A 144,179-nucleotide genomic window follows, 5' to 3' on the forward strand; every position below is an offset into this window, starting at 1 on the left:
GTGTATACATATATATGTATATATCAGCCAGGGAATTAGAGTTCTCTGTGACAGCAAAGATTAGAAGACTGATAGATCAAAGTAGTTTTGAACTCCAAAGTAAACCTTTGCAAGACTGAAATTCCTTAGCAACATACTCTATGCTAATAGTTCTTACTCATTTTCAGTCACTATCACTATGTAATCAAAGCAGTCAGCCCTTACCAATTAAATCCTACAACACCTTGGGGCTAATCTCATGTTATTAGCGCTGATGGCTATAGCCCTTGATGATCTTCATTGCTGAGGTCAAGATGATCAAGTTCACAAGCATATCAATAATAGAAGTCAGAATTGAAGTCAGTAAGTGCATAGGTGGGTGCTCAGCTCCACTTATCCTCTCAAAGTCGGGATTGGCATAGTTTAGCCCAGCCTGCATCTAAGAACCGTGCAGCTGCTTGCTCACTCCTTTCCCCTGCGGTGGGAAGGAGAGGAGAAAACATAACAAAAGGCTTGAGGGTTGAGACAAGGACAGGGAGAGATCACTCACTAATTTTGGTCATGGGCAAAACAGGCTCAACTTGGAAAAAAGTCAGTGTAATTCATTACCAATCGCATCAGAGAGGATAATGAGAAACAAAGCCAGATCCTAAAAACACCTTTCTCCACTTCTCCCTTCTCCCCAGCTCTGACTCTTCCCTTCAGTGACACAGGGAAATGGGGAATGGGGGTTGCAGTCAGTTCATCACGTTTCTGCTGCTCCTTCCTCTTCAGAGAGAGGACTTCTCACACTCTTCTCTTGCTCTGGTGTGAAGTTCTTTCCAATGGGAGACAGTTCTCCATTAAGTTCTCTGACATGAGTCCTTCTCACAGGCTGCAGTTCTTCACAAACTGCTTCAGAGTGCATCCCTCCCAGGGGGTGCAGTCCTTCACCAACAGAGTGCTCCAGTGTGGGCTTTCACACGAGATCACGGCCTTCTTCGGGCACAGCCATCTGCTCTGACATGGGGTCCTCCACAGCCACAGGTCTTCATGGACTGCTCCACTGTTAATCTCCATGGGCTGCAGAGGACAACTTGCCATCTCACCACGAGCTGCAGGGGAATCTCAGATCCGGCACAACTCCTGCCCCTCCTTCTTCACTGACCTTGGTATCTGCCGAGTTATATCTCTCACATCCCACTCCTCTCTCTGCTGCAGCCATGCCAGGCCTGACTGACCTGATGAACTCTGGCAGCCCCATAGGCACAAGTTCTGTCTAGCAGGTGTTCTGGGAGTGGGGATCTTCAGAGCACTCCAAGCCTCTCCAAGCTGTGGACGCTGCCTCCACTGCCGCCAGGCGAGGGGCAGGGAGTGGGGACAAGGTGGCACAGTGCAGACTGTTGCCCCACGCCTTCCGTCTCTCTCCGCTGCAGATCCTTGCATGGTGAAAGCTTCTTTGTCCTTTCTTAAGGACAGAGGTGGGTCCCACTTGGTCAGAGGAAGGTCTGACTTGGAGCTGGGAAAGTTTCTGGCAGGTTCTCACAGGAGCCATCTCTGTAGCCCCTTCTCCACTGCCAAAATCCTAGCCCACAAACCCGACACAGGCATCTTTTTCCTTTGTAAGATGTTTGACTTTCTGAAGTGTTCCCAGCCTTTGGCCTCCATCCTGAACTGTATGCTACATAATACTTGGGACAGGGGCAGAGAGATAATTTTTCCACAACAGAGGTCACAACAGATGCCTCATTCTGATACAGGCTGTTTTATTTCCATTACTTCGTTGCTGCTGCTTTTTTAAAAAAACAGGCGTAGTTTTTCACCCATCTCTGATGGCTGTGTTTTTTCAGTGTCTAATAGCTGATCATCAGCAAGTTGCAATTCTCAGGTGTCTCCTTACAACCTGTACTCATATTTTCAAAGCCTTTGTTGTTATCCCAGGCTTAAACTGTACATGCTAAAAAGAAAAACCTGATATCAAGGTCTCCTTCCCACAGCACTTCTTATAACAAGTTGGTAACAAGCCAAAAAGTCCAGGATTGGGGCCTTGTAAAATTAGCATAAAACACAGTCAAGATAAGATCTGTCACTAGCATGGTGATAATGGTTTTACTAGGTTGTATGGCTATCCTATATTAGCTTACTTGTCTTTCGTTTCAAAACAAGCTAATATTAAATTCTTCACAGTGTTACACATTTATGGTACAACAGGATTCTGTTGTGGCTGCACAAATACTGTAAAGGGAGTTTCCTTATCCTTACTGAGTCTTATGCTTTGCTGTGCTCAGTTTCATGCACCTTTTACCACCCAAGCTACATAGCAGGGAGAGGTAAAATGGCTAAAGTGGTTGTCCATACCTAGGTAGTTGTTCCTCTGGACTGTGTACCAGATAGGCTTGGGTTTTTTTGAATACCCTGACTATAGTCATGCAGTGAATTTTCTGTGGCGAAAAGAATTATTTTCTTTCCCTCCCACGTTTTCTGAGAATCACAACATTGGAAGGATTAGTTGTGAAAAAGAGAAGATAAAAGAGGACTATTGTATATCCAAGTATCCATAAATATAGTTTTAAGGTTTTCTCATCTGTAAAGTCAGTTGCGATATAATATAGGGGCTTCATATATTTTAAGAGGTTTGGAGTATTCATTAGCCTAGTCAGATCTGAGGTGTATGTGGACAAATAAACTGTGGCACAAATAGAAAACTCTAAGAATGAGCCAGCAGGTTGGTCCATTTGTATAAAGAAAAGGGACAACTAGGATGTGATAAATTAACGGTGATGTACAGAGACTGCTGAATTATCTCCCAAGCTCTCTCCTGCCTGTCTACTAGGGAATCTGTTCTGTTGCTGTTGTCTGAAACTGTGTTACCTTTATGTCAAAAACAGATTTGTTTGCAAATACATTCAGGTGGGTTGAATGGACCTTCAAGGTCAACTAGAAGAATCCTATAAATATGGACGATATACAATGATGAATTTATCTTAATGGCAGTCATTAATCATTAAGCTTTCCCACATTCTCTAGAGCCTCCTTTTTCATATAAGGGAGTATCTTTGTTCACTTCTGTGAAACATCTTCGGGTAACCCTGTCTCAATAGGTTGTTAATGTTGAACCTGTCCTAACAGAGTTTAATTTAAAGACCATATTCTGCATCTTTAGTTAAAAGCGAACACGATAGTGGTTCCAACCCTTACTTGCACACTAAGGGGTACAAGTTGTAATATCTGAATAAGTTGTCTTTTAACCAAAGATGACATTTTAGTTTGATGTATAATTTATTCACTTGGTTTAGAAAATACATGTTACACTATAACCAGAACTCAGTAGGGTAGCCTAAATGTAAAGAAAAAAGCAGCACACTTCTCTAAAGTCTTTCTTCTTATCCCAAAAGTGGGTGGACTGGAAAATATTATTAATTAAAGAAAAAAAAAAGTGGGTTTTTTTTTATGAGTATAAATAAATCACTTCTTTGAAATCACTTTCAATAACCTAAATCAAAGATTTCATCAGAAACCCACGTCAAATAAGAAAGCACAAAAGAATATTTTTTAAAAGTATTACATACAACATTCATACATACTTAAAAATAGATCGAAATGCACAATACTGAGGAAAATACAGTGCAGTCAATGTGATAAATGTTTTGATGCAAATTTTACATCATTACACTACAAAGCACAAAATACTAAATAATGAATTTGACAGTAAATCACAACCTTAAAATCCATTTAAGGGAAAAGAATAAAAAGATTTTTGAGAATAAATGCTGTCAAATACAAACTGAAGAAAAAAATCTGTTATAATTCTTTATATAAGAGATTCAAACCATAAAGAATAAAGTGAAATCTGTTGTAAAACAGAGATATTTATTTAACTTACTATTCACAGAGACCAAGTTGGGTAGGTTTTGTGTTTTGATTTTTTTTCTTTTAATTTTAATCACATTCTCATTATAGAAATAGTTCATATCAATCTTGCAATGTCTGGCTGCAAGAGGTGCTTAATTAGTACATTTAAGCATTTGATAAATGCATTTTCCTGAACATACATATGTTTGAAATTCTTAAAAATTCTAAGTTAAAAAATTCAGGCAATAAACTGTACTATTTGGTTGAAAATGCAATTACTTCTTGTCATTGAAAATAATTATTTTTTATGCTTGCTTGACAAATGCTTCCTCTCCTATCCCAATTTCCAGGATTAATAGAATTATGGAGTATCCTGAGCTGGAAGGGACCGACAAGTATCACCACCTCCACACAGGGCAACGTAGTTAAACCACTTATCTAAGAGAATTGTACAAATGCTTCTTGAATACTGACAGGCTTGGGGCCATGACCACCTCTCTGGGGAGCTTCTTCCAATGCTTGACTACCCTGTCCATGAAGAACTTTTTCCTAATGTCCAATCTGAACTTCTCCTGATGCAGCTTTAAGCCATTTCCCATGTCCTATCATCGGACACCAGAGAGAATAGATCAGCACCTCCCTCTCGGCTTTTCTTCACGAGGAAGCTGTAGACAGCAATGAGGTCACCCCTCGATCTCTTCTTCTCTAAGCTGAACAAACCAAGTATCCTCAGCTGCTCCGCATATGTCTTGCCCTCTAGTTCTTTCACCATCTTTGTTGCCTTCCTTTGAACATATTCTAACATTTTTACATCCTTCTTATATTCTGGAACCCAAAATGCACACAGCACTTGAGGTGAGGCTGCACCAATGTTGATGATAGTGGGACAGTCTCTTCTTTCAACTGGTTAGCTGTACTGTGCCTAATGCACCTCAGGATATAGTTGGCCCTTTTGGCCACCAGAGCACATTGTTGACTCACACAGAGCTTACCATCAACAGAAACCTCTCTGCAGAGTTGCACTCCAGCCTTTTGTCTCCCAATGTACACATACATCCAGGATTATACTATCCCAGGTGCAGAATCAGGCATTTGTCCTTGTTAAATTTCACGTGGTTGGTGATTGTCCAGTGCTCTAATCTATCAAGGTCTCTCTGTAATGCCTCTCTACCTTTGAAGGAGTCAACGAGTCCTCCTAATTTAGTATATTTGACAAACTTGTTTAGTGCGCATTCAATTCCTGTGTCCAAGTCATTGATAAAAACATTGAAGAGAACTGATCATAAAATTTAGCCCTTGGGAACACCACTAGTGACTGTCCACTACCAAATGTTACCCCCAAATGTTACCTACAACTCTTTGAGCCCAACCCTTCAGCCAGTTGTTCACATATCATATTGTACACATGTCTAGTTGTGTGCTGGACATTTTGTCAAGAAGGATACTGTGAGAGGCAGTATCAAAAGTCTTTCTAAAATAAATTAAAACACCCCTATGTTCACTGCCTTCCCTTCATCCATTAGGCAGGTAACCTTGTGTCGCTCACCAGCCTGGGCTGCGGCACCAAGGACGCTGTTGCATCCTCCACAGCCAGGAGGAAATGGCCTGCCTCTTGTAGGCAGGATAGGTACCTTGAGTTGAGTAGTTAATTAGTCATTATCTTCAACTCAGTCCAGCTGGGTAAGAATGATTGGTGCCATAATTCCCCCTTTTTGTTTTAGTATTTTTTGTTTTCACAAAGGCTTTATGGGTGAGCAGAGACCCGGCCCATTCATCCAACTCCAGCACACTTCCCTCCCGCGAATACCACATCAGGGCTTGCAGCTTTACCTTCTTCTCCAAAAGACTCTCGCTCGAGCTCCCGGCTCCAGCTCTGGCTCCGGCTCTTTTGGCTCAGGCTCCTTTGGCTCGGCAAGGGAGTCGGGGCTTCCTAGGGTCTCACAGATGCATCACGTCAGGGTCACCAGTTGTCGCTCACCAGCCTGGGCTGCAGCACCAAGGACACTGTTGCATCCTGCACAGCCAGGAGGAAATGGCCTGCCTCTTGTAGGCAGGATAGGTACCTTGAGTTGAGTAGTTAATTAGTCATTATCTTCAACTCAGTCCAGCTGGGTAAGAATGATTGGTGCCATAACCTTGTAATAAACGGCAATTTAGTTAGCAAAGCATGATTTTCCCTTCATGAACCTGTGTTGTCTTTGACTGATGACTACAGTGTCTTTCAAGTGTTTTTTAGTAACTCCATAATTTTACCAGGCACCAAAGTGAGACTGTCAGGCTTATAATTACCCCTCTTCTTTCTTGCCCTCTGGAAGACTGGAATAACATTTCCTAGCTTCCAGTCAACTGGGATCTCTCCAGGTTCCCAAGACCTTTGATAAATAACTGAAAGAGGTCTCACAATAACATCGGCCCACTCTTTCAGTACTCTGGGGTGAATCTCATAGGCTTATGTGCATTGACTTGCAGCAGCAAGATCCTCATTATATCAAACAAACAGTTGAGAAAAGATGTGAGTAAAAAAGTTGGCAATATTATATGCAGGTAATCTGAGATTTTTAAGGTCTTAAAATGTAGGCCAATGGCACAGGACTGAATTCTGCTACTGCTATAAGCAATGACTGGAGTAAGTCGTGTTCCCAGTCTGTGACTCAGTTTCCTCTAACCCTCCTTTTCTTCTTCACTTGATCAAATCTGCAGGGTAAGAATCATCCCTCCCAGTGCACGCTGACAATATGGCTGTTCTACTGGGAAGTTCTCGATCTCTTCCACTGGCAGATGTTAGAGACTGTTTAGAGAAAAGACATTCCTAGAGCAGCTTGCTGAAGAGGGCCACAAACAAGCCAGGTGTGGCAGGGGCTCCCCACATAATTTAGATCTTTCCAAATTGAGCTGATGGAGATGAAGATACTCACAAGTTCAGGTGAGAATCACTTCTCGCTATGTGTGCCAAAAATGAATTCCCTCAGAAACTGTTCCCATTCCTTTTTCTCCTTCTTTTTCTTCTTCTTCTTCTAAAAATTACGTTTTTTGTGTTTCTCCTTTTAAACAGATTTTGCAGTAGATTATTTTGTTTCCTGTTTTGGGCAGAACTTAAATTCTACCAACCTCTTTTGCAAGAATTAACCTTGTCTAAAACCACAAAATACCATGAGGTGTATGAAATATTTATATGTAAATGTCATTATTTCCAAATTAAACCATTAAATGTTAGAGAACTATTCTAGCTGTGGTACTTTTTTTGATCTTGCTGATCAAGCTGGAAGATTCTACTCTTATCCCAACATAAAATATTTATTTTCTTATTTGTAGAATTATAAAGCTGCTGGGAATAGTGGTTCTCCAGGTAATCTAGTCCAAAGTGATAGGGATTCCTCAAACTTACCAGACAATCTATACTCGTACTGTGCTATCTTTAGAACATCCACATTTTCCTGCCGAAGGTTAAAATCTAAATATAAGTAATGGTTCATATTCTTCCAGCATTTGTCTGAGTAGGCAGCTATTATAAGTGTAGGTCTTCTTGTAGGTACTAAAGAACATCAGATGCTGAGCATGTCCTAAAATCAACCATCCTGTATTTCTTCTTGAGTGACACAAATTTCACCACCTATTCATAATGAACCAAATAAGTGATTTGGATTTTTACTTAAGAGTAACAAATCTCTCATTATATCTAAAAGCAAGCCACCTCTACTGAGGTACTGAAATACTGAAAGAGATCCATAATTGTACACACTCAGTTCTGGAAGTGTTGACTAAGGCACGTATCTTATTAATGTTGCTTTTTTACTCCTGGGAAGTTTTTGGGTAGTGCAAAAGTTAGTGATAACTAGGGCATCTGATAAGAGTATTGCTCAACCCTTTTTGTGGAAATATTTCTTTGAATAATTTACTATTAAAACCCACTAAATTAGCATATTTTGAATAATTTAGAACTCCTCAAATGCTAAATATGTTTGCTGTTGCACCACCAGCTTTTTGGCACTTACACTGGCAGAAAGCTTCTTATGACTGAGAAGAACTTACTATATTCTGTCTTAATTTTATGTTGTGTTTCCATTCAGGTTATCTGATGGATCTTGTTGATAACAACAGCAGCTAGCTTGTACACCGACTTGTCTTTCAAAGCATTAGCACATGCATACACCTCAGTAAGTATTTAATTGCACATATTGGAATAAATTACTCATCTTATACTAAGACATTATTTATGTGTGTGTTTCAGTTCTTCTTATTACAACAGGATGCGAACACATCTACACAGAGCGTCTCGATGAATGGGGTCTTTGAGTTTCAGCAACTCAATGGCAGTGGCCAACACTTACACATGCAACAGACACAGCACAGGAGAAAAGGCTCTACTTGCATTGCACTGCTTATATGCTTTTATTCCAGCCTATAAAAAATATGCTTTGACTGTACTGTCTCCTGCAAAAACAGAATTTCACCTGGAGAGTACAAGGGAGATGCTGTGCACACTTTCCAAACCTTGACCTAAAATTAAAATTATTATCCTGTATTTATTTGTAACGGATGGACAAGTCATCATGACATCTTTTCAGATCACTAGTAGGTGTCTTAAAAGTCATATGCTCTAAAACCCTATTAGCAATTTTGTAATTTTTCATTTCGTTCTTCTACCCCAATAGATATAAGAACGTTATATTTATACAAGAAATTGTGTACAAGTTCTATGAATGACTTGCCTTTTTGTAAATTAATTTAATATTTCTGTTTCTCTCACTGCTCATTTTTCAACTATCCCAATGCCTAATGCCTACTAAGTAGTGTGTTTTGAACTACAAAGAAGAATAATCTTTCTTTCTAAGAGATAACATAGCACTATCACCACAATTTTCATGCTATTTTATACCAAGACTTGTCTATATTTTAAAGCAGTATGGACACAACATACTGAAAACTGATTTTCGGTTAAATATATTAGTCATTTTCTGACACTAGCTCCAGACTCTTCAAAAGAATCTTTTTTAATTTTCAACTTTGCATATAAGTGATGGTGCATTTTCAGTGAGTGAACATTGTTTCTCAGAAAAGAGCTGACCTAAATTGGTATTTTTCCTTTCAGGATGTATAGTTAAATTTAAACTTTCATCATTTAAAATTAAAAAAAAAAAAAAAATGTCTTTCAAGTGAATGAAAGGTGTTTTTTTTCTTTTTTTCCCAGAAGGAAAATTTTAAAATGAAAATAAGTCATCATTTTGTTGCTCTTCTGTGTCAAGTACCTTGTCCTGTCCATGACAATAATCATGTTGGGATACTTGTTTGTTTGTTTTTTTTTTAATCCCTTCTCATTACTTTTCAGAGTGGTATTTTTAAGAGCATGATTCCAAACTGCCTCAGGAGTACCCTCATCATTCTGTTCCCTGGCACAATTGAAAACCATTCACTATATATATGCATTTCACAAAATGTGTGAAGTTACCTGGCAGATCTAGACAGGAAAATCAAACCCTTGGCTTCAGTGCCATTTCAATAGTTTTACATTATTTTTTTTCCAGATTTAATGTAAAGCATACCTCTTAGGACTGATGTCTTCTTAGTGCCTCAAGCAAACAACAAATAAGGCGTATTTTCAATCTCGATTACTGTCTTTCATAAAAATGCAGATCCAATGCTGTTTATTGATATGGACCCAGACCTAATGAAGTATACAGGCTGCTAGGAAAGATTAAGGCAGACTGTATCTCATAGTTCCCTCTCTGTTCCCACTGAGTGATCAGTAGGTGTTTACTTACAAAAATCCACGCCAATTTAAAATGTTGTCACCCTACACTATTTTGCGTATTCCCTTTCCTAGGTATAGCTGTTGCTACAGGTCTGCTAGGAAAACATATACGTAGGCAAAAAAAAAAAAAGGAAGGTATTTGGGGCCTGTCTGGTGCATATTAGAAAAAACTTCTATACAGCCCTTGATATCAGCAAAGCTATAGAGCTGGAAATCTCCAAAGAATGATAAATTAGGAGAACAGTTGGGACAAGTAAAAATCTCATTGCTTGATCCAGAAGACAGCATCTGTCCATGCTATTTTGAGTCCTCCAGTCCAAGATTCTCATGGACAAATTATGACTCTCTCAGTGTTTTCTGGATCCAGCTTCTAATTAACCTCCCAGCACTGTTGTCTTAGCACAATCATCACCTGTGGGATGTTCTGAATTGAGTAACACAGCCTGGATTTCATTTATGTCAGGATTTGGCTTGGCTCATTGTATTTGAAGGACTGAAGGAAGAGGATAAACACTATCAAATGCAAATTGACTCAGCACTCAGCTGCCCTCATTCTTTTAAAATCCTTTGACTGGAAATTCATTTAGTCATGGCATAGAAGCTGTTGGTCTGCTTATGCTTTCCTTACTTTGTGAACTGTCCCACTGACACCTATGGAGAAGTGTGTAGCATGAAATCTGTCATTACAATTTGTCCTTAACACTGTTCCAGGCATTGGAAGGCCTGAATGACAGAACATGATTCCCATTAATGCAATAGTTCAAAATGAGACAAATCTACCTAAAAAGTCTATTCTTCATATTCAGATAAATGGACTTTGTTTTATGAAGAAAACTTCCAATGATACACTATAAAAGATACAGTAATTCAATCTCCCAGGTTGTTTTTTGCTTCTTGTCTAAGATTATGTCTTCCAGAGACCTCGTCTCTGTTTCATTACAGTATTTAATGTTTTGGGAATCTAATAAATAAATACTAAAAGAAATCTCAGCACAGATCTTAGCACAAATCCCGTAGACTGAATAGAAAAATTCACCACCAAGCATGTCTCCCTGTGCGAGGCGTATGCCTGAACCCAGCTGACCAGAGGCGCGGGATCAATTAAGGAGATCTTAATAAGACAAGAAAGAAGATGCACAACCTGACTGTGTAATCCCAATTTGTAAACTAACCATAGATCCTGCAGAGAGGCTTGAGTGAGCAGAGGAATAAACTAACAAAACCTGAGTACTGGTTTGAAACGGCTAGACCCCAAGCCGTGGTAAGCACAGATGTGGAAGGCAGGGGTGTGATGCTATTTGTGCAGTGACTGCATTAAAAGGGAGCAAGATCCCGAGGGGACGTCATGCTCCAGTGCATGTTATCGTCTGATCTGTAATGTTCCAGCATTTACTGATCACTATATTGCCTAAATAAGGTAACTTAACTGATAAATTGAATAGATGTCTTAAGGGCCTATGTTTCTGAACAATAGGAAATACGACCCTTAGAGACAAGATGACTGTAAAGTCCTGACGTTTGTGAGCAAAGTTGTTTTCTCTTCATTTGCTCCCCACCAGCCTTATCTCACACTTACAGCGTTAACTGTTCTGCGTTGATCTCTTTAATTCTGCACAGAGTGGGTAACAAGTATACGGGGTTCTTTGCCTCACTTTATTTTGAGCATTATGGCATGTTTTAAGAACATGCCAATTTATCATGTCTTATAGAAACAAGGAAATCTAGGAGTCTGTGCAACACAGGATTTAGTAATCTAGGGTAAACAGTTAAATGCAAATTTTCCTCTTGTTTATCCATATGTACCCGGGGAGTAAATTCCCTAAGTGAATAGAATAATCCTGGTGTAAATAGGAAGAGAAGCATACTTCTTTAGTTCTTGCAAATACTCCCTTTAGAAAATACTTTTAAAGAGTAGAGCTGATTGAATGCTAAAATGTTTTCATTATGGAACAAATAGAGTCTTGGAAAAAAGGCTTTTTAACTTTTCCTCTGTAATGCTCAAAATTCCTCTGTGGGAACTAGCTCTTTAAAAACCCCAAAACAAAACAAAGGAAACTGAAATCTCTTTTTCCCCCAGAACCTTAGGGGTCCAAATTAAGTCAATCAAAATCAAGACCTTTTGTGGGCTGAGAGCAAATGCTGTTTTCCTCTGCAATCTGTGACTTCAAATAGGCCCTTTTCTTTCTAATCTCATGCTTTACATGCTGTGAAGAATGAAATGCATTTAATTCTTTGACTCAGCCTTCCTTTATGACTATGTGAAAGAGCTGGTGAAAACTGCAGGTGAAGTTTAGTAGGAAAGAATAAAGCAAAAAGTGGTCTCATGCACTTTCCCCTACTCCTAGGGCTCTTGCAAGTGTACACACAGCATGGTAGATTACCTACAGTGATAAAATTCAAGGGTTAGAAAGAAATTAAGTTCTGGAATGATAAGGAGGGAAGATAAACACATTTGATCTGCTTAGGGTGGAAGAGGATCCTTGTATGACTCTAGGACTACCTCTTCAGTGTCCATTAGAATCGAATCGAATCGAATCGAATCGAATAGAATAGAATAGTTCAGTTGGAAGGGACCTACGACAATCATCTAGTCCACCTACCTAAACAGCAACATAGGCGTTACACGAGAGCAGTTGCATCATTTCCCTCTGACATGTAGGAATCTGCAACTCTTTTTTACACTGTTTAGCAAAGCAGATTGCTGTGTGCATGCAGTGGCTATTTGGTTGCTTCTCAGGGAACTTCTCTGATGGACCATTTCTTACATGTCTACTTGTGTCTGATAAAAACGTTCCAGAGCTTTGGAAGAAGTACAATGACTTTTAGCCACTGCTGCTCTTTGGAACAAGACGCATTGGTTATATTTATACTGGTAAAAGAAATGTGCTCAGGACCACAGTCTGGAAAAAAGCCATGCATATGCACCCAAAGAAATATTTTTGTCTCCAAAACAGGGAGTGTGCATGAAGACAGATTACTGGGAACAATGCTTGCTGAACGCTAAGCTACTGAACTTTGAAATACATTAAAGTCATTTCAAGGATCATTCAAATAATTTAAAAATATATACTGCTATTGCTAGCACCCAGCAAAGTTTCTAGACATTGTTAAATTTACTAGTAGAGGTGTGACTATAGAAGATCTGGGGATTGCCTGGCTGTGGCAACTACTCATTTGCAACCTGTATTTTCCTCTTTTATGTTCAACATTTCTATGAAAACATCAATCTGCTTCTTTCTGTTCTTCCAGTACTGCTCAGTGCTTTGTCTCCTCTACCCCCTAACACTAACCTTTATTTCCCCTGCAGTGCTTTTATTATCATTGTTTATCTCTTCTAACCCTTCTTTTCAGTTTCCTCTTTTCAGCCGTATGCAACTCTTTTACAGTACCCCCACATATATATGATTCTTTTCCTCAACTCTTTCTGTCTTTTTTTCTCCCCAGTCTAGAAAGAAGAGATTGTTCATCCATTTTCATCCTCTCAATACTTATCTTCAACATTGCTGGCCATTTCTCTATCTTAGTGCTCAATGACTGAGACACGTAATTGAAGAAGACGGATGTATATATTGTAGAATTATGCTAGCTGCCTATATGATAGAAACAAGTCTGTTATGGAAAATTCTCATCTTTCCTCAGTAAGCTAATGCCAAAGGCTCCACAGCAGTGGAATTTTCTTACCATGTAAATGGCTGTGTAGAGGTGCCCATCACTCCAAGTAACATCGTCATGGCACTTTTTACAATAACAAAATTATGTCCCCAGTCTAATTTTCTTCCATTTTCCCATGAAGATATTCATAGAATCACGGAATGATTTGAGTTGGAAGACACCTTTAAAGATCATCTAGTCCAACCTCCCTGCCATGGGCACAGATATCTTTCCCTAGATCAGCCTTTTCAAAGCCCCATCACACTTTTAGGGATGGGGCATCCACAACTTCTCCAGGCAACTTGTTCCATTGTCTCACCATCCTCAATGTAAAAAGTTTCTTCCTTATGTCCAATCTAAACCTACTGTCTTTCAGTTTAAAACCATTGCCACTTGTCATGTTACTACAGGCCTTGGAAAAAGTCTCTCTCTGTCTTTCTTATAAGCCCCCTTTATATATAGAGAGGCTGCAATAAGGTCTCCCCAGAGCCTTCTCTTCTCCAGGCTGAACAACCCCAACTCTCTCAGCCTTTCCTTATGAGAGGTGTTTCGTCTCTCTGACCATTTTTGTGACCCAATTCTGAATCTGCTCAAACAGGTCTATGTCCTTCTTATGCTGGGGACCCCAGAGCAGTACTACAGGCAGGGTCCGACAAGAGCAGAGCAGAAGAACAGAATCATCTCCCTCGACCTGCTGGCCATATTTCATTTGATGCAGCCCAGGATACAGTTGGCTTTCTAGGTTGTGTGCACACATAGAAATCGTTGTCTTCAAGTGGAATTTTATGATCCAGAACTGAACTTTGTGCATGGAGGCATGCAATAAGCTGGTGACGAGAGACACAGAAAGTTAGAAAGAGAAGATTTTCCAATGTCATGCTGTCAGTAGGGGAGTAGTAGAGGTTTCCACAACATTCATGTGCTAAGTTTTTTGTCTCTTTGATGTTCTGCCAATATCAATCAAGATTTCATTTGAGGCAGTATTTTGTGTCATGTGGCATCCTTATTTCAGGAACAATAAATGCAGATCACAAGCTGGCTTTTTAAACTATAGTATGTCACCTTTATTTAAAATGATTGTGCCACATTCTACACGTCACAAAATGCAGTCACCTCTGATTTATTGATTTATTTATTTTTCAGTATAGTCAGTCCTTCTGTCAGGAAAAATAATATAACATAAATAATGTCACATATATTAGTAGCATGCATCAAACCACAGTTCAAATACATTTTAAAAGATGATTTATCATCATTATTATGGAAAAAAGGACTCAGGGATGAATATAAGTCAGTGGCTGTATATTTTTGTTCTGTACCTCCATATCTTGCCTTATTCTTGCTTTTTTTTTTTTTTTCTGACCTAGGATGGACCTAGTAAAACCCATGGTAAAGTTCTAAGACAAGATATTTTTCAAACAGTAGAAAAAATGAAAGCCAAACAGATAGTTGTTTGTAATTTCAAGGACCTTAAAAAAACATATCTGTGCTGCCTTTCTATGATCTTCTCAAAATTTTCTGGAATATTTACAGTATAATAAGAATTATTGGCCTCTCCACTGCCAATGCACCTGAATCTGCTCTTATACGATTATTTTTCTAGAGTGAAATATGTTGCACTTATGAGACATGTCAAGGCTACAGTTGTATTTGACAGGAGTATACGAAGAGCTGACAAATAACTTGGAAATATTAATCTTTTAGAAAACTAAATGTTTTCAGGAATATTTTTTAGTACAAACAACGTATAATGTCTAAATGATAAGCAAAGCAGTAACCAACCAGAAGCATTTATCTTTATAGGACACTTACCCATCAAACCCTAAAGAGCAAGCTGGTTTCAACCTCTAGATAGTATTACATGTTTAGATTGCCAAGCCACAGTGACAGTTTTCATTCAAAACTTGTTTCACTTAGTTTTAGGCATTGACAGCATAGAGCAAATGAGAAAACTCTGGGCATATCCAGCAACAGATTCTTAGCTCTATCATGGACACTTTAAGAGGCTTGCTAAGCAGTCTATCTTACCCCACTAACTATCAGGACATCCTCGATGACCTTTGATTAGATACTTAACCAAGCTGGCCAAAGATTAATCTCGTGCAAAGCCCAGTGAGCAAATTTGAGCAGTTATGCTACACAAGAAGATTCAAGTGTTTCTTACTTACATGTAAGTAATTTAAATTACACATTTTTGATCAGCAGCAATTAAATCTTTAAAAGCAGAACCCTGACAATGTCTTCAACTTTTATTTTCTTTATTGTCTTTATTTCTTTAATTTAATTATGCATTCGTTCATTCACTGATTTTAACGTATAAAACCTAAAGGAATCTGTATGTTGATTCTGTTCTTGTTTCTTAGCGACAGCTTCCTGCTATGGATGTGGTGGGCTGGACACTTACTTCAGACTAGAAAGAGACTGCAAAATCCAAATGGCAAAATCTCTTTACATGAGCCATTTACTAACAATTACAACAAAATCACATCTGATCATTACCAACTCTCAGCTAGTCCTAGGCCAACAACAGCAAAGGAAATTGTTCCAAATTGTTCCCAAAATCACAGTCGCTTCTACTAACAGCTTGCATGTTTTATTTCAGGAAGAAATAATATCATAGATACTCTGAAGTGCAGAGAAACACTTGAGGTCATCTAAGGTGGAAAATATAGTAACTTAGCCAAAAGCTCATACCGGACTGATTCCAGTCCCATATTGACAGCAGATGTCAGTATTTCTTAAGGGCTATGTATATTGGAAAGGAAAAAGTGCCTTGAGGCTTTGAACAGGATTCTGGGTACTTGTGAACACTCCAAGTGATCTAAATTTGTGAGGAACAGATTTTGTTGACTTCATCACCTTATTTTTAAAATGTGTTTAAGAAAGTGTTTGTCACTGAACCAAACGAGTAACAAATTAAATACATGCATAGTCTCAATTCTGAGGAATTTCTGAGTAGCCTGAACTCAAACATGGCTTTAGCTGGGGTTGGGTGAAGAAGTTGCTGTCATTCCTAAGCAGCTCCTGTTGCAGAACAGTCGGTGGGGATATGATCTTGAGATATGGAGGAAATAATTAGGTCATGATTCAAGAAGGTAACCTGCTAATCTCAAAGTGGGATGAAAAATTCTGTGTAAACTTCTAGAATTGAATTTTTTAAATAAAGAATAAAGATTTGTCATGGTTTAGCCCAACTGGCAGCTCCGCCACCAAGAGGTCACTCGCTCCTCCTGCCCCAGTGAGATGGAGAGGGGAAAAAATGTAGCAAAAGGCCTGAGAGTCAAAATAGAACAGGGAGGGATCACCCACTGACCATGGCCCCAGGCATAACAACCTCAGTTTAGGGACAACTCAATTCATTAATGGTTCGTTCAGAGAGGATAACAAGAAACAAAGCCAGTCTTAAAAAAATCTTCTCCTCTTCTCTTCCTTGTTCCTGGCGCTACCTCTTCCCCCAGCGGCACAAGGGTACAGGGAATGGGGGAGTTGTGAGTCAGTTCGTTACGCATTGTTTCTGCCACTCCTTTCTTAAAGGCGAAGGACTCCTTACACTCTTTTAGAATCATAGAATCATAGCATCATAGAACGGTTAGGGTTGGAAGGGACCTCAAAGATCATCTAGTTCCAACCCCCCTGCCATGGATCCCCCTCCACTACACCAGGTTGCCCAAAGCCTCATCTAACCTGGCCTTGAACACGTCCAGGGATGGGGCATCTACAACTTCTCTGGGCAACCTGTTCCACTGCCTCACCACCCTCTGAGTGAAAAATTTCTTCCTTATATCTAATCTAAATCTACCCTCTTTCAATTTAAAGCCATTGCTCCTTTTCCCCTGCCCCAATGGATTCCCTCCTCACAGGACAGTCTACAGACTTCTCCATCATGAGTCCTTCCCGCAGGATGCAATCCTTACCCATCAGATTGCTCTGGCATGGGCTTTTCCCACAGAGTCATGGCTTCTTAGGGAGCTGCCACCTGCTGCAGCATGGAGTTCTCCACTGGCTTTAGATGTATCTCTACCTCGTTGTCAGACTCCAGCAGCTCATGGAGATCATTCTCTACGATCTCCTTCAGGCACAGGCATCTCTGCTCCAGCGTGGGATTCTCCATGGACTGCTGGTGGATTTCTGCTCCACCGTTAATCTCCATGGGCGGCAGAGGGGCCACTGCCATCTCATCATGGGCTGTAAGGGAATCTCAGCTCCAGCACACCTCCTCCCATTCCATCTTCCCTGTCCTTGGTGTATGCATGGCTGTTTATCTCAGGTCTCAGCCCTCTCTCTGCTGCAGCTATGCTGGGCCTGCCGTCCTGGCAGCAGGAACTCTGCCCAGCAGGTGCCCTAGGAGTGGGGTTCTTTGGAGTTCTCCAAGCTGATGCCATCTCCAGTGGGGTGGTGGTGGCCAAGCACAGGCAGCAACCCGCCTGGAGGCTGGGGAACCAGTTCCCACCTCCCCCTTTTCTTCAGTGTAGGTCCAGGCTCCGGTTCAGACTCCTTTGTCCCCGTCTTAAATAGTGCATTCACAGAGGGGCTGATTGCCTCGGCCCTGGCCTGAGGGGATGGGGGGTCTAACCTGGCCAGAGGCTTGTCCAACCCAGTTTTGGAGCCACGGAAGCTTTCCACAACTACTTACAGGGGCCATTTTCACAGCCCCTACTGTGCTACCAAAACCCCATCACATAAACTCAGCACAAGATTGAATATAAACATTTCAGAGAATATGATGTTATTACCAAATAACTTTCAAATGTATGTGTAAGAAGACAGATTTTCATCCAGATTATTCAATCCATATGCCAAGCGTATAACATCTGTTGAAGTCTTTGAGACTACTCATGAGAGTAGTTATGTATAAATCAGTAAAATTCAGCATAAGGATTACAGAATCTTTCCTCATATCATACAGGCTTGAGTGACACGTTGGAAAAACATGTTACACCTATACAAGCTGAGGAGCTGGACCAATCCTTTAGTTTATCGAAGGAAGGCAAATTTATGTTCATTTTAAGGATCAACTCTGAAGGTACCTAGCAGCTGATAATGCTTTCTAACAGTAGGGAGTCAAGAATCACAAAACCTCACGTAGTGCCCACAAAGAACGGTTACAGAATGAATATGGTTCCATCGACTACTCAACATTGAAGTTATGTCAGAAATACTGTACAGTTTTCCAACAGATTGCGTAATAAGGAGGGTAGCTATAATCAATAGCAATGATATGACCTTCCCCAATGCTAATAGAGAAACTTATGTGTAACAAGTGAAATGGAAAAAGTTATATTTGGTTGATATAACTCTGTTTGTTTATTGGGATTACTAACCTGCACACCTGGATTCATGCTACATGAAATCAGAGAATACTTTATAGCCTGAAGGATCTCCAGCAAAGTGAAGAATATAGAATTATAGGTTTACTTTCCTATTAAGCTTCTTACAGATGTAGAATTGGTTTTAACAGCATATTTCCCTTTGTTTTGTATAGATGAAATAGGAAATCCCCTGACCGACATTTCTAACATTTCTGGAGCCTTGAACCACAAACATAATTATTACTACTGAAGGTAAAAATGCTATTTATATCACCTAACTTTAGACTGAACCAGTCAAGATTCTCTTAAGAGTCAATGGAGAGAAATAAGCTGCTTTAGAGTGTCATTCCCATGCCCAAAGACAGGTGGCTTTAGGAACAGAACATTCCACTATAGAAATGCTTTTTCTTCCCAGCAGCTATAATGAAAAGGACCATGGAAAATTAACACAGGCATAGATACTTTTTGTATGATCTACATTGTCATGTATATTTGCTGATATTAATTTCAGGTAAGAGCTTTTGTAACAGAATGGACAGTAGTTGTTTGCACGACAGAGATGGCTCCATTTCAGGTACCCTTCTGCTGAACCTCTGTATTGCAGTTGATTAAAGCACAACTTCTGAAAAGCCATCTAGCTTTGATTTCAAGACATGAGATATGGGGTCTATTTTTTTTTCTATGATAAATATTTCTTTTGCTATGATTAATAATATTGGTGGACGAGAAGCTCAATATGAGCCGGCAATGTGCTCTTGCGGCCCAGAAGGCCAACCGCATCCTGGGCTGCATCAAGAGGAGCGTGGCCAGCAGGTCGTGAGAGGTGATTCTCCCCCTCTACTCTGCCCTCGTGAGACCTCACCTGGAGTACTGCATCCAGTTCTGGAGCCCCCAACACAAGAAGGACATGGACCAGTTGGAGAGGGTCCAGAGGAGGGCCACGAAGATGATAAGAGGGCTGGAGCACCTTTCCTATGAGGACAGGCTGAAGGAGTTGGGGCTGTTCAGCCTGGAGAAGAGGAGGCTCCCGGGTGACCTTATAGCGGTCTTCCAGTACCTCAAGGGGGCCTACAAGAAAGATGGGGAGAGGCTATTCAGGAGGGCCAGTTGTGATAGGACAAGGGGTAATGGTTTTAAAATAGAGGGAGGTAGATTCAGGTTGGATATTAGGAAAAAATTTTTTACCATGAGAGTGGTAGAACACTGGAACAGGTTGCCCAGAGAGGTGGTGGATGCTCCATCCCTGGAGACATTCAAGGCCAGGTTGGACGAGGCCCTGAGCAACCTGATGTAGCTGGAGATATCCCTGTTCCTTGCAGGGGGGTTAGACTAGATGACCTTTGAATGTCCCTTCCAGCCCTAACCATTCTATGATTCTATGATTCTATTAAAAAACACTCACACCTAATTTCTACTCGGAATTTGCCTAGTTCTGTTTTGATGTCATATGTCTCTCCTTAACGGATTAAAGAGCTGAGCCAAAGGTAATTTCTTCTTTTAAAATGTTTACATGCCGTAATCAAGTAACTTCTCAGTCCTCTAAACTAAATAGCTTACGCTCTTTAAGAGTCTCAATGTAATTTTCCAGTCTTAACATCGTTCTTATGGCTCTTTTTCACCCATTATGCAATGGCCTTTTGTGATTTGAAGCCAGGCAAACCTAGAATCAAATGATCTGGGGAACTGAGGGGATCAGATTTATTACAAGCTCAGTATGAAACAGAATGAGTGGAGCTAAAATTCACAAAGTATTTACCACCCAGACAAAAAACATCATAAAATCTTCTGTCCTAAAGAACTACTTCAAGAGATGAAACACAAGATACTGACGTAGAATGCAACAGAGGGGGCAAATAAGTTTAATTTTGCTGTGTTTCAAAGCTGTCTAAACATCAAATGATTAAAATTTCATCTTTCACTCCTGTGTGTAAACATGTGCAAAAGAATGCAAAAAACTCAAACAAATAAAAAATGAGCAGAAATAGAATGATATGACTACAATGTTCAGTAAGATCTGAAATGAATGTCATCAAGGGCACTCAATGGTGACAGCCTAGCTTGATGGCTATGTTCTACTCTTAATACATAGGGTAAATTAAAAAATGTATTTACTAACCTTAAACAAAATCGTTCTCTAAGTTTAATCCTGGTGGCACCCCACTGACTAGTTCTCTTTATCAGGTACAAAATTGACCATGTGAGTTCAAGTAATAGAAATATTAAGGATTTCCACGTTTAGATTAATTTTGACAACACAGCCAAATATTTCCCCATATTTGCAGATATCTCACCTCCATGAGCTACACTCAGTTCTGCTTACAAACCATGGCTAGGATCCTGCTCCTTTTGTATGAGAGCAGGATTAAGTTTCCTGATTTTTAAGGGCAGCCCTCTGGGCAGTTTTAAAGCAAGTGGTAGATACGGGAAAGGTTTTATAAACAATCCTGTTAGGTGTTAATAGGATCAGAATGATTACCTCTCCTATCATACTGAAAATGCACCCTCAGAGAGATTTTTCTTCACGCCATTTCTATTTAGGTAATCCCTCTGCAGAAGTTTCAAACCAACCACAACTTTAAAGTAGCACGAGTCTGCACAGGGCAAAAAGATCTTATGACACATACAATCTGCAGTGGAAGAATAAGTTTTTACATAATCTCTCTGAAATTTGGTACAGGTTTTGCACCATCTCACAAAACCCAGTTCCTGCTTATGAGGAGTGAAAAGAAACAGTGTTCAGAGAGTAGAGAGTTCTGACTAGTCTGGGGTAGTAGAGAGCTGTCGATCAAATAGCCAAGGCTGGTCTAATTCACACATCAGAGGTGGGCAGGGAATCACAGAGTGATAGCCAACCAGCCTCTGCTTTCCTCCTTCAACAAAGCAAGAACGTTATCCTTGAAGCATGCCACAGAGTGAAGTTTATCCAAAAACAAACTGTTCTTTCAGGAAAGAGAGTGAACCCCTCAGTTCTCACAGGCAATTGTAAAAAAGTAAAGAAGTAGGTATTTAAAGTCCTGCTAGCTTGTTTGAAGCAGTGGGTAGTCCAGCAGCCTCCTATCAGAAGTACTTTCTACAGGATTCTCACACCTCAGCAGGACATCATGCTGATAAAAAGGCAAAGACAGTTTTCTCAGATGTATATGAGAATATGTATATATTCAAGTGTACATGGATGCACAGACTAATACTTCATATGCACACACATACCCATACACACATACATTAGCTGTCAAGAAATAAGTCTTTCCTGACCACTCAATACAGCCACTGCCACAGAGAAGGGTGTAACCTTTCAAGCATTATTCTTGAAGTCGTCAATACAGAGTTCAATACTCCTCATTTTACAAGTGAATGACACAATATTTACTCAAAAATACAAGAGAAAACCAAGATTTTTAATGTTACAGTGATGATCTCTGGACATGTCTACCAGAAATGTCCTTTTGTGTTTTGCGTATAAGACAAGGGAGTTAACTGATAAATTTCATGCTTGGCAACAAGAATGGAGAATTCTCCAGCTACTTAGTTTGGACATTCATTCTTTAATGTCTTTGTGCTGTATTTTGTGTTCATTCTCATGCTTCTGCACTAACTAGACAATTTAAGGAATCTCTTACTACAGAAAGCATGTGCTTTCAATCCTGGTAAAGTCTTGGTGTGCTTTGTAAAACAGTGTTTACTAATGACCAGAGAAAACAGCTAATCAAAGGAAGTGGTGTTTTGTGTTACTGCTTAGTATTTCTACTTTGAGTAAACTAATTAGACTAGAGTTCAAACTAAAATTTAGAAAGGCTAAGACAAGGTGAAGGAGTTGGGAATAAAACAGTGAAGCTGAGCCTATGAAAAAGGGCAGGGAGTGTCACGGACCGCTGGTATCTCGTCCTCAGGAATCACAACCCAAAAGGTCGTTGTGATTCCCCTCGTATATCAGAAGGCTTTATCTCACTCTTAAGGGTCTCAATCTCAATGGACCCAATTGAAGGCTATCCAACAGAGAGCCTCAACTCACTGCTCTCTCAATCAGAAGGCTATTCAGCCGAGCTCCAATACACCACTCTCCAGGGGCTCCTACCACTCCAATCTCCAGGAGGGAACAACTACTCCCCCCCCTCCCTGAGGGGAGTGCCCTGCCTTTAAGCCTCCCATAGGTCACGTGGTCTCCGGCTGGCCAACGTGACTCACAGCACCTGTCTCGACAAGGCACAGGTGCTTCCCATGTAGCAGCCAGGAAACTTCCCCGACAGGGGAGGAAAGTGTGATTTAAATTATTTTTTTCTCACTATCTAAATCTATTTTAATTGGTGATAAATTAAATTAATTTTCCCCAAGTCAAGTCTGTTTTGCCTGTGATGGTTATTCATGAGTGGTCTCCCTCTCCTTATCTCCACCCACGAGCTATTTCATGTTCTTTTCTCCCCTTATCTTAGTTAAAGAGAGAGGAGTGAGAGAGTGCCTGGGTAGGCATCTAGCAGCTGGCAATGGTCAAGCCATTACAATATTTATTTCCTTATTTCATACTTCATATTATTTTGAAATCAGACTTTTCTATCTCAAAACATCTCTTTTTGCTATAAGTTTCTCTTAGTCATTTATTGTCCTCATAGTCTCCTTTTTAAACAAACATTTTCATGCTTCTAGAAAAACACACAGACATTACTTTGAACCTTGGCTTCAGTAAGAGAATTTCAAGCACATTGCTCAATTTCTACTGTCCTCTTCTTCATTCTGTTTTAGTGTATACCTCCTCTACTTCTTCGAATTTAGTATCTCCTGTCTTCACCCTGAATAAAGTCTGGCCACAATGTGAACCAAAAATAACGTATCCTATGACATCCCAGATGTTAAATGTGAATAGATAATATACAGTACAGACTGTTGTCTTACTGCTGAACTATTCTCATTGCATGTCATAAAAAAACAAAAAAAAAGATCATAGAATGGCTATGGGACCTGTCCTAACTCTTTAAGACCTCAGGTTCCATGTCACCAATATAAGGAATAAGTGTAATAGTCAGATACTTAAACTGCTTTAATGCAGATCTACAGGTCAACAGCTCTCAGTGCCTTGAATACTACATTACAGGGAATTAGATACCTGTGCAAACCCTGGAAATCAGGGAGAGCAAAGAACTGAGAGGCTATATGATCAGTGTGACAAGCAGCTGTGAAAGTGCTCTGGCCACTGTACTTAATTACCTTGGTTAAGCTTTCTCACAGTAAATGAGAACTTCAGAAATTGATCTGAAAGACCATTTTGAAGTTAACACTTCTGATTTTTCAAAAAATAGCAGAATAAAACACTTCATGTCTGAGTAATGCCAACAATATCATTAGCCCATATATGAAACTCATATTGATCTGAGATACTCACAAGATACAAGTACCTGAATGACCAAAGTGGGAATATATGTCTCTTTTTTTTTGCTTTGTATCAGCTTCTTTTAGTCTTTTATAGGCCTCGTAATTTCTTCATCAGATGACTGAGATAAATTTGCAGATATTAACATGGGAAGCGAGGACAAGAAGTCGCAAAAGAGCACAAGGTGGGTTCTGCAAAATCTAATGCATAAGCAGTGGAGGCTGGCAGCAGGGGATGACTAGACATGATAGATAACCTCTTGAAATTGAATGAAGGGTGTGTGATTGCTTCAGCTGAGGAACTGAAAGAGACTTGATACCATACAGGCCACAGAAGTGAAAAAGTAATTATCTTCACAGCACAGATCAGGAAGCGTAATAGTCACACAATATTCTGAAGAACCTTTTCAAACAGAAAACACTGGAGATGCCAGGAGCAACACTATTAAATTCTACGTATTTTCACAAATACATCTAAGTATTATCAACTATTTCAAGGTCCTCTCCCACTACCTGATCGCTATTTCACCTGGTTTTACTTCTGATCTAATCTTATTGATACATAGACATTTACATAGGAAAGTCCTAGATAGCTTTCTAGACCTTCGTATTTTTCATATTCATTATTTAGAGCAGTAACAAGCAGACTCCTAAATATCACATCTCTGTATAGTACTTAACAATAAGAGAAATAAATCTACATCTCTCACTCTTTAATCCCATGACCCAAGTCTTTTTTTTGCCTCATCACCCTTCCTTGTTCAAGTCCTTCATCTTACACCCTCTTATTACTTTTCTTACCAAAAATTGGGGTTCTGATAAAATGATTACTTATGCCTTCCATTTCCTCTTGTCTGTTTGAATGTTAAGATGTTTGGCACAACTGGACTTTAATAAATATCTAGGCTATGACGAAGTATAATATACACATATGATTAATGATCAGACTCAATCAGGTAAGATATTAAAAAACTCTAGATTCCATCTTTTTACAGATGCAGTTGGTATTTTATACAAGCATTTCTGCTAGTGATCTAAGAGGACATTGGAGATATAATGAAAGATCTATGCATTCGTCAAGTCTTAAAACAATTTCTTTATAGTAAAATGGCAAATATCATGACAAAACTTTCTCCAAAAGCCACATAAAAAAAAGAAAGAAAAACAATAATGTACCTAAAATGGGCCTTTCAGAAATGCTCAGTGTTGCCAATACCTGTTTTAGTGAAGTCAGTACATCTTATATCTCATCACAGTCATAAGACAGAATTAAAATAACAGGTAGTTGTTTTTTTCTTCCTGACTATATCTTCCAAATCCAGTTTTAGAAGGTTGAATAAATATGACGTATCAAACCGAAGACATCTTTGACAGGAAAAGAGAAACACTGAAATGAGTATTTTGGTGGAGGGTTTTTATTTGTTTGGTTGGAGTTTTTTACTTCACTTGTTGATGAATGAATAAAGATACCAAATTTCAAAGCAGAAAATATGTGGATTGTTAGAGTCTGGAATAAGGAATGTAAAAGTTATCATCCTTGTTAATATCAAAGGTACCTAAATAGCCTATGCTGAAAGTATTAGCACAAATTTCCTCTTTAACATAGGAGAAATACCTTAGAAGATAATTAAAAGATCTGAAATTAATGTTTGCTTTTATGATGCTTTTTTTCTGCTTTAATGAAGGGTTTAAAAATTATATATGTGCCTATGTATACGTATGAAAGTGATTAATATGTCTGATTCTGTTTGTTCTGCTGATTATTAGAAAAGAAACATATTTTCTGGTACTCCTTGGAAAATTTATTAAATTGAATATCTCTAGTAAAGTTAGATTAATGGCAAGTTAGCACTTCTGATTTCTTTTTCAAAAAAAGCAGAATCAAAAACTTTGCGTGTGATTTATACAAACCGTATCATTAGCCCACATATCAAACTCATGCTGGCCTAACATATTCACAAGATCTGAATAGCAGAATGACAAAAATAGTAATATATTTATGCTTATCCATGAATAGACAATGTGTTATCATGCAGAGAACAATTTCAAGACTGGGACTTCCTAAATTAAAACAAAATAAATAGTTCGTATTTGCAATCTAAAAAATAATCTTAAAAATTCCAAAGTTCCAAACAATATTACACATAATAATGAACCCAAACCAAACATTTGAGAGAGATCGTAAGTCTGCACAAAAAGTCACAGAATCACAGAATAGTTGAGGCTGGAAGTCACGTCTTGAGATCACCTAGTCCAATCCTCACTCCCAAATAAGGTCACCTAGAGCTGGCTGCCCAGGACCATGTTCAGCCAAATTTTGAATACCTTCAAGGATGGAGACTCAACAACCTTGCTGGGCAACCTTGGTACCTGAAAAGTCGGTGCAATTGAAATCAAACTTTCCAAGACTCATTTTGGAGTTTTAGAAAGCAGGCATTCTTCATTATGGTGCCGGGTGCACAGGGGATATCTCCTCCTAGCATGCACACCTGGCTTCTGGACAGAAAATTAGTTATACACTACAATCATGCATATTCATAACACATTTACATATTCTTAAACAATTGGTTAATTTTCTCTCGCTTTACATGTAAATTACTTTGTATGCTCAGTTCTCTTCCTCTGTCCCTTTCTTTTGGGTCTGGGGTGTATTTAGGGTAGGTGGTCCGTGAGTCAGTGGTCACAATCTCCCCTTGCTGGAATTGCCTTTTCCCCAAGTCACTGCATGTTCACCATTCAGAAAAACATGATAATAAAGTTTATACATTTTCTGGGATGTTCTCTCCAAGGGCGGACAGTTCTTGATAAAGAGTCTCCCTTTTAATCACTCCTGACAGCTTCAAGGATGGTCATCTTGTTAGTTTCTTTAGGTATGCATAAATCATCTACTGCCTACTAAACCCTTCATGAAACTCTTACACAGAAACTTTAACCCCTTTATTTTTGGATAACAATCTCTTCTACTGATTGGCAAACCTCACAGTGAAAAAGTTCTGACAAAATATCTTCTAGTTTTGTTTGTGTCCATTGCCTCTTGTCTTGTCACTGAGCCCCACTGAGAAGTCTCTGAATCTGCCTTCTTCACTCCCTACCATCAGTTATTTATAAATTGATAAGGTGTCCCTGAGCCTTGTCTTCCCCAGGTTGAACAGTCCCAGCTGTCTCATCTTCTCTTCATATAAGAGATGCTCCAATCCTTTAAACATCTTTGTGGCCCTTCACTGTACTGTCTCCAGTATGTCCATGTCTACTCTTGTCCGGCCCAGGACTGGACCCAGCATTCCAACTGTGTCACACCTCTGCTGAGTAAAGCGGAAGGACCACCTCCCTTGATATGCTGGCAAATATCTCCCTAATGCAACTCAGAAGGCTATTGTCCTTGTTTGTCACAAAGTCACACTGCTGACCCATGGTCAATGTGAATGTGAACATTCACAGTTGACCCTAGGTCAGCTGTGACTTCAATTCTTTCCATGTGTTGCCCACCAGGACCTCCGGGTCCTTCTCTGAAAAGCTTTTCTCCAGTTTGTGAGTCTACTGGTCAGCCCCTAGCCTGGGGTTATTCCTCCCCAGGAAACTGTTGGCCATAAAAAAACATTTCTGGTCCATGGTCTATTTGTTGTCCACTAGGACCCCAAGGTTCTTCCCTGCCAAACTGCTATCCAGAATTATTCCTCCTTAGGTGCAAGACTTGGCATTTCCCGTTGTTGAACTTTGTAAGATCCCTGTCTGCACGTTTCTGCAGCCTGTTGGTGTCCCTATGAAAGGCAGCACAACATTCTGGTCTAACAACCACTCCTCACAATTTTTTATCATCTCTGCACTTGCTGAGGGTGCACTTTGTCCCATCATTCAAATTATTAATGAAGTTGAACATTATTGCCCTAGTATCAACCCCTGAGGTACACCAAGGGTGACTGACTTTCAGATGGACTTCAGCCCAGTCATCACATCTCTTTGAGCCTGGCAGTTCAGATAGTTTTCAATCCACCTCACTGTCCACTTTCTAGCCCATACTTATTCAGATTGTCAGTCAGGATGTTATGGGCATGAGTATCAAAAGCCTTACTAAAGCTGAGATATTCAACATCCACAGTCCTACCTTCATCCATTAAGCTAGTTATCTCATTGTAGAAGGCTATCAGGTTGGTTAGACAAGGATTTCCCGTTTGTAGATCCATTCTGACAACTTTCCATCACCTTCTTGTCCTTCATATGTTTGCAAATGGTTTCCAAAATTACTTGCTCCATCAGCTTCCAGGGACGTGAAGAGAGGCTGACCAGCTGGTAGTTCCCCAGATCCTCCTTCTTGCCCTTCTTGAAGATAAAAGTGATATTTGGTTTCTTCTAGGTCTCAGAAATCTACCCCAACCTCCATGACTTTTCAAAGACAGTCAAGAGTGGCTTTGCAATGACATTAGCTGGCCCCTTCAGCACTTGCAGGTGCATCCCATTAGATCCTATGTACCTTTCTATGTCCAACTTGTTTAAATGCACCCTAACCAGATCTTCCTCCTTGCTCCAGACTTTCCCGCTGGCTGCTGGTGACTGACATTCCTTAAGGCAAATCATGCTAGTCAAGACCAAAGTGAAGAAGGCATTTTTCATGCCTTCAGTTTCTTTCATGTCCTCTGTCAGCAGGTCTCCTGCCCCATACATCAGGCATTTTCTGTGGTCTTGCTCTTGCTGCTAATACACTATAGAAGCTCTTTTTGTTGCCCTTCACATCCCTCCCCAGATTGAATTCCAGATGGGCTCTGGACTGCCTTAGCCCATCCCTGCACACTCAGTGTCTCCATATTTCTCCTGAGTAACTCTGCTTTCTCCCTATTTATACTTTCTTTTTATGTTTGGATTTTGTCCGAACTTAGTTTTCATCCATGCAGTCCTCCTACAGCATTTGCTTGATTTTCTGTATGTCGAGACTGACCGCTCTTGAGGTTGGAGGAGGTGATCCTTGAAAATCAACAACCTCTCCTTGACTTCTCTTCAGGACTGTAAGCCGTGTGACTCTTTGTTGTGGTTTTAACCCATCTGACAAACAAACCATGCAGCTTCTCCCTCACCCTCCCCTGCCCTGGGGAATGGAGGACAGAATTGGAGGGGTAAAACTAAGACTTGTGGATTGAGATAAGAACAATTTAACAAGTGAAGTAAAATAAAATTAAAATAATAATGATAATAATAATACAATAATAGAATACATAAACGAGTGATGCACAGTGCAATTGCTCACCATCCACTGACCAATGCCCAGCTGGTTCCCAGCTAGTGATCTCAGAAGAGAGAAATCCCGGAACAGACAGAATGAACTTCCTGGCCAACTCTCATTTATGTATTGAGCGGGATGCCACATGATATGGAATATCTCACTGACCAATTTGGATCAAGTACTCTGGTTATGTTTCTTTCCAGTTTGTTGTGCATCTAAACAATAGCAAAGCATGAGAAGTTGAAAAGTCCTTGATTTCTTAACAACAACTGAAAACATAAGTGTATCATCAACATTCTTCTCATACCAAATCCAACACTAAGTCCAAACCACAGTGCTATTCTAGCTACTAAGCGTGGTCAGCAGGTCGAGGGAGGTGATTCTGTCCCTCTACTCTGCTGTCGTGAGACCCCACCTGGAATACTGTGTTCAGCTCTGGAGTCCCCAACACAAGAAGGACATGGAGCTGCTGGAACAAGTCCAGAGGAGGGCCACGAAGATGATCCAAGGGCTGGAACACCTCTCCTATGAAGACAGGCTGAGAGAGTTGGGGCTGTTCAGCCTGCAGAAGAGAAGGCTCCGGGGGGATCTTATAGCAGCCTTCCAGTACCTAAAGGGGGCCTACAGGAAAGCTGGAGAGGGACTTTTTACAAGGGCGTGTAGTGATAAGACAAGGGGTAATGGATTCAAACTGAAAGAGGGGAGATTTCGATTAGATATAAGAAATAAATTTTTCACTCAGAGGGTGGTGAGGCAGTTGAACAGGTTGCCCAGAGAAGTGGTAGATGCCCCATCCCTGGAAGTGTTCAAGGCCAGGTTGGATGAGGCTTTGGGCAACCTGGTGTAGTGGAGGGGGATCCATGGCGGGGGGGTTGGAACTAGATGATCTTTGAGGTTCCTTTCAACCCTAAAGGGATCTTCCAGAGGAGGGCCACGAAGATGATAAGAGGGCTGGAGCACCTTTCCTATGAGGACAGGCTGAAAGAGTTGGGGCTGTTCAGCCTAGAGAAGAGGAGGCTCCGGGGTGACCTTATAGCGGTCTTGCAGTACCTCAAGGGGGCCTACAAGAAAGATGGGGAGAGGCTGTTCAGGAGGGCCTGTTGTGATAGGACAAGGGGTAATGGTTTTAAAATAGAGGGAGGTAGATTCAGGTTGGATATTAGGAAAAAATTTTTACCATGAGAGTTGTAGAACACTGGAACAGGTTGCCCAGAGAGGTGGTGGATGCTCCATCCCTGGAGACGTTCAAGGCCCGGTTGGATGAGGCCCTGAGCAACCTGATCTAGTTGGAGATATCCCTGTTCCTTGCAGGGGGGTTAGACTAGATGGCCTTTGAAGGTCCCTTCCAGCCCTAACGATTCTATGATTCTATGATTCTATGATTCTAACTATTCTATGATTCTATGATTCTATTGAGAAGAAAACTAACTCTATCCCAGTCAGAACAGAGACATTCTACTAAGCAGCTGAACAGGCCAAAGTCTTCTATCCTAAATTCCAGGGTTGTGATCTTGATTTTTGTTTTTTGTCCCCTTCTCTCAGGATCCTGAACACCACCATCTCATGTTCACTGCAGCTAAGGCTTTTTCCAGACTTCTCATTGTCAGTCAGTTCTTCCTTGGTTGTAAGTCTCAGGTTCAGCAAAGTGTTTTCCCTCATTGAATCTTCATTTACCTGTGTCATGAAGTTGTCACCAGTGTACTACAGAAACATCCTGGACTTCTTATGCTCTGCTGAGTGGTCCCTTCAGTATACATGGGGTTGAAATTTCTCACGAGGACTGCAAATGGGAAATCAGTTGTCTGAAGAAGGTCTCATCATTTTGCTTATCAGGCAGTCTGTAGCAGACACCCACCACAATGTTTCCCGTGTTGGTTTGCTCTTTAAACCTTTAAACAGAGTGCCTTCATGGCGAAGAAGACCGACAATATCCTGGGCAGCACTAGCAAGCACGCACCCAGCAAGTCCAGGAAGATGATTCTCCTCTGACATTCATTGTTTGCGAGACCGTATCTGGAGTACAGCCCAGCTTCGAGTTCTCTAATACAAGGAGTCTTTGACAAATTCATCAGAGAGTCCAGCAGACAGGCACCAAGATGGTCCAAGGAATGGAAAACACGGTGTATGAGGAGAGTCTGAGAGAACTGGGTTTATGCAGTCTTAAGAGAAGACAGAAGTGAGACCTAATTGCTCTCTACAACTACCTAATGAGAGGCAGATTTTTCTTGTAGCTGCACAGTGATGGGGCAAGACAGAATGGACCATATTGGAACACAGGAAACTCCAGTTAGACATGAGGTGAAAATAAATCTCTGTTAGGATTGTCAAACACTGGCACAGGTGTCCAGGGACACTGTAGAATCTCCATCCTTGGACTAGCCTGAGCAATCTGAGACAAGTTGTCCCTACTTGGAGCAGGTAGTTGGACCAGATGACCTCCAGAGGTCTCTTGTGATCCAAATTATGCTATTATTCTGTGATTCTGCAGTGAAAAATTCCCCCAAAATGTTTTTAACATTATGGGGCTTCAGTTTCAGAAAATACTGGTCAACAGATCCCAAGAATTGAAATCACAGGGGTTCACAACCCCAAAAGAACAAACCATAGTATCTGACATCTTCAGACTGAAAGTTTCCTAGATGATAGTAGCCAGTCAGGGAAGGAGACATCCAGTCAGAAGTAGATTAAAATATCTTTGTTCATTGTCATTAATTTAGGTGGTGGTGATGATGATGATGATGATGATGATGATATTGATGGTATATTTAAATGATGATGATATTGATGGTATATTTGGAGCCAAAAGGATGCTTGGGACATTCCAACACTATGTTGAGAAGAAAGAGCGCAGAAACAATACAAACTTTACATAATGACATTACAGATAGCCACATTTCCTACATTTTATTACAATTATGTACAACCAAAAATTATATACAAGTTCTTAATTTCTTTTTGCATAATACTGAAAAAAAAAACATTATTACCTGGTTTTCAGATTTATGGAGACTTAAAATCATGGAAGAACTGGGGTAGAATTTATAAGGTTATAAGAAATAATTGTTAGAGTATTGGCTTTCAACACTTTGTAGTGGTATGCCTAGAAAGAGGTTTCTTCAGTCAACTCCAGATATGAAAAGCTTTTAATCATTACAGTTCCACAGATATATGAGATGATACTTCTTGAGCCTTCAGAGAGGATAAATTTAATTTCACAGAATTTGCTAAGCTGAACATTTTTCTCTGTTTGTACACCTGACAAAAATAAATATGCATCTTCCAGAAGGATGATCCAGGTTTGGATCTGCAAGAATTTGTTCATCTGGGAGATACTGTCTGGATTAGAAACTGAAATTTCTCTTACAAATATTTAAGTATTGTGCTAATACATCTAAAATAGATTATAAGTCAAACAAGACCAGTACAAATACAGAAGTGAAACAAGTGGATAAATAATTGTCTTCCCAATACTTTCATCTATGCCTTTGAAGAAAAAAAGCAAACACAGATCACTGGCTATATTAAATATCCATGAAAACTTATGAGAGTAGTTAGCATTAAGGCTAGAACAGATGCCTTCCTACTGATTATTTTATTTTTTCTCTCTCTTCTGCCACCACTATTAACTTTAGCGAGTGATTATTACTTTTTTTGCCTCAACACTGGAAAATTTTATCACAGAAAGGGTCACTGAGACTCAGACCATCTAAAGCATTAAGTATCTCTGCCAGTTAGGTCTAACTGCTACCAAGGATTCAAGCACAAGAAACTTTTCAGTATCTCTGAAAAATTTCCTTGTAGGGCACATAGTTTCTAATGGAACTGCTGAAGCATTGAAAAGAATAGCTAGATGGAAAATATCAAGGCGAATAAAACTTTTTTTTTTATTTTAGTATATAGAAACTGAAAATAGAACTAAACAAAACACAAAAGGGAATGTATGCTAATGAATGAGCTCAGTATCTCTAAACTGCATTATATCAATTAAACAGATCAGATGAGCCATTTTCCTAGGATTTTATCATCATTCATACTGAATCTATGCTTCAGCAGAAGCAAATTGATCCTTTGTCAGGGGCCCTGTTGTCGTGGGTTAGGCTGCTCCAGCAACCGGACCCCCCCACACAGCCGGTCATTCACCGTCCCCCACCCTCAGGGATGAGGGAGAGAATTAAAGGAGAAACAGTAAACCCGTGGGTTGAGATAAGAACAATTTAATATAGATAAGTAATACACAGTGTAGATGCTCACCACCCCCTCTTATCCGCAGCCTGTCTTGTCCCGAAGCTGCAATCCCGGACGAACGCGAGGCCCCAAAATAGAGAGGGGCAGAGAGAGAGAGAGAGTACTCCGAGAGTGGGAGTACTGGGAGAGAGAGGGGAAAAAAAAAGGCAACAGAGCAAAAGCGCAGCAAGCGCAAAAGAGCAAAAGCAGCGAAAGAGCCAAAGCGCAAAAGTCCTTCTTCCCGGCTGACCCTCACTTTTATACTGGGCATGATGTTGTGTGATATGGAATACTAATTGGCCAGTTTGGCCCTCAATCTTAAGTTCCACCACAAATCACAAGGGGAATCGTGTCCCCCTTGTCCCAGCTATGCTCCCCCCTTATCCCGCCGTGCTTCTGCACTCCCGCACACTGAAAAGTCCTTGGAGTCTCACGTCCAACCACACACATCAGCTTGCTGTCAATATTCTTCTCAGAGCGAGCCTCTGAGTAAAACCAAAACACGGAGCTCTTCTAGCTGCTAAAAAGAAGAGCTAACACTGTCCCAGCTAAAACCAGGACACCTGTGTTGGGTTGATCTTGGCTGGCTGCCAGGTACCCACCCAGCTGCTCTTTTTCTCCCCTGCCTTCAGCAGAACAGGGAGAGAAAAATAAGATTAAAATCTCATGGATCAAGATAAGGCCAGTTTAGTTCAAAATAAACAAACAAACAAACAAAACCCCCAAACAAACAAACAAACAAAAGCCAGCAAAGGCTGCGGTTAGAAGAAAAGAAAAAAAAAAAATTAATTCTCTACCTCCCATCAGCAGTTGTCTATCCACTTCCTGGGACACGTAGCAGTACACATAGCAGTTGCTTCAGAAGATGAATGCCTTAATAACAAGTGCCCTGCCCCCTCACCACTTCCTTTCCCTGAATTTTTATTGCTGAGCATGACTTCATATGGTATGGAATATCCTTTTGGTCAGTTTGGGTCAGCTGTCCAAGCTGCACGCCCTCCCAGCATCTTGCCCACTCCCATGCTACTGGCCTTTGGGGGAGGCGGATTGCATAGATAACCTTGATGCTGCACAGCAGTAGCCCAAAACACTTGTTCGTTATGAAAACCTTTCTAGCTACAAATATAAAACACAGAACAATACAGGCTGCTCTGGGGATCGTTAACTCCATCCTATCCAGAACCAATACAGGGCCAAATTTCAGGGTTTTTTGGGGAGGCCATTTCTGTCTGTTGAGACACACGCTGAGTCTGTTGTTTTCCATATCTACTTTGTGAAAAGTAGAGCGTAGCTCAGTTCTCCCTGGCAGTGATGTAAAAGCTGTAACAAATAGTCGCTGCAAGTTTTGGAACTTGTGTCGTCTAATCTTAAAATTCAGAAATGGTATTGATGATATATTATAAAAATTCTGACTACTCTCTGAAGACAAACATTCTGCTAGGGACGTTATTCACATTTCTATGGACAATTTCCATTCATTAAAACTTTTCATTCAGGGTTTTATGTACCATTTTTCTTCTTGGAGTTTACCTTATACTAGCAAGAAAATGTTCCCAGACATTTAAAATGGAACGCAAAAATCACCTTATATTTATACAATTTTAAATCTGATTGTACTGCAGGAGAAATTATATATGAATGAATCTTTTCACCCATAAAATATCTGTCTTCCTCAAAGTCAGTTTTTTTCAAACAAAGTGAATCATTTCTCAGTCTTTTTTCCCCCCACATTCTGGATTTCATAGATTCATAGATTCATAGACTCATAGATTTCTAGGTTGGAAAAGACCTTAGAGATCATCGAGTCCAACCATCCCTAATCCTCATTAAACCATATCCTCAAGCAGATCATCCACCCTATTCTTAAACACATCCAGGGATGGGGACTCAACCACCTCCCTGGGCAGCCTATTCCAGTGGCTGACAACCCTTTCAGAGAAGAAATACTTCCTAACATCCAACCTGAATCTCCCCTGACTAAGCTTATGTCCATTTCCTCTTGTTCTATCACCCATCACTAATGTAAAGAGCCCTTCCCCTACCTCCCCACCATCTTTTCTCAAGTATTTATAGGCCGTAATCAGGTCTCCCCTCAGCCTCCTCTTCTCCAGGCTAAACAGCCCCAACTCCCTCAGCCTCTCCTCATAAGTTTTATTTTCCATCCCCTTGACCAGTTTAGTCGCCCGTCTCTGGACTCGCTCCAGGAGCTCAATATCTCTCTTAAAGCGAGGGGCCCAAAACTGGACAATCTTTGGTTATACCATATACTGACTTCCAAGAATGATGGAACGACACAAGACTGTAAATGTAAGCATATCTTTATGAAGAAAACTGATTAAGAGCACTAAAGAGAGAAGCATAACAACTGTAATGAGTGTTTGCAGCAGCTGTTTTCCCAATTCTTCCTTCAAAAGCCTCTCTCACGTGTTTCCGTCCTTCCTTCTACATGCTTGCAGGTTGTCACTTACCAAGAGCACAATGCGGTGCAAGGCTCACTGAGAGATGTGATTCTTACTTAACTACATAGAAATCTTTTTCTTAAGCTTTCTTTAAGAAACCTTTTCTTAACCACACAGATATTTTTTTTTTCTTCTGAGAGCTCTTTAAAATCCTCATACCTCTGAGTTCTATATTACTGTATACAAGTCTGCTGTTACTGCATGAAGATTCTTATCAAAACCAGTAGATGGAGGATCTGGAAGCATCAAACACCACTCAATAACAAAAATAAGCCCTTAAAAAGAGCAATAAATTTATTCAGGGCAATATTTTGTGTTTATTATCAGTGAGCATTTTCTTGGTGGCCTTTTGGCATTCATTAAGCCCAAATAATCTGTCTCTGTAAGATAGATTCTAGGATAATGTTCAAGCAACTTCGGAAGAAAACCCTTCTGGGTAATGTCTATTCCATCATACAACAATTGTGAGGTTACTGAATTAAGACAGTTAATAGGGAGTACTCAGCAGTCTGAGGCAGTTCCACTAATCTGTTACTTTTCCTTAAAATGAATCTTTGCGTTCAAAATAACACAGGGAGCTTGAGTCAAGTTGTTTGTTCTCTCTTGAGGAGTTTCCCACTCCAACATACCTTGAGGATAGTGATCATGTTTTAGACCTGCCCTTCAACAAACTGCTTGGGTTTTTTTGTCCTCTCTAGCGGTGCTTGCTCACTCCAGTTCCTGTTTTAAGCCATCATTTTGCAGACTTACAAAAATGAAAAATCCTCCTTCTCTGCCCACCTGCTTCTACCAGGAACTGTGAATGCCTCCCACATTCCCTATTTAATGCTATAATTAGAACAAATATTTGAAATACAAGTACTCTCTACTTCTCCTGCTGCAGTCTCTTGTTGCTCTTCTGTCACCCTCCTGTCATTCCTCTTCACTGCCTAGAAAGACTTTGAGCCCTTATTGAAAATCAGTTTTTCTCTACTCATTCTGTACTTCACAAGCACCCTCTGTATCCACATCTTTCTGATTCCTGGCAAGCAGATATCCTGATGCTAATTATTCTCTTCAAAGCAGACAATAGATGCTGTGATGCATTTCAGTCTAACTAAAATATCCCTTGTTTATTGCTCTGTCCCCCAGAAAGATCCTCATGCCAGAGCTGGACCATGGAAGGCGCATTACATTTTTGTTTCTTTTAGATCAGCCAACACTTCTCTGCATATGACAGAGGCTATCGCTGGGGGCTCTTCCATACATAGCCCTTTTCTGCTGCCAGACCTCTAGCAGCATTATTAGACAAGGGTCAGACCCACAGCCTCTCACAGGAATATTCTCTGTTCTGCCTGCCTTGCACAGCTGAACCCAGTACTTCAGCACAGGGCCAGACTGAAGTTCAAGCCTTGATTCCAGCAGGCTCTTTGGAGACAACGTGAAGTAGGTTAAAACGCAGCAACAGAGCTACCAGAAATGAGCAGAGGGATGAGTTCATATTTTTCCTGTCAGTCATCTGTTTGCTTGAAAACAAATAGCAAACCAACAGCAACATAGCATGCGTCTACTAAGATGCTTGCTATGTCTTCCCACTCCCATCATGATGACTCTTCTACAGATCTGCTGAAGTCCCATAAATCCGCCAGACTGCGAGCAAGCAAGAAGATACGATAGGATAGCTGGAACTTTTATTGTTAGGTGTTGTCTAGGCAATAAAGGTTTCTTTTCATTCTCATCACACTTACTACTCTTACAATCTTTCGTTTAATATTTCTGAGACTTTGACACCCTTACATTGTGAAAGGGAACTAGCCTATGAAGGAGAAAAATTCCAAGGCAGGAGGGAGGAACCACATTGGTTTTACTGGAAAGACACCCTACAGATCCAAATTTGAAACCACACTCATATACCTAGTTCAGAACATTTTCCCTTGAGGCAGCTCCCAAGACACTCTCTATCAAGAATGGGTGTGTGGGCAGGTATCCTTCTTCTGCCTTTCCTTCGGTGACTAACACATCAGGGAGTGGTCCTGGAGCCCTGAGAAGCACAACTGAAAAGCATTCCCACTCCCATGACCGACTGTGCCCTTGATAACTCTTCTGTCTGTGTTTCCAGTTATAAGAAAAAGTCATTGATCGGCCTGGAAAAAGAAGTCAAGGTGGGAGTCTACCTGAATCCTCTGTAAAAACAGCAGTTTTTGTGAGGTATGGCTGTTAGGAAATTCACTAATATCATATTCAGACTGCCTACTGGGAAATAACCAGGTTTTTTTCGGTTGATGATCAGTATATAGGTGCTACTCGAATCTAATTCAAATCAGACCAAAATGGTTTTTTCCCCTAAGTTTTCTGTGAAACAGAAATGAGAAACTGACATTCTTGTCGGTTTCCATTGGAGATTTTCGGGTAAAGCTTAAAAAGCCAGATATGTTTTGAAAGAAACATTCGAGGCTCAGCAAACAGGAATGCTCTTACAAAACTTCTTGTAAGCCCAGTGCTAATTTTGGTACAATATTTGAGTTTATAATTTTGCACAGTCTATTATAAGCTATCCCTGGCTGAATCCGGCTTCATTTCCACAAGACAGTAACACGTATCTTTCCATCACTACATGGAGGAATTGATCAGTACATTTCCCTTCTGTGGTTGGTTGTACCATGGTCTGGCCCCAGTATCGATCTGATTGTGGTGGGACTTGGAAGCACTCCCACATATGCAAGATTAGACTTATCACTATAAAGTTAGTAATTTTTTACTTATTTCCACTAATCACTGCTCTAAAATGAACTATTAATTTCATTGTGAATTATTTTAAGATATGCATTCATATATATTTTTTTATTTAAGTGTACAATTTCAGAGAAAACAAAAGAAGTTTAGCTTGTTTAGCCTAGTGAAATGGAGTCCGAAAGTGGTATGTTTGCTCTGTAAATACACCAGGAAAGTAAACACCAGAGGAGAGAGAAGAGCTGTTTAAGCTAAGGACAATACTGGCACTGACAGAAAAAAAATATGATTGTGAACACAGAGTTTACAGCTGCAAGAACCTGAATAGTTTTCCAGTTAGTGGGGGAGAGGATGAGAAAGAACAAACCTAAAACCATTTAGGATTCTGTGACATATGTGCCTGAGACAGCAGGGTGGAAGCCAAGTATTCAGGAGGTTCCCTCCTGTATAATGTTCCTATATTTAATGTGTTTATCTTCAGAATGTCTGAGACATCTGGCTGAAAATATCAGCACAGTGCAGACATACTGAGCCTGGAAATATCAATCCAAATGGTTTATTCTTACTCAGAATAGAAAATTGCCAGTAGTAAGGATCTGATAGTCTTATTGATGAATGGTACTACAAGTCTCCCCCACACTATCATTAAGCGTAGCCCACAGAGGCTTGCCTTAAAATAATAGATTCAAGATTTAGGATGGTGTAGATGACAAATAATTGAATAATATCCTTAAATCCAGCCACGTTTCCTTTAAACTAAACTCTAGGATCCCAACTATTACACTTGCACATAGCTTAGAGGTCAGATTCTGTTCGGTAAGTGCATTGCTGTAAATACACAGATATTTCTGCTAAATGATTCCTGTATTTTTTTTATATACATATGGAGGTGACAGTAGCTGATTGCTAAGGTGACCACATGGGATTGTGAAGTCTATCCCAGTGTCTCTAGAGAAGCACTAATTTTTTTTTTTCCACTATAGGAACAGAAATAACAAGGGAGTCTAACACTAGGAAAAATTAAGAACTGGTGTTACTGTAACGTTAGTGTGGTGTAGATCTAGTTCATTTGCTAAAACATAAGCGGTGCTACTACTAGCACTTCAGCTATGACTGAAAAGGGTATATGACCACAAAGTACAACTAAGCATGACTTTTATATTTAAGAGGTGTAATGAGGGAGAAAATACAGGTGCAGAAACCATCCATGAGAGGACCTAGCATTATGTCTTCATCAGCTGACAATGTTGTTTATATATGCAAGATGGACAACACATTCCTGTCCTGTATTCCAACCCATAGCCCTTCTGGTTTGTCCCTATGTGCAGTAAGCAGGAAAAATATGTTCATGATGTTGTCCCTAAACTTTTACCCACACCTTGCCTAGTTCTTTTAAAGCTACCTCTGCTCTCTCACTGATAGAACCTTTGCCTGAGTATTGCTGTGTTTGGACTAGCCTTCCGTCAGCAACAGCATCTGTTACGGGAAGAAGCACATACTCATCACAGTCCATCAAAATAAAATACAGAAGACAAGCAGACAATTCTAAGTCTATGAAGAATGGAGAAACACTTATTATTGTGAGAGTGAAGACCAAGCAATTCAGCTGATAGCAAAGGGAAACAGCAGTTTTGAGAGTGGCTGGTTGTTGCCAGTGAGAATCATCCTAATCCACACAGAAGGGCAGAGGCCAATGGCTGTTCTCTGCCTGATTAAGGATTTGCCTGCCCGGCTTGAATTTGATGAGACATCTCAGGAGGCTAGTAAGTGTGCCAAAGCATGTGCCTTATTTATATGTATAAGGACTGCACTCAGTCTTGAGAATTACTTGATAATTAATACTAATAAATAGATAATGAATAAAAGATCCTGCTCTCTGTGTGTAGCAAAGGTCCCAGAGATACCTGACCCATAGTAAATCAGATAGAAAACTTTCTGCTGGATCCGTTGCAGCAGACACATACTGAAGAAAAAAACATGAACTAGTTTTCCTGATGTCATATATGTTGTTTTAGCAATACGTTCTTGCACAGAAAATTGTCTCTGAAACCTGTCCTGCTAGTGGGGTGTTCTCTCACAAAAAAACAAACCTCAAGGGGACTACTCAACACTGTACTTAATGTAGCGTTGTGTTTCCATTTGTGTAGCAGTGTACTGGCCAAAGGCCCTGAGAAGGGCATTTGAGTAGGACTACAGGAACAGTGATAAATCTTAAATTGAAGTGCCATAGATTACTACCTCAGTTCTCTAAGTTTCTATTTATTTTACTGTCACTGCCTGAAATAAAACCATATTGCAAAGCCACTAGCCAGCATGCAACATTGTAATACTGGGTGTAGAGAATTCCACCGAAGTCCTAATGAAAAACCTTGAGGTCTACTGGGAAAGCCGTGCCACACTAGGAAAGGAAGCTTGTTCAACAAAGTCAACTGCTAGATCAGAAGACACCACCGTCATTCATGTATTGTCCTGGAAAGGCAAAAAGGTCAGTGATCAGGATTAGCTCTATAACACTTGGCTTCCAAAGGAGTGCAAATAGACAGATCTCCAAGTTGTCCCTTGTGGTGGTACTCCTGGTTTCACTCTAAACCTTGCGAATTAAAACAAAGAACAAAATATAGCACTTCAGTAAACTTTTTGTACTCAAAATATGAATAAAACTTGGCAGTTGACTGCATACATCTGAACATCTACTTTAACAATATGCTATGTCTAAAGAATTTTGTTCTTTACTCATCCTTCTCTCCAGAATGCCATTTTCATACTTAAGAATATTGACATATATTTACAAATTGCACTTTGTGGGCTTAGGCACTACCACGTCCCTCTTGCACCATTAGCCCAAGGCTGTGCAGACAGTTTTTGCAGTGGTTTAAAATAGTCTGCAAGAGGTAAATAGCTGACTTTCCATGATAATCAAAGATGTTATTAACTGAAGGGATATTTTCAGAGATCATAACTCTACTGCAAAAGTCTTGCCCTTTAGCTCCTCTTTACTGTTCTTAAGTGTCACAGAAGATTCTGTCACTAATTTCCACTGTATAACTCCATCTAAGTGACAGTACATTCAAAGTCCCACTCATAAGTTCTCCTGGTGATTGAAATAATCCCTACACATCAGGGTGTGTATAAAATATGTTCCAGCAATCGTAGAACCCTGAAGACAAATAGCTATACATGCCTCCAGCACTGCCTTCCTATTAGTTTTCCAAAGGATAAGACATTAAAACAAATAACACTAGAGACAGCTAAGCAGGAGATACTTAGTAAACTAAGAAAATGTATTCACTTTTTTCTTTAGTACATTTTCAGGAGAGGCTCTGAAAGGATTTTAAAAGCTTTGCTGTAAGTAGGCTTCCCAATATAGCTGTCTGATAGCTCCAGGACTTTGACAGGACCCTGAAATGCATCAACCCCTGCAGAGGTATACAGAAATCATTATGAGCATTGTGCAACGTTTTAGGCCAGCAAAAATCTGACACAAAAAAAAAGTGCATTTGGACAGACAGTAAATGCACTTACAAGAAATTGTTTTCAAAAGCAAATTTTGAATGGATCTAATGAAGACTGTGCCTTTTTTAGGACTGTGGCACCCAACTTGTTCAGGCAGCTGTACTAATTGACTGAACTAGGACCTCAGTTGTAGCAGCTAAGCACTGTCATCTCTGATTAGCAATGCTACTTCTGCAGCTGCTTGCCTCAGGCACCTTTTAAACGTCGGAAATATTCCTAGAGGTTTGAGCAAGCTTAAGTGATTAGGAGGAGGGTAGCAATAGCCTAGGACAGAAATTCATTATTAAGGGGAAAATAAAAAAATCTAGAAAGGCTGTCACAGAAGTCTTTAGTGCAAGTCTGAGGGAACTAATGATCTCATCCATGTCCACTGAATTCAGTGGGAACAGATTCAAGTTCATCAAAAAACAACGGTAAGACCTCCTACCAAACTTTTGTGATTTCTAAAAAAATCAGTTAGAATGATTTTTGGAATACATGAGTTTGTTTTCATAATTTTCTAAGCTCACTTTGTTTTCAAGTTAATATTTTCTTTCTAGTTTAAAAATGGATCATTTGAGCATTATGCACTTTTATATATATAAATAGAACATTTTACATATATAATCCATTTTCCTTCATTTATAAAAATGGATGTCTCAGAATTTCTCCTAAAGTCACTGAAATTCCATACAGATGAAAGAAACTGCTGCCAGAAAACTCCTTTGTGTCTTTAGTCATCAAGTTTCTTCCATTATTCTTTCTTCCAGGGTGCCTCATCAGTTGACATTTCAGATAGTATTGTTGCCCTAAGTCATAATACAAAGAATGCATTTTGTGTTTTACTTGAGAAATAAAATGCAAAATCTCATTATCTGATAGCTAGATGATGCAATGTGTGCATTTTAGATTTTAATTAAATTGAATGGTTAATGTGCCTGAAATCACAAAATGAAAAATATCTCTGAAGCAGTTTACATTTCAGATGCAGTCTTGTGTAGAAATATCCAAATGTTTTAGGCTAGCTGGCTTGGTACATCTCTTCCTGACTCTCTGTACTAGACAACAATCATAGAATCATAGAACCATAGAATGGTTAGGGTTGGAAGGGACCTCCAAGATCATCTAGTTACAACCCCCCTGCCATGGGCAGAGAAATCCTCCACTACACCAGGTTGCCCAAAGCCTCATCCAACCTGGCCTTGAACACTTCCAGGGACTGCGCATCCTCAGCTTCTCTGGGCAACCTGTTCCACTGCCTCACCACCCTCTGAGTGAAAAATTTCTTCCTTATATCTAATCTAAATCTCCCCTCTTTCAGTTTAAATCCATTGCCCTTTGTCCTATCTGCCTTGCCAAAGAGCTGAACTTACTTGGTTATTTACATGATGGATAGATATATCCTAACCTGCAGACTGCCCTGCGGATAAGCTCATAGCCAGTGAACAGCAACAGCTGGTGGATGTACTTTTTCTAATCTGATAAGCAGTGATGAGCATGGGTTGGTTTCTGATGAAATGGTTCGTGGTGTTGGTAGTGAAGGTCATCTCTGGCTAAAGAAACTTCACTAAGTTAAGCGATACCCTTCTCAAATTGCTGGACTGTCTTCCTGAGCTCACTGGTAGCACCTGGCTCTGGTTCACAACTCTTTGTTCTATGTGCAAGCTGGTTCTCCAGGGCCACCATGGCCACCTGATCCACAGGGTAAGATGTTGCTGTTGCAGGTATGCAAATCTCTTGGGATAAGGCTCTGGGGTGTGGACAGCTGTGACAGCATGTGTGACCAAGAACATATGGCCATTACTGTGCCTTCTCTGTCAGCCTCATCAGAGGGAAGCCCAGGTCTATACAGATGTTTAAAAAAACCTCATTTTAATGAGAATGACTTTTTTTTTTTCAGCGTGGGCTGCACAGGTGAACCACTGAAATTCAACTCTGTATTGGAATCGGTCTGTCTCTTTTTTTTTTTTCCTTTCTAAACACTTTCCTTGCTGCCAGGGAAACCTGGTGTAAGAGCAGTTTGGATAGCCTGCACATGGCTCCTGTTGCTAAGGAAATGACTCAGGATGCTTGCAGACCTCGGTACAGAGCTCTTAAGTGCGGTTGTGCACTTGGAGAGCTGAGATCCACGTGAGTGAAAAGGTTATGGAGAAAACAGACTTGCTATTTTTAATTTTGTTTGATATCATGGTCTTCAGCATTTAGTATCTGAGATTGATTCTCTAAAATTGTATCAGAGCATCTCCTATATTCCCTTAGCACTTCTGCCTGCCTGTTTTTGTGATTGTTTGCACACAAATCAAATAATAAAGCAAGTACTGTAACTGCCATATCCAGTCCTCCTCACTCTCATACTGATTTATTCTGAAGAGGTATATAGGAAGGAGATATAGATAGATATGATCCATTTGGAAATGCAAATGATAACTCTTCAAAATTTTTTTTTGTACCTTTGTCTAGCTAGTATACAAAAACTGTAGCAACTTTCTAAGAACAGTGGAAATTATGTGTGTTGCTAAACCACATGCTGAAAGGATATTAAATTAATTCTCGAGAGTCCCAGTGATATTTCAGATGTATCTATTTTGAGTTGAGGTTATATATGCAAAATCACATAGCAAATCTGATGACATTTCTAGTCTCCCACAAGGAATAATACTTGTCTGCTCATTAGTTGACCTTCATGGGCTTCTCATCAGATATGCATGGGCACGTTCAGCTTCTTTACTGTAATGATACTTATCTTACTCATTTCAGCTCACACTCCACACAAATTGTTCACCTTGTAGCTTAGCCAACGTTCTTATACAAATAGAGTCAAGATTCAAAACTAATTGCTGGAATGAATTATTGATCAGAAATGAATTGAACACGGGCGGCAAGTAACAATTTGAGATGTGAAATAAACAAAGTTTTATATGGCAATCCAATGTGTTCAGTACACATGCTGAGTGTTTCTCTTCTAATAAGTACACAGATTCTTAAGCCATTCCTGTGTATTTTTCACAATATGTGAACTCTGGGTATATAGATCCTTACAGCTCTCTCGCTACCTCAGTCTTTGAGGCCCTGAGTACAAATGCTAAAGGTACACAAGCAATTGTGCTCCACATCTTGTGGGACTGGGCAAATAAAAAGCAGCTGCATAAATTAATGACTCACCTGGAGAGTTTCATGAGCTTTGGGATTTTACTGGCAGCAGAATGGGAAGCAGCAGCTGGAAATTAACTGAAAGCTCAGCTTTTACCTTTTGTACTAAAAATGTAGTTGAGTTTGCAACAGTAGAATGTTGTTATTTAGTGTGTATGCAGACACAGAAATATCAACCACATCACGATGAAAAGAATTAAGTTCAGCCACATGTTCATCATCGCTTTGCCTGAAGCCACAAAACTAAGGAACTAATCACACTTTATTTCTGTATTCACTGTGAGCAGTCAGTTTGTGAATCTGAGTCCTCCTTAGCAGTTTTGGACACATCTTTGAAACATTATTTTGCTCTTTTCCATAACTGCCCTTCCAATTCCTTGCCAGTGTGTTCCCATGTTACCACATTGTCAAGCACGGGGACTGTAAAGAGTCAAAAAAAGTTTAGACGTTTGAGAGGGTTTTGAGAGGACACCTTTCCAAGTTAAGTAGTTATATCAAAATGAGACCTTTGCTGTGAATAGCTGACTTTTTTCCTAAGGTAGGCTTTCTGAGGCAGAAGACTTCAGGAGAAGCAAGTAGAAAAATTGTTTCTTTTATTGCAAAGACTTCAAATTAAAACACATAAAATCATAATTTTTACTGTGACAAAACCAATATCTTTCAGAGAATCATGAAAACTTAGAGAAGTAGCAGCCTAGCATTTAACTATACCTCTTGAGTACGGTGCTGCTTAAAGAATAATATAACGCAAGGTCGAATCCTTGATCCATGTCAGTCTGACTATGCACTTTAAAAAACCTTGGTCTTCCATAACCTGCACAGATGAACTAATCAGAGGGCAAGATCAGATTCATTCTTCTGGTATACCATTCTAAATTGTAAAGTTCTCATGACAAGACATTAAGTAGAACTGGTACATTCCAGTAAAAACCTATTACAGAAAAAAAATCCAAATGTTCCAAGAAGAAAGAAAAAAATGGTTTGTCAAAAGCAAAGTCCACCTCTGGAATCCAACTTCTTTACACGTTTGTGAACAGGGAATGCCGACTCACATTGCCTTGCATTGAGATGTTATCTTTAGGAAACAAAGGGCAGTTCAAATAAGAGCTGAGATACTCATGTTTTCCCCCTATATTTCCATTTCTGCTTCCCTTTAAATCAAGTGTAACTAGCGCTCTGTAGAGTTTGAAGTGCAATACTAAATATTGAATCATGCAACTAAAGCAATATAAAGACAGAGAATACTGAGATTTTGGATGGCACCAGAAAGGTGATTATACTTCTAATGTAGTTCTCTGTCTGGCCATGTGATAGACACAGGGGATAAGTAGGACTCATCAGAGTGGCCACAGGTTAAATACCAGAAGAAAGCAGTGTCATGAAAAATTGTTTTCCACTATATCAACAAAAATAAATGACTTCAGTGTTAAACCCCATACTGTCTGTATAAAGAACCCTCTTCTCCTGATGAAGGATGCTTTCCAGAAAAAGAGAAATGATCATTACTGTGTTCAGTTCTGGGGCTCTCAACATAAGATGGACATAGACCCACTAAAGCGGGTCCAGAGGAGCGCATCATCAGAGGAAGATGATCCGAGCACTGGAGCACCTCTCCTATGAAGACAGGATGAGAGGATTGGGGTTGGGGTTGTTTAGCTTGGAGAAGAGAAGGCTCCAGGGAGATCTTATAGCAGTCTTCCTGGACCTAAAAGGGGCCTACAAGAAAACCGGAGACAGACTTTTTACGAGGGCATCTAGTGATAGGAGAAGCGGTTACGGATTTACCCTGAAAGAGGGTAGATTTAGATTAGATCTAAGGAAGATATTCTTCCTTCTGAGGGTGGTGAAACATTGGAGCAGGTTGCCCAGAAAAGTTGTGGATGCCCCATCCCTGGAAGTCTTCAAGGCTAGGTTGGATGAAGTTCTGAGCAACCTGGTGTAGTGGAAGGTGTCCCTGCCCACGGCAGGGGGTTTGGAACTAGATGATCTTTGAGGTCCCTTCCAACCCTAACCATTCTATAATTCTGTATATGTCCAGTGTACTCAGCAATCCTGTGGAGAACTAACAGTATATCAAGCAACGGTCAGCCAGGTTTAGGTTCTACATACCTACCAGAAAGGCCAGGAAGACTTCCAGGAAAGCTGTTAGCCCTTCATCTCTGCCTTCTTCAAAAATCACTTGTCCAACTGAACTGACTCAGTCCAAGCCTGACAGGAGAGCCTTTTATTCAGTTAGTCACTGATTTCTAATTAGTCAGCACTGGGAATTCACTGTAATGCCACTTTTTCTAACCCCTGGTGATCTGAGAGCATCCTAAAATGCAGTTTCCCACAGCTGTGAATTCATAGGCTTGGAAGCCAGCTGGAATTTTCACCACATGAAAATTAAATGCTCTTTTCCCAAAGGTACCATGATTTTTAACACATGGAAAATTTCCCTGTATTTCTTTGATGATTTACCCCAAAATTTCTTGTTTTCATGAGTTTACCAAAATGGTCATTTTACTCATTTATAAAAACTGATTTTTAGTTTTCATGCACACATCTAAAATAAAAGTCAATTTCCACAAAATTATGAAACTGGGATGAGTGACTTCAACAGCTGTAGAGAAAACCAAAATTATTACTTGTGAATATTAAAGCAGGTGGTTCAGAACTCCCCTGGTTAGAAGTAAGCAATAGTTATGGCTACAATTATGACTACTTATGCACAGTTTATGTTAGAACCTGATTAGCAGGCAATAAGAACAGATCCCGTAATGGCAATAGGGAAGTGTTTTTCTCTAATGAAGCAAAACTGCCGTTCTGATTGGGAAATAAAGAGTTGTTACTGTGGTTGAAATAGGAGAAAAAATGAGTAAAATGTTCGACTAGCTCATGATAATTTTCTTCACATAATTTTTAACTCACTGAAGATTTGAATTTTCAGACGCCTAAAGATTATTCACATTGAAGCACTGGTAAATGTGAAGCTGTTATTATACAAAAATCAGTTTACTCATCCTGAAAAATGTCCTGAAAGTGTAGATGATACACAGTAGCAGAGTAAAAGTTACAGATAGAAGCGCATGGCTCAGAGCTCCATGATCCGGGATTCTCTTCCTTCTCCTAACAAAGAATAGTCTTACCACACTTTAATTATCATTAGTTACAATTTTTCAGTAATCACATACCACTGATATAGAATACAGTGCCTATCCAGCAGATCAAGATCTCTCAATCTCTGAGCAGTTCACAGAATCACAGAATGGTTGAGGTTAGAAGGAGCCTTTTGGAGGTCATCTGGTCCAAACCACCTGCTCAAGCAGTACCACTTGGCCCAGGACCATGTCCACGTGGTTTTTAAATATCTCCAAGGATGGAGACTCCACAGCCTACCTGGGCAACCTATGCCAATGTTTGGTCATCCTCATGGTAGAAACACGTTTCCTGATGGTCAGAGGGAACCTCCTGTGTTTCAGTTTGTGCCCATTGCCTCTGAGCCTGTCAGTTGGCACCACTGAAAAGAGTGTGGCTTCCTCTTCATTGCAACCTTCCATCAGGTATTTATACATATTGATGAGATTTTCCCCCTGAGCCTTCTCTTGTGTAGGCCCAGCAGTCTAAGCTCTCTCAGCCTGTCCTCAGAAATGTTCCTGTCCCTCTAGCCTCTTAATGGCCCTTTGCTGGACTCTCTCCAGTAACTCCATTTCTCTTTTGTGCTTGAGAGCCCAGAACTGGACACAGTATTCCAGGTGTGGCCTCACCAGTGCTAAGCAGAGGGATCACCTCCCTCGACTTGCTGGCAATGCTTTACCTAATGCAGCCCAGAATACCATCAGCCTTCTGTGCTGGAAGGACAATAGTTCTTCCATGAATGGCAGATATCTTCCTAACATTCAGGCAGGAGCCAGCTATTAACATAATCACTTTCTTAATTTCTCTCCAAGATAAGATGTCGTGGATGAGGAATCACAAAGATTCAATTGTCTTCCCAGATTTCCCAAATGTGGTGAATAATTTTGGGCAAACTATCAGACCTCTGTGTTGCTTTACCTGGAAAAAAAGTGATAGCATTTCCCTCATGTGTGCAGTATATTGAGACTTTACACATGAAACAGAAAGGAAAAGGTTTAATTCTTTGTGTGAGAAATGGAAAGCTAAAAAAGTAGTATTATGAAAATGTTCAGCAACAGATAAAGCTTTGTTAATGAAGTACTTTTTGTAGTAACTCCATGCAACAGAACAGGCTGTTCCGACGAGAAGTAACTTTGTAGAGGAAGACATGGTGGCACTTGCAGACACCTGAATCAAAGTAGCTGAGGGGTAACAAGGACTTTTTTTTGCTGCAAACCAACAGAAATAAAAATCTAAGTGTTGCAAACTTTTCAGTCAGATTTTTTTTGTTCTTGTTTACTTTTGCATTTGGAAACATTTAAATGTGTTCAGAATCTGTGGAAAAGTTAGTGCAAATGTTTGATTCTTCTTTGCTTTGTTTTTATGTGCTGTTGACAAGCCTTTGCCCATCATTATCAAGCAGAGGGAAGTATGGCTCTTCTCATGCTGGAGCTGTAAGGACTGCTGCAGCCAGGGTATGCAGGAGATAAACCCAGTTGGGAATTCAGTGATAAGCAGGAAAAAGCCAAGGATCCTAGCTTTGGTTATGTTTAGAAAGGAGCAGACGTATCTTCCTGGCAAGATTCCTAAAAGGGCATCAGTGTTTGCACATGTAAGATGTAAGGTTTCTTACACCTCTTCAGGGACAATAATGATAAGAGCTATACAATAGAAAATAGTTGTTTGTCTCGATTTTTATCTGCATTTCTATGTATTTCTTTACTGTTGTTTGCTTTGAGATTACATTTGCCATGAGTGAGAGTTTTACAGTTCTACTTGTAAAATTTGCCTTATGCCAGCACTTCTGTCTGACATCACACTTCAAAACTGGACCCAGCTGGTTTAACTTGGAGGATTTGACTTCCCACTGAGTGGCGTATAACCACCAATTCAAATATAATGACTATGCAGCTACCCTATTTTCTGTTCCATTATAAATTGTCCTTAAGCAGTCATCCAAGCATCCTTGACAGAGGTCACGGTTTAGACACCTATGTTTAAGGGATCACAGTGACAGGAAGCTTTCTCTTCTCTGTAAACCCTCACCACTTGCTAAATATGCTACACTCTATCTCTGTAAACGCACAAGTCTGAGCAGTGGGATGATGGCAACCAAATTACAGCAATGCTTCCTGAAGAGGAGGAAGTGATCAAAGCTTATTTATTCCACTAACTCATAATTTCCTGCGTGTACTGGGTTTGACCTTGACTTGGTGCCAGACACCCACCTAGCTGCTCTATCACTCCCCCTCCTCAACAGAATGGGGTAGAAAATAAGACGAAAAAAAGATTTGTGGGTCAAAATAAAGACAGAGAGATTCTTTATCAATTATCATCATGGGCAAAACAGACTAAACTTTGGGAAGATTAACTTCATTTATTGACAATTAAGAGTAGTGTAGGATGGTGAGAAGCAAAGACAAAACTAAAAAAACCTTCCCCTACACCCTGCTTTTTTCCAGGCTCAACTTCACTCCTTCATTCCCAACTCTTTTACCTACCACCCAGAATGGCACAGGGGAATGGGGAATGAGGATTTTGATCCCAGTAGCTCCCCTCTGCTGTTCTTTCCTCCTCACACTTTTTCCCTGCTCCAGTGCGGAGTTTCTCCCACAGGAGACAGTCTTTCACAAATTGTTCCAGTGTAGGTCACCCATGGGCCACAGATCCTGCGAGAAAACCTTCTATTGTGTGAGTTTATCTCCATGGGCTGTAGCTCCTGCCAGAAGTCTGCTCCTGCATGGGCTTCACATAGGATGCACTGTTTTTCAGGGCATATTAACCTGCTGCAGCATGAGGTCCTCCATGGACTGCAGTGTGGATATCTCCCCCAACATTGTCCTTCACAGGCTGCAGTGGAATCTCTGCTCTAGCTCCTCGATCACCTCCTGCCCCTCCTTATTCTCTGACCTTGGTGTCCGAAGGGTCATTTCTATTATGTTTTTCTCACTGCTCTCTCACAGCTGCTGCACAGCATTTTTACCCTTTCTTAAATATGTTATCACAGAAGTATCACCAGCATCACTGATGGGCTCAGTTGTTTCCTGTGATGGATCAGCTGGAGTGGGCTGGCACTGGCTATAACTAACTTAGGAAGACTCTAGTCTCTTCTCTCAGAGGCCACCCTTGCAAACCCCTCGCTACCAAATCCTTGCCTCATAAACCCAATACACTGTGATAGTCTCTCTGCTATTACAGACATGCTCACATCACATAAAGATGCCACCTGGTTAAGCCTTCCATTCTCACCCCACTTTCACACACATAGACACACAGGCACAGAGCTCAAAGCTGTTCTACTGGAAGCTCCTGCGCTACAGAGCAGTATGTCTGGCTCACATCATAATTTTATTAATATATTCATGAGAATAGTTTAGGGAGTTTTCTCTGTAATTTCAGGAACTGGTCAGTGCCTCCAGCACATTTTAATGAACTGGTTGCATCATCTATATTTTCTAAGTGTTCTCACTTTCAGAGATTAAAAATGTTCTACTTGATATCAGAAGATTGGCTGACAGAGGAGAATCAAAATCCCCGTCTGTTACAGTGTTAGAATTCTGCCTGTCATCCACAGTTTGGATAAGAAGACAGGTGATGGAAGATTGGCAAGTGACATAAAGTTATGAAATAAATAAAAAACTTTTGGGCTCAAATACTCAGAACCAGAGGGAAGAGTTTATTTTTTCTCTTACACGCTATCTGTGGGACTTTGAAGAACAGTAGTGCGAACCCTGGGTTGCCCACTACATGAGACCTTTTACTGACATCAAAACAGCTTGTCCAGTATGCACTGGCCTCAGACAAAGGGGACAAGTGTGAAAATGTTACAAGGTTATTTTGCTGTTGGTAGCTGTCTGCTAAATATCGTGGTAGGACTTGTTAGTGTAGGTCCAGTGACTGTATGTGTGTGCATGTAGACATCTTTCAGTCAACTGTCCCAAGGAAATTCTGTTCAAGTGTATAGAAGTGTATCAGTCCATCTAAGACGTCTTTTCCCTCCCATCTTAATGGCTGATTTTGCCACTTTCAATTGAATTTCATGGAAGAAAGGAAAGTTAAACTTCTACAGCTTTTGCAGAAATGGGAAGTTGGGTAGAAAAAAAGGTTTGTGTCCCCAGCTAAAGCAGGGTAGCAGCCCATATTATGCACCTAATATTATATTTGCAAAGGAGAAGTTATAATAACTCCAGCTACAGAGAAAGCTTTGACCTAAGTTCACACCTTAGCAGATATAAAGTAATTTAACTATGAGTCACAAACCCACCAGAGCCCAAGCTCCATTAGGTCCAGTAGCCCTAAAGCTATGTTTTTCTCTGTGATCAGGGTTCTGTGATTCTTAGGTAAGTTTCACATTCTTCCTTATTCTAGAAACCAGGGCCTTTTAACCAAAGGCTATCTAAATATAAAGTTATGAGAAATATGTTTCAATCAGGTACGACAGATAGGCGTCTCAAAGATACCAGTTTTGCAGGAACAGGCAGGGGAGAGAAGGGAGTTTCTGCTGATGCACACATTATGGAAGAGTAGTGCAAGCCTGGCATCAGAGGTCACACAGGCAGAGGAGTTCCTCTCTGCACAACAAATTTTTAGCAAATTGAGCTTCTTTGGATCTGAGTCTCACAGCAATACTTGCAAATGAGATGCAAATGAAGCCTGTGAAATGCATGGTGTCCTGTTGAAGAAAAACTACCAGTATGCCCACCTAGTAATACAGGAAAAACCCCACTCACATCCAGGTGGACAGCATAGGAGACCACTGAACTGCACTGAATCAAGGGATATGGATCTCAATGACAATCAATCACATACACCGGGAGACATCTAGCCACAGAGGTCAATGGGAACAAGTTTTCACTTTTCATACCTCAACAGATTGAGGTTTATCTCGAAGCCTGTGTTCAGCTTCAGCCTTTTTTGTCTCTGGGTCATTTGCAGCCTCCAGAACAATGGTGTGTTTTAGCCTGACCTTTCTCCATGCCCATGACTAGGGTCTTCTGACAGACCCAGTTTTAAACAAGGAACTGCTATTGCTTCTGCAGGAAGGGAGGTTTTGGGTTGAAAAGATCTCAGTGCACAGCCCATTCTACTACTACTCAAAACATTTTAGGATATAATATAATATAATGGTTTTTTAAAAAAAAATGTTTCATAATCTTTTAAATAGCTTTGCATTGAAATATCAACATCAGTAATCTGTTGGGTAATGTATGAGATAAATTGAAACAGAATTACAGTTCCAAAATAAGTGCTGTCTGGCATTTTGCCCTTTCTTAAATACGTTTTCCCAGAGCTGTCACCAGCTTGGCTGAGAGGCTCAACTGTGTCCTGCAGCGGATCTCTTTTGGAGCCATCTGGAAATGGCTGTATTCAGCAAAGGGGCAGCCCCTGGCCTTTCCTCACAGATGCAGGTCCTTCACCTGCTATCAAAACCTTGCCACCAACATCCTACAAGAATGAAAATAGAAGATGGATAAGTGTTATACACTGTACAAACCAGAAATATTGCAATGAGAGAGCAGAATCCCAGGATTTTCCTACATCCTCCAGTGAAGCACTCTGAACTTCTTTCTTCCTTTTCTCCTAAACTAAGGGATTGTGTCCTGCTCTGTATTCTCCTCTAAATTTGCATGACACCTGCTTTTTTTTCTTATTTGAGCTACCTCTCTTAAGAATATTCAATAAAAACTTATTGTCATTGTGTTTACATTTTAACAACTCTAAAGATTTAAAAAATTATTTTTTAAAAAGGCAAAAATAGTGAAAAATAATTGCATGTCCTTATTGAAAGAAAATGCAGATTCAGCAATAAGGTCACCATCTGTATAATATCTTTTTTCCTTTCATTTAATTTTTAACCTTTCTTCTTTTTAAATCATGTTCTACATGTTGCTATTAGATATACAGTCCTTGTTTAAATTCATAAATCATACAGTAGATGGACTTCCTAAATGTAGTGTATAGTTTGGATTGTAAAAACCTAAAATAATTGAGTTGGTTTAGAAACCTAAAAAATCCAGTATGCAGAAGCTCAGTACATTTTGAAGTCAGATGATAAAGGTAAGATGATAAAATCTTAATTATTTTTCTTGTCTTGTTATGAATATAACAAAATTTCACACAATGACCTCATTCAAAATGTGAGATTGAGTAATTATGTTTTGAATTCTGTGTTTAAAATGATATCTGAAACTTATTTTCCCTCTTTTAACATCAGTTCATCTTTATGCAAAGCTTAGGAAGAGGCTCTCAATGAAGAATAAATCAGCCACAGAAATGACAGGCACCTGCTTATCCAGTCTGTCAACATTTATATTGGCAATGAGTACATAGCAGCAGTTAATCTCACCTGTAAAATTATAGCTACAGAACTAAATACTGTTCCTAACTGATGCAACCAGATGCTGAAAATATGCTTTCATGGATTTTTCCTTTCCATTTTTAATGTAGGATATCCTCTAAGTTAAACTATGCTGAAAAAAATCAGTGTCCTTATTTTTCAGCTTACAATTACACTAATAGCCAGGCTAGTATTACCACTGAAGTAGAAGCTGAAATACAGTGTCTATATTTATCTTTCTCTAGATTGTCGTTATTACAATGTCATTTCTCTAGATATATTAAGAAGGAAAGCATTTTGCATGTCTGCATGCACAGTAAGTACAGTGCTACTGCAAATATAGCACAGTAGGTTATAGCACAGCTTTTCCTTTGGGTTTCTATACTCACATTCCTGTACACCTCACTTAACGTTATAACATAGCCTCACAAAGATTTGTCCAGTTTTTCTAATGCATCTCTTCATCATCCAATACAGTCTCTACAGGCTAGTTGAAACAATCCATATTTTGCTTTCTAGCAGACTTACCACATGATGTTATAAGAGAATTAAGGCAGAAGATGGCTGTTGTGAGGTCCTCCTCCCAGGAGATCTAGAAAAAAGATAAGGAAACAGTGATGGTAGGAGCTGATGAAATGTTAGCTGGTGATGGTAGGAGATACATAGAGGGCAAAGGAAAGAAGATGGACATGACCTGGAGCGTGGATGAACGTGCACGTAGATTTGACCTTAGGTGCTGTATTCACACCTTTGTAAGAAACAGGCAAAAGAAGGTTTCCTTTACTGTTGCTGCTCCCTGTGCAATAGGAATACATCACCTCCATTTTGCTTATCTCAATACCAAAGGACCTTGCCGAGTTGGAAGCACTGAACTATTTCTGTACTGTATATCTAGACTACTGAGCTACGTCTCTGTAAGATAAGGCACCCGTAGCTACCAGTGGCAATACACTGCAGAGAGCAAGCAGCCAAGACAAAATCAGAGGCATCTGGTTATCATAGCTCCCACCCACACTCTTCTTCAGTGCTAATGCTAGCATGAGATTTGTGTTATGGTTATCCCTCCATAAACCTTTGGTTTGCTGCTGATGGTAAGGTAGCACTTAATTTTTCGGTACTTCACCAGTGGAGACCATGCCATGAGACATTAAGGATATGTCACAGAATTATAGAATCATAGAATGGTTTGGGTTGGAAGGGACCTTAAAGATCATCCACGAAGATGATAAGAGGGCTGGAGCACCTTTCCTATGAGGACAGGCTGAATGAGTTGGGGCTGTTCAGCCTGGAGAAGAGGAGGCTCCGGGGTGACCTTATAGCGGTCTTCCAGTACCTCAAGGGGGCCTACAGGAAAGATGGGGAGAGGCTGTTCAGGAGGACCAGTTGTGATAGGACAAGGGGTAATGGTTTTAAAATAGAGGGAGGTAGATTCAGATTGGATATTAGAAAAAAATTTTTTACCATGAGAGTTGTAGAACACTGGAACAGGTTGCCCAGAGAGGTGGTGGATGCTCCATCCCTGGAGATGTTCAAGGCCAGGTTGGATGAGGCCCTGAGCAACCTGATCTAGTTGGAGATATCCCTGTTCCTTGCAGGGGGGTTGGACTAGATGACCTTTGAAGGTCCCTTCCAGCCCTAACCATTCTATGATTCTATGATCTATCTAGTTCCAACCCCCCTGCCATGGGCAGGGAAACCCTACACTACACCAGATTGCTCAAAGCCTGGCCTTGAACATCTCCAGGAATGGGGCATCCACAACATCTCTGGGCAACCTGTTCCAGTGTTTCAACAATCTCAATTTAAAAAATGCTTTCCTTATATCTAATCAAAATCTCCCCTTTTTCAGTTTAAAGCCATTACCCCTTGTCCTATCACTACATATTCTTGTAAAAAGTCCATCTTCAGCTTTCCTGTAGGCCCCCTTTTAGTACTGAAAGGCTGCTAGAAGGTCTCCCTGGAGTCTTCTCTTCTCCAGGCTGAACAATCCCAACTCTCTCAGCCTGTTTTCATAGGAGAGGGGCTCCAGCCCTTGGATCATCTCTATGGCCCTCTTCTGGATCCGCTTCAACAGCTCCATGTCCTTCTTGTGTTGGGGACTCCAGAGCTGAACGCAGTACTCCAGGTGAGGTCTCACAAGAGCTGAGTAGAGGGGCAGAATCATCTCCCTTGACCTGCTGGCCACGCTTCCTTTGATGCAGCCCAGGATATGGTTGGCTTTCTGGACTGCCAGTGCACATTGCCAGCTCATGTTGAGCTTCTCATCCACCAGCACTCCCAAGTCCTTCTCCTCCAGGCTGCTGTCAATCCATTCTCCAAACAGTCTCTATTTGTGCTTGGGATTTCCCTGACCCATGTGCAGGACCTTGCACTTGGCCTTGTTGAACTTCATGAGGTTCTCACAGGCCCATCTCTCCAGCCTGTCAAGGTCCCTCTGGACAGCATCCCTTCCCTCCAGCATGTCAACCACACCACATATCTATACTGTAAATTACACATAGTCAAAATTACTTCCAGTACTAAGGCCGATTGGCATGCAACAGCTGTCTCCATGTTCTTAAACTTTCCTACCCTGCAAAAATAGGCAATTGTCTTTTAGAAATTGTCCCTCGGCTGCTCTAACTTCCAGACTATTCCCAGGTATTGTCCGAGAGAGCCGACAGGTTGGCTTGGACTAATCTAACAACCTAGAGTGAATTGATATCTACAGTCAAGTAATGCTGCCTGGAACCATTTAATTTTCAAATACACTAGAACTCTTCATTTTACAACTGACTTCATTCGAAAGGGTCTTTGCTTCTGTGCAGGACTCCAGTAACTTAGCTGGAATTCTGCATGACAATCAAGTACTAACACTGCAGGTGCAATGGAAGTGTTCAGAGGGAAGATAAAATGTTAGTGAGAAATGCAAAACAATTATTTATGAAGATAGTTATGGCCCATGAGGAAAATAAAAAAATAGGTCAGCCTCACTAAAGGCATCTGTAAAAAAATGGTTAAAGCAGGATTTTGGTGTGGTCAACATGGCGATCAGCATCTGTAAATTTGATAACTGGGTTTTTTTTAAGGAAAGAGCAAGAGAAAAAATATTGCTTATGGTCTTTTAAATTGACCATGGGAAAATATTTTTTGGCTTTTTAAATCTTCTATTGTTTTGCGGTATGTATGCACTGTTGCAGAGACCTTGTCTTGAACTTTAATATCTTAGAAAGACCCAAATATTACATGTGAGTTGAATTTTCTTAATGTACTCTGTTTTCCAGTCCTGTCTGCAATTAACAAATAATTCATGGGAGGAAAAAAGACGTGCTGGAGAAATAGTAGATCTATTTTCAAGTGTGAACTTTCAGCTTTTGCTGAAGAAATAAAATATTAAGCAAACTTCGGTGTTGATGATAAATCTGCAGTCATTCAAGAGATGGGCAGAACTGGCTATCGATCCCCAAAAAAAGGAACAGGATGCAGAACAGGATCTAGGTGCACCTTGGGAAAGAGATTGTTCATAGAAGAGGATCCTACCCAATGTCTCTAGCACAGCTAGATTTTGAAGTAATCATTCATTAGGGCTGATTAGAAACTGATGAATTTAGCTTCTGTTTTTTAAACAAATTAGCTTCAGTAAAAAATTCTGTCTTTTCATAGTCAGAAACCCAAAACTGTCTCAAGAAGAAATGTAGTTTTTCAATAATAAAGAATAGCACTATGGCTACTTGTGGAAATGATATTATTTAAGGTGCGAAATCAAGTTTTTATTTATAACAAGGAGATATTTTGTATAAAACAACAGCTTTTATGATGGTACTTCCATTTGCATCTGACTCCAGAGAAATGAAGGGAAATATATATACACATTGGATCCTGTATAAGTTAATATCTCAAAAAAGGCCACGAAAGTAAGCAAAAGCCTAAAAGAATTGGAAAAAAAAAAAAAAAAGATCTGCAAAGAAAACTGCACTATGTTATGTGCCTAAAAAGGGCAGATATTTAAAATAGGATGACACTTTGGAAGTGTTTAACTTTCTTGCTGGACTGGCAAAGGTGTTTCAGCATCTGTTGTCCACTAGCTGTCGGCTACTGTTAATTACATTTAGGTGAAATTATTCATCCTTAAAAGACCTGAGTTTCTTATAAACACAGAAAAAATCAAAATAACACCATCACAATGCCAACAAATGTGGACAATTTACACAAGCTCCACCCCTTGTTCCATCGCCACAATTACAACAAAAATTCCCCACAATTATACTGCTCTCTAACATTGTTCAGTCCATGTTTTGCCCATTACCTCTCTCAATTACTATTCTTATATTGAATTCTGAAGAGCTTCATATTGAGCACCACGAAGGACTGTAGTGGGTTGACCTTGGCTGGCTGGCTGCCAGGCACCCACCAAGCTGGTCTATCACTCCTCTTCCATCAACAGAATGAGGTAGAATATAAGACTAAAAGCTCATGAGTCAAGATTGGAACAGGGCAGTCACTCAGCAGTTACTGTCATGGGCAAATAGACTCAACTTGAGGAAATTAATTTAATTTATTGCCAATCAAACAGAGCAGGATAGTGAGAAGCAAGAATAACTACAGTGTTACAGAACACCTTCAATCCAGCCTTTCCTTTTTCCTGCCTGACCTTCATTCCCAACTCTTCTGTCTGTGAACAGTGCAAGGGTATGGGGAATGGAGGCTGTGGTCAGTTCATAATACTTTGTCTCTGCTGCTCCTTCCTAAACACACTCTTCATCTGCTACAGCATGGAGATCCCTCCCATGTGAGGCAATCCTTCATGAACTTCCCCAATGTGGGTCATAGAATCATAGAATGGTTTGGGTTGGAAGGGACCTCAAAGATCATCTAGTTCCAACCCTCCTGCCATGGGCAGGGACACCTTCTGCTACACCAGGTCCTTCCTAGTGGCTCTAGTTCTTCATGAACTGCTCCAGCATGGATCTTTTCCACAGGGTGCAATCCTTCAGGAATGGACTGCTCCAGTGTGGGTCCACCATGAGGTCACAGGTCCTGCCAGAAGCCTGCTCTGGTGTGGGCTCTCCACGGGCTGTAGCTTCCTTCAGGGCACATCCACCTGCTCCACTGTAGGGTCCACCACAGGCTGCAGAGTGGATATCTGCTAGACTGTGGTCCTCCATGGGCTTCAGGAGAACAACCTGCTTCGTCATGGTCTTCAACACAGGCTGCAGAGGAACTTCTGCTCCGGTGTCTGGAGGACCTCCTCCTCCTTCCTCTTCACTGACCTTGGTGTCTGCAGAGTTCTTTCTCTCACATTGTTCAACTCCTCTCTCCCAGTATTTTTTCCCCTTTCTTAAATATGTTGTCATAGAGGTGCTACCAACATTGCTGATTGGCTCAGCTTTGGCCAGGAGAAGGTTCATCTTGGAGCTGGCTGGAAATGGCTGTGTCCAACATGGAGGACGGCTCTGCTGACTTCTTACAAAAGCCACCCGCTGGCAAAACCTTGCTATGTAAATGCAATACAGACTTGTAAGTGCTTTCTGCAAATCTAGTGGCAAAGTAAACAAAGGTAAGGAAGAGCTTAAAAACATGTGACAGATGGCAAGGGACTATGAATAAGTTCACAGGTGAAATTAGAAGAAGGAATCTTCTAGCAGTCCAGAGGTGAGGCTCTAGACCTGCTTTTCTACAAGTGTAATGCGAAGCACTCAATGTAGCTTGTTTTAAACAGAACTTAATGCATTTACAGGGGAGTTTGTTCAGTTTGTCTATGACACAGAGTTGACTTTGATGACTCAGAAATTGCTGTGAAATTTCCATGCTTTTATATCTGCTGATAGCAATAGGCTAATGATAAAACATGAGTTAAAGGCACTATCAGCAGTATGCTTTCACTAGAAAAGAAAAGGAGGGAATTTCATTCTTCTTTGATTCATCCTCAAAAAGAAGTCTCTACTTTGCACAGCAAAACCAAAGATTTTGAAATAAATTAATTATCTATCAGATTGAAGACAAGATATTTATAGAAATATCTTCATAACAAACATTTTAATTAAATTCCAGCATCCACATTACATCAGTGCTCACCAGGAAGGCTGATGTGCAATAAAAGAGGTTGCCATCCATCATCCAGTCAGCTCCACTGTTTAAATACATGTTGAACTCTAAATGGTTCTTAACAAGGAGAATATGAAATTTCTAAGTATACATTTACTTGTAGTACTGGAAAGGAACGAATTCCTTCCATGATGCGTTTGAAGTGCTGGATGCTGTTTATTCCCATTTCACTAATCCGTTATATTAACAAAGAAGGTGCAGAAATCTAATATCATTACAAGTTTTTCTTTTGGGTCATGAGCCAGCACTTGTTTCTCTCTCTAATTTTCTAAGTATGATCACTTTCACCAGAAGATAGAGAGGACAGCTTGGGGCAGGAATTTCTCAAATAATTGAAAGTGAATTTCGCAGAGGTCCCAGTTCGTAACCCCTTGATATTTAAAACTCATTCCATCCTTCTAGATTTTTGTAGTTTTGAGAGATATTTTAAATGCATTTGAAATACGCGTTTTGTATTTTGCGTTTTGTATTTTGATTTTCTCTTGGTATTTACCTTAAACATAATGACACTTGCAATCTCTAACTCAGTCCATCCTTGGTTGCTAGGGTTTTACTCCTGGGCAGCAATAGAGACAAATAACCCTGAGACATAAATTATATCTGTCAGTAGCAGGTCTGAATACCAGACTGCGTGCCTTTTCTACGCTGCCAAAATGTAACTGTTTTTCAGGGACAGATTTGTTTTTTTTGTTACAGGCAATTAAATTAGTTTTTATATTTGGTATTTTGTTCCCACTTCAAGAAAGGTCACCAACCTTTACTGAGAAAGGCTGGAAGTGTGAAATATATCGGAACTTTCTCTTGTCTCAGTGAAACTTTTTCAGCTCATATATAGTCTGAAGGAATTAGACAAATTTTCTGGTGGTGTTTGAGGGATACTGGCCACAATTAGAGACATTCATCTTGTAAACAGAGTGGTGGCACTATCCATATGTAGGTAGGTGATAAATTTCGTTGCTACTTTTGAAACCAGGAAGGATCCTACTAATCCTGATATTCATCTCCATTGCATGACAGTGAAATTAAAGAGTCCTGGATGAACCAGTAACTGCAGATGAGTTTCTAAGATTTCTTAAAATCTGGTGTAGTTTTTATACTCTACAGAACTAACCTTCACAGGAGTGAGTCAGGAGGGCTTTATAAAGTCATCTGGCCCTCTCCTGCGACTCTAACCACTTCTATTATTCTCAGCACAAAAATATCTTGCTTTTTCCTTGGAATAAAAATACATTGCATAAACTCCAGTAAGTTGGACACTAAATAAAGTACTAGGATCTGAAGGATCTTCTTTCATAAATTGCTCAATCTTACAGCCTTGATAGAAACTAATTTTGCTGAAACTGTGAATGAGAATATAGTTAGAAGAGTTTGGAATACAAAAAGTTTCAAACAGAAATGTCATTAAAAAAAAACAACAAAGAAAAGACAGATGATGCACTGAGTATTAAATATAAATGAAGTTTTGCTTTTGTTCTTCTGTGTTCTTTTCTTTCTAAAAAGTGCTTTTCCTGTGAAGAGAAAGAAGTTCAAATCCATATTTAGAAAGTCCTGACATGACGGAGCCAGCTTCAACTACTAAACTGCTGAGTTGCAGCTTTTTAAAGTAACTTACAATACGTGGAGCAGTTGAGAGAAAGGGGGAATTGTGTTTTATTTTAATGACCCTTTACACTACCCTGAGTATATCTTTTAAAAAAATATCTAGATTTAAAAAAAAATAGTTTAGATAACTATGGAGTTCATTATACAGTTATATGCTCAGCTGAGGTAAAATAACACAGCCTTCGGTTTACAGCATAGAAGAACATGACAAACTGTTCATAACAAAGCAAGTCCATCTCAAACTATCCATTCCATTGGTCAGAACAAATCTGTAAAAAAGAGTTGCTCAAAGCAATAAATCTGTACCTTGTGCTATTCTTTCTTTCAGGTATAGTTTATGTAGGTTGAGTTGAAATATTACAATTAAAGCTTTTATCTTTCTTGTAGAATTCTTATACATACTTTGGAGATTCAATTTTTTTGCAGCACAGAAGGCTCATAAATTAGACACTTTGAAATTGAGGATATGAAGTTGAGAAATATTCAAGTATAGACAGTATATTGAACAAAGATTGTAGCAACAGAGACAGACAAAAGACTGCAAAATAGAGACAAGGCAGTCATTAAGCACACATACAATCTGGGAAATACAATTATTTTCAGTCACTCACATTCTTGCTCTTTTTTGCTAACACAGTCACAGGACAAAGTTCCAAGCTTGGCACCAGTTTGGAGACAAACAGTGGAACCTGCTTTGGGAACTACTGGTACATCAGGCTTGTACAACATTGTGCTGGTTTTGGCTGGGATAGAGTTAATTTTCTTCACAGTAGCTAGTATGGGGCTGTGCTTTGGATTTGTAATGAAAACACTGTTGATAACACAGCGATGTTTTCGTTACTGCTGAGTAGTGCTTACACAGAGCCAAGGCCTTCCTTTTTCGCTTCTCACCCCAGCGAGTAGGCTGGAAGTGTGCAAGAAATTGGGGGTGGACACTGCTGGGACAGCTGGCTCCAGCTGACCAAAGGGATATTCCACACCATATGGCGTCATGCTCAGCATATAAAGCTGGGAGAAGAAGAAGGAAAGGAAGGACATTCACAGCGATGGCATTTGTCTTCCCAAGTAGCCATTGCATAGAATCATAGAATCATAGAATGGTTAGGATTAGAAGGGACCGCAAAGACCATCTAGTTCCAATCCCCCTGCCATGTGATGGAGCCCTGCTTTCCTGGAGATGACTGAACACCTCCCTGCATATTGGAAGTAGTGAATGAATTTTCTGTTTTGCTTCACTTGCTGGTGTGGCTTCCGCTTTACCTATTAAACTGTCCTTATCTCAACCCACAAGCATTCTTATTTTTACCCTTCTCATTCTTTCCCCTGTCCCACTGCAGGCAGTGAGTGAACATCTGTGTGGTGCTTAGTTGTTGGCTGGGGTTAAACCATGACAAACATATATGGACATTATAGCTTCAGTTAAGAAATAATATAAAGTAGGAGTTTGATATAATGCTGATGTCTACCATGCAGATGCCTATCTCTGAAGTAATACTATTGTGTTGCCAGTGGAGAGAAGTAAGTGCTAGCAGGGCATAATTTATCTCTTCCTAAAGTAGACATTTGAAATAGGTCAGCTGAATCACTTCTTAAAAGTGTCCATTTCTCTCAAGTATGGGATACTGATAAGAGGATTAGCCAAGCTGTAGATCTCTGCAACTAAAATAGGAGAAATAAATCCCAGTTTTCATACACTATTGTATACCATAATCACACAGTTATAAGTATTTCTCTGAAGCCTAACAATCCAAGTTGGCATGTTATATATAATACAGACATAAAATACTATCTGAAGACATCTCCTCTATCATCAGTAGAGCAGATCTGTAAGACTCTATCTCCCTAGTTTAACTGATTGAAAAATAAATCTAAGGGGTTCACTAGTTACCAAAAAAAAAAAAAAAGTAAAGGCAAAGAATTAGGCTATCTAATCAGAGAAGTAGGTCAACATATTGCCTAATTTAAAAGGCAAAAATGAACACTACTGAGAGCAGCCAACTAATATAGACCTGATTTTTCTTAGTTGGGTAAACTATGGAAATTAAGGAAAGACCAGAGAATCATTAGAAAGTTACAATTCTCCCCAAGATGTATCAATCATTGTAATTTCTCACATACAAGCATAGCACTGCCTCCCTTTTAGGCTGCAAATTAAGAAAATTAATATACAAACATGAAATTTGAATAATTTAAAACAGTGTGACGACTAAGCTCATTTCTCTAGTTAATAAAAGGAAAGGAAGTCTTTGCAAAATGTTCTGCATTGCTATTATCAGTCCAATTCTGCCTTTCTGGTGGCAACAGAAGGTCAATTTAATGGCTTTAAAACGTCCACCAGTAATGACCCAGACTCAAAATAAGCATCATACCATTAGCAGTCATTCAGCAGGGAGCAGGTGGAAGATGATTTTGCGGTTCAGACTCAATTCCTACATAATGATCCTTAGTTTCCTCTGAACTATCTGAAAACTGCCTGTAGAAGTATTTTGAAAGGAATTAGGGAAGACAGATACTTGCAAGATACCCACCTTACTCATCCATGAAGTGACTTCTGTGAAGACATTCCAAGAGCTGGGCGAGGTGGACAGCCATGAAGTTTAGTCTTAGAGACAAAACAGGTTCAGCAATATGATGTACAATTCCAACTAGACACAACTGTGAGTCTAAAGAAATCTGTGTTATACACCTAACTCTACTGTCCAATCTGTGACTGAATCAATTCTAATAAATATTAGTTTGCCTGGAAATATTCTCAGGCATGTTACAGTTTACTAGTATGGACACAATCTGTGACTGTATTTGGGAGAGTCCCTTAATTCTTTTGTATTTCATTTTTTGTATGTTGATGCCTTATTCAGAAACTGCAGTGATATTACCTTGCACATAAAGGCAAACTTGGACACATACTTCTGGTAAATCTAGTGATACCACCACTGAAATAGTCTTGTAGCTTGTTTCATAACCTGTACTGTATTGCGTGAATGAGTTAAAAAAAAATAATTAGTAGAAGCGACCCATCTAGAATGCAGCATTCTCATTTTGCGTGCTTTCTTTGGAAAGGATGTCTTGAGAAAAAAGTATAGAAAAACACCACTTTCTGTATTGTCCACACCCACTACTTAAAAAGAAAGCATAAAAATTCTGATCTGAAGGGCAAAAGGGAGGAATCATAATTTTTGTTCTCTTAGTCATTTGATTCACCTGAACAACGACCTTTCTGCATGATTTTCTGCACTCTATGACTCAGCTATGCAAAAAAAACATTAGTTCTTGCAGGACATTTCCAAGCAAAATATCTGTATTGATTCCCTGTCTTCCTTCAGTCTAAGCATCATGGAGGTGGTAAGTTTTAGGTATCTGTCTTCTCATAATATTTAGATTGTTGTGTTTCAAAGTAGAATATAATCCACAATAAATGAAAAAAAAATTTCAGAAGATTTTTCAGAAGGTAAATTATTGCTAATAACTTGCTACAGACATAAGTAAAAGCAGTCAGCAGGTAAGAGCAGGTGCTCTGTTCTGCAGTTTGCATTGTGTTAGACTGTTTCCATCTTCTGTCCACTTGTGTTCCAGAAGAAAATATATAATAATATTTCTACTGCTTGTAATGCATTTGTTGGGAAAATATATTGTGCTGTTAACACGGGAGAAAGCAGCTGTCATGTGGCTGTGACCAACCAGCACACCTCCACAGTTGAGAGTTCAGAGGAGAAGGCTGAAAAACCTCAATGTGCTCAGGGAAGAATGTATCATAAAGAAAGTTAAACCTGTCTCAACACCAAGGAGACTGGAGGGCAACGTTGGGTTTAGATAAGACAGCTGCACCATTGAATCACCAGGTTCCCTGAGATAATTAACAGAGAGTAATGTTTTCCTGAGCTACCCAGACCAGCGTGCCAGGGCTATGAGGCCATATACATGGCTCAGCCCAACATAAAGTATAAAATCTGGTCCACTAACAGAACAAATTTGGAAGAGAGCTTAATTTGGCTTCAACGCATGCATGCTTTCCTAGGAACTGGGGACGCCCAGCATCGTGACAGTGAGCATACAGAGACCGGTAATGAGAAATATGTTTGTACTGTGATTCAACTAGTATACTGCAAAGTGGTATATTATTTTTTATGTGGTGATTTTAGTACATTGCTGCCTCACTCTCCTAAATCCAAATCCCAAATATACCAAATAAGTAAATTTGATAATAAACATTAAATCTTCCTCCTGGTCAGAGAGTACTGAGCTCTGACAGTGGCAAATGTGGAAATGCTTTTCTTGAGACATAGTCAAGACAAAAGTTAGATCTGCTGTTAAAGCGGGTCAACTGAAATTTCAAATAATATGGTCAGAGTTCACAACTCATGGAAAACAAGGCATAGGAAGCATACAGTGCATGTCGGGTTCTCATACCAAAATTTTAAATCTCAGAATGGATCAAGCCTATCCTTGAGTTCTAGGAACATTCCCATGTCCCAGTCTTTCATTGTTTAGCTGCAGACTGGCTGGAACACTCCTAAACGAGGAGTCACTCCTAGAACTGTAGATTAATAAATGATCCTATGAAAAGTTCCATGGCAAGATTGTCAATTATGCTATTATAGGGGAAAAAAACCCAAAGTTTCAGACAGGGACACTTTGACTGGATGAAATTAGTGAGAGAGGACCTCATCTCAATAATGAATTAAAACCATTGGGAACAGATAAAACACTGTATCTTCTGATTTTTGGTCATCATGACATATGTCACAAGGTGAACACGTAAAGCCGTAGGTAACAGTCTACATTCCTCATGGCAGTATGTGAGGTGGGATTCTGCCATGCAAACCTATGTGTCTACGGTCATTTTAGGCACTGTGGGGGTAGCCTGTCAGTGTCCAGCTGAAGCTCCAGAAAGTTGTAAGTTGCCTGTAAATATACACAATCTTCAAGTAGGTCTCGTAGATAAAACCGGACATTTAAAACAGCACTAAATGCTTATAGGACAACTCAGTCCAGTCCTTATCTTCTTTGCTGAAGTATCTACATGCCAGTGTGTTTACCTATGTATACATGTAAACAAATATATATACATGCATGTATGTCACCAACAGTCAAAGGAAATAAGCATCTATATTCATGTATGTGTATCTGTATCTGTATGAATCTTCTTTTACACAAACGCATCCAGCAAAGTGCCAGCTGAGTGCAGAAGAAGGCTTTCTCCAGACCTCTGCACCACTTACACCTTCCGTAGGCTGCCCTGCCGTGTTAGCTGTGTCACCTTTACTGGCTCTGCAGTCTTCCCTAGGCAACTAATGTATAAGGTTACCTGCTCTCCAGATAACATTATTTTTTTGAAGTTATGTGGTCAGCATTTTAGCACAAGCATATTCTCTTTTTTTACTTTAATCTAAATGACTGGGTCTTCTAATGAGGCTGATGGGTTCTTCCAGAGAAGTGTCAAGCACCATCTGTTTTCACAGACAAGTTCTCAGTCATCATTTCCTTGTTGTTGAAATATTGTCAATCATTGGCTAAAGTCTAAGATTTCTAATAACACTGAGGTATGTAAAGATCCACAGTTTCTTCTCTGCCAGAAACGCTTTTTTTCTTTTTTCTTTTTTTTTTTTTTTGTCAGCAGATAACATTTGGCTAAAGAAAAATTCACTCCTTATTACCGAACATCACTCGTTACTCTTCACTGACCGTGTTCTGTATCTGTGAATCAAGTGAATCTGTGCACCAAGTGAGAGGCATAAACGGGTACTCTGCTTCTCTCCACAGGTGCTCTATATTGTTGATAACAGCAGAAGACACTAACGGTTAATCAAGCATGTCACCTCCCTTCTCTTCTTTACTGGGTGTGAGTCGGGCACAGTCTTGCTCTTTTCTCCTGTCACAGAGCGCTAGACAGCGTGCTTGGTTTGACGAGAGAGTGGAGGAAGAAAGCACATCAGCCTGGGCAGCGGGACTGCACTTGCTGTTTCTCCATGGAACACAGAAGAAACAGAGTCAAGATTCTGCTTTGCAAAGATGGCAGCTTTTTTCTGAGGGGTAATATCTCCCTGAACAAGCACATGCAGTTTAAATCTAAACTGGAAATTACTGTATTCTGTATAAGCAAAATACCAGACACAAGTTATATCTACCTAATACATTCAGTCAATAATTTCAAACGAGTACTGCTTTGCTTTTAATAAAGGAGCTGACATACAGTCATACAATCAATTATTATAAATATATCCATATTTTATTTAGGAGAGATTATTTGTTCCAATTAGAGAGAAGTACTGTACAATAATTGGCATTTCTCTAAGGCTTGCTTTCTATGAAAAGACAATAAAAAAATCCCAAGTTTGAAATGCAAATTGCATTTAAATGGACTTTTTTTTTTTTATTCTATTTCAGTAAACTCTGATCTCAGTTGGAAAGAACTGTGTAACAATTATATTTTTGTACAAGATGGGAGGAGTGTTGTGGGATTTTTTCCACTACAGATCTCCTTGGATCAGTCATGTTGGATGGAATTCATCTCACCTGTCTTTAGCCAGAGAAGTGATAGTCATCTAGTTTAATCTAATTTTCCTGGATTGCCTAGAGACAAGTGGACACCCACAAAAGACAGCTGAGCCATTCTCAGCTGTTCAGCATCTATGGGATGAATTATACTCCAGATGATCTTATGTCTTCTCAGTAATTATAAAGAATGCATAAATGGCTAGTTTAGTATAGATGCCTAAATTTTACACAGCTGAAGTTATGCTACATGAACCCCAGTCTTTGTCTCAGCGTAGCTCCATTCATAGTACCGCAATTTCATCATTAGATTCATGCTGTAGTTTTAACTTTAATCCATAACAAGTTCTAAATATACTTTGACTACACACATCTTTACTTACAGGGCAGTTCCACTTACGTCAGTTATATTGTTCGTATAATAAGACAGCATCATTTATTGTCCTCTATTGTCTAGAGGAAAAGTTGTTTCCACTTCCTTTGTGCTTTGTTCATTCTCTCCGGCCTTTCCTTAAGCTGATGAAGGAGGACTAACTTTTCCAGTAATTTTCTTTTTTAAAAAAAAAAAAAAATTCTACATTTCCAGAATTTTTCCAGAAGTGTCAACTGTAACTCAATATAATGTAAGACAGCAACCAGTAAAAACATTTTAAACTTCTACTTGCAAATTTTAAGAGAGTTGACTAAGGGGTTCTTCAGTTAACAACCAAGAGAATGATTAATGATTTATTGAAAATGATTAGATCTTTTCCAAGTAGTTTGCTCTTTTAATGATCCTAGTTTCATTAATAAAGGTAATGGATGCTGGTGTAACATACCTCCACTTCTGTAATGATCATGACTCAATATTGCTTGACATTTTGATTAAGAACTAAAATGATCCAAAATTAACATGATGCACCAAATGCAGGCATTAAAAATAGCCATGACAGATCTCAAAGATAATTAGAAAATCAGACAGTGTTTCTGAGAGAGCAGAAGGATCTGCAGGAGACAGTTCTTAGTTTTATGAAACATGCAGTTCTTTTCAATAACTTAGAATAAAGCAAAATCACTGATGAAGTTTGCTGATGGCACATATTTTTGGAAAATAGTAAGTGCGAAGGGAGAGGATAAGTTCCCCAGGGGGAACAAATGGATTGCTTTGTCTGTTGAATGAAAGCAGACAACATGCTTTTTTATTCTGTCAGTGGAAGTTAAGCATCTGAAAAATAGGTGTTATTGATAGAACAAGAGAACTTCTGCTGGTTGGCAATGGTCCTGGAGAGGACTCTGGAGTGATGGAGCAATGACAGCTGAACCTCTGTCCTGTTTAGCCCATCCAGGAGCTCAGCCACAAGAAGGTTGCTCCTTCACTCACTCCTCCCTGTTGGTGAGGGGGTGAGGAGGAAAATGTAACAAAAGGACTGAGGGTTGAGATAAGAACAGAGAGGGATCACCCACTGACCACAGCCCCAGGCAAAACCGTCTCACCTTGGGGACAAATCTAATTCATTAATGGTTCATTCAGAGAGGATAACAAGAAACAAAGCCAAATCTTAAAAACACCTTCTTCCCACCCCTCCATTCTTCCCGGCTCTACCTCCTCCAGTCGAGCAGGGGGACAGGGAATGCAGGGGTTGCCAGTCAGTTCATCACATGCTATTTCTGCCGCTCCTTTCTTGTATGTATGATACATGAATCAATGTAAGGAGTCCTCCTTACACTCTTTTCCCCTGCTCCAGTGAATCTCTTCCTCACGGGTAAGTCCACAGACTTCTCCAAAGATTCCCACAGGATGCAATCTTATCTATCAGACTGCTCCAGCACGGGCTTCTTCCCCACAGAGTCACAGCTTCTTAGGGAGCTGACACCCCCTCTGGCGTGGGGTTCTCCACGGGCTTCAGATGCCTCTCCACCTCATTTTCAGTCTCCAGCAGCTCATGGAAACCATTCTCTACAACCTCCTTCAAGCACAGGCATCTCTCCTCCAGTGTGGGGTTCTCCACAGGCTGCAGGTGGATCTCTGCTCCACCGTTAATCTCCACGCGCTGCAGAGGGGCCACTGCCGTCTCCCCATGGGCTGCAGGGGAATCTCAGCTCTGGCACACCTCCTCCTGCTTCATCTCCACTGACCTTGGTGTCTGCATGGCCGTTTACCTCAGGTCTCAGCCCTCTCTCTGCTGCAGCCATGCCAGGCCCAACGAACCTCAGCAGTCCTGGCAGGATGAGCTCTGCCCCCAAGGTGCTTTGGAGCTCTCCAAGTCACTCTGCTGCGGCCATGTCCGCCAGCCGCCCGCCCGGGGGGCTGGGGGCCCAGATCCCCACCTCCTCTCTCTCTTCTGTGTAGGTCCAGCTGTTTATTCAGGCTCCTTTGCCCTCATCTTAAATAAGGGCATTCGCAGGGCTCAGACTCAGCTCTGATCTGAGAGGATGAGGGGTTCGACCTGGCCAGAAGCCATTCCAACCAGTTTTGGAGTTGGGGAAGCTTTTCACAGCTACTTACAGGGGCCATTTTCACAGCTCCACCATAGTACCAAAACCGCATCATGTAAACCCAGCACAAACCCTTACAGATTATCTATAAGACCAATATATAGTCTCAAGTAGGACTTGCATGGCTACATTTCTTTTGTACTGTTGACTGTCACCACATCTGTATACGCTGGTCACAATTTATGAGGATTGTGGATAGCCTGGAGACTGAGAAATTGAAAGTCTTGCCTTGTAATGGCATCCTGGAAGCTGAAGCTATTTAGTTTATCAGAAACTCCAGAGTGATAAAGACTTCCCTTAAGCACCTATACCTAGAGTAAAATACGGATAATGGGTACTTTAATCCACCTGGCAAAGTTATATAAAGATCCAATCCATACTGGAAGTTGGATTAGATGAATTAAAGCTAAAATAAAGATGTATTTTTATGGTTTTTAGTGTAATTGCTTACTGAGAAAATTTACAATAGCTCCCAGACACTGAATATTTTAAAATAGGATTTGATACTCATTTTTAAAAGAGTAATTCAACTAAAAATCTGGTAAAATGTTGTGGTTGATGTTCTACACAGCCAGACTGTTTTCTTCTGAGAACTTTCAGCTGAGTTTTTTAAACAACAGTGAATCAATGAAGTTGACTTAATAGAAGCAGATACATTTAGTTTTGAAAATGTTTAAAAGAAGCTCTTGGCATTCAAAGTTCAGTCACTTGGCCAAGGTCATCCAGGACATGCACAGCAGAATCTGACACTAACTCATGATCTCCAGTGCTCTCAATATACTTTTCTTTCTCACGGTTCGGAGATCATTCAGATCTAGCAGTATCCCCATTCTGAAAAATATGAGTGTCAAAAATAAGCAGCAGAAATACAAATGCAGTCGCAAAAGCTTTTATTTCTGATTAATTTTCAAATCACTTTTAAGCTGATGGAACAGAATTCAATCCACACTGGATGGTATGTACGATATGGTCAGCTTACTTGAGGTGGGGATGAGGATGCTATTACTTCAAATGAACTATTTACATCTAACTTCAAAATCTTCAGTTTGCATGCCTTATAACTCTGATTTTTGTTACAGACTTGCTAAGATATCTTGCCATGCAGGCTATTCTGTTTCATACAGTACAGCCTCTACCTAATGCTTGTCATACAAAAAGTTCTCTACCATACCAACAGCCAGCATCTCAGTCTCCAAAATGGCCCATGAAACCTCATGGAGATGCACTCTCTACTTTTTATACATATTTTCTTTTTTGGGCTGAATTCTTGGCCCCATGATACTACTTCTTTCTTTAATTTAAATATAAGGGATTGTCATTTCTTGAAAGATTTCATGCCTTGATGTTTTATATATGACTTGAACTCACGCCCAGGCATAAGACAAATATAAAAGTAAAAAAGAATTACATGCAGAACTCAGAAATTGAGATTTGGACTAAACATGATGGTACTCAAGATTCTATGACATGTCCTATCAAGCACATGGGCTTGGACAGATGGCTGACACCACAGGAAACAGAGACAAGTGTGCAAAGACAGCAAACTAAATGTAAAATTGAGCTTTAATGCTTTGTTTCCCCAAGTCCACCTACACTTCAGATGTTCAAAAAAAAAGGTCTCATACAACCAAATTATGTATCTGCCCAGATACAATCATGTATTTCACAGGATCTTTGTGGCACATTTGTTTTCCCTCAGCTTTATTCTTTTTTTGTATGTTTAAAAATGAGCCATTTTCCCTAACTTAACATGCATGAAAACTAGAAAGATAATTTAAGTCGCCTATTTTAGGAGTTTGAGGATTTTGTTCTAACTTCCTAACAAGAGGTAGTTAAGCAAGAAAAGACAGTGGAAAAAGGGAAAAGTGGAATAGCAACATATTTTACAGACATATTAAAAATTATCATCCCGTGCGTTGGTAAAGGTGTAGGTGGTTGAAATCTGTTAGGTATGTAGTAACCTAGCAAGAAAGGGTTAGTCAGTTTCATTCATCATGTGGTGCCAACATAATTTCTCAGTATGTTAAAACATTACCTCAAAACATCCCAAATATTTGTTAGCGTGGCTGTTTCCTCCCCCATAAAAGTGGGCTCAAATCAGAACCATTCACCCACAGGCTTCCTGACAAGGAAGCTGGAGACATGAGAATTCATGTGTCAGCCAGTCTGCAAATCCAATCTGGCTCATCAGGATGGGTAATACGCAAAAGAAAGGTCCTTGTTTTTCTCTATCCCTTATCCAATCCACTGAGCAATTTTTTATTGTTGTCAGGAGGGCTTTCATAATTTAGGGCTTGTACTTTGGTATTTCAATCTAGCACAGTATAATGGAAACTTACTGGCTTCATTTATTTTATCTTCAATCTAAGCTGTTATATTACAAAAGCATTACAGAAGATATCACATGTTTTGGGATCTCTGAGCATTATTTACAGTGCAGGAAACAGATTGTGAAGATCCCATAGCAGAGTTCATATCAGTCCATATTGTTTGTTAGGGATGTTTCTTCCTAAGTGTATTAGTCAAAAGAATGCTTTCAAATCATCTGAAAATACTCAGTTCAACCAGAGGCTGAGGCTTTGCATCCTGAACCATCACCTTTAACATTCTGCAAGTTGTGTTACCCAAAGAGTGTGTCAGCCCCTCGTCCGAGCAACAAGACCTTCCATCCTAGGAAACACACACAGCACACTATGTGAAATAGCAACCACTTTATCCTTTCACAGACATTTTTATCCTGAAAAGTAGCACTGAGTAAAGAGATCAAAGATGGCTATCATGGAAGGTGTTATCTTATTTTTGGTGTTGTCTTATTTTACCAGGTAAGAAAAAGAACGTCAGAAGTACCATATAGTATGTGTCTTTGGATCCATTCCTAACGCACAGCTTGTTGCACAGCCCGCATCCACTGAACACCTTTAACAGCTGAGAACAGCAGAACTGAAAGAAGGGGGAGGAGAGGAGAGGAGAGGAGAGGAGAGGAGAGGAGAGGAGAGGAGAGGAGAGGAGAGGAGAGGAGAGGAGAGGAGAGGAGAGGAGAGGAGAGGAGAGGAGAGGAGAGGAGAGGAGAGGAGAGGAGAGGAGAGGAGAGGAGAGGAGAGGAGAGGAGAGGAGAGGAGAGGAGAGGAGAGGAGAGGAGAGGAGAGGAGAGGAGAGGAGAGGAGAGGAGAGGAGAGGAGAGGAGAGGAGAGGAGTAATTTTCCCTGGGAAACCAAGTTCATGCTTCAGTATCTTAAACCTGTCAATTCTGAAATAATCCGTAGCTATTCCAGTGTCACAAACCCTGTCATTCTGTCAGGCAGACTGTTGTAGGTTTAGGAACACACTGCTTCAAGAGTCTTAAAGCAATCCATTTGCGTTTCTAAAGCAAACGTGTCAAATTGCTCAACAAAGATCTAGGAACTGAAAACACAAACTTTTTTGTAGGGTAGCTCATCAAGCATTCAGACAAAAAACCTGACATGTTCGAAAGTTAGCATTTCAGGCTCAATTAACTAGAATTTTCTGCCAAAATAGATTTAGTTGAATTTTTTCCTACTATCTCTAACTTTGTAAATCATAAACATTGAATAAATTCACTATACTGATATGGTCAACTAGCGACATTTCTGCAGGGTAAACAATTTCTTGGAATATCTGTATCCAAGCGAACAATACGTATCTTGTAAGTAGATATTTGGAATAAGATTTTAATAGCTGAGGCAACAAATCTCTAGGTTTTATTTTCTCTATACAGTGTTTATTTTTTACATTCTTAACTTTTGACAATTGTATCTGTTTCCCTTGAAATGTTTTTTTTATGCTATGTCTGAAAACCCTGTGACATGCAGCTAACAGTTTTTGTTGTTTAAATATCTTCTTTATGGTAAGACATCATCCAAACCAGAATATCGCACATCTCTATTACAGAGAAAGGACTGCTAATAAGGAATCAACATCTGAACAAGAGAGTTTATGTAAGATTTGTTACAAGACCAGACTTCAAAGCAATCTCAATGTGTGCCAGATCTCCTAATGAACACAATTTTTCATTTTACTGTATACTGTACATGATCCAAAGCCCTGCATACACTTTCTGAAGATTAGAAGAAAGTCAGCCATATAATATGCTATGTATAAAAATCACAGTCCAAAATGTTGAGTCCCTAACTCATAAGATACATGAGAATAGTTCTGACACAGCAGCAAGAATGACTTACTCTTGGTTTGTAACCTGACCTTCTGCTATGCTGACGAAGACAGTTGAATTGTTACTGAAACTGTTCCTCCGCTGTGGAATTTTACAGTCCATTTCTTAAAGCTAAACAGCACAAATTTTGAAAAACCACTCTCCAAACTTGGCATTTGAGGAGCCATTTCCCAAGAGGTGACGCACACAATTAAGGCACCGAGGGGACCTGAGGAGCAAAGCTGTTCAGCTGTCCCACTGTCAGCAGTCCCCACTCTTCAAAAGGCAGAGCTTGAATGGTTTTATTGAGATCATTGTGCTGGTATATTCAGACTAGAGTGTGTCACATTGAATCTCTGCCCTATCTTTATATTGCTAAAAACTAGGTTTTTATTCCCAGATTATATTAACAGCTACAGAACTCTGAAAGTGTTTGCCTTAGTACCATCACCTATTGCAAAGTACAACAATTAGGATTTGGCTCTTCTTTTTATTTTAAGCTGGTGAAGTCTCTGCCTGGCAACGGTCTCCTTTCCACTATAATTCATATCCTCCCTTGTGTCAGTGACCATTTTTATGACAGCATTTGTGAATCTTATTTGGTCTAGAAATAGTATATCTAGCAGAGATTTATCAGTTGCAATTCTTAACTATCACACCTGACACTTTACCTAAATGGTTAACCCAATTCCTTATAAAAATCTAACAGCTTAAGGAACAAACTTGGAAAAGTGGAAAGAGTAGATTGTTACATGCCAAAAGTTTATGCATTCATGTCTCAGAACAGGCTCAAATGATCAAAGTAATGTTAAGCTGCTCTATAATTACAAGTTGTTTTCATCTAAAAAATAAATCGTTTTTTTCAGAAGAAGTATTTAGGGAAAGTTTTTATACTTGAAAGTATAAAAGAAGTTTCCTATGAGTTAAAAGGGAAAAAAGGATGTTAGGAATTTAAACACTTGGACAAGAAAAGTCCAGCAGGTAATGTTGATGATGGTGATCCATTCCCTAAAACGTAGGCTCAACATCTGCAAGCTTTTCTTTTCCTAGTTATTTTCACATGCATTAGCCCATTGATCTTTATTACTGGCTTTCAGAACAATGGATCATATTGACTAGAATACCAGGAGAAATGAAAGCAATACAGAAAATATACTATTCTGATGTTTGCGTCCCCAGATCGGTACTCCTGAACATTTTTTTATTTTTTTTTAATTATTGCTGCATGCAGAGTATAATTTCCAAGGGCTTGATTTTTTTTTAATCCTGTAAGAAATGTTAATTTACAATTAAAAGATTATTTTAAAAAGAGTTTATAAGTTCTGATTGTTTACAATTGAGTCTAGGAAGATTTTGAAGTTTAAACTCTACTATTCCTGTTGCACTGTATGACAGCTGAACTCTGCTAACAAATCTAAAAGTAAGTGCAAATGGAAAGAAACATTTCAAAGAAGTTTCCATTTCTGATATGCCATGCCAAAGACTGCCACAAAGGTATTTATCATTACAAAAGAGCATAACCTTTTATAATGTGCTGGTTTTCCTCCAGAAAATGTTGGTTTGTCAAAAGCAAAATGTTTCTGTGAATATGTAGCTTTTGATAAATATTCCTTGATTTTCTGCTAAGTATTGTTCTTAGCTCCTTGGCCAACACCATCAAGCTTGGCACAGACTGCTCCTGTCAGTATCCCTTGAGCTTCCCAGTAACCATCTCAGTAGGCTGCCCATATTGGTGGCTGCAGAAGGCAGCTGGCCCACCAACCTGGACAGATCCTGTGCCCCAGGAACAGAGTTGATTCTTGGTCTTCACAGCAGTTTTTCTCCATGGCCTGGATGTTTCTCTTCCATTTGGTAGCTATTTTGCAGTGATGGGCAGTACAAATGCTGTGCCAGTATCATTTGGCAGCTCATTATCCCACAAAGCACATATTATTTGTCCAACATTCAGCATGCCAATAAAAGAGTGACCCTCTGGACAGGGTAATATGCACATGGTGATCATTGAATTTGGAGGCATGTTTTCAAGACTTTTCCTTATACAGGAACTGCTGTAGAAGCTGCCAAGCCCCTGTGGCCTGGCCAAGACGGCAATCCTTATCTACTGTGCGTCCACCAGTAGGCTGTAATGCAAAGACACACAGCAAGAGACATCTTCCAGTAAGTGATGTTTCAACTTTTTGGCCACATTTTCACTAACCGCCACCAAATCAGAGTGTTTTTTTCCAGTAAGGAACAAAACTTGCAAGTCAAGGTGTGTTTTAGGATGTTTTCCATTGCATTTTCTAGCTACATGCAAGTAAATTCCTAAAATAATGTGCCGTTTCGAAATGAGAATCTGTAACTCTTTGATCATAAAAGTTAAAAATTTATTTTTGCTAAAACAGTTATAAAAACTAAGACATTTATAGCTTAAATGCCATTCAAATTTCTAATTTATTGATAGAAAAGTTTGAAACCCTCTCTGCAAGTTTTATGGTGGTTTAGTAGTCAGTATTAACATAGATTAGACGAAAAATATCTTGTGCTTAGAACTTCCTCACTGCACTGTTAAGGACTAGCAGACAACCTAAATAGAGAGGAATTTGAATTTGTGAAAATAAAATGTGCATATTGTGCGAAGCATATAAATACACATATTGTATAAAATATACATATTTTACTCTCTAGAAACAGCCTGGGTTGTAACTTTTAAGATATCAGTTTTAAATTAAACTTGAAGAATGCAAACTTTCAAAAGCAATAGAGTTGAGAAAGTGTGGGAATCATGGAAGTATTTATAATGGAATTTCAAATAAAATTATTTTTAAAAATTACATTCCTGTGGACTCAAAAATCTCTTTAGGCTGTAATACAGGTCTCTTTGTAATTGTTTTGCTCAGAGGCTCTTCAAAATTTAATTAACTTAAAAAAACTCATAAATTCAACACAATACAAATAATGAAACGAGGAGGAGAGAGAGTGCCAGGAACAAAATAGCTACCATATTTCTTGGTGTGTTGAAAAATAAAGAGACTTCTTGAACAAAAATGCTACTTCTTCCAAGCTGATGATTTGCTGATTTTCAGACCAATATAAATTGAACCTAAGGGAGAAATGGGAGATAACTGGAATCCTGGCTCAGTGGGAAATTATTCAATTGGATTTTTTTTTTTTCTCTTCTACACTAGAACAAGACCAAAGAAGTCAGAATGTCTTATGAAACAAAATTCTGACTGAAAAAACAAAGTCCCCACTTTGGGTTGATGAGTACTTTTTTTCCTCAGTTAAACTTTGTCACTTCAAATTAAATTTTTAAAAACCCTGTCCCAGTCTGAATCATTCATAATACTCAGCTCCCACTATCCAGTGATTCAAGGTGAATGTTGCCTTCTTCAAATTACTGACAGAGAAGACAGATCCTTTGGGAAGAAAGATAGAAAAAAGGCAGATAAAATAAGAGCAAGAGGGAAGGACAAAAAATAAACAGAAATTTCCAGCAACTCTTTCCTGAATATTCAGCTGCACTCAGTCTTTATTCTTGTTTCTATACCTGGTGGTGCAAATCAAAGCTTTTCACCCTTCTTGAAGATGCTTCGCATGCTACAGAACAATCTGACATCAAGAACAAGGTGAAAATTCTCAGTTTATATTAATCCCCCAAAACCTCCGAACTTGAAACTGGTGCTTTTCCTGGCAATCTGTCACTGCTACTTAACTGCCTTTAACATATCTTAACAAAGTGTTTCCTTGCTAAAGTACTCTGAATATTTGTGTGCTTGCTGTGCTCTGATATTTATTCTTTGAAATACAAGTACTTCATGACAAGAATCAGGTTCACAAGCTTGTCAGTAGCTTACAGTGTGCTGTGTCCTCTGCACATAATAACCCACACTGTGAATTTTTCCAGAAAAAACAATTTTCAATTTTTTCATATCTCATCTCTCTATGGTATCTTCTTCCATCTCTCTTGCCCTCTCCAAGAAATAGAGGTATGCAAAACCGAGAGCCTTGAGGATCTCTGCCTGTTCTTCAATCTCTGTGGAGTATTTTCTGCTGAGTTCCAGGGTGTGGAAACAGTAAAACCTCGATCCAAGACATTCTGCTGCTTCTGTGCCTGGCTGTTTCGCAGCAACCTCCTTCTCGTTTGATTTGGCCCAGTCCTCAGCTCCACTCTCTGCCAACGTGGGCATCACCTGGTCTGTGATATCAGTGCTCGCTGGCAGAGGAGGCAGGATTGCTGCCTGTCACTCTGATTTTCAATGACAGTCATCCCCGTCCCTTTAACAGAAGGAACTCCTGGGGACATACAAGTTGTGGGGACCTACTACTACCACTGCCTCTTGTCACCACAGATGAGCACTGTGTTAGGCTAGTTATAAGGTGGATAATTTATTGTGAAGTTGCAACTCGGTTGTGCGTCAGTAGTGATCGGAAGTTGGGATTTTCCCAGGTCTTCAGTAGATGAAGGCTTTCACATCAGTACAGAGAAATATAGATCTGGTACAACAACAGAGGCCTTGAGAAGTGAAGATGCAGGATGTGGATCAGGGGAGTACAGGAATGGGACAACAGGAGACAGGGCAAAGGCTGGCACTGGAGACCTTATGGCTGTAAGAAACTCTCTGCTGGTCAGAGAGAAACATAGGATGTCATTGCAACAAAACACGTTTCGAGAATGAAAAAGAAAACAAAGAAGTAGTATCTAGAAAGTGTAACAAGCAACGTGTATAATAAATTCAGGAAAGACAGAAAGCTGCAGACCAGGGATGAAAGATCATGGTGTAAAAGTATATTAGCAAACATACAAAAATGGCCCTGAATGGATCCTAGAGTGAGGAAGAAGATACCATCAACATGGACATCCTACTGCCCCCAGTAAAGGAGGCCAGATGCTGACAGCTTCCTGTAACACCTCCACTGCCAACACCAGGATGAAACCAGCAAGATTAAGACCCTGAGGAGCAGAGGAAGAGTGCGCAAAAGATCAGGAAAAGGAGTACAAAATAAGAAGTATGCGTATACCAAGTTTAACTGAATTGTTATAATTGCTCTAACTTTTTCTGCCTAGATGTATTCTTTTTCGTTCTCCAACAATTACTGCTGGATTAACAATGATTCTTGGATTAGACTGTTCAAAATTTATACTAACAATAAAATTTTGACTTCATATATGAGGTGTGTTTCCTCTTTTCCCTCCAAAAAAAGACTTGGAGTGTATATCAGGTCCACATCCTAATGAAGTAAGAAAAATACTTATGGTACCAGTAAACTACATACAAGAAGACATGAGTGTTGTCAGAATAGCATCCACCAGTTTTGATACTGATACAGGGGCAGGTCACTACATGAATCCCTGAAAAATGTCCTTTGACCTTACCTGTAAACGTTACCTGCTACAAGATGATAGATCTAGAAAATAGAAGCAAAACATATTGTTATATGAAGCTGTGTATGAAATTGCCTCTTGCTTTGCCTTGTGCTGAAACTGTCCCAGATGATATTAAAAATCAAAGACGAATCTCTCTTAGATAACAGATATCGGCAAGACATGAGCAGTGGATTCAGCTCATCTTTGGATTTCTATGCCTACTTGGATGGAGCGTTGTTTATTTTCCTTTCATAGAGAACACTATTAGACCCTATGTTTTGAATTCTGTTTCTCTTAAAATACAGAGTTTAAAGCTTGCAGTAAGTCTATAGTTTAAAATGCTTGCGTTTCTCAAATATATGTAGGCTTAAATAAAATGGCTAAATATATCAAAGGAAATGTTTTTAAAGGCTATAATCCATTACTCTGGAGAGTCATCATCTATCGCAGCCAAAGGCAATTTATTAGCATCAGAGAAAAATTGGCATTCCCCTTGTCAGGATAAATTCTGCATGGGCTGTTACTCAATGAAAAAGCCGTTGTACTCCCCTTAATCATCAGACAATAGTAAATGAAGACAAAGTCCAATGATGTTTCTTTCTTTAGTCACAATTAAAGGAGGAACAAAAAGGCTACAGAACGGTAATGTGAGACTGAAAGGGACACTGCAGATGGGTGGATGTCAAATGCAGAATGCAGCATTCATTCTGTAGGTCTACGAAAGAAGAGACACCACCAGAAATGAAGGACAAGTGGTTCAATTGCAAATGGTAAATGAGTTACATTTTCTGATAGTGGATATCAGTAAGACTATCAAAAGCAATTGATGTTTTACTTTTCTCAAAGAGGGACAAGGGTCTTTGCTCATCAGCTAGCAAGGTCCATTGACAGGGCTTCAAACTAGACATGAAGGAGGACGGGGATAATATCGGCTTGATCAAGACAAGCTGAGAGCACCTGAGGAGCAGCACAAAGGAATTCCAGACACTCCAGACAGGAAGTCAGCTGCATCGGGGGCCCAACTTAAAAGCCTCTATCCAAATGCACGTAGCAGGGGAATAAACAAGAGGAGTTAGAGACGGGTGCACATCTGCAGGGCTAGGATCTTATTGGCATCATGGAGACATGGTTGGATGATTCCTATGACTGGAGTGTCAGAATGGAAGGATACAGGATTTTTAGGCAGGACAGGCAGGGGAGACAAGGAGGAGATGTCGCCCTCTATGTCAAAGACCAACTGGAGTGCATGGAGTTGCACCTGGGGAGGGATGAGGAGCTGACTGAGAGCTTGTGGGTGAAGACTGAAGGGAGGGCAGGGACAGGTGACATTATAGTACGAGTCTGCAACAGGCCACCTGACCAGGAAGACTGAAAAGATGAGGGCCTCTATAGACAGATAGGAGCGGCCTCATGTTCACAAGCCCTGGTCCTCATGGGAGACTTTAACCACACCACTATCTGTTGGAGGGACAACACAGCAGGGCATAAGCAATCCAGGAGCTTCCTGGAATGCGTTCATGATAACTTCCTTCTCCAGGTGACAGAGTAACCAATGAGAAGTGGTGCTATGCTGGACCTTGTTCTCACCAACAAGGAGGGGCTGGTGGGAAATGTGAAGCTCAAGGGCAGCCTTGGCTGCAGTGACCGTGAAATAGTGGAGTTCAAGATCCTTAGGGAAATGAGGAGAAAGCATAGTAAGCTCACTACTCTGGACTTCAGAAGAGCAGACTTCAGAGATCTGCTTGGTAGAGTACAATGGGATGAAGCCCTGGAGGGAAGAGGGGCCCAAGAAAGCTGGATAATATTCAAGGATCACCTCTTTCAAGCTCAGGAGCAGTGCATCCCAACAAAGACGAAGTCAGGCAAAAATGCCAGGAAGCCTACATGGATGAATAAGGAGCTCCTGGACCGATTCAAACACAAAGGGAAGCCTACAGAGGGTGGAAGCAAGGATAGATAGCCTGGGAGTAATACAAAGAAATTGTCTGAGCAGTCAAGGATCAGGTTAAGAAAGCTAAAGCACTGACAGAATTCAGTCTTGCCAGGGACATCAAGTACAACAAGAAAAGCTTCTACAGGTACATCAGTGACAAAAGGAGGACTAGGGAAAATGTGGGTCCTCTCCAGAAGGAAACAGGAGACCTGGTTACCCAGTATATGGAGAAGGCTGAGGTAGTCAATGACTTCTTTGCCTCAGTCTTCACTGGCAAGAGCTCCAGCTGCACAGCCCAAGTCACAGAAGGCAAAGGCAGGGACTGGAAGAATGAAGAACTGCCCACTGTAGGAGCCAGTCAGGTTCAAGACCATCTAAGGAACCTGAAAGTGTACCAGTCCTTGGGATCTGATGAGATGCATCTGTGGGTCCTGAGGGAACTAGCTGATGAAGTTGTTAAACCATTATCCATCCTATTTGAGAAGCCATGGAAGTCCAGTGAAGTACCCGCTGATTGGAAAAGGGGAAATATAGCGTCAATTTTTCAAAAGGGAAAAAAGAAGACCCAGAGCACAGTCAGTCTCACCTCTTGCCTGGCAAGATGATGGAGCAGATCCTCCTGTAAACTGTACTAAGGCATATGAAAAAAAAATAGAGGTGATTGGTGACAGCCAATGTGATTTCACTAAGGGCGAATCATGCCTGACAAATTTGGTAGCCTTATATGATCAGGTTCCAGCATTGGTGTGTAAGGAAAGAGCAACCGACATCAGCTGTGTGATGTGGTTGACACATTGGAGGGGAGGGATTCCATCCAGAGGGACCTTGACAGGCTGGAGAGATGGGCCTGTGAGAACCTAATGAAGTTCAACAAAGCCAAGTGCAAGGTCCTGCACATGGGTCAGGGCAATCCCAAGCACAAGCACAGGCTGGATGGAGAATGGATTGAGAGCAGCCCTCAGGAGAAGGACTTAGGGATATTTGTTGATAAGAAGCTCAACATGACCAGGCAATGTGTGTTTGCAGCCCAGACCTGGGCTGCATCCAAAGAAGTGTGGCCAGCAGGTTGTGGGAGGTGATTCTCCCCCTTTGCTCTGTTCTCATGAGACCCCACCTGAAATACTGCATTCAGGTCTGGGGCCTCAAGAAGGACATGGAGCTGTTAGTGTGAGTCCAGAGTAGGACCACAAAAATGATTCGAGGGCTGAAGCACTTCTCCTCTGAAGACAGTATTGAGAGAGTTGGGGTTGTTCAGCCTGTAGAAGATTAGATCTAAGGAAGAAATTCTTCACTCTGAGAGGGGTGAAACACAGACACAGATTGCCCAGAGAAGTTGTGGATGCCCCATCCCTGGGAGTGTTCAAGACCAGGTTGGATGAGGCTTTGAGCAACATGATCTGGTGCAACGTGTTCCTGCTTGTGGCAGGGGAGTTGGAACTAGAACCCAAACCATTCTATGATTCTATGATTCTAAGACATGTAAATAAAATGGGAAAATTAGATCCATTTGAGTTTGATCTGTTTCTTAATGATTCTATCTGTATTTTAGTAGATTGATTTTTAATTCAGTTGTGTAACTTTAGATTGATGCTGGTAACAAGATTATTCAAGATTATTATACATAAACCTGAGGAAGTTCCAAATATTGTGGCCTATATATTCTCCTGTGGCATCCCTTCAGTGAATACATCAATTTCATTGCTTTTTCTTTGTATAAAGATGGGTAGCCATAATTTACACAGTACTGTCAGCTCAATGCATATTCATTTTCGTGCTTTGTAGGAATTCCTATCAACCAGAGTGTCTCTGAGCCTTCACGTTTTTAAGAAGTCTGGCTTGCTGCAGGACCAGGTTTTAGTTGCCATTTTTACCCTAATAATTCAGGCTGCAGAAGAAATCTTCACTATGCTCCCTCTTTCAAGATATACTTTTTAAGGCTTATTTTGTTACCCCTTTTCCTTTTTGTCTATTTTGTCTCTGGTTAAACTAAATCCTAGAGATGCAAAGGACTGATAGATTTTGAATGAGAAAAAACCTCCAATCTCAGAAGATATGATTTTAAAACTGGACTCAAAGCAGTGCTCACAAGTTCTATGAGCTCGGGTGAATAAATGCAACTCTTCTCACAGAAAGCTACAAACTAAATCAAGTATTTGGTTTTGAAGTAGACCTTATTTACTTCAATAATGTAAGAGGGAAATTTGAACATTTTGGCAACCTATGTGTTAGAAGACAAATTATGTGAAGACATGTAAGTATAGGTAATAATTTGTTCTGTTTTGTGTATCTATTTGCTGAGTTGAGGGAGGAAAGGCTTCCAGACAAAGAAAATATGAGGGGCTCTCCCCTGAAAGACTGCTGCTGAAAGGAAACCATCACTTTTTGGCAGTGAGGAAAATGTTACAACTGATATTTCTCAAAATAAACCTCAATCTTTGAGCTTCTCAAATGAAATTTTAAGAAGAGAGAGATTTTTATTTTCATTCTGTTTTACTTAAATAGCTAATCTGCTTCTTACACATCTACCACTGTTCCCACAATGTTTTGCTCATAGACTCACGGTTTGACTAAGCTGATCAACGGTCATTAGCATACATGACTACCTCAAGGCTCATTATGGCTCTGACTTTGCATATTCTCCTATGGGAGATGGTGATCTTCCTCCCATCTCTCCACACTTGATCTCCCAGATCAACACCTTTGTTCTTCACCTGGAAGTAGCTCTGGCAATCATTAGACCCTTCCATTAAATTCACCCTAAGATGAGAAAGGACTTTTTTAGTCTGAAAAGGATTATTTTATAGATTTAGTGAGTTAGCTTTCATCCAAATCTATTCTCTCAATGGGTTGAATGTGCAAGAAGGAGATTAAAATCAGAGATTAAATGCATTTTAGCTGCTGTGGAGCCATCAGAAAATAATTTTATTTTTTATACTGAAAGTGAACAATCTCTGATTTTCCTCTTTTCTTTTTTGGGGAATAATATTATATGTTTTACACTAAAGGGAGCCTTAGAGGTGAATCAGAACCATATCATATTGGTAGAAGTGATTTTGCTTTTGAAAACATATGGTAGGAAATCATATAACGTTGTGAACATTACAGTACCCTGTGAATAAAGCTCACAGAACAACATGCTTACCTACAAAGACTACTTCTTAAAATACATTGTAGAAAGTTGTAACAGACATAGACTCACAGAATCATTTAGGTTGGAAAGGATCTTTAAGGTCATCAACTCCAATCATTAACCTAGCACTGCCCAGTCCACCACTAAACCATGTCCCTAAGCACCACATCTACACGTCTTTTAAATACCTCCAGGAATGTCGACTCAATTACTTCCCTGGGCAGCCTGTTCCAATGCTTGACAACCCTTTTGGTGAAGAATTTTTCCCAATATCCAATCTAAACCTCCCCTGGTGCAACTTGAGGCTATTTCTTCTTGTCCTATCACTTGGGAGAAGAGACTGACACCCACCACACTACAACCTCCTTTCAGGTAGTGGTAGACAGTGACATGAAGGCCTTCTGTTGAAGTGCATCTGTTCTAAACATGACACAATATTTAATTGATGTAAGGACTTTTTTATTCTTTTTTTTTTCCATTTCAAACCCAAAGAAGGGGTTTTGTGCCAAAAAATCTTGTTTGATTTTCCAATCGCATCAGTTGGTCTAATAAAAAAATTTATTCTCTGAGAGTCTTGTTTGGTAGATGTAATACTGACAACTGCTGATATATGCACCAAAACTACATTTATGCAAGTGAATAACCAATCAATACACTGAGCCAAGCTGATATCACACTATTGCCAAAAATTTTACCTATAATTTTAAATATTCAGTGCATTCAAAATGTTAATTGCTAACTATGATTAATCTGATATCAATTATCATTTACCAAGAAAAAATTGTTGCCATATTCCTCTTTTTCAGACATGAAGACAATCTGCCATATATCTAAATTATGGTCTTTGATTTTGTGCTGTTGAAGAATAAACTGTATTCTAAATCACTCTTTTTTAATCCTTCATGTATAATTGAAGCTCAAACAATCTGATAATAAATCTTCTGATGTTAAATTTATTCACAATGATAAATCTTTGTTCTGCTTCTTAGTCTGTTCTCCCAGGATGTGAGAAAATAAATCTGATATAACCATGAATAATTTGAATTATTCGCATGTTTGGAAAGCTATTAAACCTAGGGAAATTGATTTATTTGCACGATTCAAAGGAAGCCACATTTGTATTCCTTTTAGAAGTGTAGCTCATCTTTATTCTAGTACATAAGAGTTTACCAGTAAAAACAGTTGTAAGAAGTTATCAACAAGACTAATTTCGAGAGAAAAGTTTCTAAATTAGTGTATCATAAAATATAAGGAGTCGTTATGTTTTAATTAGATCTAAATGTATCTGTGGTACAAAAATAGGTCAGGCTTTAAAGTCAGATTGTATGAAGTTACAGATGTATGAAAACCAGTTTGGGTGTTTAATAATTGCATTTGGAAACAAAAGAGTTACATGCTGTAATTACAGTGTTAAACTACTGACTTCCTTCAAATGTCCATAAAGGAGAAGAAAGCACATGTGTTCAAAAGGTTTCTCAAACATTATTAAGTCTCGTGTTGTCTAATTTGATCATGGACTCCATTCTGCTAGCCTTCCTCACATTAATCCATTTATTGTAAGGAACTCTTCCAAGATTAAACATTTCATCCCGGCTGAAAGCATTAGTCTTTGTTTTTTAGAACATTATGATCTAATTGTGTATCTGTCTCTATTATTGCTTAATATGAAAACAATACATTTTTCTATCCATATATTTTTTGTTGACATTTCGGATACAATATTATATTTTTAGTCCTAATTTTGATATCTTTTGATACCTCAACATTTAAAATGAGAACATTTTAGTTATCTGAAAGATAAATTAAGTGCAAATGAAAATCCAGATAAATCCAGTTAGAAGCTATGTTCAAGCTATACAGGAGCCTGAAAGTAGTGGGTTTTTAAATCGTGTCTGTATTACAGAAATGAGAGCTTTTCCTAGTTTCTGTGTTGATGTGCATACTCTGATAACATCTTACATCTCATTCTCTGAGGAGGATTCGTCTTATTTTTTACTGTAGTCAGGGATGATGATTCCAGGGTATGTTACAATATGCACTAGTCAGTAAGTCTAAATGCAGTCTATATGACTAGCAGGAGCTATTCTGTTTCCTTGTGGGAGAACTTAATGTTCTAACAAAAAATCAGCTTTCAAGACAAATTCAGCATGGAATCTAGATCACATTAACTTCCTGCAGATCATAGGAAAGCATATGAATCAGTGAAATTTAAAATTCAGACTACTGAGTACAGTGAATTCAGAGCTCTCAGACTATATACTGTAGTTTATAGTATAAAACAGTATCATAGTATGATTATATCGTAGTATAGCATAATACACTACACTGTTTGGAGAGTAGATCTAAATCAGACTTTAAACTCCTTTAAACCACTGAAAAAAAAAAAAAAACTTTCAAAGAACCCAGAAAAAACTAAAAGTGTTTAGCCCACATCACAGCTTGTCTTTTACAGGCATTTTTCCAGCCTACGGACCAGCTGTTGAGCTTTTGCCCTGCTAAGATCTAACTAAAACATTTCTCCTGTTTTGTAGGAGAGTGACTGTCCTTCTTCACAAGATGATGCAAGAAATAAAGAGAAGTGGGGATTTACAGAAGAAGAAAAAGAAAGGCCCAGATTCAATCCCCTCCTGGAAACCGCCAGTGGTGCTTATATCTGGTATTACATCCATCTCATCCGTCAAGTGCCTCTTCAGCAGGTTATTAAGTTAACTTTTTTCAAAGGCTTTCCAACCAGAGGCTGAAATAAGACATCACTTTACTACCACACTCACAGCTCTCACTCCACTCATCTGAGAGGAATTTCTCTCAAACAGGTAGATAGCAATACACACATGCTGGGTCAGAGCATCACTACATCTTCCTTCCCCAAAGCAGATGCTGTTAATAAATAGGCAACCAGGAAACTGAGCAAAGCTTAATGAAACCGTCCCTTTGGCCACAGTGACATGACTGGTTACCTTTTTAATTAGATTGTTGCTCAAATAGATGAGCCCGTGTGTTGTGAAAAGGTATGACACACTGCGTGACCTAAATTCATCTCTGTAGATGTCAGAGTGCATCCATGTGAGAAAGCTGTCTTGGTTTTACAGGACGTTTTCTAACAACATTTCCCCCCAACCTGTTTCGCTAAGACTTTACTGATTGTTGGGGCCCTATGCGAGCCCTGTCAGCAGATGACTGCCCAGACTAAACTGTTGTTGTTCAGGGTTGTCAGGCAAAATATGTGAGACTGAGGCCATGCTAACTGGTATGGGACACAGTCAAACCATGGAGCAGGCTGACTCCTGCCCAGGGAGGGTGGCCTACAGCCAATGTGCAGAACCACACTCTAGCCCTTTCTTGATTTACAACATACATACAGTCAGGGACTTCTTTCAGGGTTTCCTGGTAAGAAAATAGGGTCTGATCCAAAGCTGAATCCATCATGTTTGGGGTGAAGGGAGCTTCCACTGGAAGAATTTAAAGCTGTAGGGGAAGGACAGAGAGAAAAAGGGAAGCCTAGCCTTTAAGACAAACTAATCCAATGATAAAAACAATTATGTGGGATGTAAAATGCTATGACCAATGAGGTTTGATCATTTGGAACTCAGTTTCTATCTATTACCTTGTGGAAAACATGGAGATAAAAATCTTTCTGTCACAATTTTTTTTCTTTTTTTCTTTTTTAAAGGAGAAGAAATGGGAATGTTTTTGAAGTCTTGGAAGTTTTAATGGGATAAGAAATATGACTGTCTGTGCTTAATAATTTGTTCATCACTGTGCCATTGACATATGAGTATTGTCTTAGAAGATAACATCCTGAACCCTTTTAAAGCCATTCATTTTGTTCTAAAGTCATAAAATCCCTTGATTTTATCTCCCATCTCAGATTTAAACAGTGCTTTTAGAGCCAGAACCAGGCCAATTTGAAACATTTTGTTCTCATAGTCAGGAGGGACTAAATTTAAAAGTGCTAGTGAGCAAACACCTGCTATGAAGAAAAGATAGGCCCAACCTCATGTTCCAAATTTATTTTTCAGTGTATATGGAAGATGTGGTAAATCTCCGATACGCTGCTCGATGGTTCCTAAGGGAAAATACATGTAAACAACAGTACTAGGAGAACAAAGTATCATGATATGGAAAGAGTAATTCTTTCAGTGGATTATTACTAAGGGACAGTCTAAATTTGTAAGCATTTTGAGATGCGGTTTCTTTATATGCAGACTAGCTAAAATGTAGAAGCAAACTGCACAAATCTGTTTCAGAAGAAACTGAATATAGAGAAGGAAAAAATCAGAGGCTGTAGCAACGTGTTTGATTCAGAGACAGAGCTGATGAGATCAGGCTTATATTTGTACTTCTCAGAAAGTATGAGAACCAGTGAATCATGACATTTCTCTTCTGGCAATGAAATGTACATTTAGTTCTATTGTATGCCCAGAATAATATTTTAAAACATTGTGTATGTTTTCTTCTGGTTCTCCACATAAGAGTGACTGTCACACTGAGAGGACTGAGTCCTTATATCATTAATAAACAGAATAATATATTTTGCTTTAGATATAATTTGAAAATTGATTGTAAAAAATATTAGTTTTTCCATGCTCCATTATTGAAGCTTTTTTTGTAATCTTTATGTTCTTTATATTCTTGTATATAGGGCTCCTATGGAGCGTCACAATCCAAAAAAAGACCGAATAACGAATCCAGCTGCATGCAATCACACTGCTTTATTACACTTCCTAGGTCCCTCCCTGAAATACTCTTCTGCCAAGATGTCTGCCAAAATGAGAAAATCTAGTTAACAGGGTTTCTGCGATCACACTGATTATGTTGATGAGTTAATATTTATTCTTGTATTCTCCCTAACCATTCGATTTATCCACCTGTGGACAGGAAGGCTTCACTGAAACCTCTAGAAGCATAGCGAGGATCCTGGATACATGCCCAGGTTAGTAGTATGTGCAGAAATCAATAGTGAACTCTATCACTGCTTCTATTTTTCATGCTAATTTAATTTAATCTGGCATCATTATGACAAGATGCAATATGATTATATGTTTTACTCCACGGTGAATAAAATCTCTGAGCCTTTAAGACAGAGATAATCTCTTCCTTAGGTAATAGTAGAGAATCTAGCATCGGCCTCTAGGAATTACCATACTACTACTGGTGCTACTGCTACTACCAAAAAGTAGATGAAGAAGTTTAAAATCTCAAAAATACAATCTAACAAGAAAACAAGAAAGGAAATTATGTAAATCCACTCTGAGGGCACTGAGGTAGTACTATCAGACTAGATGAAAGCTATCAGTTCAGCTTTTAATTTTATTGGACGCATCACAGTCTCCTGTCAGCAATTTCAGAAACCCCCGGAGTTCTCTCTGACAGGGAAGTTTCTGGATGACATCTGTTTAAGCAATATGGGAAATAAAATATGTTATTTGTTTTCCTGCTATTTTAACAATAGCCTTGATAACATGAAAATTACATGGTTTGCAGACATAAAAGAGCAAAGCAGATACAGACGTATCTGCCCTTTTCTGCCTGCTTGCTGCTTAAACTTTGCAGACATACGGTTAATGATCCTGTTCCACCAATTTTAGATTTTAAGGCTCTTGTTTTGCTAGGAGCTGTTCCTCACCATTTTTATACCCTTTTGTAGAGGTCAACAAATAAAACAAGATATTTGGTTTATAACTGAAGTGCTGAAGTGATACTTAATCTAGTAGAAACTCAAAGTATTCCCCCTCAAAGTAGAAAGGGCTGGACTATTGCACTCTTGTTTTACGTTCTGAGTCCAGGAAGGACTTTGTAACTCAGCTATCCTTTCTCACCAATAATTTTGCCATGACCTGTTTTTTATCAGGTTTTTAAACTCAGGCTCAGAGACAGGTCCTCAGTCACAGTATATCTGCAGACCCCTTCTAACTGCAATGGAGTTTGCCATGTACCCATTCCATTTTATGCAGATTCAAAATTAGGCTCGTATTTCATGATGTTGTTATAAATAGGCAAACATGCTGGCTTCGTAGGGTCGTTCAGAAGCCCTTCACATTGGTTCTTTGGCTGTAATTTTGGCTTATGAGAGCTGTTGTATTGGCAAGTTAAACATTACACTTCTGCCTCTGTCTTCTAAATCTCACAGCTATCAATACAAAGACCTAATTACAATAAAAAAATCAGCTCTCAGCTACCTAAAGAATTGTGTGCTTCCACATTCTACTTGGTAACACCTAGATTTCAACTTGGATGACAATGACATACCTTCTAAAAAATATTTTCGTGCTTTCTAAATGGTATCATTAGAGCAGCCTTAGAATAGTTGCTATATATTTGGGCTTCATTTATTCTTGTATGGATGAAATGTTCAAATATGGATATTTTGTTTAAGTAGATATGCATGACAGCTTTTTTCCCCCTCATAACTACTGTTTATATTTCACTGGAAAACTAAGTGATGAAAATATTTAAAGATTTGAAAACAGACATTTTTATAAGGAAAAACTGTGACAGCTTTTACTCCAGCCCGATAGTAAAAGTAGTTCACATGCTTTCTGTTATTACTATCCTCCATATGATAGATTTGGTGGCCAGAATAGATTTTCCTGTAATGCACTATTGCCTCCTGCTCCTGGGACTTCTATGTTCAGTGAATCATTGAAGGCTGAGTCTGACTGGAGAATGCGATCAGAAGGAGAAAGTGGTGGTAGCAGGAAATCACACTATAACTGCTATGGCAGAAGCATTTCTAAGTGGAAATACATATTTTCAGTGAATTACATGAGATTCCTATGTGCCATTCTTCAATTGTTTAATTAAAACTTTTCATGTGAGCAGGTCTGTTTTGAAGAAAAATACATTTAATCAAAACTTGATTTCCACTAGGAAAATTTGGGATTTGGTTGTTTTGTTTTGTTTTTCACTAAAAAGTGTAGATATAGCATTCAAGGAGAAAACATGGCAGAATTGCTTTGAAAGCTGCTGAACTCTACAGAGTACTTTTACAGAGACAGAACAAGCATAAACTGTTCTTTTTTGCACTTATCTGAATCTTCTTCCCATGGCTACTTATTTTCAACACATTCGACATCCTCAACTATACTCCCACGAATCCTAAAGGGCATGAAATAACTTATTTATCTTCTCTATTCTGAGAGAATGGTACATGGTCATAGTTTTCATGTTTTAGGAATTAACAAAAAAAAAAAAAAATCCTAAAACTAATTTTAAAAGGCCTGAAAAATACTTTCTGTAGCAATGCTTTCTATTTTAATGAAAAAAAAAAAAAAAAGACATTTTAATATGATCTTTAAAACAATTTAAGGAACGTATTTTTAGAATCATACTGAACAATTGTCATTATTCTATTGATTTATGGCAACTATTAAGGACACATTTTCACACTATTTGATTACTAATTTTGATACAATTTGAAAATACCAAATCACTGATCATAAGCTGATATTATGGAATTCACACTTATTTAAGTGACGAGTGCAAAAATTATATATTATTCCCCTGCTTTTCTAACCACAGCTCTTACCGCTTTGTTCCTTAGGTCTCTGATTGTTAGTATATTTAATTCAACAATTCTCTTCTCCAGAACTTAGTAAAATACAAGCATTTTTACAGAGTAGTGCAAAAGCTGGCCTATAATGTATTCCTGGATCTACTCCAAGAACATTGGAGTGAGTAAAAAAGTCTATTAATCTCAGAGGTCTTTGCATTAAGCTCTACAGAAAGTGTGGTATTGTAGATATCCTTAGCACAAAAGTAATAGAAAAAAGCTTGTTTTAATAAAATTCTTGTAATTTAAAGCTTTGTAAATATATTATTTTTATTTCAGGATAGGATGGTTGTTGATTGTATCTGAAAGTGTAAAATCTTTCAAAAATGTTTTCCTCTATAGATTGGGAACCCAAAGATTTCAAAGTGATTCCCAACCAACCCCCCACCCTGCCCCACTGCCTTCCCGACAGTTTTTTAGTTCCTTCGAATATATTTCACATAATATTCATTTTACTTCTAAAACTTTCTAGTCTTGAAATTCCACAAGATCTCTCCTTCCCACTCTTTGTTGGACATGTCTATCATATTTTAATCATGTTTCAAAAGGTTTTTTTACACATGTTTTCAAATGCCTGCTGTAATCCTTGTGAAGCCTATGGATTTCAGAACATTTTTTCTTTGACATCTGCAACTACATGCTTTATTCCATTTTTAGCCGAGTAGTCTGCCGTAAGTGTTTGGTATCACCACAACATACTAACAGTTAGATTTAAAATGTTAGTCTTTAATAGGACATTGTACAACATTATCTTTAAATTATTTCTTCTATCACTTTCTTGTCAAGCTGCTATGTACAATATGATGAGGGAGCTAAAACACTCATGACCATCAGTATCTGTGATGAAATAAGCCAAAACCTTCAGAAAAGGGTTGGGCACGACCCTTCATCCAGTAGTAGGAAAAAGGAATCGGGCTTTTGCTGGTTTAGACATGATTCTGAAGAAGTGACTAAGAATATGAAGACGGAAATCAATTTGGATGAAAGCAGTTTCACCACAGGTGTTTGTAACTGTAAGCAGGAGAGAGAAACTCGCAAATAGCAGTTTTTCAAAAACTCAAGAGAATGGTGAGAGCTCCTGAAATGATGCTCCAAAAGACAACATGATTCAGATGAGCAGTTTTGAAGGGAGGCAATATTAAATGTGAAGGAGAAAACTATCTTTTTGTTATATGTTACCATTGCGATATCGAAAGGCTTTTAATGACCATGACATTAATTAGTAGTCATATAAAAAAGAGGCTCAAGGACAGACTGCTAAGGATACATAGAAAAGCATAGTAGAAGCTTGTTGTGAGAAAATCAAGAAAAAATAAAGAACATAATGAAATACACAAAGAAACATATAGAATTACAAAGAGCACCAAAAAAACACATTCAAAAAGGTAGAGTAGTATAAGCCTCATGGTAAGGAAGACAATAAATTGTTGGCATGGAAAAGAATTAATTTGCCTTTTTTCTTTTTTGATTATCTAATTTGTTTCAAGATTCTGTAAAAAAGTCAATGAGAACTATACGTTCAGCACAGTTAAAATTAACAACAGAAACACAGGTCAAATCAGAAAAAACGATATTTAATACTTAGAGTTGTCAACAAGACAAGAAGTATACTGCAGGATTTACACAGAACTTGGCAGAGCAATCTTTGACTCTTTAGCAAGATTTAGCAAGACCTCAGAGATCCTTAATGGCCAAACACAATACCTATTTTTTAAAAGGTATGAAATGAGTGATCTAGGAAATTATATATCAGGCAGACTACCTTCAGTATCAAAAGAGATCCTGCAAAAAATCACGCAATGTTGAATTTGTAGATATAAAAATATTCTTGATGATAAGACAAGATGATAGTGAGAATGGGAATTCATAAGAAATTATTATGCTAATTATACACATTTTCATTATTTAAACTAACTTTTAGACCACTGGATAGGAGACGAGTAGATTATACCATAGATGTTGCCTTGGGTAAGGTTTTATCGTGTCCTAAATTATGTTACTGTAAGCGAAATAGAGAACTACGGTCTGGATACAGTAGGACTTTGTAAGGCAGGTACTAACTGAAAGATAATATTCAAAGACCAGTCAAAGACTTCAGCTGAACTGAAGGACTCTATCAACAGAGTCTCACAGGCTACCGCTGGAGAGCACGCTGGGGAAATGTGGTCCTGAAGTCCAGGATTTGGGCCCCTCAAGTTGCCAAGACAGGAATGGGGTAGAGCCTGCTCTTCCCTCAGACCTTGCATGATAGTGTTTTCACAGAAATCAAGAAGAAAGAAATATGAAAAAAGGAGGAAAACTGGGTAGATACAACTACCACAAAAATGCATCTGGATCACAGGTGGAACATGAGTCATTGGTGTTACGCAGTTATTCAAAACTATCAAGCTTGTTACAATATAAGACATGAAAAGTCCTCAGAACTAGTTATGCTTTGATGGGAGTACATATGTCCGGTGCTGGAATCCACATCTTAAAAACTGCAGGCAAGCTAGAAGTCAGGAGAAGTATAATGGATAAGAAAACAAGATACCTGAACAAAGCATGGATGGGTTGTGTTTTTGTGTGACCCGGAAAAACAAGCAGAAGAGGTGACACGAACATGTCTTTGAAAAGAAGTCACTGATTGACTATTTCATCTGCGTGTTCCTTATGGGCGCGATGAGCTATACCAACCTATTTTGCAGAAAATCTGATTTAGAAGAAACATTAATAAAATTAGTAAAAAATCTTTCTAACTTGAAGTTAATTAAAGCACTTAAGCAAATGGCATCAGAAGGTCAGCAAATTCCTATCAAATAGGATTTTCAAGAACTAATTAAGCAAATATTTGGAAGAGCATCATGTGTAGGATATACTTAACTCTGTCTTGCAATATAAGATGAATTGTAGGGCCTCTTGCAGCTCTTCCTAACCCTACATTTTTATTATTATGTATATAATGAGCTTCAACATTAAATTGTTTTCACAGGCTAGGAAATAATGACCTGAATGTCAAATTACTTATGTTGATTCATGCTAATGTAATCAGTCAGATAACTGGTGTTGCTCCTGATAAGACATAACATGGGCAGGAAAAAGAACATAATTTTGACCTGGGTTCGATTATAATTAAATGAAAAAGATATACTCTTTTCCCAATATTATGACTATTTTTTCTGTTCCTCTCCTAGTACGTAAACATTCATCTTCATGGAGGTCTGAAGACCATTTTTAATTCTTATTCACAGTACTCAGAGTGAAAAGAGGATCACACCTAATTTCGTCATAAGAAATAAAATAACCATTGCAGTGGTTTAGGATTTGATCTTTTGTTGGCCTCTTCCTCCCCTGCATCAACTGAGAAATATTTACTGTATAATGCTGGATCACATGATCTCATTCTATTTCTTGAACTATGAAATAACCTTTCTTTGTTTCCATGTCTAACAGCTTGCAACATGATGTATTTTAGTAACAGAACACAAGGTCTTCAGGTAAACATTGGCTTGTAAAAAGTAAATGGACTTTCCATTTCACCCAACACTGAGAAATCTGGCAAAGCCATTCACGAAAGCTATTTGCCAACAGTGGAGTGGAATATAGCAGCACTAAAGAATATGACATTCGCCTCTTCCACCTTCGGCCCTTTCACGGTGACCAAACACAAACAAGACTGAATGACAGTCTTTTGTTGATATGCCACACAACTTGCCTCCGTTTTTTCGTCATGTACCTTTTTAACTCTCAGCCAGCCCAGGCTCTAAATAGCAATCAGTCATAATCATGTACTCACACATGACTTTCAGGTGCCGTTGAGAAACAATACCTCTTGAGATGGTCTGCTATGCACAGCTAACACAATAAAATCACAATTCTTATAATCACTCCCCTTTTTCTTAATCTCTTTTAGGGCGTCTCGTGGCTATCACCATCATCATGTCCTCCCTCAGATCCAGGAGTTTCTTACTCAGTACTTTTTAGATATGATGTGCCAGCAGGCTGATAAACTTCCTGAGTTCTAACAAATTGTTTCCTAAATATTTTAGGTAACTTCCTCCTCCTTTCCAGCGGTTACTGGAACCTGTAGATGCCATTTTTGTGGGCTAACTGGTTATTTGCATATGGTAACTGGTTGGTATGGATGGAGTGGTATGCCCCTGTCTTTTCTGTAATCTTTATCAAATATTTCTCACTTTTTGAGAGCTCTGCTTTGCAGTCCATATTTCCAACTGACAGTTTCTTCAGCACTGCAGACTTCTTGATAAAGAAGTCCTGAAATATATTATTTTTTAAAATCATGACATTTAGAAACTCCTTAGATTTCTAGGCATTATCTGTGATATTGTGATATACTTTCATCACAAATTCAAAGTTATATTTCTATCATTTCACTGTAAAGTTAGGAATAGAATATCTAATGTTATCCACTACAGTCAGTAAGATGAAGTCATCATAATTACCAGCATAGTAAGAACGTTTCTGTTAGCAAGTGACAGGATATAACAAGGTGTGCTCTGTTGATCTATATTAAGCTCATTGACTTACCAATAGTTATTGAGAGACTTCAGGTGGGTTTGTTTGGCTTTTTTTTCTGTGTATAAGTCGAAATGGCAGTTTTGATAAGTTATTGAAACCCTTTTGTTCCTTTTCTCCATACTCATGCTGGGTCCTAACTATAACCTTCCAATGTGATTTAAATAATTCACAAAACATGACACCTGCTGATGCCAGGGGAGGATGTGCTGGGGAGGCATTGTGGTTTCCATTGGAAACCTTACAAAGCTCTGTAGTTTTACGGAGGAACATAAAACATTAGCCTATGTTTTGCTCTGAGTGTTAAGAGTTTTATGAAGCCAGAACTCCCAGAGTGAGCCTGAGGAACAAAAGAAAAAGCTTACATGGAGTTCAGCAAGTCACTTGATGATTGTCACACAGCTCTGTTAATGACTACTGAAGTTTTCAAAACCTTGAGTCAGAACTAATTTCTGCCAGTCCGCATGTATTTTCCATTGGCTTCACTAGTGCTGGAAAGAGGAGGGTGGAATTCCAGTTAGCATGTTTGGAGTTCCACGTGTTGTCTGTTTTTTCCCTTGGACATGATCCTGCTTGCCCTTCAGTAACTCAGCCACGCAAATTTGGAGATGTTTTTTATTGTGAAGGAATCTTGATTAATTGACTTCTCTGTTTTCCCCTACTAGCAAAGAACCTGTATTGTGAAAATTTGAATACTCTTATCTCTGACTACCACATGCTTTGTCTTTACCTTTAGGACTGTGTGACTATACTGCAACTCAGGAAAACTTTACAGTGTGGTGAAAAAAAGCATCCTCTGCCTTCACCATTATCTTGGTTGGGGAGCACCATCAGTGGTTCTTGAGTCATTGCAGATTTTTTCTGAACAGCTCATAACTACCTTCACAAGTACAGATTTAGATTTTTCTACTATGGCCACAAAATTTATTTTATCTTGCAACAGGCCCCCCCAAAAGCCCACCAACTGCTTTAGAGTATCAGAGAAAGAGAAAGGACCTTCACATCTGATCACACATTAATGTGAAGATTGATTCCTGCTCGTTTGTGGAAAGAAGGTGTGGAAAAATAACCGAAACTGGGGAAATGGAGAAACACTGCTTGGCAAAGTTCAGCTCAAAAGCTGGAATATTAAAGGCAGTTCTGAGGCAAGGAGTGGCTGCTCCCAGCAACACAATGCGGCTGGCATGAACGAGGTCTGCCCTAGTCGAACAGGACGTATAATGTCCTTGAAATAGGGAGCAGAGTAGTATGAAGATATCACGGATAAAAGAATGGCTGACAAAGGTAACCGCACAACTGTCAAGAAAGAAGGATTGCGACCCTGGCCTCAGCAATGGTAATGGATAGAGTCATTCATCTAGGCCATTTGGGCATGTCGATATCTAACGACTTGCCAAACGGCTGGCCTTTGGAGTGAACTTTGCTCATTGTAATATCATTATAACACCAAAACACACCTCCATCCCAAAAGCTACCTGCCTCCAGGTAGCAACTACCCCCCACTGAGCATGCGTCCTGAATTTCTTCTTGTCTATACCTGAAATCAAAGCAAGGAAAATTTGCACTAATCCTGACAAAGATACGCTTGACTAGAGTCACTCAAGCCTCATGTAAAAGTATAAAAATGGTTTAAGAGAAAGGGGTGTTGGGCGAAGACCTCTGTCAGAATGTCTGGGATCAGTCGATGGGCTGGAACTCTCTTCTCCCCCACCTATATGGACACCTATTGGGTAAGTGCTCTGTGTTACACACGCTTAGTTACTGACATTTTGCTAGCTATTTAGAATTATTATTGGTAAGTCGTGTTTTCGCAGTCAGTCGCTATCACCGGCTATCTTCGAATCTGTATCCTGTCACGAGCATATGTAACAAAGTTTGTCATATATATATATAAATATAAGTTTCCGGAAACTTCATAATTGATACAGAGAATATAAGGGATTTGGCCCATTGTGCTGCTCTCAGGGTCCCTGAACAGATTAGGTGAACACCCTCTGACTTAGTGGGCTGCCCAGGGAGGGCAGGCAGGTCGGATACAAGGATCTTGTTTTTCTTGGGAAGCTGGCAGACTGGTCAAATTGCTCCCTGACGTCTACTGACCTGACCTTGTGTCATAACGTGACAGAAGGCATCGTTGTTCTAAAAAAAACACAGAAGCAGGAAGCGCTGTTATAAAAACATGTATCAGTGGAATCATTCATATGGATGGGATGATAGACCTGATTCTTAGTGGGAAATTGTGTTAGATAATTGCATTTTGCATGTCATAAATATCTTTGAGGTTCAGTTGAATGTGAGATTCTTCTTGCCTTACTCAGTTGCTTATAGCTGTTATTTTCTATTTAATGACTACCTCTATCTCCTGTTTTTAGTACAGACATCTGTATTTTGTTGGTAAGAAATGTTTTTTCTCAGTGAATTCTTGTCCAGAAGCATGAATTTCATTAACATGTGAAAGCAGTTAATTTTTAATGAAAGTTGAAATAGAGTATTGCGTTGTTTTGTTCTTTGTTTTGTTTTGTTGGTTTTTTTTTCCTTGTAAATGAAGGAGTCCTTAGTTGTTAACTGTAATTGTTATATTCTGGACTTTTTTAACAAATATAAAATAAAAATAAAAATAATGACTGTGTTCAGTAATGTTTATAATTTAAATAAATAAAAGGAAAGCAGATAAGCAATTGCTTTAGAAACAAAAGATGCAAATCATACTTAAGAAATGAATGTGTTTTCCTTCACTCATTATTTCCATATTTCTTTTAGGCATAAAGGGGCAGAAGGCCAAAAAAAAACAGTTACAGTCACAGATGTGGTAAAAAGATCTTTTACTTTTCTCTGAAGAAAGAATTACTGAACCAGAAAGCAATTTCTACAGACATTCTTGCCCTCAGCAATAGCAAAACATGTAGTTCCAGTATTTTGCAAGATACAATGAATTTCCAGAATTCTTTAGCAAAATGGCCACAGAGACAGTTTAAATATGATCTTCACCAACAGTATTCAGGCCTATACTTTTTTTTCATTGCAGCACTCTACTTGAACCAAAATGAAAGGTATTGCATTTCATTAGTCAACAGCCTAGAAACAGAGTTAACATGCTGGTGTAACCCATGCTTGGGTCAACTGCAAAAATACATCCATTAGAAACCCAATCCCCAAAGGGCAGGCCAGTCACATATATCCAATGTTGCACAAGTGACTGTGGAAGAATGCTAAAAATTTGGGCATAAGTTATGTAGAGACAAGCCATGTTCACTCCGATGTTCCCTTCAGGTTTGGTTCATTGCCTTCAAAAGTTTTATTCTAAACATACATAGGATATTCGTTTGGTGTTCATTCTTAATATTTTGGATCCAGCTGTGGTTTGATAATATATGATGCTGTCTCACATCTGCACATGGGCTTATAGTTCATATTTTTGGATGACCATTTGCATGTACAAATCTTTGAATAGGATTCTTATCTGTGAATGGGTTTTTTAAAAAACAGCACCCTAATCTTGTGTCAGCTCCTGTAGTTAACAGTGGTTTACACCCGGAGACCTCTCTCATTATTGCTACCAATGCTCCAAATTTTTATCTCTAGAAAAATTTGAAGAGCTAAGTGTTAGAAGGAAATAAAACTGTCCTTTGCAATTCTACAAAACCACAACCTAATTCACTTCAAAAAATTGACTAGGAACCAAAATAAATTTAATTCCTGATATGATCACACCTATAACATTTAGAGTCTTTCTCATAGTGCGGATAACTCTTTTATCCTTGAGCAGGCTGCCTGGCTGTCCAGCTGAGAGAGAACTTCCTGTCATTTAATTAGAGAAACAACCTTTTAAAAAAATAAATTAAAATATTTTTTTTTATTTTGGTATATAATCCCATTTAAACAAACATTGACTAGGATCTGTAAAGTTTTTATCCATTCTTATTCTTGCATGCTGTAACTGTTATTTTTTCTATTTTTCTTTCTCAATATGTTATTTGCAGTAGTTTATATCATTTCTCTGAGACAGCCTGGGGACTGATATTGTCTGCCAGACAACCCTGTTTTGTTCCATACATTTTGCCTAGGGCCAGATGATGATCACTGATTCTTTCCAACTTTGTTGTAGTGTTTGTCCTCTGATTATGCTGAACTGAATAAAACATTAAGAGCTACTGGATTATGTTCTCTACAGCATTTGAGTAAAAGGCCTTCACTTACATCTATGTAGAGCAAAGAATATGTCAGATAATTACATTTTGACAGAAATGTGTTTACAAGTTTTAGCTGGCTTTAGAACAGGAGGAACTGCAAATGATTATTCAGTGTGGTTTTTGTAATTTAGTATACATTTGTGGTTAGGAGATCTTGCACCAGCTGTCTCACTGTCCTCAGTAAGGCTATGATTTCACCCAATTGTTGACATGCTGAACTCCCTGCACAGTATTTCTATTTTATTTTATACTCCTGTCTTTCATTGCTATTTTTAAACTTGCATGACTCCTTAAATTCACAGGTGATGAGGCCAAAAGGTCTGCAAGGCAGCACAGGGCTTCTGTGGTGGCCCCAGGGAGGCTGCGTGCTCACGGCAGGAGCACCAGGCTGATCTCTCCTTCCTCACCAAGCTTCTTGGCCGTGTCGTGAGCCCTGTGGAGCCACCCAAGACACCTCTGCACTTGATAATTCTCAGTTTATTCTCAGATAATTCTCAGTTTATTCTGACACTTGCATGCCTGCACACATGTGTACACTCTCCTATACATGTGCTTATACAGTCAACATAGTAATTCTCAGGTAAAGAAAAAAAGTTTGCAACATTTCACTGAAAGATAGATCAAAACTCTCATTTTAAATGGGGATATTGATGTGCCTATTTAAATAAAGCAACATGAAGGTTGGTAATTGGTATTTGTGTGCATGTTCCTGCGTGCTTCTTGTTTCTCAGACCGAGTGTCTAAGGGAGAGAGTAATAGCAAGGAAAGAGTGAAAAGAAAGTATGTAACAATGGAAAAGAATAAGAAAAATAAATAGTTTCCTCTTATAAAGCTAAAATGAATTTGATAGCTTTATGATGAATTAAGGATTGAACACAATTCTGTGTAAACACATGCAATCATCCACTAATAATGTATGAACATGCCATATAAAGTCTGACACTGAATTACTTTAATGTTAAAATAATTTAAAAATAAATCTAAGATTTTAAATATATAAAATTTGAACATTAAGCTACACAAAACAGGATATAAAAGCACAGTAAATGATAGATGAAAATGTGCTTTAAACTTTTAGTAATTACTTTCATGTGAATAAAGACTACTTATGCAAAAACAGATCTATACAAGTATCTTGCAATGGATATTGGTGACTTCAGCAAGAAATAAATAAAGTTAGTTGTTGGCTCTCTAAAGTGTTATAATATTTATTCTTAGGATAATGGGGCATTTCTATGACTTTATTTATGAGCATATTTGCCAAGTGACTAATAGAACTATCCCCACAGAACTAAAAAAAATCTATGAAAAAATAAACAAGAAATATAGTTGCTCCGAATTTCAATAAATGAGCACAACAGACAACTCACATATTACTCTGCTTCGAGGAATCTCAGCAACACTGAAATCCAAAAAAGAATAGTGCAAATGCATTTGAGAAAATGAGTATCACCAAATATAGACTGTAAAGCATATAAACATTGTTATTATAGCCAAAGTATGCTCATTCACACACAGTAAGTTCATTTATTCATCTCATATTGATGTAATAGATCAACATATGTATAGTCTCCTACAATAGGCACTTCCCTGCAAATAGGCGACAAAATTAAATGCGTAAGTAAGAGGGCGGGTAAATGCACTGCGACGTCTGATGTCGTTTGTTATAGTTAATTAGAGGAGTCTAAAAAAGACCCTAAACTGTGTGGATAGTTGAAGTCCAGTGTTCAAGCTCATGCCCTAATTTTCTTTCATTTAGTACATTTTCCATCATGGTTACATTTATTATGCTACCATATATATGACTATTTTAAAAACATTAGCAGGAAAATACATGCTAACTTTTATCTGTGAAGCTCTGCATATTTTTGCACTGTCAAAAAACTGAGCTCTTCATTGCACTCCTGAGCCATTGTTCATACAGCACTAAAGTTATTTTATGTTGGAGTTTCTTTTCTGAGTGTTCCTCTCAGAACAAAACTCAGCATGGCAGGACGGATGCGGAGGCATCTGCTCTGGCTTCCTCTCCTCCTCACCAACACCATCCCAGCAAGGTCTGCACCTCCAGGCACCCACCCATGACTTCACGTCACATTCCTGGACATTCAACTTACACCTCTGCTTATTGGCCTGTGGCATAGCCCTCAGATTGTTTTGGATGCTTTGAACAGGAGGGGGAAAAAAGAAAAAAGAAAAAAAATCCCCCAAACCTCAGAACTAAAAGAAACCGCAAACAAGTAAAATCCAGTCACTACAGTTTAGGTTTACCAGTACATGCACAGATTCTGTGATTATGTCCTCTGTTTAAAAATATGGATGCTTTCTGTGTATCATTAATGACATAAGATGAAACCTTACCAAACTCCATTATAAATATAGGGCTATTTGCTGAACAAGACAGTTATAAATAGTCTGATGTCAGTCACGTCTTCAAACAGATTGGATACCAGTCTGGGAAACACATTCATTAACATCTAGGTCCTTCTAGATCATGGGTTGGAGGCTGCCTAATGAAGATTAATGAAGAAAAACAGAAAGTAGAAAAACAACAAGCATTTTCATTTATATCTTTAACTAGAATATTCCAGGTGAGACACCAAGACATTGGACAAAATGGGAGAACTGAAACACTGTCTCTTTACTATGTAAAGAGACATTAATCACAGGAAGGAAGACTATATATTTTTCCTTCAGCTTCTCTGTCATTTTCTAAGATGGATTTATTTTTTATTAGACGCATGCTTTTACAGACAATAAACAGAAAATTGCCAACACGCAGAGTTTGGGTCATGTCCTGTTATCACAGAAGATTTTTTTCTCAGATGAAACTGGCAAGGTGCAGCAGATGGTGACTGAGACCATTTATTGCCAAGAAATAAAATATTTTATAAATCCATGCACAATATAGGGTTAACTTTCCATGCAAGGCAATTCTGGAGTAAGCTGACTTCCTCCAAATCTTCCCATGAGGTTCAGTAGCTTTGAAAAACATTTCTCAAAATACATTTGAAAATAATATTTCAAAGCACCATGTCAAAAAAAGTAGCCAAATTAAAGAGTATTTTTGGAGCATATCTAGGAAGGTCAGCTGAGTTTAACTTTCAGACTTACTGGTCCTTCTCCTGGTGAAAAATTTCCTCGTCTAAACAGCTTTTGATCTTCTAGTACAAGCCAGTTAAATTGTGTGAGAGGATATCACTGCAAAAAAACCCAAACCTCTAATTCCTTAAAAGAAAATAGCTATCTATATAATGTTTGACTAGTTACCTATATAATGTTTGAATCCAAAATTAAAAAGCCAGTGAAGTTCAGGCATGTGTGTGTGATTTAGTACTCCTAACAGGGTTATTAGTAAAATATTTTGGGCTTCTAAAATAGTTTTCTCTATCTTCTTGTGATTAAGAAGTAACTATAGTGTGGCATGCACTGCCACAGTGCATGGTGGTTTTTAGAATTAGAAGAGAGAAAAAGAGGGAAATTTGGATGAAATCTATACAAAGAAGAAATTTTCTCTGCTGTAGTTGGTAGGAGAGTGTAGCTTGGATGGTGGTCTGTGTGAGGGTCCCGTGCTGAGCCGGCAGCTGAGAGTTGGCTGTGGATGCTGGGGAGGCAGGAAGTGACCCCAGCTGCAGGTCCCCATATCTGTTCCTGCCCTCAGGGCTCCCAAAGGGATGGAGGGAGCTGCAGCCAGCTACGCTGGTGACTGTGGGTGGGGAAGACTACCCTGCTGAGCTGGCATGGCATCTGTGGGTGTGTGCTGCCTTACAGGAATCCAAAGAGGGTTGAAAAACGTTTCAGACCCATCCAACCACTTGACTGTCACTGCCTGGTGCTTGAATGATGACTGGTGATGTTTTAGCAAGGTTACCAAGACAGTAGAGCTACTACTATCTGCATCATTACACTGATGCAGGATTGCTCTGAACGAGAGATAAAAAAGAGAGAAAGGAGAAGTCTCTTGAATAGCTCAGATTGCCTGCATGTCAACGCAAGAAATGTAGGTTAAAAATAATAATTAAAAAAAACACCAAACCAAAAACAAGAAGACAGAACTCAATACTTTAATTGGCTTATCAGACACTGACAAGAATATTAATAGACATGTACAGTTTGACCATATAGGAATAAGGAATATTTATGTGCTTAGAATTGGTCAGTAATATAGATAAATGACACAAATTATTTGTTCTGGGCATTTTAGAGAAAATAAAACTGAGAAGAAATATGAAAGCAATCTCTAATTATGCACATGAGGGCTGCAAAAATGAATTGAATAGTATCTTTCCATAGGACCTGAATGAACTGGCTATTTATCAATAATAATAATTTATCTAATTTATATTTTCCTTTTCCAGGTTAAGTAAGATGGCCCATTCACCTACCTAACACCAGTAAATTGTTGTCCTTGGGTAAGTTGATACCATGTCCCTTTTAGACCCTACCTACTATTACTCGTAACCTTTGCTCCAGCTTTTGTCACCCAAATGAGCTCTCCTCCTTCCTTCCTCCTCAAGGTCACGACTCCCACAAAAATCAGTTTATTAACAGTCCAATTAAGTTTATGCAACAATTTGCACAATTACAAGACAAAGAATTAGTCTAGGCTTGAGGAGTAGATTCCTACCAACAAGAATTGAGTGCTAGACTGGTTTAGGTGGCAGGACTATGGTATATCCACCTTAAAAAAAGAATCATGGAATCATAGAATCATTTAGGTTGGAAGAGACCTTGAAGATCATCAAGTCTAACCATTAACATCAGCGATGCCAAGTCCTCACTAAATAATGTCCCCAAGCACCACATCTACATGTCTTTTAAATACCTCCAGGGATGGTGACTCAACCACTTCCCTGGGCAGCCTGTTCCAATGTTTGACAACTCTTTTGGTAAAGAAATTTTTCCTAATATCCAATCTAATCCTCCCCTGGCACAACTTGAGGCCATTTCCTCTTGTCCTATCACTTGTTACTTGGGAGAAGAGACTGACACCCACCACGCTACAGCCTCCTTTCAGGTAGTGGTAGAGAGCAATAAGGTCTCCCCTCAGCCTCTTTTTCTCCAGGATAAACAACCTCAGTTCCCTCAGGTGCTCCCTGATAAGACTTGTGCTCTAGACCCTTTGCCAGCTTTGTAGCCTTTTGGACATGCTCCAGTGCCTCAGTGTCTTTCTTGTAGTGAGGGGCTCAAATCTGAACACAGTATTTGAGGTGTGACCTCACCAGTGCCGAGTACAGATGGATGATCACTTCCCTAGTCTGGCTGGCCACATTATCTCTCAATCAAGCCACGATGCTCTTGGCCTTCTCGGCCACCTGGGCACACTGCTGGCTCATATTCAGCCGGCTGTTGACCAATACCTCCGGTATTGGTCTTTTTCCGCCAGACAGCTTTCCAGCCACTCTTCCAAAGCCTGTAGCAGCAACTGAGTGTAAAATAGTACAGAGCTGCACAAACATCTGTCAGACATGGTTCAACGGTGGCTGGTTCTGCTTTAGAACACTTTAGATTGCCTAATACAGCATTCCTACTCCTTCTGGCAGCTCCAGAAAGCTCCTTTCCAGTGAGACTCTGCAGTCACCAATCCTGACATGTGCTTCAGCAGTCCTAATGCAGAGTCTGAGACTGAGTATCCTGCCATTTTTATATTCTTTTCCTCTATTAGCATAATTGTCCAGTAGCTGTGGTTTATTTTGAAGACTGATGAAGCTGAAAACAGATCTGAGTGCATCTTTCTGCTACTCCAGCATCACTGTGCCTCTTGGGGCTACTGCACTCCTCCTGGCTCCAGCAGCCCCTACTCGTGCCTGAAACACAGTGACGAAGTGAGCGGTCACCCATATCAGGGAAAAATTACGGACACTTTTTCACCATGATTAGAGTCCTGTTTCCTGCCTAACAGCACAAATCAAAACCAGTGCTATCTGGCACCAGTGCTATCTGGCACCAGTGCTATCTCCTCATGGGGCAGACAGTGGTAGAACAAAGAACTAGGAAACATAAGGCTGTTCTCCATTAAAAAGATTTCTATCCCATTTTGCTCCATGAAAAAGATTTATATCCCATTTTCTTTCATAAGGGAGTCTCTGTGGCGCAATGGGTTAGCGCGTTCGGCTGTTAACCGAAAGGTTGGTGGTTCAAGCCCACCCAGGGACGGGTTCTCCTCTGCCCAAGGTAGGGGGTTTGCAACTAGATGATCTTTAAGGTCCAGTCCAAACCATTCTCTGATTTCTCCAAAGGCCAAGAGTAATCTAACTATGTCTTCAACATCTATTTTTGTTTATTGAATGACAAGGGTGTTTTATCTTCCTTTTCATGCTACACGAGCCATTTATTTTCACTAACATTAACCTATTAAGATTAATCATGCAGAAGGTTACTTTAAAAAGTTTTATTGCCTTTAAATTAAATACATTAATTTCATGAGCTGTTAAACCTCAGAATTTTTCTTCAGATACAAACAAGAAGTGTCATTAATTTTTTTTAAATCACTTTCAAATTTATAATTTTATATGGTCAATATTGACCATTTTGGTAACTATTGTTTAGGAAATAAAGCATGAAAAATGTTCTTTATTCATGTGTGAGGTATGAAAGCACTAGTGCATAGGATGTTTTTTCTAGGGTGACAGATGAAATGATTCTGACATTATGAAATGATTTAACATTAAAACTAAATGATGACAAATACAAATATTTTAGCAGAAGGAAAGGTCTCTCTAGACATAAAATTGTTACAGAAGTCACTACAAAGAAAGAAAATGATCTAGCAGTCACAGGATCTCAGTGATTAGAAAATTTGATTTTTCCATAGTTCAAGTCATCTCTTTAGTTTTGGGAAACTATTCATGAATTTTAAAATGCATAATAAACCTAAAAATTCTGGAAAATCTGACAATCACTTGTGCAAATGATACAATTACACAGAGAATTATTTCCACCCACAAAATTATCTAAGAGGGGGGAATAAAAAAGATTTCTAGCAAGTCATGAAATACTACATTATGTATTTAAGCAAAGTCTTTGGGTAGCAGTGAAAAGTGTAAAATCTCACAGAAAATGCCAGCATTACATTATATTTGCCAATGGATATCAACCAAGATCCAGAAGAGAGTTATTGATAAAGTTTTTGGATTGTCATATTCAGGTCATTTTTGCTATACTTCCAAGTCTTTGTTCCATAAAGTCCTACTGGACAAAATCAGGGTTAGCTTTTACAAGTCATTATTATCAACAGCGCTGCGCTAGTTTACACACAGACTATTCTATTGCAGTAAATATCTTTTCTTTAGTGAGCACACTAACTTATTACCATTATTCTACACCAACAACATATAAAACTTCAGTAGCATTCTGAAAAGTCTTTAAGCTCTACTTCAAATTATCTGAACAGCTGCTTCATATATTTCTCTCCCCTAGACAAGCAGCATGAGTAAAGTTGGGTGACTATTAGAAACACATTCTCTTTATCTCTTATTCTGATATTAAAAATGTATTTACATTAACTGCATCTTCTCCTTTTGTGTTCTTATCTGCGTGATCATTCTAGTTACTGTATTCATAGCCAGGAATTTTCAGAAATTTAATGTAAGAGAATGCAACAGAGAATTTACAAATCTAGATACTCAAGACTGATCTGCAATGAACTGGATTTATTGTAGAGAAACATCAAGGAATTGATTTTGGACAAAGAAGTAATTTCAAAGGGATGAAATAGTCCAAATGATAGTCACATCATAATCTGTGGCCTCAGAGAAACCTTCAGTTGAAAAATGGTGCCATGAAATGCAGTTACTCCTTTACTGTCTCTCTCTTAATTACTTATCCCATCTCAAGTTCTGACAGGTCTAAATTTTCTTGCTGGAAGGTGTGGTACCCCTTCCTCATCAGATCATGTCTAGGTTATGGGCCCAGGAGGCACAAACTGTAGCTATCTGTCCAAGTCCTGACTAATTCTCACCTCCAGTTATGATATAGTTTTGTGGGTGTTGTAGAAAGGAGCAATCCCACACACGCTCCATAGACCATGTGATGCCTACAAAATGAAAGGACTCATAGCTTACCAAGCAAACTGGATCTGGACTTAAAGGATGTAGCCAAGATGATGTAACTCAGTTTACTTTATACACTTATGGACCTGGTGTTTGTAAATTCCTCCTTCCAAGTGGCAATATTGCTTACATTTCCTTTCCCAGAAGTGGAAAGCTCAGTTGGGTTTCTTTGGGCTACAAGGATGAGATTCATTCCAGATGTTTATATGAAGGCCTAAGTGCCATGTTCTGTCTTTGCAGTCACTGAGGACAAAAAGACATTCCTATGGAAAGAGGCATCTTATCTATGAAAACATTTTGCCTAAGCATTTGACTACACTGATTGCGGTGTAGCTCATACGCAAGAAAGCATCTCATGCAGACATTTGTACTGTAGCTGTTTGACATCTGGTGAGGTGGATCTCACTGGAGGTCTTACGACCTGCATAGAAACTAGGCACCCATGGAAGCAGGATCTGAGCACCATTCTAAGTGCAGGTCTATGCTGAGATACAGAGGATTCGGGGTTTCAAGGAGATGACAGTCTGCCTGTGACAGAGCTCTACTTTGTGATCCCCACTAGTGGTCTCACCATAGCATTGATGGAAAACGAGCTCTTCTTGTGTAAATCAATCACCTTTTCCACAGCGAGGGCAGCAGTCACCAGAGGCAGGGAACAGACATGGCAAAGCTGTTGCCTCTCGCTCCCATGCAGTCATCAAGCGATAAGAGGCTAAAGCTCTCTGTGCACGAAGTAACACCTGCACAAAATACTCGGAAAGATGACACACTGTACTACAGGCTTTCGTCAAACGAATCAAACTAACTGCTGTATAACTATTTTATGGTGAGTTTCAGAAAAGATACTGAACTGAAATAGTACACTGACCAGCTTCTCTCCTTTAATAAAAAACACCTACAAACATACACCCACGTATGTGACACACATTTTTCACACGTGGGTTTTGTTCTTTGGCTTAGAATTGAGCACGAAACTCTACAAAGCATGTGAGACAAGAAATAAAGGAAGGGCAAAAGCAATTACTGGTATGAGCTTACTTCATGCCTCACGCAGACGCGTATGAGCCAAACGATGTGCACCTCAGACGTCTGTGCAACGACGGCAACTTGTCTCCACAGCACCATCTATGGGTCTTTCCTTGGCTGTAAAACATAATACAGAAAAGACACCTACAAAACGATACACCGCAGGACTGAGGCGGTACAGTCATATTCTCGGTACTCTTGATCTTCCCTCTGCCCTGCCCAGCTTCTGTCACTTCTCTTCAGCTAATAATTATGGGCACAACACCCAAGAGTAACTGAGGAATATAATCATATCTGTTTATTTTAGGATAAATAGAAGCTCGCTCTCCCAGAATTACTCATTAAGCAATGTTCTCAAAATCTATGCAACAAATTATCTTGCTTTTCTGTTACACATAATCAAATGTGAAGTAAATTTCCTTCTGAGTTTAACATCACTTGGAGAATATAAAACCAAAAACGTAGCTAAAGACTGCAGTAAGCAATTTGAAATCCAGGAAGGCAATTTCATACTGTTCTGTCACACACAGAAAAAATAAAATATCAGAAAACTACCAAAGCACTCTAAAATGATAATATTAAAAACATGAGTCGATTCTTTTTTAGTTTGTTTCTGCCTAGCTCTATACAAGCATAAAAGATCTGCAAAATAAATTGCTTCTGTTAAAGGAAAGCAACATCAATTTTGAAACATCCTTTGATATCTTCTCGATACCCTCTGCCTCTCTTTATGTCATCAATATGATCTGTCATAAAAAAATATATGACTATCATGCTTAACTATTAGCAAGTCTCAGTATGCATAGTAAGACTGGTTATAAGCAATCATTTATACACAGTATTCTTCCAGTACTTTACATTCATGAAAACATCTAAAAAACGAAACTATTTTCATCTAAAATGCACAATCAGTGCAGCATCCATTCTAGGCAAATCTCTTATTGTTACCGTTGTCACTACTTACAGGGCATTTAACAGATTTACAGGCATTTATGATTTCTTCCTAGACACTGAGTGTACAGTCATAATGGTGCGATAAAGAAAAGTGATTTCCACATCATAAATAAGAAAAATGAACCTCAGAAACAGCACAAAAGAGGTATTTACAAGGCAGGAAGAGAACCTATGTCTCAAGCCTGAATATCTTCCCTACTATCCCCTGCTTGTTCTACTGTCCGTCTGCAAAATGAGTGAATTTTATATGCTGTCTCTACACGCTTTCAACACAACCCACCACCAAGCTGAACTGTTGTTATTCTGCAGGCTGTAGGAAATAGATTATTAATATACTGTAAAAGCCATACATTTTTAAAAACATCTCCCTTTCTCACACATTAAAAGCATTACTGACGTATTTGTCTGGTGGGGAGTAGAAAGGGAAGAATTATGGGTTTTTAAAAGCTTGGATTATTAATCTGTGATTTGCATTTAGAACAGAGTTCTGAATAGAGGTCAAGGAAAAAATATGTGTGCTTTATCAAAATGTTAGTTGAAAAATATATGGAAGTGATAAAACTGCCAAAAGTGCCTTTAGGACAGGATTTGGTTGCCTGGTGTCATTTTAGGTACTGTGGAGCACCTGGCTGGTGAGATATCCCATCTGCTCCTTTGAGTGGGTGTGGATCTGCTCTCAGGCTGGGATTATACCTGCCAGCCCTAGTCAACCTTTGGGATACCCTAAGGAATCTAAAATGGTGCCTTCAGTTGGGCAACTGAATTCCTCATGTAAAGTCCTGTTGTTTTAAACCACAGTGGGCACAAGCCAAATTCCTGTGCTCTCATGTGCAAGTGCCCTGCTGGCTTTTGTGGGACTCTGTCCAAAGGGAAGAATTCCCCATTTTGAGATGTAAAGGCCAGGACAGAAACTGTATTTGCTCTCTTAAGCTACATATGCTTCCAAAGTTTAATCACACTGTTCAAATGGCATCTGAGAGCGCAAACAGATTGGCTGCGTGTCTTTCTTAAAAACATGAAATCTCAATTTCCCAAAATATCGTCTATAGAAAAGGGGTACACTAAGTTTTGGAGAAAAAATGTCTCATTACAGACACTTTGAGAATCCTAAAATAGGAAAAAAAGCTTCTCTTCAAAAAAGGTTCACATGTTTCAAAGATATGGATTCCACAACTTTCTCATGTGAAATCTTCCAGTATTTAACTCTTCTTATTGTTAGAAACATACTACTTATGCATAGTTTAGGTTTTCCTTACTAAGACAAAAAATTGATTACTTCTTTTACTCCTGGTGAATATGTTAGCTGTCTCTTTACAACTGTCTTTTACACAACTATAAACTATATAATATAACTTAAGGATATCTTTTCTTAGGCAGAATAATCCTAGTTGAAATATTTTTGAAAGATCGCATTACCTTATTATCCATGATGCTGACCTCTGGGCTCCCTGAAGGTTTTTTTTTACACCACTGTCATACACAGAGGTCTGAAGTTGATGTAAAGTGCTGCTTAACTAGAGCAAAACAATGATTTCTCACGTGTTACACTCCTGCTAATACATTTGGAATGACTACTGCTTTCTTGCTAATATTGCTTTTTTTTTGCAACAGCTTCTCATGGCTGACTAGCTCTCTGAGCGTATCTTCCATTAAAACTTCCAAACTTTTCCTACCAACATCTGAGTATGTTGCCATCTTCTTTTTTTTTGAAGTGTTCTCTGCTGTTCGCATTCCTATTATTTCAAACTCATTTTTGTCACGTCTAAGAGGTCTCCACCTCTACATTTTCAGCTGTTCTTCTCATTAAGATGGAATAAAATCTAGTTTTACACTCTGTCTATTGAGAAGGTAAAACCACATCTCGATAATTTCAAGAAAAGTCTCCTTTTTGGTTATTTTTTTTCTTTTTAATGCTTTAGCATGTGTTTAACATGTTTAATCACCTCTTCTCCCAAATTGATTTGATGTAGACCTCTCTTTTGAAACCCTGTTTTTTTTTCCCCTAGAGATTTTCGATGTATCTGCCTTCTCTTCTGGAAGATCATAAACACATTCTTGGTAACGTAATGTTGCCTTCTCTTTTACCCAGTCTTTATTTCCTGAACAGCCTGTACCCTTCTGTATCAACACTCCAATCCTTTGATTTATCCTACGAAGTCTCTGTCTTGCCAATTAAGTTATAGCTTTGTTTGTGTAGCAAGACATCTCGTTCTTTCTGTTTATTCCACATACTCTTAGAGATACCTAAAATGTCTGGCTAGTTGCCCTGGAATCTTGCCTCTTGTTTCCTTTTATCTCCTAATTGAAAGATTCTATTTGTTTCCAAGATTACAGACCTTTTACTACGTTACCACCCTTATAAAGTTTCAACTCTTTCAGAAAATGAGAAAGGGATGGTTGCTTAGGTTTATGTTTTAATCTTCTTCAACAAACTTTGCTTTGCAATGTTTTTGCAGTGGAATTTTAAGGATCGTGATTCAAACATCTGATTTTGTGTCTATAATGCAGGTGTTTACATGTGAGATAGGGATCTGAGCTCCTACTAGAGTCAAAAAGAATCTCGTGTGGATTCAGGTGCCTGTGTGCAGGTGTCCAGCGCCCTGTAAGGTGCCAGAGTATCTGGCCTAATCCCCAGAAAGGCATAGGCCACATATAAGACAAGCTCTTTGTCAAGGCAAGACAAGACAAATCCTATCTGCTTGCCTTCTATGGGTGTCTTGGATAGCCTTAGGAACATCAAATAGCATGAGGCATCTCTGCATTGGTATTTGCCCCCTTTAGTCAGTGCTCAGAGACTATTTAGCTCATCCTGAGGTCAAAACCCACATGCAAAGCTATCTTTTCTCTAGGCTCCCATAACAGTATTGAATAGATTTCCACTGACTCTAAAGGGAGCTTAAGACACTCAGCAGCTCAAATGTGTACACCTAAATTTAGATGCCTCTAGCTTGAAGCTGAATCCCACTCGGGCACTGTGTTTGATCTGTTAGACCTGTGCTTTCCTAAAACCCCTATACTGAAAGACTGTGCCAGAAAAATCTCAAAAATTTAACAGCTGGGTATTCTGAAAGAATGTGAGTGCTTACTGGGAAGCACAGACATCTGAAAGTAGTCATGGAGGACAAAAAAACTAAACGGCTTTGAAAAACACCAAAAATTTAAAGGATGTCATTTTACTATTCATTAAAAAATTGCAATAGAAAGCAGTGAACCTCAGCGCACCAATTTCCACCCTCTGATGTCAGAAAAATAAGCTTAAATCATTCAAAAACTCTGGGTAGGAGAAGAAAGGAGAAAGAGTTTGTAGCATGTGAGTAAAAATAACAGATGTGAATTCTGAAGAACTGACAAATGTAGGTAGGTAAAGGAAGTTTAACTGCTTGTTGTCCGCTAAAAATATGAATTGTTGGGATTTAAACAGTAATAAAATGGGAAGTCTATGTAGAATTCTGCATATCTCTAATGTAAGCTGCAAAAATAAAATCAAATAGCAATTTAACTGCCAATAAAGCTGCTTCCCTTGTCTTGTGAAAGCTTGTCATGACCTGAAATTAAAGTTGAGCAAATACCAAAATTTGGTATTGGAAATTTTTCCAGCAGTTCACTTGTATTTGGCCCTGTCTATTTTTTTTTTTTTTTTTTAATCAAAACAAGCTAAAAAAGAAACGAGGAAATATAGTTCAAGATTCTAGTCAAGCTGGCATAGAAAAAGAGCCTAAGGGTCCCACAGCTGAGGTCAGTACTTGCTTGCTTTAGGAAAAGCATAACCATTTATTCACTTCCCTGGATCCATGCCTCTCCCTCAGGCATGGATCCTCCCTCCTTCCCCTTGCATGTTCCTGTCTTTCTCTTCACTAACGACCCTTCTCCCCTGCTACACCTTCACAAGAACAATTTCTCTGCCAATAAATGTTTCATCAAAAAAGAAAGATTTCTACCATTCCCCAGCCCCCCCATCTTTCACAAATTCCTTATGTTTGTCAATCATTCAATAAAAGGAATCTCTTTTTCTCAAGCCTTGGAAACTTGAGTTTTGGCTAATGGTATTTAAGTACATAAATGGCAATACACTGAGTTATGTGGAAGACTTACTAATATGGAATGCCTGGTGTGGGCTGGCAAGAGCAATTTACAGTTGCAAAAAGTTCTGGCTGGGAGAAGTGCAAGGTCTGTAACAATAGAACTAATGGAATTAACTTGTTACAGATTTCATAAATTAGATTAATACAGAGAAAAAAATATAAACCTTATTCTTTGCGACAACGTAGTCTCCAAAACAAATATTGAAAAAATTCTAAACTGCAACAAGAGATACTATTATACTGTGTGATTTTACATTTTACATATTTTCCAATGAGTAATAGAACAGTAGAAGCATATTTAAAATTACATGAAAATAACAGGAACATTAGGAAACCTTTCTCGATCATTCTAAATTAATAACAATTAATAAAATTCATGTTTTAATTAATTGACTATGATTATTTTACATAATTGTTCTAAATGTCTTTCTTATGCATGGAAATCTCTGTCTTCATGAAAATTTCATAATCCTTTAAACGTTCATGCTACTAGTAAGAAAAGCTGTCATTAATACAAAAGGAAAAGATGCTGAGACATAGGAATATTATGGCACCTTTTACCTGGTACTGACTGAGCAAATCTGGTTAAAATTTCTGCACTGATTTTTCTTTCCTTTTTAATGAGCCATCTCTCCAGGGAAGCCAATTCAGCTTCACTGATTTGGATAAAGTTATACTGATTCACACCTTCTGCAGATGTTCTTATCTGTACCTATTGATATTAGAAGGCAAAATCAATTAGTATTTTCCAAATGCTCCAACTTTCTCTTATTTTTCAAACTGCCTGTAATCTTTGTTTTTTCGTTTGTAGTCGTTCATGAAATAAAAAAGAGATACACTCTAATGATATTCACATAAACTGCAGAGAGAAGGGAAAAAACCCCGCCTGCTTGGTATTTTGGATAGCTAAGATCTAGCTGAATTGCAAATGGTCAGCTGCTGGGCATGCATCAGTAGGTGTTCTGAGGAGAATGATGTAACATGGGGGCAGAAATGGAGAAGATCCCAAGGGGAACATAATTTGGTGTGACACTGCGAGCAGATTAAAGAAAAGCCCAGGCATGCTGTTACCATATAACCTCTAAAACCTTGATATGTGATATGGGTTTCACAGAATGTCTAATTTTCCGCCTATACCTCTCTCCTCCTGCCAGAGTACTTACTGCTGAGAAAAATTTGGCAGCTAGTTACGTGCTAGGAATAAGATATACTAGTATAAACTCAGAATGTTGCAAAGATACAGACCCCACTGTCCTGAATCAGAGATAAAATTCTATTTACTTATTTCCATCTGAGTAATACCACAGAGATTTTATCTGAACATTAGTTTAAGTCGGAATTATAAGCGTTGGCAAGACCCACAGGAGACCGCTAATGGGTTATCATAAGTAAAATGCCAGAAAGCTTAAAGCACATTGATAGTGCCATGTTACATTCACCTCTGAAAAGAAATGTCACAAAGATACACACAAAAAGACAAAGAAAATACTATTAATTGTAGAGGTATTTGCATGTGAAAAATTAAACATCACACTCAGAACTTGGCTTCTCAAGATCTAATGAGGAAATGTAAGGGCAGAAAGCACTCTGCTCTGGGAAGTGAACACCAAATACCTCTGAAAGTAAGTTTTGTGTGTACTGCCAATTTGTAGTAACGCAGTGCAGTCTCGGTAGTGCTGATAAGCATGCACGAGGGGTATGTATACTCCGATAACAGGTAGATCAGCTCACACTAACAATTCCAATGCAATCTAATAGTGTAGCCTTTTCCATACTTCACTGCAGGCCCTCAGGCTGTCTTTGCAGCAGGGTGCCTCTACTTACCCTATTCTCCATCCTTGCCTTTGCATGGATGGGTCCATATGTGTATATACACACACATACACACACATACGTGTGTGTGCTAGAATGACTGGCTCAGCTTCCTGAAAAAGCTGCTTTTGGCACTTGATCTGTATTTGAATCAACATGAGTTGAACTCACAAGTTCAATTAACATCTCTTAGGAAGAGCCACCCAGACACCTGTTACAGCGTGTCTGTATTGCCCACTGCTCAGCGGCACTGGGCTGTTTTCTGAGCAGCTCCCCGAAGGCTCTACGTTTCTGCTGAAATTTTAACGGTTGCTAATTTGGGGCACGTCTAAAATACGCCTGCCAGCCGTTCACACAGTAGTCCGATGCAGAGGCTCGATGCTGCAACCGTGGAAGTCCCAAAGCAGAATCAATCTGGCATTTTCACCGCTCAGCTCCTGCTCCACTTCGTGCAGAGCAGCTGCATCACCGCTTCCTTTTTCCCTGCTGCTCGCAGAAGCCTGGTGCCAGTACAAACAGCTGCCAGCAAGAGGGGTGTAGCTGGCCGTCCCCCAACATGTGCCGCAGCGGCATTTTCAGGCTCGCCGCCTTCGTCAAGCGCTTCGCGACTCAGTGCGCTGAAGTCTCTTCCAGAGACATTGGCGAAGCTCGGCACGACGGATGCGCTCGCTCTTTGCACTTTTTGTACACCCACTCCCCCCCCGCGACACCCGCCCTGGCCAGCCTGGCCCCGGGGCAGGGCGCTGCTCGGCGGGGGGGGCCGGGCAGCCCGGAGGCTGCCCCTGGCCGCGGTGCCTGCGCGCCGTCGGGCGCTCCGCCGGGGCTCGGCCGCGGCTGGCGGCTCCTTCCCGGTGCTGCCCTGGGCTTATTTCACCCCTCCTTCCCCCCCGCCTCCGCGGGAAGGTGGAAGCTGTTCGCCCAACGAGACGGGCAAAGTGAGAAAGCGGTGGCGTGGGGTCAGCCTCTCGGCAGGGCAGGCAGCGATGGGGACCGGAGGGGATGCTCGCCCAGGCGGGGGGCATCACGGGCGGGGCACCGCGGGTTTTACATACGGTGGCAGGTGCCTCTCCAAGCTCCGTGCCGTCACGGTGACCAGACCCCAACACGAGGCCGAGTACAAAGGGGTCTCAAAAAAAACCCCACCACCAAAAAAAAGTTAAAGACCTGGCTACCTTGTCGTACATCTGTGTCAGCACGTTGTGTCTTTTTCTTACCATTTCTAAGCTCGTGTATTTAAGTTCTCTCCTAATTTTTTTAGGGAAAGAAAAAGTAAAGTGAGGAAATGGTGCCTAGCTTCATTCCCTCCGCTTCTCTGTTACGAATCCTGACTGCAGCTCCGTCCCGTACAGCCTCCCGTTAACGTTCAGGCCGGCCCGACCCAGCTGCAACCGGGCGAGGCCGGGGCAGCATAAGGGCAGGGACCTACCCCACTGGACGGTGCGCGGAGGGGCTCAGCCGGGACCAGCCCAGTATGAGCCCCGGCTTGGCGGCACGGTCAGAGCCTTCGCGAGATACATCGCGAAATCTACAGAGACCAAATCTCGGCTCCGGGCTCGAAGGGCACCAGGAGAAGCCACCGCGGAGGTGGACTCACAGAGCCCCTACTGCGATTGCATGGAGCGGATTGCATGGAGCGGTTTAGGTCTTCCCCAGCTGCAGAGAGATGTAATAGCAAACTTTCTCTGGAGTCGACCGGCGCTCGTTGGTGTCCTTGCCTTTGAGCGGTCCCGCGCGGTGCATGTTCTTGGCTCACCTCGAGCCCAGCTCCAGCTCTAGGCGGGGGTCTTCTGGCTCCTTCCTCCCCCCGGGGAGACGTTTGGGTGAACACTGAACAGAGGAGCACCCGCGAAGAGGCAGAGCGGGCCGGGGGGGGGGGGGGGCGAGCCGGGGCAGGGCGCGGAGCCCCGCGGAGCCCCCCGCGGTGGCGCAGTGCGCGGCGCGCCCGCAGGGGGGCGCAGGCGGGCAGCGCCGGTGCCGCCGCGGCGCGCAGGGGGCGCCGGGCGAGGGGAGCGGCGCGGCCGCGGGGGGCCGGCGAGGGCAGCGCGGCGGGGGCGGCGGCGGCGGCGGGCCGGGCGGAGGAAGGGAGGGAGGGAGCCCGCTGAGGCAAACCTTCCCGCCGGCCGAGGAGAGAGCGCATCGGCGAGGAGGGAAAACCCCCGGTGTTAGCCCCTCTGCGCTCTTTTTGCCTTTTATTTCTTGTCTTTCCTCCCTCCCCATGCTGCGCAGCCTGCGCTCCGGAGGGAACCGTCGCATCGGAAGGAGCTGTTACTTTTTACAGCCAGCATGAGGCTCCCCGAGGGAATAAGGAGATGCCGCACTAAGCAGCCGGGGAAGAATCTGCCTCTCATCTGTTGCACCGGAGCCCGGCGGCAGGCGCGGTCCCCCCGGCTGGAGGTGATGGACACCCGCTAACTCGCGGGCGTGTATCCGAGAGGGTCTGCACGTGTGGCAAACATGAAGAAAATAAAGTAAAAATGGGGAAAAGTGGCTGAGACGGACGAGAGGCAGTGAAATAAACAAACACCTTTTAAAGGGATTTAATTTACAAAAGGGATTGAAAAGGGTACTACTTCCAGGGGAAAATGTGACCTGTTAAAACTGTTGAAGGAAGATGCCGGCTGTCAACGCATGCACCTAAACCAAGTAAGTTCTCGTCAACTTTGATGTATTCTCTTTCTGAATGGTTGATTACCTCCTTGGCCCCCTTTTTTTTAAAAAAAAAAAAAAAAAAAGCAAGCCCCTAGGACGGGCTGAAGTAACTTTTGCGCCGACACAAATATAAAGCGACACCGTGCACCTCCTTGGTCACAGCACAGAGGAGCGTTAAGATCCTTTTCTTTCCCTCGGACGTAATAAACGTGGGTTTTGCCTCGCTGCCGTGGGAAGCGGCATCCCTCGGTGGCTGAGCGAAGTGTGACACCTGCAGGACAGCAGAGCCGGGGGAAGGGAGCGGGCAGGGGACCTCTCCCCGGCGGCACAGCGGGAGAAGAAGCTCCGCATCTGCCATCCGCCCCGGGCAAACGGGAGGGCGGCGGCGGGCGGGAGCCTCGCTTGGCCGCCCTCGCACCCGCGGCTCCTGCCGTCCCGCAATAGCGGGAGTTTATGTGTGAGGCACGGGGGGCTGCCCGCTTTCGGTCCCGGGCACACGGGTGAGGGGATGGAGCCGCGCCGCGGGACCCCCCGCCCCGGCGCTGGGTGCTGGCCGGCAGCCGGGACGCGGCGGGGCAGGTGAGGCTGCGGGCAGCCGCTGCTCCCCTCGGTACTGGCGGCCGCAGCTGGGGTGTCCCCACTATCCCGCCGAGGGATCCTCGCTGCCCGCCGGTGCAGTTCACAGGGACCCTCCTGGGAAGGCTCAGGTCCAGCCAGGAAGCCTCCAGGAGGGACCTGGAGGACGGCGAAACGCTGGTAGATAGGACGAGGGCACGGTGAAACGAGCCGTGGGACGGCTCGTGGATAAATAAGGCGGCTGGTGGGATTCATCCCTGTCTTGGTTTTACACTTGCAAGGTCCTGACTGTTGCGGCGATCGGACAGAAGTGATAGTCCTGCTGGAAAGAAGCAGCTGATGCTCTGGAGGCTTAAACGCTGACAGAAAATCACGCTCTGCAAAGGGGTAGAACTGTGAAATTTGCTTCAGTTGGCAAAACCTGCAGCCTTGTTAATCTAATATTTCTCTCTTTTTAAAAGAAAATGTCGTTTATACACTTTAGTTTTACTGGACTCGAGTGATTTCCTGTTAGCATGGCAACCGAAATTGATATTTCTCTAAGCGTGCCTCGTAAGTGAGATGGCTCTCCCAAAGCTAAAACGCCTTTTAGGTGGAAGTAAATAAAAACACTTTCCAGTCTGTGTTTCTCTTCCAGAAAATGGGTACTCCTGAAAAAAAGTGATAAAACAGAGATTGCACCTTGGTTTCATCTGAGAAAGAAATACTTCTTTTTGTAAGAATCAGTGCACATATAGATTTCCTGTAGCAGACGGTATGGACAGAATGGGAAATAGTTTATTGTAAGTCTTACACACTAAACTAAATACCAACATTACAGCACCTTTAAATCCAATCTACTTGAATTTTCAAATTTAGTTGTACTGCCGTGACATAGCACCTTTCAGTGTTTACGTTGCTTTCTCCAAAGCCCAGACCTGGATATCTTAGCAAGGTTATCTGTGCAAACATACAGATATTTCCATAATTTAACCTCATTCACATAAGCGAGATTTTTATATACAGTCAGAGAAGCTAAGCATCAGAGCGGGACTGCTTCGGAACTGTCTTAGAATAGTAGAAATTCTGGACTTACAGAAGACTTGAGTTTACATTCCTTTTTCAGGCAAGGTTCAGAAATAGGCTTTTTCCTTTAATATCAAAACAGCTGAAACTCTCATGGCACAATTTTATTTTCCTTTGGTGTTGCCTTCTATACTGAAAAACCTTGGTTTTATTTGCAGAAGGATGGGGTGCTTTACTATAGTTTTTCTTCTTCTGTTATTCGGACTTCGGAACAGATGAGACTGTATTTGGAAACAGGAAAACAAAAATATGTCTGTCTTTTAAATTCAACTTCTGCCACTTATTCTGACTCTATATATAGTAGTCATTGCCCTTAAAATAGCTCCAGAAAGAAATTCCGTTTCTTCTTATCTCATCTTATTTAGAGCCAAATACTGCTAGTCGAAACTTAAGTCAATTGAGGTCACTGCAGATCTGGTATGATTTTGCTTATCTTTTTGAGTATGTCTACTGAAAATATTGGGTCTGAGCAGTGTGGCTCCACTCTTGATGAAAGTGGATTTGCATTACTGTGGTGTGGAGAGCCCACCCAGTATATATTGGAGGACACATGCAGAGAAAGCTATTAAGGGATTTGCTTTCACCTTTGTGCGTGTGTCTGTGTATATATTGCTTCACTTAGATGACAAGTAAAAATGAGCATGACTGCTCCTCCCAGCACCTGAGACCTGTCTCCATGCCAGTCACTGTTTAATCTGCCAGCTTTTTCAGGGATGTGATTCACTGGAGCGAGGTGGCAAAATCAACAGGGAAAATCCTGCATAGCATCTCTGCCTGCCTCTGGTGATTCTGGTAATCAGTGCTAAAAGGGGCTGAATTCCTTTTGAAAATGATGACTAAGTCACCATGACTTGTCTTACGGAAAGGCAACATAGAAGCAGGAAGAAAAGGCTGTTATAAACTGTTTCAAGAAAAAGCAGACAACAATAGAGGAAGCATTGTTCTATTCAGACACTTAATGGTTTTACGAGTGTCAGATTTACTGTTACCTTTTCTGTTTGCATTTAAGTTTTGTTGGGTTATATTCTGGTTACTTTATCAAATACAGTATTTTAAGTTACTGAAAGCAGGTGGAAGATAAAATTTTGTGTGTAAATCAATCTTCCATCACCATGCGTTGTGACAAAAACCGAAATTCCAGAAACCATCCATTTCAGAAGCCCCTAATCCACTGAGGAAGATAAGACAGACTTGCCCTTACTTTACTACACTTGCACTACTTTAAGTAGCATAGCATAGCATAGCATTAGTGTAACACCAGCAACAGTGATGCCAGGATCCTCATGTTCGCTGTGATTTGTTGCTGCAAAACAAATTCACCTGACTAAATACATATTAATTATTATAGTTTTATATCATGAACACAAAGAAAGGCTGAGCAAATTCAATCTTTTTGTAACAGATACCTATGCAGCTAATCCTAATGCATTAGCTTTCAGTCAAATAGAATCTGAAACTGTTAAAAGAGGAACACCTGGAAATGAGACATAATTGCTTTGCACAGTGAAGTTCTCAAAGAAATTAAAGGTTTTTACTGTGCCACACAGGCAGAAGTAACAAATAAATGAAATTATTTATTATAGCAAGTTTTTCTTAGAATTGTGGGTTGTTGCATTTTTTTTTCTCCCTTCAAACTTCTGATTTGGTTTGAACTCTCAAAAGTATTTCTTCTGCTTTTTTACAACCACTTATTTGTATTTTAGGAAGTGACTGGTGTGAGACAAAATCTGAAATGAACCTTGAATCAAAATCACCATTTTTTTTTCAGCTAAGCTATTTTTCAGTGTATGGGGGCTGAAGTGGGACAGGAAAACTTCCTCAAATTGGGGTGAATTTTACATACGTCTAAGAGTATGAACCAGTCAAGCCTAACCTCTAAAGTCTATGACAGCTTCTGCGATTGCTTGGTCACTGATCCTGTGCTCAATACACTCACCTGAAAAGCTTCTCACATACCTGTGCATGTCAGATGAACCATTCAAAAGTTATAATGATAATATTATCTGGTATATTATGCAACAGGTAGAGAGGGGAACTGCAAATGAAGATTTTTCACTGGGCTTTCCTGAGACAGAGGTTACAGCATTATTCTGGAGATGCTTTCCATGTATCTTGGATCCAAGCTTTCCTTGAAAGCTTCTGAGGAGCAAGCAGCCTTTCCCCAGAAGGCAAAAGCCCCCATCCCACCACTGGGGCATGGACAGTCAGTGAGCAGCCAAGCCCCGTGATGGTGCCCCTGAGCTCTTCCAGTTCCAGGCCAGCATGTGCTGGTTTTCTCTTAGTATTTGTCTGGCACACAAGGTGGTTTTTTTGTTTGTTTGGTTTTTATTTTTTGTTTGTTTGTTTTTTAAGTGATTCCTTCTGATATCAGTTTTAAGGACCAAAAATACGTCCTTCCTTGGCTCAGAGAATTGTAAAGCTCATGCCATCTGCATTCACACCTAAGATCACACTGGAAAAAACAGATACTAGGGTCTTCGTGTCCTGCTGCCAGTTAGTTGTGCAAGGTGCAGTTCATCTGGCTTTAACGTATCTCCTCTGACTGCCAGCTGCCACTCTAGAAGGACACCAGTTTCCCATAGGTCTTGCAGCATATAGGCCAGACTTTTGTGGCTACGTTTGATATGTTTGAACTGACATGAAATACCGATTTGTCAGTTGTTGAGTTGAACCTGTATCATCTCCCTTTCCTGGAAAGAGAAAGGCAGAAATGGAGAGTGAACCATCCTCTATGTTTTGTCATCTGCTTTGTGGCAAAACAAGCATCATCCAGAGCCGCCCGTCTCTATTTGCTAACTACACAGCAAGACCCAAGACAAGAAACCTGCCTTCTTAAGCAAGGTTAGCTGAATCCCAGTTGTGCAGAGCAGGCTGTGGAAGTACAGCATAAAGGTTAAATAAGCAGAGGGGTCAGTACTGAGATCCAGGACGAATGGTTGCTACGATCAGGCTAAAATGCACATTTATTTTAAAAAGCCATGCGTACGCATGGACGCGTACCAAGCTGTTGTGCTGACATCGAAACAATCTGTAAATAGCATGAATTTACAACTGCCTCTTGGGTGTACGCTTCTGGGAGTTTGCCAGCTACCACCTCTGCAATCCAGTTTCCTTACGCAGGATTCTTCAAAACATACAATCTTATGCAAATTGTCAATAGCCACCTAAAACATTTATCACTTTTCAGCTCGGGTGACTGGTTCTCATGTCTGTCAGAGAGAGGCAGCCGCTAACAATTTTCTCAGTGAAGGCCAAGTAGTGGAGATGATTAACCAAAGTCATAAAGCATGAGAGGAGCATTAATGCAACTCTGCATCTACCCCAAAACATATGGTGGAGGTTGGCCTGGCCTGAGAACTTTGCTGCTCCTTATGAGACATGGGGATTCTTCCAGTAAGGACCTTCCTGTGGTAGACTCCATGTTGGATCGACTGAGAATTCACGTTTTTCACTTTAACCATCAGTTAATCAAAGTACCCAGTCACATCACAGGAAGTTAGCAGTCCTAGGAAAATCAATGCAGCCCTTTGTTCATTAGATTAATGGACACACTTTTGCCTGTGTTCCTTCTGTGTTGTCCTAAATCAGAGGAAAAATACTAAAGGATTCTATTTTAAACAATAAAATGGTAATATTTCCTAGCATACAGATGTCTTTAGTAGATCAGCAGTTTGACATCAGACCTGAGAGTACTGGACTAAGAAGAGAGCACCAAATTTACTCCCAATGAAAATTCCTTTGTCTTCTGTTTGTTTTTTTTTTCCTAAAAAATTTCATATACTTTAAATTTAATTTTGTATTTGCCAATAAATATTTTATTTCATGCATTGATTTACATTTATAATTTCCATTATAAAAAGCAGAGCAGGCTAATTTACTTTTTGAGCAGAGGAACAGACAATAGGATTGTAGCTGAAGATACAGGGTCATACTGTGTCTGATTTAAGATTGACTCCAGTACATTTGTATATAGTAATTTATGTCAAAAACGTTTTTGCTGACGAATCTTGAAAAGCTCTAAAGAGGAATTTTTGCACCAAAGGTCAGATTCATTTCACCTAGCCATCACAAGTTTGATTGCCACTTGTAAACCAACCATGTATGTTCCTTGTATATGGAGAGAAACCTCCGGTGGGCAAACTAATCCATCTAATTCACACGCCAGACATACAGTGGGAGGAATCTGGTATTTATTGTTGCCGATTGTTGTTGGATTTCATACAGCTAAATAAGGCGAGATGAATCTCACCCTAGCAATATCAAAAAAAAAAAAAAAACAACATAATAAGAGGGGACAGAAAATAGATGTCTGTTTTCTTCCAAAGTATCTCAAGGTCCTATTGGCTTTCATGATACTGATGTAGACATCATAACAATGACTAGATGTACAACATAATTCAAATATCCTTTTGTCTGTTCTCAGAATTTTTAAGAGTTTGTGGTTGGATGGGGTAGCTGAAAAACGACTTGTAGCTGTGCCAAGGGAAACGGGAGTGTCAGCCGGACTCTTGTAAAAGAAGAACACAGAGTTCTGGGCGCTCGCATCCTGCCTCCTGCGAGTGCAAGATGTCTCTCCTCCGGAGAGAACATGCTGCATCTGAGAAAGCAAGCACAGATTCTCTTCAAATACTCTCAACATTGCCATCCCCACAATGTCCCTTAGTCTACTGGATACATAATTACAACAGAAATTATCTTTTGGTGATGACATAGTTGTGTTAATCTCTGTTCATGTGGAAATTTTAATGATTATCAAAACACTTCAAAATAAATCCTTCTGCTACACTTCAGCACAGACTGATACATACATCCTGCCTATCTTCTGCTGGAAAATAACAAAAATATCCCATTTATGTTTTGCTTATACTGACAGCATTTTGTTTTAGATTGGGAGAGATATTTGCCTTCCATTTTTGATGGTAATCACTTCAAGTGGTTAGAACGGTAGTCAATCCCTTGAACTTGTTTATGCAGGCACAGCGAGTTTGTTTTTCAAATTTGATGTGTTCTGTAGTACATTTGTACCTGCAACACCATCAGTTTCAAAAACATATGCTTTCTCCGTGATGGCTACAACTATCTAGCAGATTCCCTACGGAAGGAATTTTGGCCTTGAATAAAACCAAAAACAAGTTGCCCACAGAATAGTTGTCTAATTTACCGTAAGCCTCTTCACTACAAACCTGTCATTCAAAAGGCAGTAACTGCTGGTCTTTGAATTCATCTAGACACCTTAACGTCAGACCTGTGGGTCAAAGCTAATCTTTATAGCTTTTAGAAGGAACCTAGTAACTTTGTAGGGTGATTCATGTGACCTGTCTTGAAGGCAATTAATTACCCTCTGCAAGGGGTGCATTTCTTCCCATTTGTAATAAAGGAAGGTTGGGATCAGAAACCAGATTTGGCTGTCAGTGTTTTGGATTCCTAGGTTAGCAAATATGAATGTCACCTTTATTTTTCAAATGTTTTAAATTGAAGTACTTCATAGTGCCATATAAAAATTAATAAACCTTCCTAAGTCTAATATGAAGAATACTTTTAAAATGTTCTTCTGATTTTAAAAAAACTGATTAGGAACCTGTCATCTACAGCACAGAGACCGCATGCGGCAAATTGATGGCATTGGTAGGTGTTTGTACGTAGGTATTTGTACTAAGTCCTGTGCTATAACTACTCTTATATTTTCTTCTGAAAGACATCAGGCTCAGTACAGAGCAATTGTAAAATAATATTTTGGTCTGCCTACTTACATAAAAATATTTTATTCATGATTGTTTAACTTAGTGATATTAACTTTGAACGTATTTGTTTATGCACTGAGGCCAGTTGTACCAACTACTGATGTGATTTGAGATGATTACATTTATTACTGCAGTGTCTTTACATAGAACTAAACTTCCACATGGCTTTTTTTTTTTTTTTTTTCATTGAGGATTTGCTTTTTCCACAACACTTAAAAGAAGCACACTGAGCTAGGGTTTGAATCTCCCTCTTTTGAGTGTGACTTGGTCCACAGGTGAGGTGAGCAGGGGATGCTCGGTGAGCTGGGTTGCTGTGCTGACTTACTGAACTACCTGACCGCACACACTGGATTTTGTAGGGATGGGTTAGGATAAAAGAAGGATTTCTCAGTCATCCCCAGGGTACTTCCTCTTCACTCACTTCCTAGAAACCACCTTCATTTTGCTACTGCCTCTGCTGGCTTTAGGCCGGGTGGGAGCTTTCTTCCATCTGAAGAATTCTTGTGGGTTAACTGCAGGCAAGACCTAGCTTTTTAAATCGTTATAATTAAAAAACTATGTAGTGCATACGATACCATCTGGATGTAAGCCTTCAATCCATTCTGTCATTGTATTTTGTTAAAGGGACATTACTCTCCTAACAACGTATTTCCTTGCTTAGCTCCTTCAGTGAAGCACCACATCGTTTTACCAGTGTCTTTTTACTGTGCATTCACTGCATTCACCCTTGTCCCTTATTAATGTCGGGTTTCCCGCTTGCTTGCTTGGTATGTTAAGTCCAGAAATTGTAGGTGAGCTCTTGGTGGCACTGAAGAGGATTTCATTTGGCTTTAGTATTACGAAGCACCACAGTCTCTGGGGAAGAGCCAACCACCTAACCCCAAGGAAAGGGTTCGGCCAGCAGTACCCGTGTGTGGGTCTGTAGGTCTGTCCGATGAGATACGTTTTAGGAACTCATTAGCTGGTCAGTCCTCAAAACTTCTGTAGTTCTTCAGGGCTCTCCTAGTGACACCCAAGGAATGAGTAATTTAGTCCAATGTATCTTGCACTACCCAAAGCCCACATCAGGGTCCTTATTTTCGGGAAGAATCGTTGCTGATTAATCGTTCTCCTCAGTGATAATATACAATCAGGCATCTATTAAAACCAAGGTTTTGCTGACTTTGAGCAAGGTAGCAAGGGCATGAGTGGGACTTTGAGGAGGAGAGAAATAAGTTGAGATTTCAAAACAAAACTGGACAAAACAGTAGATGTTTTCATTGCAATGTGATCATATAAATAAAGGACAATGAAGGCTGTGTCTCTGTTGAGAGACACTAGTGTGCTCAAATCTTGGCTCATGCTTATGTTCTCCACCATATTCCTGTTGACAGTTAGATATAGACATCATTCAAGGCTTGATTTCCTTCTAGAAACATAGTGATTTGGTAGACAAGTATACTGGGGAAAAATGACACTTTAGTCATATTCCATTAGTATTTTCTTGCCTAATTGCCTATTCACTGCTATGTTAACACTCTTTACTCAAACCCTTTGCTGAAAAGCAAAGCCTACAATAAAAATTACCTAAAACAGTCAACAACTCATAATAGCAAAGCTTTACGGTCAGCACACAATGGAATTAATTTTGTAGAAATAAGATGCTACCTGTGTTTTGTAATTTGACCTTGATTTAAGAAAGTATTCAGACATAAAGAAGTCTTGGTTTTCTACGGAAAGCAATGCTTCAGAGGGTGCTTCTTGTTAAGCACTGACTTCATTCCTCTCCTCGGTGTGAGACATTTGCCTGAATCCAGATTTAAGGAGTACAATTTGAAAGTTCAGGTGAAAATTGTATATATGATAACAAAGAAAAATATCAATACTACACAAATTTATATAGAGAATCCAGCATCACTTTAGCAATTTCATACATGATAGAATTATATTAAAGATGCTTCTACTATGCATGTTCGCATTCTCCTTTGGAAGTGTTACTTTGGTTCACAGAGATGCAATTCATTATTTGATTTTTTTCGTATTCTTTTATCATCGCTGTCTGAGAAAACTCCTTTATTTTGTGCTTTTATTATATAGGTAGCTGTCATTTAACAAGCCCATTTGATAGCCAAAGGTGCCATATTCAAAAACACTTTCAGCAGCTTTTGCATATTGTAAAGCTTCCTAAAATTCGATAAGCTGCCTGCTTCTCGATTTATTTGCATACTTAGTTGTTTTAGGTTGTAACTGTGTGCTCTTTCGGCTTAGAGAAATATGAAAATCACAGATGAATTTAAGTGATGGCAGTGGTCAAAGTAATTTGAAATTCTAGCACCCTAACATGAAATTTTACAAAACAAAATGAAGCAATTGTGCTTTCTCATCAATCATACATGCATTGGTTCAGATGGAAGATGTAATTTTCAAATTTGTCCCGTGCTTCCAAGAATTATAATGCTCTGGCAATTTCTTGTTTCTTCTCAATAATTTAGCAGTTTATGAAAAATATATTGTGTCTCCTTGCAGCCAATGCAATTACAAATTGTGGAGAATCTAGTCCAAAATCTTGCTGCTGTTGGTTGTTTTAGAAAAATATATATGCCTAAAACATTAATCTATTTGGCATTATTGCCATGGTTGGGACCCACATCTACCCTGTGTAATGTTGGGATAGCTCTAAATCATTTTCTCCATTCTCTATCTAAATATTTTTTCTGCTGCTGTTCACAGACTCATATAGAATCATAGAATCATAGAATCATAGAATGGTTAGGGCTGGAAGGGACCTTCAAAGGTCATCTAGTCCAACCCCCCTGCAAGGAACAGGGATATCTCCAACTAGATCAGGTTGCTCAGGGCCTCGTCCAACCTGGCCTTGAACGTCTCCAGGGATGGAGCATCCACCACCTCTCTGGGCAACCTGTTCCAGTGTTCTACAACTCTCATGGTAAAAAATTTTTTCCTAATATCCAATCTGAATCTACCTCCCTCTATTTTAAAACCATTACCCCTTGTCCTATCACAACAGGCCCTCCTGAACAGCCTCTCCCCATCTTTCTTGTAGGCCCCCTTGAGGTACTGGAAGACCGCTATAAGGTCACCCCGGAGCCTCCTCTTCTCCAGGCTGAACAGCCCCAACTCTTTCAGCCTGTCCTCATAGGAAAGGTGCTCCAGCCCTCTTATCATCTTCGTGGCCCTCCTCTGGACCCTCTCCAACTGGTCCATGTCCTTCTTATGTTGGGGGCTCCAGAACTGGACGCAGTACTCCAGGTGAGGTCAATATATATTGAAGCTTTTCATGGAGTGAAACAGTGAATCTTTGCTTTAAGTATGCTGCTATAGTTGTCAAAGACTAAAGTCTCACTGCGTCTGATTACAAGAATCCTGCATCTTTCGGTTGCTGGGAAATTGGCTTTAAGAATGAAAATTAAATAGACAATGACACATATGATTTTTAAAACCAGACATCTTTATTAATAGTTTGTAAGACATTCGGTAACCGTTCTGAACAGTTTTTTGTAGATTTGCCAGAAACTGATTGCCATTTCAAGATTATAGCACATCAAAGCGAAAAAAGCAGCCTTGGAAATCTCTATTATATATTGGACTGTTACATATTCAATATGGTCAAGCTAATATTCATACCTACAGTAGGTCACATATATTTCATTGAACATAAGGTAACACAGTTTTGTTTTAATGTTTGATCTGTTTATGTCAACTATGAAACCAGGTGTTGTGTTATGATGAAGTCATCACAATTTTTGTTCCATTTCTTCAACTTTGCTTAATGACTTATGACATCTCTATAACTCTTTGGAATAATAGCTCGAAACACTGCAGTAGAGCTAATTTCCAATGTGAGCATTCTACTACCAAGTTTTATAGGAAATGTAAATAATGCTATTTGTATTTTGATAATTTTTAAGGAAATATTAGTGTCTACATCTATAATCTGAGAGATTTACGGATTCATGAATGCTAAAATTACATTTGGTGCCAAACTATGCTTAAAATATTTATATTTCTGTGTGTGTGTACATATAACACACATCTATACATACAAACATAACAGAAGAACATATATGTGTATTTGCATATAGAGAGATGTGCACTATGTGACTGAGACACATTGAAGGTTAATTTTTTCTCTGATGAGTGAAAGAGAAGAGCTATCCAGAGGTCAGGAATACAACTCATTAAAGTGTCTATCTTGTGTGTGTACACACAGACTTGTATGTATCTCGTTGGCTGGGAACACTTACCTCTCTCTGCACTTGCTTATATGATTTAAATGGTAAGTGTTCGAGTCCAGTTCTTGGCCAAGTATGGCTTCTTTGCCACCTCAAGTGAAGAAGAGCTTTGAATTAAACTATAATGGCAACCTATCAGGACATGGAAATTTTGTAACCATCCAGAGGCAGTTCCTTTCCTCACCAGTTTAGAAACTCCTGGGAGGTGAAGGCTTCTGAACAGCCAGCAACTTCTGGGCATGGAGCTGACAGCCCTGACACTCTGCTAACTTAGACACAGTGCCTACTAAGGAATTTTTTTCCTAAGTCTGGTATCAAATACAGCTTGACTAGGCCTGAGCCAGTATCTTTTGCTTTGTTTATTATCCAGAAGGTATTTTTTTGGTAGACTTTTATGTAGAAATAACTCATCCATTTAAAAACACTGCAATCTATTATTCACATTCATCTAAGTCTAAAAATATTCTTAACTGCTTCATCCGTAGATGAACTGCACATGGTAGCTGTCAGGGAAAGCTGAAAGGAGGCAGGAGACTTGTGCTATAGTGCTTCAAAACTTCCTCAGAAACCTGCTTCTGAGTATAGAGATCACAGAGTGCATAATACAAAAAGAAAAAGTAGTTGATCCTCCAGGACCCTGCTGGTTGTTTTACAAAGACTCCTTGTAGCTTCAGAAGCTTGGAAGCTGATTATGTTTTGTGATCTTCTGCACTTGACTGTAAGAACTGTTAAGAGAATAGAGGAGGAGGATACAGGCACAATGAAAAGGAGATTTTAGAGTAAGTGGTGTATATCATCTAAGCCAATGTAGAAATGATCTGCCTGGCCAGACAGTTTCAGTTCCCCCATGACATGCACCTGAATATGGTCCTTGTCAATCAATTCAGAAAAGCAGTTACTTGAAATATCTGATAAATCACCTTTGCTGACATAAACAGAAAATGCATAACCGATATTCCGTCTTCTTGCCTTGCCTTAAACCTCTTGATCATCTCTGTACTCTCCTGTCTATGGATCACTGAACAAGCAGCCTCATTTTTGCCTGGACCTGTGAAGTTGCTGCACACGGTGATTGAGTGTAAAGGAACTGGAGGGGACAAAGCCAGCTAATCCCTTTGACTTCTCTAGCAACCATGTTTGAGTTAGTCACAAACTGGTCCTTAGAAATTACTTTTCAAATCTTGATCTCATATGTTTAAAAATATATTTTAACATTTTCAGAAACGTGGCACAGAAAGGTTAAATGACTTCTGACTCATTAATCATTAATATCTATTGTCTCTAGATAATTTATCTAGTTCCTTTGAGTGCTAGCTATTAATTTACGCAGTGGAACTGGTAACTTCCCAGATCAACTAAGGGTAAGTGTTAATACCAAGACAAAATTAATAAAATTCAAAAATTTGACTTGGATTTCCAGGTCAGAAATGAAGATGATAGTCAAAAGCAATACACAAAATAGATCTGCTAGTTCAAGTGAAGTCAGTAGCAGCTGTTCTGAGGAACATAGATAATCACAGACTCATTTTTGCTGACGCTCATAAAGCGGGAGCTTTTCTTCACTAATTGGGTGATAGGTTTTCACAGACACGTTTTCACAGTTCTTTCCTTTAATATTCTACAGTTTGTCTCATTGTTTATAATCATATATTCCAATTTTAATCATTATAATTATTTTAATGTGTCATACCAAAGAAAATACACGAGGTCTGTCCCAGTGTTGGAACATTGACAGACCTGAGGGCACTGAGATTCCTCCTCCAGCTGTCTAAACCTTGAATGCCAATGTGAAGAAACTGAATAGCCACCTTCAGGGGCAAACCATTGTCTTCAAGTATACTAGAGGCTGAAACAATCTCAAAAAAGTCCTGTATTGAGTGAGACATCCTAAGTAATCTTAGCTTAGTATCTGCTTAGTCTGCTGACAGTTACACTGTTCCTAATCAGAGGGCTGAAGTTGCAAAAAGAGTGACAACTGCAAGCCTCATCTCTCCCATTTTCCTCTGCTGCCTTTATGGGTTTCAGTAGTGGTCAGAAACAGGGCTGAACTAAAATAGGTAAGTACTGGTGCCCCTAAGTTTCCTATAATGCTAAAAACAAGAAGAGGACTTTTCCAAAATGTCTGTATCTATCATGTTTTATTTAAAACAACAACAACAAAAAAGAAGTTGCTATGGGATTATAGGTGTAAAAAGGATTAGAGATGAAAACAGCAGTAGTAATTAAGACCAATTTAAAAAAAGGTTTAACAGCTGTTCAATTCCAAAAGATTAAGAGGCTGTTTAAATAAAACACACAGAATAGGAGGAAGCACACTAGGGAATAGACACATACTGACAAGATTTCAAAGAGGTTTTAAGAGTAGATAAAACCATGGTTTGCTGAAGAGGGAAGACATGGCTTGAAGTAGATTAAAAGATTGAGTGGTACAGTAAAGCCAGATCACAGTAAGCCAAAAAGCTAAGAAAAGCACTTGCTCTGTCATTTTCTAGTGTAGATGACTGAAACGGGTAGTAGTAATTTGAGAAATAGGAGTTTTTAGGATATACAATTACCAGAGCTATTGAACCGCATTTGTAGTGTAGCATTACTGTTGTGCTTATACACATGTATGTCTTCATTGCTTTCTGACCTATAATACCTGGAACACTGAAACAGAAATCCGACATTAATGAATTAATTTATCATTTCCTTACCCCCACTCCTGCAAATATTTATTCCATGCACCATGAGTGATCCCCTACCCAGCTAAGTCAAGGTTGGCGTTTCACTGACTTCAGCTGTGATACTTCAACTACTGAGTAGTTGTAATGCCTTTGATATTTTAGCAGCAGTCAAAACTGAAAGATACTACAAATGGTGGGACAAACTGGCTTACTGGAGTGTTGGCAGTAGTGGGTGGAACATTTTACCATATACCATCTTGGAGATTTCACATGAAAGAAATCAAAGGGTGCATGAGAATGTGCTTAAAATTGCCTGGGAAAGCACAAAGAAAACAAAATATGGTAATACCACTGGAGCCTTAAATAACTTTATCTGAGTGACACTGAAAGTCAGCTATGTAGTATCATGGATGTAATTGCTGAACTGTAGAAGTCCTGGCAGCTTTTGAGAATCAAATGAATCATGTATTTGGGTGATACAAAATTCTTAATTGTATTTAATTCTCAGAATATTCTCTAGTAGTTGAATAAGAAGCAACACCGACCAAGATCTACACCGACTCTTGCAGTCCAGTAGGAGAGACTTCAAAGAAAGAAAGAGTTGTAACAGATTTCTTAAAATGAATATACTCTACTTGAACACATAGATGAAGCTTGGCAATGGAAACAATCCTTTTTTCAAATAAAATCAATTGAAAGTGAAAGACTCCCTTTTCAAGTGTCAACTAATCTTGATAATGTGTTTTTCAAAGTGCTGTAAAAATGGTGGTGTTCCTTTCTCTAGAAGCAAGTGTTGATTTCATAAGTATAGGGTATGTAAATCTCATTTGTGTGAAGTAACACAGTGAACTCATAAATTGTGCTGAATTAAAATTTGGAAGATAATAACTGATTCCATGAAATGAAGGAAATAACCCGTGTTGAAGTTAATGGAAGTTTTTCAACTAACTTCATTAGAATCACAGCCTTACTGCCTCCATCTAAATTCTTTTAAGCCAAGTAGCTTGTGTTTGACAGTGGCAAAAAGCATATTTCTAGACAGGAGTACAGTACCAGAGGAAGTTTATACCATCACTTGTTATAGTACTTTCCCAGACTGCAACCACTTTCAGTTTAGAATCTTCCTTTGCCGGATATGGTTTCTCTGTGTTTTGTAATCCTCTGCAGGTTTCTGTTTCATGAACTCATCCAGTCTTCTGTGTAAGCCACGTACACTTTTATCATCTACACAATCCTTCAGCAATGAATTCCTCAAGTAACTGCCTGAAGATTCATCAGCTTTTGTTTTTCTTCAACCTGACTCCTACTGCCTTTGTTTGATTGCTCCTGGATCTCGTACCTGAAAAGGCAGTGAACAATTAATCCATGTCTGTCCTCTTCTTGACACGCATCATTACACAGACCTATATTACACCTTCCATCTGTCATTCTTTTACAGAGTGAAGATTTGTAACTTAGTCATTCTACTTCTCGAAGCTGTTCTGTAAGTTTAATCATTCTGCTGCCCTTCTCTGAATGTTTTCCAGCGCTACTGGCTCCTGTTTTGAGATGAGAGCCTAGAAATGCATGATAAATCCTTTGTGCCGCTCTGAAACTAAAGACATATATACATTTTCATTAGTATGAGTAAAGCAAATTCTGTTTGACAGGAAATGGGCATATTAATTAGAAAAAATTCATCTTATCTTTTGGAAACCTTGACTCCAAATTCTTTGCCTTGCCCCTTGTTACAAAGAAGAGTTACAGAATACTTTCTTTTTCCTGAAGCCAACTTGGCAGAGGTAGCTGAGACGTGGGATTATAACTAACTGGTCATGACTCATTTAGGCTTAGACAAGAAAGGAAGATTTATAAAATATCTTCTGTTTTGTTTATGGAAGTATGTTTCAATGCTGGGAGCGTATCTTCTATTCTTCTATTTGAAATAAAGATCAAACAACTCTGTAAAACCTGAATCATTATATTCTGGAAATGCTTGCTAATACTAGTAATCAGTCCTTTTAATTCCTGTACATGTGTTAAAATTCTGCTTATTACTCACTGTAACATATGGATCTAATGCAAATTGTACAAGAACTTTCATTATTCACTTGAACTTTCACTGGTTTTGCACTCTAATGATTCTCTGCCCAGCTGAACTTGTCATTTTGAGTTTGTTAAAAACAAGTCACAGTCAGGCCGGTGGAACTGTAGAATTTAAGAGAATAGAAATTTACTGAGTCATTTAATACTGAAAATAAGAGCAGGGAGACTACCCACTGAGCCATTCAGAATCCACTGTTCTTTTCTGTCTTTTGCACTCTAATTACACATATCACAAAGTTACAATCCCTCTTTTTCTTCAGACGTGATATGTAGAATTTCAGTATATGTGTTTCTCTTCAAGACATCCAAGGAAAATAAATCAGAACTCCTTTAACAAAAAGTTAACAGTTCATTTTTTTTCCCCCAGTTTGCCTGTTGAAGGGAAAGGAGTCATCATTCAATCTCATTTCTCTCACATCTACCTGGAAAATTTAGAATTTATGTTACAGTACTGTTGAGATGCAGTCATAGTCAAGTTCCCACTCAGTTGGCATTGACAGAAACATAACCCAGCCATGGACTAGAGCAATTCTGATTTTCACCAGAGTAGCGCTTGAAAACGTCACAAGTACCAAAGAGTGTTGTCAATTCCTTAACACTGGAAGGTGTTGCCTTTGTTATTGTATATGAATAGATGAAATAGAGGGAAGGCTGAGTTGGCCAAAGCCACACAGAAAGCCAGTGGCTGAATCATTTCCAAACTTTGAGGAACCATTAACCTTGGAAGTGTTTCACTGTCTACCTTCCCCATACGGGGTTATAATCAAATTTCAATTACAAACAATGCAAAAGTGATATGATTCTATCATGCAAATCTGTGGCAGAGCATTAGGGATGATAATCTTGTAGTTCAGAAATGCCACAAAGTCTATAACTAAGGTCCCTGCTATATAATCTTAATAAAACACCCCTTTGTGCTTTTCATTTTGTTGCGTTGCTGGGTTCTTTCCTCAGCAACTGCATCGCAAAGCTTATTCTGCTTTTGATATGTTTTGATCTGGGATTCAAATATTCACTTGATTCCAGCAGTGCCCAGCGTCTTGATCTTATTGACATAGATCACACTCTTTGACAGTGTTTCTCCATTCAAACCCTTGGGATATTACACATTTGCATTACTCTTTCAGAAAGAAAAAGGCTCAGCCTGCAACGGCTCAGTTTGACTTCGGCTGAAAATCTTGACAGGGTTACAGAACACTGCAGATAAGCTTTAGTCATATTTGACTAAAGAAAAAAAAATGGTGAAAACAGAAATGAAATGGTGTCAGGTACAGCATCCTTGACGTCCCTCAGTTTTCTCTCTTGAGCATCAATGATAATAATTCTTACTCTTATAGGTGGCCAGCTCTGGTTATGGGACCCAGGAGGAGTCCTGTCCCAAACCAATGGATGGAGGCTGCAGTTACATGTCCCCAGGTCCAACCCATTGCCATACTGAGAATGTATTCCCAAAAGACACATAGGTGCACTTGGGCACACACATGTGCAGAACATGGCCATCCACAAATATCAACAAAAGCAGAAAAAAATGCCTTTACCACCACTTGCACCCAGCACTCACATAAAAATGTGCACTACAGGTTTGATCCTGTTCCTCCTGTATATGGAAGTCATAGAAATGGAGTCATAGAATGGTTTAAGTTGGAAGGGACCTTAAAGATCATCTAGTTCCAACCCTCCTGGCATGGACAGGGACACCTTCCACTAGATGAGGTTATTCAAAGCCTCATCCAACCTGGCCTTGAACACTTCCAGGGATGGGGCATCTACAACTTCTCTGGACAATCTGTTCCAGTGCTTCACCACCCTCAGAGTGAAGAATTTCTTCCTTATATCTAATCAAAATCTACCCTCTTTCAGTTTAAAGCCATTACCTCTTGTCCTATCACTACATGCCTTTGTCAGAAGTCCTTCTCCAGCTTTCTTGTAGGGCCCCTTTAAGTACTGGAAGGCTGCAATAAGATCACCCTGGAGTCTTCTCTTCTCCAGGCTGAACAAGCCCAACTCTCTCATCCTGTTTTCATAGTAGAGGTGTTCCAGCCCTTGGATCATCTTTGTGGCCTTCCTCTGGACTCGTTCCAAAAGCTCCATGTCCTTCTTATGTTGAGGGCCCCAGAGCTGAATGCGGTTCTTGAGGTGGGGTCTCATGAGAGCAGAGTAGAGGGGCAGAATCACCTCCCTCGACCTGCTGGCCATGCTTCTTTGAATGCAGCCCACGATGTGGTTGGCTTTCTGGGCTGCAAGTGCACATTGCCGGCTCCTGTTGAGCTTCTCATCAACCAGCACCTCCAAATCCTTTTCCTCAGAGCTGCTCTCAATCCATTCTCCACCTGTCCTCTATTTGTGCTTGCGATTGCTCCGACCCATGTGCAGGACCTTGCACTTAGTCTTGTTGAACTTCATTAGGTTCGCACAGGCCCACCTCTCAAGCCTGTCATGGTCCCTCTGAACAGAATCCCTTCCCTCCAACGTGTCAACCACACCACACAGCTGACATCGGTTGCTCAGTGAAGACTGAGGCCAAGAAGTCCTTGAGGACCTCAACCTTCTCCATATCCCGAGTAACCAAGTCTCCTGTTTCCTTCTGGAGAGGGCCCACATTTTTCCTAGTCCTCCTTTTACCAATGATGTATCTGTAATACAAAGCTTTTCTTGTTGCCCTTGATGTCCCCCGCCAGATTGAATTCTATCAGGGCTTTAGCTTTCCTAACTTGATTTGTCGTTGCTTGGACAATTTCTCTGTATTCCTCCCAGGCTACCTGTCCTTGTTTCCACCCTCTTTAGGCTTCCCTTTTGTGTTTGAGTTTATCCAGGAGCTCGTGTTCATCCATGAAGGTGTTTTTGCTTGACTTCCTCTTGTTGAAATGCAACACTCCTGAGCTAGGAGGAGGTGATCCTTTAATATTAGCCAGCTTATTTGGGCCCCTCTTCCCTCCAGAGCTTTATCCGATGGTACTCCACCAAGCAGATCCCTGAAGAGGTCAAAGTCTGCTCTCCTGAAGTCCAGGGTGGTGAGCTTGCTGTGTTTTCTCCTCGCTTCCCCAAGAATCTTGAACTCCACCATTTCATGGTCTCTGCAACCAAGACTTCCTTTGAGCTTCACATTCCCCACCAGCCCCTCCTTGTTGGTGAGAAAAAGGTCCAGGATAGCACCTCTCCTCATGGGTTCCCCTATCTCTTAGAGAAGGAAGTTATCATCAGGTCCCTCTGATTGCTGGCCTTAAGCACTTCTTGTAGCCAGGAGCTGGTCCTAGATCCTATGATCTCACCCGGTTGCTGGCACCTGCCGCTTAAGCTCACTATCCCACTCCAAGTGCTGGTACTCAGACCTCTTACCCTACTTGCCTGCTAGCCAGCTTGAAGTTTGCTAGCATTCAATCCCACCCACTCAGAGTAGAGCACACCTACACAGAAGATGATTAGAAATAGGATTTAATGAGAAGAAGGGTCAGACTGTGGTGATCAAATGCAGGACTCAGTTGGACAAGTGTAATGACCAGCAACACGCATAAACTTGACCAGCACCTTTTATCTCATTGTCTCTTTAGTTTCTCATATTCGTTTCTTCCCAATCCACCATGATTCCTCCTTTTCTCCTCTTTTGATCATTCCTCTAAACATCCTATAATAAGTTTTGCACAATCTCAACGATCTCTTCCCCCTGCATCTCACAAGAAGTCCTTTACCCTGTAGGCAATAAACCCCTCTAGTTGGCTTTCCTGGGGAAAATATTCTGCCTTGACTCTTCTGGGTGGGCTTCACACCACACAGTGATCGAATCATTCCCCAGCAAGGATCTCAGAGAGCATCCAGGTCCAGGTGCTGCCTTTGCATCAGGTGGCCTGTTAGGGTTCCTCCACTGACAAGGTTCATCTGGTCCTCATGGGTCACCATGTTTACTGCAATTAGCCTTCAGTCAGATGATCTAACACATACTGCTTTCAAGGTTAAACTGCTAAATGAGCCAATTTGTTAGGAGTTATCCTAGTGGCTAGTCACCTTTTTAGTTCTCTCTATGAAAAGTCCTGAATTATCACTGTAATTCGTACCGTATCTGAATAAAATCAGCTCACTAAAACTGGACAATGTGACAGCAAATCTTCATTTAGGAAAGGCAAACTGAAAGAATGCAATGCAGAAAAAGGTTTCTAGATTTTTTCCTTTTTACTTCATGCTGATGCTGCTGGCCACTTGATGATATCAGTTACACACGTGGTACTCCCTTGCTTTCTTCACTGTGTCGTGAAGCAAAGTGCCAGTAGAACATACCTGGCCCTTTCTCAGCAGTTTTGGGGTAGGCAAATAAGTAGTGGCTCAGTGTAGGAGTGATACTGTTTTCTTTCAGTGACAGCTAGTATTGTGCTCTCCAGCTTCCTGGACAGAAGATAACAAGTGCATCATTCATAGTCTAGATGAACTTCTTTGTAGATTAATGTGTTATCTTCCTTGATCCAATCGTTCAATTTAAACCGACTCTGTGCCACTGATGCATCCAAAACAGTTTGGTATTTTATAAAATCCTGGTTTACGTGAAAGTCTAATAGATGCCAGATCTTTGCTTTTTTGTCTAGTGAATGTAAGTTGCTTGAAAAGAATGTTGCTTCTTCATTGTTTAAAATCTCTGTGATCTTTCATTAAAATTAATCATTTCTACTCTGATGGCAGAGTAGACTACACACTCCAACGAGAGCACTGCTGAGCCTCAGTCTAATATAGTGCTTGGCCCACTAAACTCATGATACTAGTTCAAAACCAGCACTCCTCACATTACATCTTAATGTCTCTACAATTAAGATGTCTCACTTCTGATTAACCAGTTCCTCCCTTTTCTTTTTGATGTCATTGTACTTATCTGCAATGGTCCAAAGCAGGTGGTGTTTATCCTGAAGAATCACATTTCCTAATGGCAGTTATTATTAACAATAGTACATTACAAGACAGGGACTGGTCAGTGATTGGCTGCATTTTATCTAGTTTTACAAAGATTAATAAAGAAATAGACATCCAAAATTTTAATTATTCATCGTACAATAAAAACTCAACATATTTCCATTTCAAGGCTGATCGAGATGAAAAGTATTTACACATACATTTTGGAGGTAATTATCAACAGAAATTATTATCCTGTATATGAGAATTAAGATAAATGTGTCTGTCATCCTGAGAATCAAGAGTGAGTCATAGAGAAACAGGGGAAGAGTGAGGTCCTATCAGCCAGCCCAGATAGGCCTCTCTGCTCTGTCAGCACTGCTAGAAGCATAGCTAATAAAGGAACAAACCGCAAAAGCAGACATGGGAAATACATTCCCTAGCAAGGCACCTGGGTCTTGCCAAGTAGGGTCTGTTCATACTCATCATAAATGTTAACGCTATGACTAGAAGAGAGAAAAGGAGGAAGAAGGCAAGACAGAACAGCAGGAGTTGTAGCAGTAGCAGAACATGGTAGTAAGTCATCCTTCCTGAAATGGACTGCTTATGTTAGGGGGGGATGAGGTCGTATTTTGTTCTAATCATTAGGCTATGCAAAGTGTAGATAATAACTACTGTCTTGGAAAAAAAAAAGATCATACTTTATAAAGGGACACAAAAATTGCAGATGAGTGCGGTTGGACTGCACATTTCACTTAGCTGACTGTAACAAGAAAAACTACCTAAAGGAAGAATCATGATTTGAATTTTTCATAGTACTTTTTGTGTGCATTAGGAAAAGTTAAGAACAAAAAGGCAATATATATCAAAAATACTGCCAACAGTTACTTCCAAACTGAAGACTGTACTAGACTTATAGCAGTGAACTGTATAATAAACACTGTAGTATGTGGATGGTGCTACTTCTGCCAGTCATATAGAGTAAATACTATTTCACTTTTGCTTGAGAAAAAATACTTAAAATTACAAAATAAATGTTGTAGTACAACTAAGCAGTGAACTTTTAGAAATGGTACTATATTGCTTGTTGTTTATAGCTAGAGAAACTAACATTAAAAGATTACTTTTTAGGTACAAAATTTCTAGACTTTTCAGCCCAAGACATATTTAAATGTATAAAAAAAATGCCTGCAATGAGAAAAAAGCATAAAAAGATATACAGCTTTATTTGAAAATAATCCTATCTATCTATATTGTTCACACAGGAGATATCAAATACTTGAACACACCTACAAAAGCCAGTGAAATTTTTCCTAAATAGCTGCCTAAGGAAAGTGCTGGCCTCTGAATTCGATAGCATCCAAACAGTTTGGGAGAAGAGATTAATTTTGGTAGTTTCCTTTTATTAACTGCTGTTACAGAAAAACGGCATTTTTTCCTGCATAGAGATAGTCACCTTTCAATAACTCTGTTTATCTCTGAACATTTCAACTTAATCTATAATTTTGAAAATTTCTATGTGCTGGGCAAAGCAAAAATGAAGTAACCACACACAGTTTTAAAACTTTTTTTGTTTAATTATCCCCAAGTACTGAGGCATGTACAAATACCACACAATATACATACATGTACAGCGTCTCAACAGTTTCATAGATTTCATAGATTTCTAGGTTGGAAAAGACCTTAGAGATCATCGAGTCCAACTGTCCCTAATCCCCATTAAACCATATCCCTAAGTAGTTCATCCACCCTATTCTTAAACACATCCAGGGATGGGGACTCAACCACCTCCCTGGGCAGCCTATTCCAGTGGCTGACAACCCTTTCAGAGAAGAAATTCTTTCTAACATCCAACCCGAATCTCCCCTGACTAAGCTTATACCCATTTCCTCTTGTCCTGTCACCCATCACTAATGTAAAGAGCCCTTCCCCCACCTCCCCAATTAGTTTAGTCACTTAAGAACAGAATACTGTCTTATAAAGTGGGTGCTCCTCTCATTTTTTCTCAGTCACAGTGGGTGGACTCATATGAGCACGAACATTCATAACTGAACAGAAGGTTCAAACTTGGGTAACTTCAATTCAGGCTGGTCTCTGCTGTGAAAGCAATGTTGAACCTCATCTGCTACATGCTACAGATGAGAGGAAAGCATTGTGAGGAACAGAGCAAACAAAGACATTTAAATACCTGCAATTGTATGGACATCTACCTATGTATTCAAGTGTCTGATTATGGCATAATGAGTGCCAGGTAGTCTCCAATATTCTTCCTGTGGTATTAATCCAAAGATTTCTTCTGTCTCGGACAATCTTATGGTTTATTGCCAGCA

General features: G+C 39.7%; 1 non-coding gene across 1 annotated transcript; it reads left to right on the top strand.

Moving 5' to 3' along the window:
- Nucleotides 1–108,123: 108,123 nt before the first annotated feature.
- Nucleotides 108,124–108,197, top strand: TRNAN-GUU (transfer RNA asparagine (anticodon GUU)). Its single transcript has one exon. It is a non-coding gene; the product is annotated as a tRNA-Asn (tRNA).
- Nucleotides 108,198–144,179: the final 35,982 nt, after the last annotated feature.

This window comes from Tauraco erythrolophus, chromosome 1 (assembly GCF_009769465.1).
Source record: "Tauraco erythrolophus isolate bTauEry1 chromosome 1, bTauEry1.pri, whole genome shotgun sequence".
Taxonomy (NCBI): Eukaryota; Metazoa; Chordata; class Aves; order Musophagiformes; family Musophagidae; genus Tauraco; species Tauraco erythrolophus.